This window comes from Rhododendron vialii, chromosome 4a (genome assembly GCF_030253575.1).
Source record: "Rhododendron vialii isolate Sample 1 chromosome 4a, ASM3025357v1".
NCBI classification, from domain to species: domain Eukaryota; kingdom Viridiplantae; phylum Streptophyta; class Magnoliopsida; order Ericales; family Ericaceae; genus Rhododendron; species Rhododendron vialii.
This window is the reverse complement of record NC_080560.1, coordinates 37832951-37977129: the sequence shown is the minus strand read 5'-3', so window position 1 is coordinate 37977129 and position 144179 is coordinate 37832951. Positions and strand designations below refer to the sequence as shown.

The following is a 144179-nucleotide window of genomic DNA, read 5'->3' as shown; positions in this document are numbered from 1 at the left end:
ATCGAAAATTTCTAAGAAAGTAATTTAATTTTTGCAATATTATGCATTGGGAGAAAAACAAAAGATAGATCAAAAGTGGAGGGAAAATAAAAACAAAGAAGGGGCACGGAGGGGATAGTTTCTGGCACAAAAATTATTCATACGATTTGAAGATTACTATCAATGTTCGATCAACCTAATTTTTTGTATGAGTATTTTTCAAGCCAAAAACAATAAAATGAACAATTTCGATTGTCAAAATATGCAGTGAAACTCACCCTATTTGGTGGGTGTGTTTGAGAGGTGTGTAAATAGAATTACCCAACTCTTATTTGCCTATATATATGTTCACCGAGAAAATCTTTTATATGGATATTTCATTGAAAAAAAGTTTTGCAAAGAACCATCGCGAGTGTCCAAAGTGTATTGGAAAGTATATTGGATGGTCCGGATTTAAATGAAATTTTTTCGGAGAATAGTTAAACTCTTCTAACTCTTCCCCGGAAAAATTTAATTTAAATCCGGACCGTCCAAAACCGAAACGAACGGCCGCGATCGCTCACCTCCGTGATTGCCACAATCTCATCTTCTCCTATTTTTCTCTCCACAACTCGCAAACCCCACGTAGTAATTAATAGGGGTATGTGCTCATTAATTACAACTCTCTGTTCAAGATTCTCATCAATCCTATGATTGGCTATGATTTATCAAATTAATACACCTCGTTCCTAAAATTTCTCCCATCTTATCTCTACAAGTAGCAAATTTGCTAAATTTGCATCAAACTCTCCTGCCGCCCTGTTTAATTTCCTAAACCAAATTAAGATTGGAGCTAACCTTGGGCGCAAAGCAATTAATACAACTCCGCATTATATACATCGCTAAGTTACACCCTAGTGCCGCCCTCCTATTGTGTATATATAGTACGTGAGAGTATAGCAGTGACTCAGTAGCGTGAGAGATCATAGACAGAGAGAGAGACACTATTTTTAAGATAAGTGTTTTTTTTTTTTGTTTCGGAAAATATGGACACGGATATAAGACACTATTTTTTTTTTGTTTCGGAAAATATATAAGATAAGTGTTTTTTCCATTATTCGCGCAGAGTTCAATTATATAATGTGAAGGAGATTAGAAATAGAATTGTACAAGTTAAAAATAAAATTAGTACATAATGAAAATAAATTATCCCTAAAAGAAAGGAATTAACCCTACACATGCAATAAAGGCTGAGGATTATGATGGAATTTGCTAACATTGGTTGGCGTCTTCGTCTTTTCATGTCTAGTGAGAAGTGCTACAATACCCTTATTTGGGTGTGTATCATATGCACCCTTTTTAATTACCATTAAATGCTTGAAAATTTATATGGACCCTTTAAAATGTTACGATAAGTTACTAACAAAAAACCTATTACCAGTGTAACAGGTAAACCCTGTGAATTAATAGTTGGGCTATAAGTTTGGGCTGAAAGAAAAATTAGGCCCAATTTTATTTTTGATAATTAATTTATGGTAAAAATAATAATTTTATTTTTTAAAAACTTTGAAGCTAAAATTATTTCAAGTGAAAATAATTCACTTCTTTAAAATAGGTTCTCAATAATTACGATTACTAAAGGAAAAAGATACTATCATTATCATAATGTAATAAAAAGTCAAGTTAAGGCATTTTTTATAGGATTTTTAAAGTGTTTCATATTTGTAGCCAATTTTTTTGAAATATTATGATGTTTAATATTTTTCACAATATCTTTAATTGCATAGTGAACTTTCACATAAATGGTCCAACTAAAAGGAATAGCGAAGTCAATCTTCTGTATTAATAAGTAGGAAACACTAACAAAAAAGTTAATGGGTGATCAAGAGAGTGATGGTGACGAGATAAATTTACCAATACATTTTAGGTTATGTGTAAAAGATAACAATATTTAGGACGCGCTATTTATTTTTTGGTCAATAGATGTACTATTAGTGTTTTGTGAATTAGTGTAAGCATCCGAATTACAAATAACTAATACTCGTATTTGATAATGTAATCGATTACAAGTGTTATCAATACCAATCAATTACGTAATTGAAACCGCAAAAAAATATAATCCAACATGTAATCAATTATTTGTGTTATTCAGAACAATTGATTTTTAAATCTATTGCAATGTTTTTTTTAACTTATTTCACAATTGATTAGAGGACTTACTGAGGCCCATCAATTAGCAAATCGATTGAGTAATCGACTTCACATTGTTACCCAATCATACTCAATTCAATTACAAAATCGATTATATTGTCTAATCGATTACATAATAGAATTGATTACATATTCGATTATGATGTCTATCGAATATGTAATCAATTGCAAAATCAATTACTATATATTTGATTATAGTGTCTAATCAATTGAAAAATCAATTATAAAATCTAATCGATTATGGAATTGAACATTTACATAATAGATTACATATTTGATTAACTACATTGAAAAATCAATTATAAAGTCTAATCGATTATGGAATTGAACATTTACATAATAGATTACATATTTGATTAACTACTGTTCAAAAAAAAAAAAATTGATTAAGTAATCGATTGCACAATTGATTATAGAAAAGTTATGAAATGGACTAAAATGTTACGATTCCGTAGTGAAAATGTTACGAACTGAAAATGTTACGATTTTTTTATAAAGTTATGAAATACACCAAAATGTTATGATTCTAAAAATGTTATGAATCTATTGCTAAAAAGTTACAATTCATTTGTAAAAGTTACGATATGCATTAAAAGGTTATGATTTGTAAGAAAATGTTATGAATCAAAAGTTACGTATTTTTTGTATAAAAGTTACGATAGACCCAAAATGTTATGAATGACCGGTTCAGCAGATAATTTTTTATGAGGTGACACAATATGAACCACATAATAGGTGCATATGATATGCACTTTAAAGGGGTGTGTATTGAAGATTTCTCCCTAGTTAAAAATAAAATGCTAAATCAAAATCCAAAAGATCAGAAAATGATGACTTTCAGATTGTGACGCTATTTTGTGATTTGAAGAATGCGTTATGACAGAATGCATTTTCAAATTCCAGATGCCAAATAGGTAGAATGTAAATATACATATAATTCAAGATGCAAAATGAGACTCGCAAATACCCCATTAACGTAAAGGAGAGGGTAAAGTAAAGATTAAGTCCGACTATGGATACATCACATGCACAATGTGGTATTCACCTTGAGCTCCCACACAATTTATTTGAGCCGTTCAATTGGATTAAAATATTTTATAATGTTGTAAAAAATTAATTCACTTGAACAATCAAGTGTTTGGCTCATTTGTTCGTTTATCAGCCCTAATCATAGTTACCATGCATCCTAGATGCACTGATAGTAAAGACTGCTACGTACACACCACCCAATAATTTGGGGTCCAACAATATATTTTGACAATTAGTTCAACCGTTCATTTTATAGCTTAAGACGTTTAAATGATTCACGCAAAAAATTAGATTAATTGCATATCGATTAGTGTTTGATTCAAATCAATTATAAATAACAAGAAGAATTTTAACGGCCGGTTCATCTCAAGTAAAAATGTACAAATTTAAGATTGATCAAAATCGTTCATTTTATAGTTTCTGGCACAAAAATTATTCATACGATTTTAAGATTACTATCAATGTTCGATCAACCTAATTTTTTGTATGAGTGTTTTTCAAGCCAAAAACAATAAAATGAACGATTTCGATTGTCAAAATGTGCAGTGAAACTCACCCTATTTGGTGGGTGTGTTTGAGAGGTGTGTAAATAGAATTATCCAACTCTTATTTGCCTATATATATCTTCACCAAGAAAATCTTTTATATGGATATTTCTGTGAAAAAAATGTTTTGCAAAGAACCATCACGAGCGTCCAAAGTGTATTGGAAAGTATATTGGATGGACCGGATTTAAATAAAATTTTTACGGAGAATAGTTAAACTCTTCTAACTCTTCCTTGGAAAAAATTTATTTAAATCCGGACCGTCCAAAACCGAAACGGACGGCCGCGATCGCTCACCTCCGTAATTGCCACAATCTCATCTTCTCCTATTTTTCTCTCCACAACTCGCAAACCCCACGTAGTAATTAATAGGGGTATGTGCTCATTAATTATAACTCTCTGTTCAAGATTCTCATCAATCCTATGATTGGCTATGATTTATCAAATTAATACATCTCTTTCCTAAAATTTCTCCCATCTTATCTCTACAAGTAGCAAATTTGCTAAATTTGCATAAAACTCTCCTGCCGCCCTGTTTAATTTCCTAAACCACATTAAGATTGGAGCTAACCTTGGGCGCAAAGCAATTAATACAACTCTACATTATATACATCGCTAAGTTGCACCCTAGTGCCGCCCTCCTATTGTGTATATATAGTACGTGAGAGTATAGCAGTGACTCAGTAGCGTGAGAGATCATAGACACAGAAAGAGAGAGAGAGAGAGAGAGAGAGAGAGAGAGAGAGAGAGAGAGAGAAAACCGCAGCAACATGGCGACTGTTCCAAGTGGCTATTTCTTCAGGCCTACAGATAAACAACTTCTCGAAGACTATCTCCGGAGGAAGTCTGCGGCCAACTCCCTGCCCTGTGACGTCGTTATCGAGCGTGAGATGTATGGGGCCGGCAACAAAGCCCCGTGGCAGATTTTTACCGACGAAGATCCGTGGGAGATATGCGAAACCATGGACAAGAAGACAGATAAGTTGAAGACAGAAGGTACCATTTATGTCTTCACGACCTTGATCAAGGCCAGTGAGAATAGCGACAGGATTGCTAGAACAGCCGGTTGTGGCTCATGGCACGGAGAGACCGCTCTTGAACCAGTATTGGACAAGAAAGGTTGTGTGATGGGCAACAAGAGGATGCTCTGCTTTCAGATTACAGACGAGAGCCTGAAGGAATGCCACTGGATCATGCATGAGTACTCTCTACCCGTTGGTAATGCTACAAATGGGAAAGGCGAATACGTTCTTTGTAGGATAAAAAGAGACGACTCGAAGGACACCAAGATATCTTCGAGAAAACGAAAGAATGTAGAGGGTGCTACGACTGATGATGACCTGCCAATTCCGAAACCGTCAAAGCGTGTTAGAACAAAGTTTGTGCAAGAACAGAAGATGGAATGTGATACTGCTGCAGCACCGAAACCAAAAATTGTTCCTTTCTCAGAAGAACCAGTTGTGCAAGAATGTGATAGTGCTGCGGCATCGGAACCAGAAGTTGTTCCTTTCTCTGATGTTCCTTTCTCAGAAGAACCAATCGTGCAAGATCAGAGTTTCATAAGGATTGGCGATCCGCATGAGTTCACACTTGAAGACATGGATGAAATACTAGGGTATCTTGATGAACAAGTTTCTGTAGAGAAGCAGCAAGAAAGCAGTTTCGGGTTGGACAATGATTATAATAATTTTGGCAATATCGGGTTGGATTATGATTATGATGGCAATATCGGGTTGGATTATGATTATGAATATGATTATGATGATTTAGGCGGGTTGGATTATGATTATGATGATTTTGGCAATATCTTGCTGATGACCGAAGTTGATCCCTCGGGCCTTGTTTTAGCCTCTTCAGAACCACTGCCGATAGAGAAGGGCTGAAGTACTTCAGGGCTATTAAGATGGGCTATAGTCTAGCTTACTTTGAGAAAAACAAAAGAAAAAGAAAAATTATATGTGCATGTTGGCATCTTTGTTCGGTTTCCGAATATTCTCCGTTCCTGCTTATAATAAAATCGGTTGATTCACTAAGTTGTCGAATGTCGATCGAGTGCAAGACCCGTGTAATCGGTATGTGAATTGATAAGTCAATTTGCATGCACGTGGCTAGTGTTGCATTTATAATGATTTGTTGCCCGAGAAGGTTTCTTTCATACATGCATGAATTAATGGCATGTGTTTATTTAGCGAGAAAATAGAGACCTGTTTTATAATTAATACCAGGGAAAAACCAACATTCTTTTCAATTATGGAAGGTTTCTGTGGTAAGTTGTGACATTAATTAATTTGTCCTTACATTATGTGATTGCGCGCAGCATTATTCCTCACACTATAGATTTCAATCATTATTCTTTTCACAAGTGATCGAGATGTGTGAGTTTGGTTCTTGTAATTTGTGCACAAGTGCTTGTTACCCTTAGTCATGCACCGTTTCCCTCAACAGAGGTAGAGTTGGTAACCAGGGAACTTTTGAACCTTTAAAGAACATGACCCTATTGGTTTCAACTCTTCTTTGAGACCGTTGAACACTTGCGTAAGAGGAGTGCTAGGTACCCTGAAAGAGTATCCAGAAATGATCCCGAATTTTAATTTTAAGTATGGAATGTTTTATATCCCAATTATATTCTATGATTCGGAATATAGTGTGCTTCTTCTGTTTGCCTATTGGTTTGCTTCTTTCACTACATACCAAAGAAATACGATGCGAGGGAACCAAGGGAGTATATCCTTGAACCAAGGGAGAATCCTTGAAATCCCTAAGCGACAGGGGAAGGCACCTTTTGCATACGCTGTAGGAGAAGGGAAAAGAAAAATTTTTCTGAATTAATAATTGATCATCGTAAATATTTTCCTCTCGATAAGTCTAAGAGTTAAATACGGAATTTAACGGGGCACCACACTCTCCATCAGATTAATGGGAGGCCAATTGACTTGATCAACACTGAAAAATGAAAGCCCTGTTTTTGAACCAAATTGCACGAACTTTTATGTAATCATTCATTCACTAGGAAGAAAACGAAAAATCCACTGTGAAAACTTCTACAACTGTGCAACACATCATGCATGGAAAGATTCAAGACCTTACTGTGTCTGTGCTTCTCATATTCCCCCGGCCAATTTGTACAAGGGAAAGAAAGAAAGCACGGGTTCGAGTCTTACCACAATAAGTTGTAGCTTCCTAATCCCCTGCTCACAACTGATGGTTCAAAGAAACGAGTTCTAAAATAAAATAAACTCGTCCGATCGAGTGCTTTCCAGAGGAAGCTCACATGCCTTTTGGCAATGTTAGTATCAAGAATGGAATACCAAATACACATTCAAATCCAAGTGGGACAGTAGTTCTTTGAGCTAAATCAATTGACAAACTCTATCCCTGACCTGTCAACAGAGCCCCTGCATGAATTAAGCTGAAGGGCTACATCACCAACAACAATGTCGATTGAAGCAATTCATCACGGTGAAGCCCTGATCTCCAGCATCGATTAATAGGAATATCAGCAAACAAGTCTTGCATAATATGTTGAGTTATTGTTATGCCACCTCGAAGGTGGAGGCGAGCATTTTAGCATCAATCGCCTCTAGGGCCGTAACTTTTAGACAATAGAAGGTTGATGAATTATGGGTCTTTGATGCATGTATACTAGCGATTGAATAGGGAAGGATCATCGGCCGACAGAATGACTGGTTTTACTTGGTACTTCAATGGACCACAGTTCAATAGATCATAGAAGAATGGCAGGAGGAACAATGTGGGGTAAGCAGATGCATGTAGAATCTCGGGTGGGAAGAAGTTTGAAAATTGCCATTCAATCTTTGGATCAAACTGATCTTTTTTCAACCCGTTCAAAAAACTGATCTTTTTCAAGAATGATCTAAATGGAGGACCTATAAAATGAACAAATAAAATCAACAAAATGAGATCATCCTATAAAACCTATAGGCAGGAGTGGCGGCACCACTGTTCGAGGGGTTCAAGCGAACCCCCTACACTCTAAAAATGCACTGAAATTTTATAATTTTAAATATATTTTTAATTTTTCTTTCATACTTTTTCATATTCATTTTCAATCATATAATAAAAATGTCATTTTATATAGAGCTTTGTATACAAAAAATTTCTTTATGTTTTTGTCACCGACTCACCGCTGAATTAAAATCCTAGAGCCGCCGCTGCCCACAGGGCTCAGTATAGCACCGTCCAGTCATTCAGTTTGAGCACTAAAAATAGAGTATTTTTTCTACCCGGAAAAAAAAATATTTTCGGAGAAACTATCTCCTTAGCAAAAAACGATTTAAAAGAATAGTGATTTATACACTCCCATTTTTACTATGCTCACTCTTTTCTTTTTTTTTAATTCATGTTAATTTACCATATTGACCTTCCATAACTTACTTTTCATATATTAAAAAGTAATGTGGTAAATTTACATGAATAAGAACAAAAAAGGAGGGCAAATAGTACAAGGGGAGAGAAAATCAATTCCAAAAAAAATCTCTTCATGAAAACAGCTCCATTGGAGATTGGCTATTCGGTCTTACTCTCACCGCTCCTAAATGAGAGTCCACTTTCACTATTACGGAACTCTAAAAAAAATGTCTATATTTTTCAATTTACAATAATTTATATATGCAATATGGATCTTGTTTTTTTTTTTTTTTGAATTACAATATGAATCTTGTTTGATAAATTCCAATTAGTTTTATAAGATAAAATTTTAAAATTATTTATAACATCATAAATTGTGAAATATAGGCGATTTTGTAAGCGGTACGTATTTGGAAAAATAAATATCATTTAGAAACGGATAGAGTATCAAGAGTAATAAAATGCGGGCCTGAGTATGGTCTATTCAACGAGGCCTAGGCCTCAACCTTAATACGGGTTAGCCCATTATAGAAAGCCCAAAATTGAATTCAATTTACATACAAAATGACCCAAATCGAAAAAAAAGCCACACATTTTTCAAAAGGAAGTTAAACCATCACATCCCCTCCTTTTCTCTTTTGGCGCCATGAAATGAAATGAATCTCTCTCTCTCTCTCTCTCTCTCTCTCTCTCTCTCTCTCTCTCTCTCCTTAAAACCCAGTCATTCCTGTCTTCTGATTGCCCGGTCAATGCCTTCGTCGAACTAATCCTCAACAAATTCTTCAACCTCTATGGCCGTTTTAATCCCACTGACCTGGCCCACAAGCTGTTCGATGGAATCTCCCAACCAATTTCTTTTGTTTTGCCATCAGTGACTCATGGGTGGGATTTGTTGTTGCAAAATGCGACTCTTGATTTGTCTATGAGGTGTGGTAAAGCTGATTTAGACGTGTTTTTGATGGGATGCATTAAAAAGATGTAATTTGTTGGAATTTTATGATACTGCCCGCAGGAATAGTGCTAGGCTGGATGCTGGTCATGATTTTTTTAAGGCTACGTTTGTAGTCGAGGAATTAATGCAGAAAAATTCTTCCAGAGAAAATTATAAGGAGGTGAAGTAAAGGAAAATGAAACGTATTTTCCTTTATGTGTTTACTTGATATCATAAATGCAAGAGAAAGTTAAAAAGTAATAGTTTAATTAATAGAAACTAGCGTAGAAACAAGATTCCTGCAAAATCTTGTGTTTTTTGCTGGGCAAATTTGGAGGGAAAACTAATCTTAGCGAGAAAGTTAGAGAGTGGGTTTCCCAACTTTTCTATTAACTGAACACATGAAAAATGCTAGATAGTTAAACATTCCCTTTCTTTCTTCTCTTTTGCTTGCAACTAAAAGAAAAGCAGAGAGGAATGTGATTTTCTAGACGAGCATGATTGGTGGATATGTTAAGGCCAGTGACATAGTGGAAACTGGAAACAAAAGCTCTTTTTGAGGAATGCCTGTCAAAACTTGGCCTCTTGGAATTTGATGATTTCTGGATACATGGAGAATGGTGATATCAATGTTGCTATATTTTCTTTTGAAGCGATGCAAATCCATGTGGGTGGGAGTTGGAATGTGGTGATATCGGGTTTCTACGAAGCTTAGAATCTACAAAAGAATGCTTTATCAGAATGCCGACTAGAAGTGCTAAATCTTGGGCTATAAATGATGGTTGTTAGATCAAAGCAAGTGAAGTTGATAAGGCTAGGCTATGTAGCAAGGATACATAAATGGACACAATGGGTGACATAGACATGGATATAAGACACGACAATTCTTAAAAAATAGGGACACGGACAAGCATGGGACATGGTTGAATCTTTTAAATGTGAAACCTACATTGTGACCACTAAGTACTTGGTTATGATGCCGATCGAATGCATTATCAACCGATTGTGTCAGCCTATAGTATGCACGCACGCGCGCACACACGCGCGCACACACACATATATAGTGTCCAAAAATTTTAAAAATATAATGGACACGCCACATGTGTCCCTAGAGTGTCTGACACATATATGGCGTTCTGTGTTGGTGTTTCATAGATGCCAGGTGTTTCTTTGGTCTGAGTTTGGTTGGTTGATCTACAATGGTTATGCTAAAAAGGGACAGGCTTGTTGTGGATTGTAATTGCTGAAGGTTTTATCAGAAATTATGCACTTTTTTCTAACTTAACTTCCGGTGCTCACTAGTCACTAGTTTAATAGATATGACCTTAATGTAGAAGCATTAACAAAGTCCTTTCAATTGTTTGAAATGGCTTATCACTAGATTAGATTTGCTAACAGAAGATGTGATGGTTTCAGGATGTGTAATTGATTCCAAGCCGAAAGATTTCGTACCACTTCTACTTCATGATGTTCTTTCTCATCCTCATGCAATGGCATGAAAGACTCAAGTTATCGGCATAGGAAACTAAAATTTATTGCACAAGATAATCCAGATGCCTAGAAAACATGCGCGGACAGTAGGCATAGGCTCATTCATTTACGGTTGATGACGGCCTTATGCTGGAAAAAGATTTTCTCCGAAGATCAAGGTGGTCGGTCACCTGATCTGAACATGACATTTTGAAGGTCTGATTCTCTAGCAGGTTTGCAAACATATCAGTAGGTGTTCATGGGCAGTCTTGAAGTTTCAAGCAGTTGAGCAAGAGCACTCCAAAGAATCAAAAGTAAGGTCTATATTCTATTTATCGAGATTTAATACTTTGTCTGGCAAAGTAGTTAATTTACTAATCGTTTTTATTTGGTCTTTGTCTGTTGATGCTTTGACTCTGGTGAAAACATCGATGTTTAGCGTATTATGTAAGGCCTTGTATGAGTCTTCTCATTGTAGTACTCCTGCCTTAGCCATCAATTGGGGAAACGAAATATAAAAAGTTACCTTTTCCCAAATTTTTTGGTATATATGTGGGTGTGGCATTGACTAAGTTGAGCTCTCATAAATCATATGTTGCAATTAGAAGAATGTTCCTCTGACTCCCTTTAGTGGACATTTCTGGGGTTGTTAAAATCCTATAGACCCGAATATTGTACTCCCCGCACTCTCCGACTTCCTACCCGATCAAAATTTTATCGCCCTTCTATATCTTGCTATTATCCCACGTATCTCCCTTCTCATATCTCCCTTCCTAGAACCATGCATAACTAATTGCGTATCTCTACAATTATCTCTCGCCTTACTTTATCGCACATATCCCCTCCAAAATTTTGACCGCTAACAAATGAGTCGTTTCCTCTTTTGAGTTCTTTCGGTTCCCTCCATAAATTACTCCACCCAAACACATCCTTAAACAAGAAAGATACGACATGAACATTAGAAGTCAAACACTATATAATGAGTCTATAATAAAACACGAACCCTATGAAGTCTAATCTATAGTAATCACATTTAAAAACAACTTTTTACATTTGTTCAAGATTCTTCGAAATGTATTGGAATTGACCCTAGACAAGGTTTGAGAATGGGGCCTCTCAAAATCTTGTGTATATATATATATATATATATATATATATATATATATATATATATTTATTAGTATTTGGAGTAGTGGAGGATAAAAGGTTTGTAGTGCAATGGCAATTCGCTTGACCATTTCATTGGAGCTGTTGGTCGCGTGGTCGAAAAAAAGTTGGATTGGGTGGGATTCGAGCTCAGGTTACGCGTGCAACACAAGTGCTCTTTACCATTGAACTACACAAACTAACTTAAAAAATATTGACATATATAATATTTATTAGGTTTTTTCTATTTGGGGGCTCTATAATTGGGCCCAAAAGTGGTTGCCCAAGGCGGTCGCTTGGTGGGCCTATGCTCAAGGACGGCCCTGGAATTGATGGATTATGGGAGGAAAACTCAGAAGTCAGAACACATGATTAAAAGTTAAGGTGTGACAATTATATATAGCTGATTGTTCAGACGTTTAGTGGAAATTCTGAAAACAATTTAAATATTGAGAGAGAGAGAGAGAGAGAGAGAGAGAGAGAGAGAGAGAGAGAGTAGCAAATACCCCTTACTAGTTTGTATTTGCATCAAATTCTCCTGCCGCCTTGTTTTCCCTAACCAAATTAAGATTGGAGCCTTGAACATAAAGCAATTAATACAACTCGTAAATATTTTCCTCTCGATAAGTCTAAGAGCTAAATACGAAATTTAACGGGGCACCACACTCTCCATCAGATTAATGGGAGGCCCATTAACTTGATCAACACTGAAAAATGAAAGCCTGTTTTTCAACCAAATTGCACAAACTTTTATGTAATCATTCACTCATTAGTAAGAAAACTGAAAATTGCATTTCGTACGGTTCTTCGAAAATTTCGAAAGAGAAATCCAATGTGAAAACTTTTACAACTGTGCAACACATGATGCATGGAAACATTCAAGACAAATAAAGTCCGACTATGGGTACACATGTACACTTGGTTGTGTGGACCATGTGGTATCCACCTCGAGCTCCCACACAATTTATTTGAGCAGTTCAATTGGATTGAAATATTTTATAATGTTGTTGTAAAAAGTTAGTTCAATTGAACAATCAAGTGTTTGGCTCATTTGTTCGTTTATCAGCCCTAATCATAGCTACAATCCTATATGCATTGATAGTAAAGACACACATAAATCTTACTCCCTCCGTCCCTTTTTTTGTGTCCAGTATTTCATTTTGGGCTGTCCCTTAATAAGTGTCCATTTTGTAAAGTTAAGGGGGTAAAAGTTGGTGTATTGTCCATTTTGTCCCTAAAAGTAAATTTTATTTTGAAAAGTTAGTGGGTAAAAGTGTAATGATGATGGGTAAGTAGGGAAAGTGGAGGAAAAAGTTGATGTGAAAAATGTAATGATGATGTCTTTTTAATAAGTTGGAGTTACGAAGTAGGACACTTAAAAAGGGACGGAGGGAGTACAAGCTTTGCTACGTACACACCATCCAATAATGTAAGGTCCCACAACATATTTTGACAATCAGAGGCGTTCATTGTATGACGTTTACATGATTCACACACAAAAAATAGATTAATTGCATATCGTTTAGTGTTTGGTTCAAATCATTTAAATAACAAGAAGAATTTTAATGATCGGGCCATCTCAAGTAAAATGTACAATTTTAAGATTACTATATCAATGTTCGCTCAACCTGATTTTGCATGAATAATTTTTGTGCCAAAAACAATAAAATGAACGATTTCGATTGTCAAAATGTGCATTGAAACTCACGCCATTTGGTGGTGTACATGTTTGAGAGGTATGTAAGTAGAATTGCCCAATTCTTACTTATTTGCCTATATTTTCCCATATTTTCTCTCCACAACTCGCAAACCCCACATAGTAAGTAATACTAGTAGAGAAATACTTATTTATTGAGGTGTTGTAAACAAGTGTACTTGTTTACGGCACTCAATCATGACTGTTCAAAAGTATTTTGGACGATCAGAATGTTAATTGAACTTTTCCAGAAAAGAGTTAAATTTTTTTCCGAAAAAGTTTCTTTAAATTTGGACCGTCTAGAACACTTTTAAAATGGTTGTAATTGGTTGGTGTTGCAAACAATGCCAGTCCCGACATTTGGATTGCCCTAGCCCAACCTTACGCTTTGTTGCCCATTTACAATTAAGTCATACAAAATATATATACAAGTACAAAAAAAAATCAAAATTACATTGTTATTTTAGCTTGAATAACATCAAAATGTAAACTCTGGTTATAATGTTTTATTATTAGCACGATCCGATTCAAAGAAAATAAATTCTCCTTACATTTTTTGAAGCAAAATTTTCAATTGTGTTATTGTACTTTATTTATTCAAGAACTCGGGAACCGTTCCACTAACTTTTGATTTTTAGTTTCTTAGTGGAACGACGCCTTATTTTCAATTGAGATCATAGTCAATTTATTTAATCTCTCTTGCAAAATGGTAGTTTGAAGGTAAAAATAAAAACTGTGTTAGCTCGCTCTATTTGTTTTAGTATGATTTTTTTCAATCAAATGTAAGAACATACTATATCACTTATACAATACTGTTGCATTTGTCAAATCGAAAATTTCCAACAAGTAATTTAATTTTCACAATATTATGCATTGGGAGAAAAACAAAAGAGAGATCAAAAGTGGAGGGAAAATAAAAACAAAGAAGGGGCACGGAGGAGGTAGGAATCAAACTTGGTCCACCTGAAACATTAGCAACTTGCAATGACCAAAGCAGCAAGGCAATCCTCTGCTACAAAGGAAATCTTTTTTGTTTATATATGTTAAATTTTTTTTTGGTTGTCCTAGTCGGGGGTTGCCCAAGCCCGAGCGCTTGCAAGGCTTATCCTGAGGCCGGTCTTGACCGCAAACAAGCTGTTTACAGCACCTTCGTAAATAAGTATTTCTCATTTGTATTCATTTAGAACTCTCTGTTCAAGGAGAAATTATTGGATGCAAATAGGGTATTGTACAGGTGGTATCCGACAGATGGCAATGCATCTCAGCTCTCCAAACGTATTTTAGATGGCCCAAAGCAATGTAGATGGCGGTGCATCCGAGCCGTTAGCGAATACCCCTTACTAGTTACTATGCGTTTGTATTTGAATCAAACTCTCCTGCCGCCCTCCAGGAAGTTAAGTTTTCCCTAACCGAATTAAGCTTGGACACAAAGCAAAGCAATGCAACTCCACATAAATATCTAATCTACGTTTATCTACTTAATGTATACACCCTGCCGCCGCCTATTGTGTATATATATACATACATCGCTATAGGGATCAAGAGGATAGCAGCAGTCAGCGTAGTGTGAGAGATCATAGAGAGAGAGAGAGAGTTGAGAGAGAAAACAACATGAGAGTTGAGAGAGAAAACAACAACATGACAGAGAGAGTTGAGAGAGAAAACAGCGACGTGACTATTCCAATTGGTTACGTCTTCAGGCCTACTGAAGAAGAACTTCTCGTGGACTATCTCGAGAAGAAGGCTACGGGCCAACCCTTGCCCTGCGACGTCGTTATCGAGCGTGAGATGTACGGGGCCGGCGACAAAGCCCCGTGGCAGATTTTCACCGACAAAGACCCGTGGGAGATATGCAAAACAGAGGACAACAAGGGAAAGGTGAAGACAGAAGGTACCATTTATGTTTTCACGACCTTGATCCAGGCTAGAAAAAATAGCGATAGGATTGCTGGTAAAAGCAGGATTGCAAGAACAGCCGGTTGTGGCACATGGCACGGAGAGACCGCTCTTGAACAAGTACTGGACGATGAAGGTTGTGTAATAGGCAACAAGAGGACGCTGTGCTTTGAGATTACAGAAGAATCGGGAGCGATGGACAAGAGCGTGAACAGAGGCCACTGGATCATGCATGAGTACTCTCTACCCGACGGTAATTCTATGGCTGGGAAAGACAAATATGTTCTTTGTAGGATAAAATTTAACGACTCAAGGGACACCAAGATATCTCCGAGAAAAAGAAAGAATGTAGAGGCTGCTACAACTGATGATGATGACCTTGTAGTTCTGAAACCCGCAAAGCGTGTAAGAACAGAGTGTGTGCAAATGGAATGTGAGAATAATGTGGCACAGAGTTTCGTAATGAGTGGCAATTCGAATGAGTTCAACTTCACACTTGAAACCTTTGACGAAGAATTAGCGTATCTTGGTGAACAAGTTTCTGTAGAGGAGCAACAAGAAAGTTTAGGGTTTGATTATAATTATGATGATTTTGGCAATATCTTGTTGACTACCGAAGTTGATTCCTCGGACCTTGCTTTAGCCCCTTCAGTTCCAGTGCCGATAGAAACTTCTGAAGACTATGGACAACAGTGCTTGAATCCCTCTCACATATCGGCGCAAAATCTGCAAAATGCAGAAAACCTAACCTATGTAGAGAGTGATTTTTTCTTGACACCAATCACCAAATTTCATGCCACAACGGAACCATCGCCAATATATTCTGTTTCTAGTAATATGAACGTTCAGCAGGACCCTGAAACCATATGGCTGCTTAAGAACATGCCATGGCCAGAGAACAGTGTCCCTCAACATAATGCAGAAAACCTATGTAGTGGAGATCAAGAGAGTGATTTGTTCTTGACACCGTTATGGGACTAGCGACATCAAGAGCAAGAGAGTATGCATTGATGTCAGACGGTATTGTGTGTCGTGTGTGTGTTGTGGAAGGGGGATGAGAAACAAAATAAATTGGATCCGTAGATGTTCATTTATTCGTAGTTTATTGAGTCCATTCATAGCTCATTTAAGGAATCAAAATTTCAACAAAGTAACAAAGTGCAGATATTATAGTTTTAAGTATGGAATATTTTATCAGTTATGCTTTTTTTCTATGCCTTGGAATATAGAGAGCTTCTTCTATTTGCCTCTTGGTTTGCTAGCTTCTTTCACTACATACTAAAGGAATACAATGAGAGGGAACCTAGGGAATATCCTTGAAATCCAAAAGCAACAGGGGAAAGGAGAAATCTATAGGCACTTTTTACCTACGCTGTAGCAGAAGGAAAAAGAAAAGATTCTGAAATAATGATCCATGCGGTGCTCATGCTATATTTTTTCGATTGGGGTGTGAATCGTGATCACAGATTCTAAATTGATAGTATGATAGAAAGACATTCTTTTGTTACAAATCAATAAAATCAGTATAGTTGAAAAGTTCGAACACTCCTATCAAACTCATGTCTTATTTGAGAGGGTTAAAACAGTTCTCAGAAAACTTTAATTGATGGGGATTTGAAACTTGTTTTCTAAATTTCGTGACAAAGGAAACATCATAGAAGAAAAACCATATTCGTTATCAAACTTCTTTTTCAAAATCATTTTTCTGAAAATAGCAACAAGAACATGGTTGAATGGACTTATCCCAGATTGAGGAGCTTTGACAAAGTTGATTTGGTTATTAGTTGTAATAACAGGACACTATTTTTGGTGCCCGGTGTGAGTAAGCTGGCTAGGACACCCTCTTTTTTTTTTTAAACAACGATGGGTTCACAATGGTTGGAACTTGGTAATGTAAGGTTAGAATTCTTTTACAAGAACCACAGTTTTGATGCCATATTGCTTTCACCTAATGAGCTATGTTTGGATACACTTTGGATTTTTGATAGGGCCAGTAAATGAGTCGAACGAGCTGAGCAATGAATTGATCATCGTAAATATTTTCCTCTCGATATGTCTAAGAGCTAAACACGGAATTTAACAGGGCTCCACACTCTCCATCAGATTAATGGGAGGCCCATTGACTTGTATCAACACTGAAAAACGAAAGCCTCTTTTTCAATCAAATTGCACAAACTTTATGTGATCATTCATTCACTAGGAAGAAAACTGAAAATTGCATGTCCTACTGTTCTTCGAAAATTTCGAAAGAGAAATCCACTGTGAAAACTTCAACTTCTACAACTGTGCAACACATGATGCATGGAAAGATTCAAAACCTTGCCAAAACTAATTGTCCATGCCACAAAAGGCAGATTAATTTGGAGTGACCCACAAATGGCTATGCTGGCTTTAAGATAGCTGCTTATGCTTTACTTGGTTTTCTATTCTTAACTTGCGAGGCATGCGCCGTTCTGCAGTTGATTCTTGGACCTTTTCTGCTGGTTTAGTAACCTTCTCTGAGCTTCTTTGGTCCGTAGTATGCTATGCCGGAAGTAGATTCCACTATTGAAGCAGAATAACCATTTGAAGACACAAAGAAAGAACGAATAGCCACCATGGAATTGTGCTTCTTTATGGATGATGGAAGGAGAATAACGTGATATGATGAAATAGGAGAGATTGAGGGAATGCAAGAATATTCTATTTTGAAACATATCAAATGGTAACCAAGAGGATTCGGTTTAGATCCCCTTGACATGATTTAGTGAACTGACCTGAGTTTGTCGATGAGTGAAGGGGTTTTATAAGCTTGCAATGACGGAAAAGAAGAAAATATTTTGATCTCATTGCTACTCGTACATGCAGCAAGCAATGTCCCATCCTTGTTGAAACGGATGAGCGGAATTGCCTTAAGATTCGAGAAATTAAAAATCAACCATTGCAGCTTCTTACATTTGCAGAACAGATGCCCATTTGTGGAGATCAAACTTTAACAAAATTATGAAGTGACTTACGGGTAAATCTTCCCCCTGCATGAGAAACCGCCAGGAGATTATCACTATCCATTTCATAGAATTTGATAACATGGTTATCACTAGCAGCCAAGAAACGGTTTTTTGTTGCATCAAACTCCACTATATCATTGGAAGGTGTCTGCAATCCATCGTAGCTTCTCACCAAATCGCCTCTTCTACGAGTCCATTCAAAAAGTTGGCGCTTCCCATTTTTGGAGTGTACCGCATGCAAAAAACCTGCAATATGTTGAAGGACGACATTGGTGTTTCTGTTTGTCCTCTATATTTATGAGACGTTCGAAAACTATGTTCGGTAAACTAGTTTTATAGGACCTACCTTCTTCCATCCGTGCTATAACCAAGTCTTGCGCACCCTCCACCCGTTCTCTAACCTATAAGCTCGGCTCTGGATGTATGATATTTCCATGATTTTATCTTTCCATCAGTAGAGCTTGAATAAAGAAACTTAAAATTGGGATGCAAAAGCCTAAAAACATTAGGAATGAAAAAACATATAGAGGCAATAAGACGAAAATAGAGAGTTAATTTTGATCCTTACAAGAATATTCTTTGTGACGTAAGAGCAAAGAGAAACAACAGGAGAGTCATGCCCTTCAATATTTAACAAATTCGCGCCCGTAACCACATCCGACACCTACAGTTATGCATACCTGCATACCGTTGTGTATGCTTGATTGGGAAAAAAGTAATCCACAGGTAAGAACCAAAAGATTTAGAACTGGGAATTGCAAAGGCCACAGATCATTTACCCTGCCAATGTGAGACTCGATCGGAAGGTTAAGAATCTACCATTAAGAACCAAAATGACATAGCTATGCATCAATGCCTATTAATCGAAACGTATATGAAAGCCAATGCCTGAATGTGCCTCTAAATGATACTGAATGCTTTGCCATGATAAGAATACAAGTGCAAGTATTTTGCATATGCAACGCCTGCTTCTTGACTAAGAAAAGAACATTCTACTGATCAAAAAAAGAACATTCTATCTTAATCAACTGCGTGTCAATTCAGATCATATTTCAAGTTTTCAGATGCTTCAGTAGTTAATGCGTAATCAAAAGATTATCTGCATAAGCAGCAATTGAACTCACCGAAGGAATGACCAGGAGGACTCCATTTTTATGCAGTTCAAAGTAGCACATGGATCATTGACTGATGTAACAATTTATTAGGGAACTTGACTAGGGTACATCAAGATCAGGGGAAAGGGGAGGAGAATCCAACTAAAGTTGGATTAAAGGGAAAGCACTATGGCCGGAGGGCATGATGCCTAAACACCTAAAGGCCTCAAAGCACAAATACAACAATACAATTCAAACAAATACAAAGGCCTACAAATGCCCAAATTGAAAGCCCAAAACCTCTTGAAAACCTAACCCACCAAACTGAGTTAGACCCAGCCCAAGAATACCCAAAAACTTCTGTGACTCTTCATTCTTCAACGCAACGCCGCCCCACCACTAGCACCCAAAACAACAGACAGAATCACCAACCAACCCGAAACAGTGCTTCTCCAGAAAAATCACCACGCCACCGTTGGCCATCACCGGAGAAGACACCAAACACGCTCCACTAGTCTGCCGCAGAAGCTCACCGAGCCATTAGGCGATGACCGACGCATCCAACATTGCAACCGGCGGGAGACCGACATGGACGATGCCCAGAACTACCAAATCCACCTAGCCGTAAGGCCGAGAATGGGTAAGATTCATTTAAATTTCACGTCAGTTGGAAGGTATAGCTAAAACCCACAGGGCGCAACAGCACCATCCAATCACATGGTCTGAGCTCTAAAAAAAGAGTATTTTTTCTACCAAAAAAAGAGAGAGTATTTTTGGAGAAACAATCTCCTTAGCAAAACGAGTTAAAAAATACTTACTCCGTCCCTAAATAAGTGTTCGGCGCGCAAAACTAGGCATTAAAAATAAAGCATTTGTTTCGTTAAAAAAATCAATTTTTTTTCACAAATCAGTAGATGGCAATGACTTCTATTATATTGTGAAAAAAAATTAAAATTTTTAATAAAAAATATGCATGTTTTGTAAAGCCTAGTTTTGCGCGCCAGACACTTATTTAGGGACGGAGGGAGTAGTGATTTTTGCATTCTCATATTTTTACTATGCGAACTCTCTTTGATTCATGTTAATTTCCATAACTTACTTTTCACTCATCAAAAAGTAATGTAGTAAATTCACATGAATAAGAACAAAAAAAGGAGTCTGCATAGTACAACGATAAAATGCCGGCTGAGCATGGTATATTCAGGGTGTGTTTCGCTTTACCCCCTTAAAAATAAATACTCATTTACAATTTTCAAGCTTAAAAGGCTTACTAAAATTAAAAAACATGCAATATAGATTTTATTTGATCTATCAAACCCTACAAAAAAAAATTAAAAAATTATTTTTGTAAGCCTATTATTTTTAAACTTGAAAAGCAGATTCTTATTTTTTAAGTACTTATTTGAGAATCTGGAACGGGCTCTCAACTTTTTGAATAATTTCCTCAACCTTTTGAATAATAGTACAATAACATGGAGCTCTAAAAAAATGTCTATATTTTTCAATTTTCAATAATTTATATATGTAATATGGATTTTGTTTGATAGGATCTCAAATACTTTTGTAAAAAAAGTTTAAAATTATTTAAAATATCATAAATTGTGAGATATAAGCGATTTTGTAAGCGAGACGTATTTCGAAAAATAACTCTCATATAGGAATAAAATGCCGGCCTGAGTATGGTCTATTCAACCAGGCCTAAGCCTCAACCTTGATACGGGTTAGCCCATTATAGAAAGCCCAAAGTTGAGCAATGGCCCAAATCGAAAAAAAATAATAATCATTTTTCGAAAGGAAGTTAAACCGTCTCATTGCCTCCTTTTCTCTTTTGGCGCCATGAAATGAATATCTCTCTCTCTCTCTCTCTCTCTCTCTCTCTCTCTCTCTCTCACTCACTCACACACACACACACATTTTTCATCATAAAAGCCTTTCTAACCCAGTCATTCCCGTCTTCTGATCGCCCGGTCAATCTCCTTGTCTGACTAATCCTCAACAAAATCTTCGACCTCTATTGGCCTTTTTAATGCCACTGACCCTGCCCACAAGCTGTTTGACGGAATCTCCCAACCAAATTCTTTTGTTTTGCCATTAGTGATTCATGGGTGCTTTGGAAACTTTGAATACAAAAAAGATGTGGGTATGTTCTCTTGTATGCAGAGTGAATATTTTGAACCTTTCAATTTTGCTACTCCCTCCGTCCCTTTTTTTGTGTCCAGTATTTCATTTTGGGCTGTCCCTTAATAAGTGTCCATTTTGTAAAGTTAGGAGGGTAAAAGTTGGTGTATTGTCTATTTTGTCCCTAAAAGTAGATTTTATTTTGAAAAGTTAGTGAGTAAAAGTGTAATGATGATGGGTAAGTAGGGAAAGTGGAGGAAAAAATTGATGTGAAAGGTGTAATGATGATGTCTTTTTAATAAGTTGGAGTTACGAAGCAGGACACTTAAAAAGGGACGGAGGGAGTATTTGTTTAGGGCTAAAAACTTTAGCTCGACAAACAAAGTTGAAAAGATGGACAGGTGGTATATGGGGTTTTCTTGAAACATGGACATGGGTATGATTTGTCGTTGCAGAATGCAAATCTTGATCTAACTATGAGGTGTGGTAAAGTTGATTTAGACCGGTTTTTGATGAAATGCATGAAAAAGATGCAATTTGTTGGAATTCGATGATTTTGCCTGCAGAAATAGTGCTAGGCTGGATGCTGGTCATGATTTGTTTAAGGCTCCGTTTCTGGTCGAGAAATTAGTGCAGAAAAATTATTCCTGAGAATTCTATAATGAGATGAAGTAAAGGAAAATGAAACGTATTTTTCTTTATGCGTTTACTTGATATCATAAATCTAAGAGAAAGTTAAAAAGTAATAGTTTAATAAATAGAAACTAGCGTAGAAACAAGATTTCTGCAAAATCTTGTATTTTTTGCTGAACAAATTTGGAGGGAAACCTAATCGTAGCAGGAAAGTTATAGAGTAGATTCCACAACTTTTTTACTAATTGAACACATTAAAAATGCTAGAAAGTTAAACATTCCCATTCTTTCTTCTCTTTTCCTTTCAACTAAAAGAAAAGCAGAGAGGAATGTGGTTTTCTAGACGACCATGATTTGTGGATATATGTCAAGGCCGATGACAGAGTGGAAACTGGAAACAAAAGCTCTTTTTGAGGAATGCCTGTCAAAACTTAGCCTCTTGGAATTTGATGATTTTTGGGTACATGGAGAATGGTGATATCAATGTTGGTACATTTTCTTCTGAAGCGATGCAAATCCATGTAGGTGGGAGTTGGAATGTGGTGATATTGGGTTTCTGCGAAGCTTAGTAGTTAGAATCTACAAAAGAATACTTTATCAGAATGTCGACTAGAAATGCTAAATCTTAGTCTATAAATGATGTTTGTTAGATCAAAGTGAGTGAAGTTGATAAGGCTAGGCTATGTAGTAAGGACGCAGATACAAGACACGACAATTCTTAAAAAATAGGGAGACGGACAAGCATTGGACATGGTTGAATCTGTTAAATGTGAAACCTACATGGTAACCACTTAGTACTTGGTTATGACACCAATCGAGTGCATTATCGACCCATGGTGTCTGCCTATAGTATGTACATACATATATATTTTATATTACACTTTTGGCCTAATGCTTTTAAAGTTTTAAAGATATTACCCCAGAAAAGTTAATAGAAGTTGTAAAAACCACCTTATCGTGTCTCTATGGGTGTCCAAAAATTTTAAAAATATAATGGACACGCCACGTGTGTCCCCAGAGTGTCTAACACATATATGGCATTCTGTGTCAGTGTTTCATAGATGCTAGGTGTTTCTTTGGTCAAATGCATGAGAAGAGTTCGGTCGCTTGATCGACAATGGTTGGAAGTTATGCTAAAAAGTGACAGACTCATTGTGGATTGTAATTGCTGAAGGTTTGATCGGAAGATATGCACTTTTTCTCGTACTTAATTACCGGTGCTCACTAGTCACTAGTTTAATAGATATGACCTTAATGTAGAAGCATTAACAAAGGCCTTTCAATTGTTTGAAATGGCTTATCACTATATTAGATTTGCTAACAGAAGATATGATGGTTTCAGGATGTGTAATTGATGCCAAGCAGTACCACTTCTACTTCATGATGTTCTTTCTCATCCTCATGCAATGGCATGGAAGACTCAAGATTTCGGCATAGGAAACTGAAATTTATTGCACAAGATAATCCAGATGCCTAGAAAACAAGCGCGGGCAGTAAGCATAGGCTCATTCATTTACGGTTGATGACGGCCTAATGGCGTAAAAAGATTTTCTCCGAAGATCAAGGTGGTCGGTCACCTGATCTGAACATGACATTTTTAAGGTTTGATTTGGGATTCTCAAGCAGGTTCGCAAACATATCAGTAGGTGTTCATGGGCATTCTTGAAGTTTCAAACAGTTGAGTAAGAGCACTCCAAAGAATCAAAAGTAAGGTCTATATTCTACTTTTCGAGATTTAATACTTGTCTGGCAAAGTAGTTAATTTACTAAGCATTTTTACTTGGTCTTTGTCTGTTGATGCTTTGACTCTGGTGAAAACATCGATGTTTAGCGTATTATGTAAGGCACCTTAAGAGTCTTATCATTGTAGTCCTACCTTAGCCATCAATTAAGGAAATGAAATATAGAAAGTTACCTTGTTGATGTCAACGTTTTTGCATTGGTATATGTGTAGCATTGAGTTAGTTGAGCCCTCATAAATCACATGTTGCAATTAGAAGAATGTTCCTGTTACTCCCGTGAAAATGGATCCCTTAAAAAGACTATTTTTTTCTCATTATATGGCATCATAGTTAAACTGTCATTGTCACAAAAATCAAAGAGGAAAGGAAAATATTTGTCTAACTACAGATCACCTTTGGTTACAAAATAGATGGGAAAACATTGAAAAAGCAAGAATCCTAGAAAGTAGAAACCACTGTCAAACATCATTATTTTGTATGAGCTGTTATCAATTTTGGCTATTGAAAGGTTATGTTACTGGGCATCCTACCATGGAAAGCTGAGGCCTAATAGATGATAAAATGCACAAATATTTGATACATTTCAAACGAAACTGGGAAGTACATAGAATTATTTGTCGTTAATGGCACTTCAATAATGTTTTTCATCTCAAGCATTGTATGCCTTGCACCATCAGCATTGGCAGGATTCTTTGGTCATCTGATTAGGTTGTTCATTTTGCTTGAATTAGCACCATGTTGTTGTCTCTTCTTTTTTTTTTTAAAAACCCAATATCAAATGTCATTCATCACGTTGAAATCCACGATTACATCAAAGCACCATGTTGTTGTTTACTTTGGTGATTAACGAAGCTTTAATCATGTGGTTACCTTATTCATTCTGTTTCAAACTTCCAATCAGCACCCTGTTGTGGGTTCCGTAATATAAACGTACATTTGTCTGGGGTTGGATACACCATCCTTCTTAAGGGAACAATCAGATGATTCCCTTTGTTTTTAGTGCAGGAGACACAACTATTCGATCTATAACATGAACAATAAGGATGAATGAAAGCTAGGCAAGCAAGAAACAATCACAGAAGAACACAAGATTATGTGCTTTGATGCACAGGCTGTGTATCTACTCCACGGGAGGAACGGACGGATCAATCCACTATAGACAATAATGATAACAAGCACTCCGATCTCCTCTTAAGTGTCTCTCTCTGTTTTTCTAGGTTTCTCCTGCGACCTTCTGTTTTCCAAGTCTCTTGAGCCTGTCCAAATGACCCTCAGCTCCATCTGGACAGTCGATCCTGGTTGTCCCCAAATTGAAGCCACACACAACACACTCCATGCTTCTCACTTGGATGGTTCAAAATTTTCTAAGCATCCTTGTTTTGCCTACTCTCATTCCTTTTTACAAATTTCTCCGCTGCCAAAATGTATATGCGATCAATTGTTGCTTGCCATCCAGTCATTTCATGAATCATTCCATGCAAATGACCATCTTTAGTGTTAGGAGTCGGATCAACAACAGATGAGATTCTCCTTATGTGCACTTAGGCCCAATACGTTGGGGAGCACTCACAGAGTCCTCACCATGTCGCTTGATCCCAATAAATTTCGAATGACCCAAATCCTCAAAAGCAAGTGGTGAGGTACTCAATTGTATAGATCAATGCAAATTAACTTGATTATGATATGCATAATTATTTGAGATTTTTACCTCTAAGTACAGAAAAGTGAAGCTTAATTCCCATTAAGAAGAGATAGAATACTTAATTACAACTGGGTCCACTTTTACAAAAATATATTTACCATTAATAGAAGTGATCACCCTAGGGTTTTAGGGCATCCTAGGGTACCCTAGTATGCCTGGGTACCCTAAAATCTTAGGGTATATACCTTAGGGTTTTAGGGTTTAGGATACCCTAGGATGTAGGGTATCCTTGGGTTTAGGTTTAGGCGCTTTCATAGAGCCCTAGGGTTTAGGTTTAAGCACTTTTATAGGGGTTTTAGGATGCACTTTCCTATTATATGGTTTCAGTGGTTTAGGCATTTTCATAGGGTACCTAAGGGTTTAGGCATTTTTATAGGGTACGCTAGGGTTTATGCACTTTCATAAGGTACCCTAAGGGTTAGGCATTTTCAGGGTTTAGGGTTTCAGACACTTTCATAGGGTTCATGTATTTCATTAATTAGAGGAGACCTGATGGAAACTACTTTCTATTTTCTGGACCTCGAGGTAAAATGGTAATGATAGATAGCTTCTTGATAATTTTCTGGGGCTTTTATCCACAAATAAAACTACAAGTATTTATCTGGGTGCCATTTGATTCAGACATTGCCAGTAAAGGCAGTGTTTGGTTCCTTCATTTTTACATTTTCAGTTTCTCATTATACACTTTTAGGTGTTTGGCAAGGAGACAACAAAATACATTCTTAAACATTTAACATGAAGATTATAAAATGTATTACGCACATATCTCCCATACGCTACTCTTATTACAAAATGCATTAATTCTACACATATTTCTCAAACATTTTACGAATTCAATAATACATTTTGACCATAATATTTTCAAAAAGTTAAAAATACATGAAGCAAAATACCAAAAGTTAAAAAATGTGGCTCCCTAACACCCCCATAGCGTAGTAAACCTATCATAAACTTGTGAATTATGTCGATGATCCTTAGAACAACTATGGTATAGCGACTCCGTTTTTATACTGCCCTAATAACTGCTCTAGTTTAAATTAGAACCCCCCGCTAATGGGCGTTAGGATTGGTCCTCCAGAATTAGTTGAGGTGCGTATAAGTTGTCTGGACACTTCAATTTTTTTTTTTTTGAAGAATAGAAACACTGCCGAACAAACTGTCCCAATAACGTTGTACCTGTAACTGCAGATCAAACTGTTTAGCATGAGGAACCCATCTATCAAAAGAAAAGGGAGTGGAGGCTAAAGGCATATTTGGACTTGCAATTGCAACATGTACTAGGAAAGCAGGCTCCCCGTTCCGCTAAGGTTTTTATTTTTTGAGCACTTATTTTTCACTTTATGAGACAGATCATTCTCTCATAATACATTATCTTTAATTCAAAAAATAAGTACTTGTTTCACCTAGCAGAACGGGCGTATTTCATAAGTTTATCAAATATTTTGATTCAATTGGCTTGGCCTTAGGTTATATGTTGATTTTGGAATCGTTAAAAGTTTTCCATCATTAAAATTAATGATACAAAAAGAAACCATGCAGTAATACACCAGGGAGTGTCGAGGAATTGTTAAAGTTAAGTCCACGGAATCCAGTCTCGCATTAGTTTTTCAATAGCTTTATGCGTCATTTTGTTGCTCATAGGACAGACAAAACTAAAACAAAAGTTGTGTGATTAGAGTTGAAGCAAAGAAATTTCGTGGCTTTATTTTTCAGCAATTCAAGGAGTCTCTTTGCCTCGTTAACCTCACATCCTTAGTTAAAAAATCAAAGTTCAATGAACCTTTAGCTCTTTTTTCTATCTGAACTTAACGTTCATATCAAGATTTTGCTGGAAAAGGGGAAGTTGGAAATACATGGATATGGTCACAATTCACATCAATTCCAATGACAGATCCTATCTTTTGAGTGAAAAGTAAATCAGGTAGATTTGCTTTATAGCCCAGGGCCCCCAGCTGAGGAACCTTTGAGAATTTGGTCTGGTATTTCTTTGCTGAGAAGCACCGACATGTCCACCGGCTTCACACATCCACGTTTGATATGGATATGACACAATAATTTCCGGACGCGTGTTGGACAAGCCGAAATACGTGTTCGCTTTTCTTATCATACATTTTTGAATGGACATTTTTAAGACACGTGATGGACACATTAGGAGGTTAAAATGCAATTTTTAAGGCTAGGTCCAGAGTCAAAATTTCCATGGATGTTTCATTCATGATACTCATCATATCGTGGCCGTTGATTTGTATCTTCATAATAGTAATGGTAGAACTCTTTGTGGTTTATAAATTTTTAAATTTTTACAAAAGTAATGTTTTCATGAATTTAATATGAATTCATAAGGTAGATAGGTAATATAATTGTACTTTGTGTTAGATGTGTCTCCAACGTATCTGTGTTCTAATTTTATAAGAAATTGTATGTCTGTGTCATGTCTTGACCATGATCGTGCCGGTGCCGGTGTCGTGTCGTGACTGTGACTGTGTCCGTATCCGTATCCGTTGTTGTGCTTCATAGCAGGATAGAATAAATATGCGCACAAAGCACAAAAAATTAATTACATTGCTCGAAACGATTTTCCTTAATATAAAGTCCCTTGACAATGACACATGCATGCCCACTAACTAGCTGACATGATCCTTGTTAAGATTGTGTGTAGCCCAATCGTGATACTTTGTCAGGTAAACGGACAGGGAAATTAATAATATTCTGTTGCGAAAGATTGTTTTCTTAAACAAATTGGGCAACGCAATTGGAGTCTCTCTCTCTCTCTCTCTCTCTCTCTCTCTCTCTCTCTGTGCAACGCAATTGGAGTCTCTCTCTCTCTCTCTCTCTCAAATAGGAAGGGGAAGGACTATGCTACCTAATCAAAATGTCCACTTGAATTAAAAATCGGTTTACTATTATAGCTATATGGTTCTGTGCAACAGCTTAATACAGTATCTTACTATGATTACTCAGTCTGACTGTTGACAATGCTCTCTCTCTCTCTCTCTCTCTCTCTCTCTCTAAGACGAGGCATCATGTGTTACGTCATGTTTGGGTTTCATATGAAATTCTAAATTTTTAGAGAAGATGACTGTTGGTATTAAAAAAAACCCTTAGGATCATTAGGCAAACCTTGTCGTAGTCGACGTAAATCAATGATACATGTGGAACAAATATTGAGTGCAAATTTGATGCCGTCATGGATAGTTTTACCGGCCTATAAAAGGCCGCATAAGGAACCTCACGATACCGTTTTGTCTTTCACTATCTATCTCAACCATGTAGTACAATAGTAGCGTGTACCGTAACGGGAAATTTCCTATTAGCTTGTGGCACCGCCGCATAGTATCACCGCCATATTTCACAATATTTACTGCCCGATCGGGTGACAAGAACATTGCCTAATTACCTACTGCCATAGGAACCAGAAGTGCATAGTACAAAGAATCTAAAGGCTCCTCCTGTACTTAGATTATTAATTTGTTCTGTTCTTTAGAAGCCGGCTCTTGATTAGACAAAACGATTTTTCAGTTCTGAGGCTCAAAAGTCAAATGTTTTTGGCCAGGATACATGAGAACATGCCTAGCTTTCCGGAGTTGTGTATTGGAAGCAAGAAGGTTAGCAGCATCTTCTGCAGTTACAATTACAATACCGACGTATTTTTTAACAATATGATTTTGAATAATCTGGTTTCTGATCCGTGGATCCGGTGCTTTGATCTGAAACATAATTTCTAGACCATAGCAAGTGTCTGTTTCATATTTTAAACGGAGGCCGTTACGTACCGTATCATCCGTAACGTAACGGGATTTTGGATCTCCGATTCTGTTATTTACTTGCGTATCGTCCAACACGATCCGATATCGGCCGATATATGACTATATCACTGATACCGTTACGTTTCCTATTGCACAATTTTTAAAACCCTGGTCTGAGCTTGTCCCAACAATAGAAACAGATCTGAACAATCTGAATTTGTTTATTCCCAGGTTTAGACAAAGGGGAGTTTATCGAATTGTTACATGATGGGCCATTAAACTTCATGAGGCTTCTTAGAATTATTTTGAGACCCCCCTTTTAATCTGGGAGAAAAATCCTGTAAAGATTCGGATGATGTTGCACAAGTGCAAAGGATGATTAGATTTGTGTGAAGATAAATGTCAAATCCAAAGGGTATTTTTCTTTGAGAGAATGCAGAGGTTGTTTCAGGATGATGTTTTTTAGGTTTGTTCTTTGGCTTAGATTAGAACAGATAATAACGTCATAGCGTAGTTGTCAAACTGTGAATCAAATCGAATCGAGAATCGAAATACTCCTTTTTTCCAAATTGTGAACTAATAATCGCTTCAATTCGGTCATGCTCTCTACAATACTGTATGTTGAAATATATGTCTTTGTCTTTCAATTAAAAAGATATATCCTAAAATCCATCATTCGAGGCCTAAATCAATAAGAAGTCTGTCTTAAGTGATGAATCGAGCCTCACAAATAGCAAAAATCCTTGGATTGTATTGCAAGAGATGTAGGTTCGACGCAATCGAATTTCGCAGTTCATGTGATCCCAAATTCCCAATACTCACCTTGAAAGGCTTTCAACGCTCAAATTTGAACACTTTTTCAAACATCTCATTTGACGACTTCAAATTATCCCTTTCACAAGCAAAACATGTCGAAAAAGTGAATTGATTTGTAAATGTTCCGATTCATATGATATGTGTCACAAATCGTGTCATTTCCGTGTTCCAACTGTACGGATGGATACATTGGTGTATCGAATCATGCGATACAGATCGTTAATCGTACGATTCTAACAACAGAGCTTGAAAGACAAACAAGCACAACAGAACACAAATGAAATAAACGCAGAACTCTTGGCACAAAACTAGAACCAAAGATGTGTTTGATATACATACAACATATATAACCAAAACTTCTGAGCATTGTTCGGCATCGAGTTTCGATTCGATCTAACTAATACAAATAAAACAATACAACATAACAGGTCTCAAACCACCATGGAACTGCCTCTGCAACTTACTACTACTACTACACAGAACTCTTCAATTCTCTTGTTCTTTCTCTGTTTTCTGCTTGCTCGTCTCAGTCGAAATCCGGAGCAAAGAGGGTATCGTGCGTTCAAAATAAAAAGTCTTGAACAACCCAAGCTCGATCAAAGATTTGTATGTTCATAAAGAGGAAAATCTTCACTTCCCAAATTTGCCGTATGGGTTTCTGCGGTGTCTTTTTGTCATACCCCACAAGTTAAGCCTTTTGCTTCTGATCCTCTCATGATTCTCAGTCTCTTGCATGATGTGATGAACATACTGCAACAAGGATCCCATAGCTAATATTAGTAACTGGAGAGAGAGAGAGAGAGAGAGAGAGAGAGAGAGAGAGAGAGAGAGTGCTTACTCCCATGGAACATCCCCAACTAGCATCCAGTCACCATCTTTATCTTCATAAGTTGGTGCATATTCTGATCCTTTGTAGCCTTCCCTCTCTGAGTACTCACCTGAATAAGAAAACAAAGGTTCCACATTTAGAACTTAGAACAAAAAACGATTCCCGACACAGTTATCAGATCTCTGTGCACTTTCGTCTCAGTCCATATGATCAAATGTTCTTACCTATGGTGAGTTTGAACATGTTCTCCAGAGCCTTCAGGAGCTCTGAATAGCCCTTATAAACCTTCATGTCAATCTTTCTAAGATAAGGGGCTCCATCCATGCTTACTTTCACAAACATTCCGATCTCGGCCTCGGCCTTCTTTGGCAAGAAGCTGTTCTTCCGGTTGGATCGGACCGGTGGCCAACCCACTACTTGTGCCCTGCGATTACACATAAAACCATCAAATTAGTTGCTCATTCTTTAGACTATGTATATACCAAATACAAAAACATTTTACGTTGTCAAGTCATGGTCAAATAACTTACTTGGCCGCGGGAGCGCTCCCACGGTTGCCGTCTTCAGCCTCGGTGTTTCCCTTCGAGCCTCCGTCAGCCGATTCGGGCGATGACCGCTTGTTGTTTCTTCCATTAGCCGCGTTCTGTTGCTCGGGCTGATCATCCGTCCCTGGCAAACCTAATCGGAGCTCGGTTGCCTTTAGATTAAGGTCACCCTCATACAACAAAGAGCTTTCCATCTCTGAATTACACACAAAATGGTTCAATAACTCCTCTTCAAAACTTGTATGGAGATATGAGTATCACAAGAGAAAGTTGGGTTAGTTTTCACAAAGCTTTGCAAGGAAGTTGTGAGAGAGAGAGAGAGAGAGAATGGGGAGGCTATGAGACAAAGAAAGGTATTTTATAGAGAGGTGAATGAATGAATATCTCAATATAGGATTATATTATTAACTACAGAGTTGAATTATTAAGGGCCCCTTTTTTATTTGGTATAAACAATTATTAAGGCCCTTGTGCAATGGTATCAATCGCATGAATATATAGGACAAAGAAAAGCTAGGCTGTCGGTTGTATCAGCAGCATACGTGAGGCAAATCGCCTTCATTTAGGGAACAAGGGTTGGACAAACTCAGCCGCCCATATGGCATACTTTTTGGGACTCAAGAGGAAATGGTCAACTTTGGTTTTGGGAAAGTGAAACCAGGACACTTGGTTTGAGAGAGGGGGGGAGAAATTTTTGGGTGCAAACGAAACTGGGAAGTGGGAACCTTTTGGGTGCAAGGTACCCGGTGCTCATTCGAGCTTCAAACGTATTTTGAACGACTAAGATCTGAACACCTTCTCTCCTACTCAGCTAACCATTCTCTCTTCTCTTTTTCTTTTTGTGATTTGGGTCATCTAAAACAAGTGTGGACAATTCTCTTTGTGAGTGCTAGATCTAACTATGGGCGGTTTTCAGATGCGTGCCGGATACACATGTACAGTATCCTATTTGCATTCAAAAATTTCTATAGAGAGTGTGTTTGGGTCTCCATGGGGTTCATCCCATGTGCTTGAAAGGGGTCCACATGGGTGTTGGGTATGGGGAAATAGTAGGGCCATGTGGGGTCTAGGGTTTGGCAGGGTTTGATGAGTCATGGTTAATGGATGGTAGGGTGCAATGTACATGTGGTGTGTCATGTGGTACATGGTCATGATAGGCCCCTTGACCCATCTCCATTCATTATTTTCAATTTCGAGATATAGATACTAGATACTTATATATAAATATGAACATTTACATATAATTAAGCATATTTATATGTAAATATGATTAGTATTGGAATTGATTCCCACAAATAATTAAGTGGGAGTTGTAGAGATGACTTTCCAGGGTTATTAATTTCTTAACTGTACCAAAACTTGAACCTGTCCTTGACTTAATTAATTGGTCCCACTTTGTCCATTGGTCTGAAATCTAAACTAGGAACACCCTTAAGGTGATCATTAATCACATGCTGCAAAAGCTACTACAAATATTATCAACATCAGGGTCCATAAACTTCGTGCATGCGGACAATTGTTTCTGAGAAATTTGGGCTAATGATTAATCTCCTTTTTTTTTTGTGTGTGTGTTTCTATCCGAAACTTATCCCACCAACCGCAACCTTAGATAGAATGGTCACAGGAACTCCCTTAATTTACACAACTATTTTACATACATTGTCGCTTGCTTGGAGGGTGACACAAGCAATATTGCTCTTTAATGGAAACAGTAGTATCCCGAACTGAAACAAGTCCGCAACCTTAGATAGAATGGCCACAGAAACTTCCTTAATTTACAAACCTATTTTACATATGTTGTTGCTTGCTTGGAGGGTGGCACAAGCAATAGTGCTCTATTATGGAAATGGCTTAATTGCAAGAACATCCCATAAATTATCACTTTTTGGCAACTTCACCCCCTTAAGTTTAAAACTCCCCAACTACACCCCCTTAACTACCAAATTCGAGCAATTTCACATCCTCCCCCATTTTCCATCCATTTTTGTTAGGAATTTGGATGGAAAATTGAAAATTTTGATGGAAAAGTAAATCAATATATGAAAATGCCTTTTATACACCCCCTTTATAAACCCCCCCCTACATCAAATCTTTTTCCTCCCTCTCTCTCCACTATTGATCTCTCTCCTCCCTCTTTACACCTCTGCACCTCTACACCACTAGAAAACCCTAAACCCATTTATCCTCCTCCTCCTACCCCTACCCCGGAATTACCCCCTCTCACCCTCCACTCACCACCTCCACGAGTTCTCCACCACCACCTCCTTATCCTCCCCTCACAGGAGAAGTAGGTAGAACTACGTACGGAATCGAACGAAGTAGTATGGTTTCGAACCAGGTACAATAAACTCGATTGGATATGCTTCTATTGTCGATTGGAGATGGAGTTGGGCGGGATGGGTGGAGATTCGGTGGATACGGGGTGGTCACTGGTGTGGGCGGAGATGGTAATGGTCATCCATCTAGATCGACAAATAGAGAGATAGAGAGAAATGTTGTTCTGTTCTATGTTTTTTTTTGTCGTGTTTTTTAAAGCCAGGGGTACCTTGGTCTTTTTCTTTGACTCTGTCCAATATTTTAACAGAAATGAGGGGAGGGAGGTGAAGTTGCTCGAATTTGGTAGTTAAGAGGGTGTAGTTGGGGAGTTTTAAACTTAAAGGGGTAAAGTTGCCAAAAAGTGATAGTTTAGAGGGTGTTTTTGCAATTAAGCCAATGAAAATTGTAGTATGCCAAATTGGAACAGGTCCGCAATCTTAGATAGGATGGCCACAGGAACTCCCTTAATTTACACAACTATATATTTTACATACGTTGTCGCTTGCTTGGAGGGTGGCACAAGCAATATTGCTCTTTAATGGAAATAGTAGTATGCCGAACTAGAACAGGTTGGGCATTAAATGAGCAGCCCAAAGAAGAGGGCACATGGACTGATACGCCGGGATGGCGTGAGCCCAAAATTGTGGTACGGCAGAGGAAAGTCCTAGGGGCCAGACCGGGTTGGTTAGGTCTAACCCGGATGATAATGGAGTGGATCTGCGTGGAAACTTGAAGGCAGCTCAGTCACTTAGAGTCCGGGCCATGTGGTGCTCGGTGCGTCATGCATAACATTGATCTTAAAAGAGGTTAGGACATGATGTCACAAGGAACATGTCTATCATACGATTACTTGGAGCATAAGTCTAGTCTCTCTACAAGTACAACCCTAGAAAGGTATGTTGTTACTATTCACCACAGAACAAACTTACTAAGACATCGGAGTGCCTTCTGACTGCGTACAACCCGTTAGCCACCAACTAGTAGCTGATCTTGGAAGCTTAGGAAGGTCTGGAAAAGGAAGGACCCATTGCAATCGATCCGTACAAGTGATTCAAGATCAGATCCAGATCGCTCCTCCCCAGGAATTGAACCAAAGACTTGTGTTTGTAATGCACCAGCACCAGCACCAAGTAGTGTTACCAAAAACCATCTCTAGCTCATTATCCCATTGTTTGGCTGCATCTTCTAAATTTCATATCTCCTTTGAAAACCTCGATAAGAAAAGTACTTGAAGGTTTGGTTTGACAGAACCAATGCTTAAGCGATGCTAATAAAATGCAATTTCGAATCGGATTAAGAGTGGTCGGATTAATAATACCGCACATCACAAGATATTGAAAATCCCACACTTTGTGAATTTATGTCGGCTGGTTGTTTAATTCGGGTCAAAAAAATTATTCAGACATCGGATGCGTGATTATCTCGAACATATTGTCCAACCAGATGTTAATATCCGATCAAATAAACAGGCCCAAAATGTAATAGCAAAAATATTTATATCAGGATATTACCTTTTATTGTCTGGTCAGAGTAAAGCTTGGATATATATTATAGCCCGTCTCATCTTTCTGAAATTAGATTAGATTTAAATGATTGTGACTGATTTTGAATATTCATTTTCTTTAAATATTAGTTCGTTGACAATTTAGTGTATATTCTGCTTTTAAATATTATGCTTAAAAAGAATATGCTTTCCCAATGCTAATTGATCTACTTCATTCCATTTGTTTTTTATTAACTCATGGTGTCAAAACTAACTTACTTTTACTTTGACTACTTTTTGAATGACTAATCGCCACATTCGCTAGCGGAGACCAAGTTAAAGCCAAAGCTTTGCCTCTTACAGACTGGTTTAACAAAAAATGGTAACATCTAAGACATTTAGGACTTGAAATCTTAAAAGAGAGTAAACCCAGCCCTATGTTCCGGAGTTTAGTAAGTCAGGTTTACTTCATTCCATGTCGTTGCCAAGTGTGTGTCGTTGCCAAGTGTGTGTGTGTCTATATATATATATATATATATATATATATATATATATATATATATATATATATATATATATATATATGTATATATGTATGCTAAAAATCAGTTTTGGTTGGATCTTGTTTCATCCATCGTATACCATAAGTGTCTGATTATAGTTAAATTAAATGGGTTTCGATTCTACTATTCTTGTCTGAATCATCTTATCATTCAACATTTCCTCCATTGGTTCAATACTTTTTTATTTACAAGGAGTTGCCTAAGTTATGAGAAAATCTAAATTTGATGAGGGTACTAATTAATAATTTGAGTAAAGTTCTCTTACTATAGATAGTATATTCAATCCAAATGGGATGCCCTGCTCTCCGGATTGGTCTGAATTTGGACAAGATACAATATTTTCATTCAGTATAGCTTTTTTTGGAATACTCATAGCGCTATATGATCATATGCATTTGATCCAACCAAACACTATTCGAGAGTATATGGATCAAAACTTAATGTTTTTTTTTTCTTTTTTGCTTAACTCAATCTAATAACGTGGTTATGAATGTTCCAGTCGTTTGTGCTATATATAACAGTTTATGACTCGTCACTTTTTCCTGTCAATTGTCATCTCAATTGTTCAAGCTAACGCCTCGCGATTGCAACAGTAATGAAATCTGCAAGCATTGGCCGGTGGATGCCCAATGGCCATGGCAGCAAATGGCGCAAGGGCAGTGTTTGGTTACTGGAATGATCATTCCTACAGGACTCTTACGTTTGGTTCGCAAAAAACTTTCATAAGAGCTAATGCATGTGGTGGTGCTCGAGCCAAGAGAATGGTTACTTGCTTCACTCAAAACAGGGTCCGATGGAGAGTGATGTGCAACGAATGATCAGATTAAGGTCCTATTCTTGGCTCCCCTGTCTACCTTAATTTCAGGTAATTGGATGTGATTTGACCCATCAAATACTCAAGGAGTTAGGATTTGAATTTGGGATGACAAAATTAGAAGGAATCAATCGCTAAAATCTTATATTTCATACTTAAAGTACACATATTTTAATAATAACTATTCATATTACCGAAAGAATAAAAATAATTTAACGATCTACTAAAACGAAACTTGACTTTTTTTCTAATCCTAAAAAGAAGGTGAATTTTGTTAGTTTTAGTCTTTTAGAGAGAGAGAGAGAGAGAGAGAGAGAGAGCACGTAGGAAAATAAGAAAGAAAGAATTGTGTCGACTCTTTTTTTAGGCAACATAAAAATTACACAAGACCTGCTTAACTAGTAATTACTATGATTCGGAATAGGGTTTAAAGTTAAAAAATCACGCTACACAATTAGACTCCTTTAGAAAAAAAGTAAGGTTTCAAGTTACTATCATTTTTAAATTATATTTTTTAATTGGGGTGGCATGCGTCATCCCGTGCCCTTGGTGGCTCCGCCACATACGAGACTCGACTGTTTGGTCAATCAATCAATTGTCCAAGTCCCATAAAAAAGCCTCCATGTCTAAGGTCCCAATCAACCAAGTCCCGTGAAAAAATCCTAGGCTTTTAGTCAGTCCCAATAAAAACATTTGTTCTTTGGCACAACTGTCACATGAGATTTGAATTTGCGTTTTCTATTATGATATTGAAAGAAAGCGTAAACGTAATATGTGGAACATATTTACGGAGAGTTACTTTTTGTGTATTCATATTGGAGGTGATAAACGAGATAAAAAAATAGGGACAAAATTAGGAAAATTACTTGCAAATTTGTTTCCATTTGTTTAATGTTAATAAAACAAATATTAAAACAAGCATTGAATATTAAAACTCTATAACCTGAATATTAATTAATTAAGTTGATTCACGAAATGCAAATACAAATTTAAATCAACATTAAGGTCAAATGACCCCACTCGAACCTCTCCAACCTAATGAGAAACAAGGGGCATTAATTAGAATGATATTCTTATTGTCTGCCACTAAACCACCCTTTGGAATAGTAGACTTCAAAATTCAAATACTACCAACGATTAAATATTTACACAGGTACATATGCATCTCTCTCTCTCTCTCTCTCTCTCTCTCTCTCTCTCTCTCTCTCTCTCTCTCTCATATATATATATATATATATATATATATATATATATATATATATATATATATATATATATATATATAATACACAAGCATGTATTTAAAGTGATCATCATGGTGCTTAAAGTTCCCTTCGATTATACTAGGAGTATTTTAGCAAGTCGGTCCTCCTAGCCTTTGGTGTAGTATTGAGAATAATGAGTACCAAATTACCAATTAATCTTAGGATTAAAGTTGTTCATTTTGATGATGAGGAATACTCGGGGCGGGGGGGGGGGGGGGGGGGTGGGGGCGGTTTGGGGTGTGTGGTTGTCGGCAAATCCTACCACACAAATAGATCACAAGACTCGTGAGAACAATGGTAATTTGTGCACCTTACTTCCTTTTACATTTTTTTTTGATAACTCAGGGTGTAGACCCAATTTCAATGTCTACTAATGGAAAGTCCGCTTTATTAAAGCGCGGTAAAGTCCCATATAGATCAGGGGGTGTTTTCGGTAGTGAAAAATTTGTTGATTTTTATTGTGATTGAGAAATTATTAGGTGTTGCGATAATGAATAATAAGTTATTGAAAAATGTCAAGTTGTTACTGTAATAAAAAGAGTAGAGTTACTATAGTAAAAGGAGTTTTTGTTGATAACTTTTTTGTGAGTAAAAACGTGGTGGTAAAATGCTGAAACTTTTTTGTTAATAGAAACGAGATGGTAAAATGCGTTAAGCTTTTAGTGTTTTTTGTTAGCAGAAACAGAGCCTGATTTGAACTTGAGAAGTTTATTACACTTCCACTTTTTTTTTTTTGATCCGCTATTACACTTCCACTTTCCGCAGTACTTTGATCTCTTACCACAGATTCACTAAGATTTAGGTTAACCACACCAACGAATAAGACTCCTACGGCTCGTTTGGTAGAGTAATGAGAAATGCTAGAGGCATATGAAAGGCTACGGAATGTTTTTACATCTCCCTCACAACTACAAGTGATGGTAAAATCAACAACACTACTAGTTGCTCCTACAATCACTCGAGAGATAAACTTGGATGTGTTCCTAGCATCTTTTTATTGGAAGAATGCATCCTTGTAGGGTTGCTGATAGACCTGTAGATGAAACAGAGTAGCTGGGCATGTGTGCAACGTGGTCCCCCCTACACTACCATCAATACAGAAAGGAGACAAAGTAATGAAGCTCCCCTGACCAAAAAATTTAAGGGCAGTGGACCTATAACTGTGGGGAGGTGTCAGAATTGGGCGTCACCTTTTTATTGTATTTAATCCGTGGGTGAATCTTGTAAAGTCCTTGCGTGACTGTATTCTTCTGAATCTGTATCAGTAGTATTCATTGGGACTAGAATTACTATTTCTGTCTAGGTACCCAGAACCACAGAATGCCATGCCAAGGGAGTAAGGGTCCCCCCTGCACCATTTTTGCTGCACGGTTGGGAATTGGATGGAAAATGTTTTACTACTCCACATAACTCGTGTGTGCGAATAGAAGCACGAGCATGAAAGCGTTTTTAAAAAACATTCTAGACTATTGAAATTTGCAAGAGCAAAAATTAAGAGCGCTAGCACATAACGGGGATTGGAAGCGGAAACGAATTAGAGCTAGCACCGAGAAAAATTATGTGACTAAGCTACAAACTACTACTTCCTCCATCTCCTCTTTGAGAACTCGTACCAACAAAGTACTGTTCCATTCCTACTCAACAAAATGTTGGATGGTGCTCTTTCTTTTTTGCTTTTTTCAGTTGCTCTCTCGTGTCTGATGGTTTCAATTGTTGGGATCCATTACTTAGCTCTGTTGCAACTGTTTTCCTTTCCATACTATACCCTCATGATAATGATCACAATTCAATCGACGTGCCGACATTGTAGACAAGTTTTAAAAGATGAACGACCCAGTATCAAGAAGGGCCGCGCATAGTTCAACAGGATGATGGTCTAGTTTTTTAGATGACTGAGGATCATCTTCCAATGAAATTAATAATGTCGAGACTAATCAACTAAAACATGTGTTATTAGGAGGGGAAGATTGTTAGCCTAATAACATTGTTCTCTTTGGATGTAAATTACTACACGAATTCATGTGTTGTCAAACCAAACGCACCCTACCCATTCTACCACCACAGCAAGAATTTTCATCTTTAGGAGCAATTATTTCTTTTGATAACTCATGATGTGAGAATTAACTTACACACGTGTCAATTAATTCTTGGGAACAGCTCAAGCAATGGAAGGTACATATAACGAGGTTATATTAGCGTTTGGAGAACGCTACCAGTGTTTTCCTGTAGTCAAAGCAATACAAATAAAAAAAGAAAATCTTAGAATAATTTTGTTGATGTACCTACTATCAGAAATTCTATACACGACACCGTGTAGGGACGGTTTTGGGTCGCGATTTTTGTGCATTGCGCTATCACCCGCAGCACAACGTCATTGAACAGATACTATGACTTTCATAGTTGACAATAATTTTAGACATTAGTTAGACAGGAAGATCAGCAATTTTGTTTAGTGTGGCGAGAATCCGTAAAAACTAGTCTACTTTTTGAATAAGTCCGTATGAACAAATGTTTGTGTATAGATCCGTTCGTCTCACGATATTGCACGCGGTCTTTATACGAACGATTCCGAGCATAGATGTATCTAGGCACATGCATGTGTTCTACTACTATATCCCTAGAACGATTCCTAGTATAGCCGTGTGATTTTGATTGGGTCATGATCATTTACACAAATACCAGATAGGAACGAGTTGTGGGTCAAACTATATAGAGAATCAAAGGGGAACATGTGATGACTGTCATTATCTTTACGTTTTCTTTTTTCGAAAAAAAAATCTCTTAATGTATTAGCTATTACTTTTTTCGATAACAATAAACAAAAATTATACAAGTCCGAAAACATCATCATTGCTTCTTTCACATCAATTTTTACCTCAATTTTTCCTACTTACCCTCTACGGAGACATCATCACTACACTTTTACTCACTAACTTTTAAAAATAGAATATATTTTTAGGGGTAAAATGAAAAATGTACCAATTTTTACCTACTAACTTTACAAAATGGACATTTTTTAAGGAACAATCTAAAATGAAATACTGGACTTTAAAAAGAGAACGGAAAAAGTAGATATTTGAGTGGATTTCCTTTCCAAAGCAAGCTAGGTTACTAAATAGAAGTAACAGCTTGAAAGTGTTAGACAAGCTAGGTTACTTAAATAGATATATTTTGATTGAGTTCCCATATATGATATGATGAGGGAGAGTGCCCCGGGCTCCTCTATCACGCATTGGTGTGACTTTAGACACATAGTTTTTCAAAATGCTCGGCGTTCGCAGTATCCAATCTTTTACCACGTTCTTAATCCTTGCTCTCACAAATTTTGGTAATGTGATAGATGTGATTTAAAGACGCTTTTACGTTCGCACTCGTGCTCCCACTCATTCATGCGCATGTGAATATATATGACTTAGAGCACAGAGATATGCGGTGGCAACGGGTGGGGGCGGGCACCGGATTTTTTATTATTTGTTTTGAGAAGAGGGCACAAGATGATCACTACTGGATGTGAGGTGTTTCTAGTTCATCATCCTGCTAAACTTGCAGTGGGTCCTTCGCACGAGTGGTGAGAATGGTTGGGTGTGAGTGCGACACGACTTAAGGATATACTCGTGCATGTGGACATGATCAGATGGAGAAAGAATTGTTGCATAGCTAGCTCTGGCTGTCAATTCTAAATACTGGACACCAGTAATTTTTTGTACCTGTGCATATAACACATAAAAAATAATCAAACAAAATTAAAAAAAAAAATGTTATTCGCTCATACATCTTATTTCAAGATCGACATATGTATTTAAAACCATTGTCTCGATCTCTACAACTTAAAAGTCTATCTGCATAAGTCTAAACAAATACTGAATATGAACGAGTCGGGTCAAACAAAGTGTGTAATAAAATGGACAAGTGATGAGAGTCGCTACATGCACTTAACGTTTTTTTAAAAACGTGCTGAATATACTATTGTTTTTTTTTTTTTTTGTTAATTTATCTTCAAACTATACAACTCAGTCGAATTTTTTATAAAAGAAAAATTAAGTATTTTGCCCTTCAATATTGATGCTTCCATAAGTTTGGTCCTCTAAAAAATGGACGCTTGGGTGGGCATAGATCCGTTAGCAAATAACAACATGAGACATCATCATAAATTAAAAGAGTCAATAATATAGTAAACCGTAGACGCTATATTATAGGGCTCGAATAAGAGATCAAATTACAGCAGCATACATCCACCGCACGTCGCGTTTGATGAGTTTTATTGAGTTCAACTTGTTCCGACATCATATATGGATACTGAAAGCATGTCTGGTGGAGATATATTTTGTTTAGGATTCCATAGCCACATTCTATGATCCACATATATCTTTGTTTGAAATTTTTATTAGTATGTTCCTCGATCATATGTAGTTAAAATTATAATCCGTTTGTAGAAGTTATGTGGATAAAAAAAAAAATGAGTTATGATTGTAATCCAGGTTGAATTCTGGAAATTCCCAGGTCACAAATCCGAATAACGTAGGAGTATATGTTTTTTTAAGATTGTCTATACTGCGTATTTTCCTGTGTGTATTTTGTTGTAGAGGCGGCTATTGTCCCATACGGGCAGAAACAACCTAAGTATAATTTGAAAGATTCATTTTGATAATTTCGACATGTACAAAATAGAATAGAGATTAAATTATACATATACCGATGGTGTAAACATTTTTTTCCTCCAAATCAATTTGATTACGCCACATGTCAAAACAATGGTCTTAATTCGTAGGACATGACCACGTGGTGCAATCTAATTGATTTGGAGGAAAAGAATATTTACACCGCTGGTGTATATAATTTAATTTCAAAAGCATGTCATTTTGTACTCCAGTATTTAAGTTGTACCGGCAAATACCCTAGTTAGGTTCCGTTCTGCTAAGGTTCTTATTTTTTAAATACTTATTTTCTGTTTTACGAGACAAGTCATTCTCTTATAATACATCACTTTTTAATTCAGAAATATGTACTTATATTCTTGTTTTTCTTGACGGAACGGGTTTATAGAATTACCCAAGAATAACTGACAGAAGGAAGAAAATTGCGGTTAAAGAATAACTAATCGAAAATCAAAGTTATCAAATATATGAGCTTGTTCGTTTTGGTTTTGAATTTTGGATTTTAGGTAATGAGTGGAAAAAAATAGAGAGAAATGAGAATAATGATTGATAGAAAATTTATTGGAGACTGTCCACTGAGAGAGAATTTAAAATCCTAAATACCAAAAACGAACAAGATAGAGAACTAAGAGAAGTATAGTCGGTACTAGGACAGGAAACAAGATAACCAGGGTAGACGCGGCTTTGTTTGGTTTAGAGTTTTGAAAATTATTTTTGATGTAACGAGTGGAAATGAATGAAGAAAGATAGATAAAGAAATTATTGAGAACCGTACAGGATTCAAAATATTTTTCTCAAAGATGGAAAAAAAACAAAGGCGTAATGTTTCTGATTGGTTACTAGCCATATCACATAATTGATGAGCTAGAGCTAGAGCACAAGTGTGAAAGCATCGACTAAAGTCCATGAAAGCGAGAATTGAAAATGTAATGCAATGCGAGGATTGAGAGTGGCGAAACATTTTAAAGGATTAATAATAGTATGTGACTAAGATAGTGGGTCCCGAATTCACACGAGTGGTTAGAATGGTTGGGGAGGTGAGGTATGGCCCCACTTAGGATGTACTCTATCTGGGAAAAGATAGAGAAAGGAAAGCTAGCTTGTCGCATGGGCGGGTAGATCTGGCTGTCAATGTTATTGGAGGTGGCCCCACTTATGAGGCCAACTGTTATTGGAGATGGCCTTATTAATGTTGTGTCACGGACTCACGATCGGCAGTACCTAAATCCTTTCCCTACTGAATTTGGTTTTTCTGCCGTCAAAGAGGTGCAGCACAAGTGATCGCAATCGTCGGATAAAATTTTTAACGATCCAGATTTGTTTTTAATTTATGACCGATGATTAATGATTATGACCAGTAAATAAATTTAACAAATTTAAACCATTGATTTTCAAAATAAACGGTTAATTCAGATAGAACTGCACACCTTTCTCTACAGTTTAGAGAAACCGGGTTCTTCCCTACTAGTATCAAAAAGGAAAAAAATGCAACGGATTTTGGGAAGGAAACTTCAGTCTGTTTTGGAAGGAAACAATAAAAAAATTGCGTTCTTGTAAACTCATAAGTCTGAAATTTTGATTTTTATGAAACGGAAATTTAATATTACCTTACAATATTGATCTTTTAAAAACCGGCCCTCTAATATTGATCTTAATCAGTAGATCTTAATCAGGATAAATACTGATTAAGAACGAATCAGATCAAACTACACAATTGATGGGAGACAAGGAATGACCGATTGATCGGGAGACAAGGAATTTTGACGGTAGGTGCATCAAACTACACAATTGATGGGAGACAAGGAATGACCGATTGATCGGGAGACAAGGAATATTGACGGTCATTGCACCTACGTGTTTTAAAAAGTTCTTGAGTATATGGTGACCATGTCACGTTCGTATGAATTTATTAAGTTCCTATCTTCATAAATCATGTATAGCCAAGGAAAGTTTATGATTCCATTGTCTGTTTGAATTTCTGTTCACTGCATATCTTTTGAGAAAAAAATCAGGGATCGGAGATCGCTGACGACGATCGTTGTCATATTTAATTACTGCAGTTTTTGTTTTTAATTTTTTTGATAACGTAGTACTACATATGTTCATCATCTTCAAATAAAAATTCTACTAATTCCATTCGGTGGAGACCCAATAAAAATTTCTGTATCTACATAAGTATACTTGTGTGTATGCGGAAAACAGGACAATCATACAAAAACACAAATATAATTATCAAAAACCTTTCGTCAGGATCGGCACTATCTAAAACCATCATTCCTATAAAAAAAAAAAGAAATCTATTTAACTACTCAGGACAAATGCCAAAGAAAATTGAGTTAGAATCCTCTGCGCGTCTAAGTTCATCACTCTTTTTTGTGGTTGGTCGTGTCTCTGTCAGATGGTGTGATATCATGTCATGTCGTGTCGTGTACATTGTCGGGATTTGCTTCCTATTTTGTGTGATGTGTTGCCATGCATGAAGTGTTGATCAATTCTTGTATGCAACAAATTGACCGTCTACTTACTCGGCAGTGGAATGTGGTAAACCAACTAAACTAGCCCAACTGCTTATCGATTGCTTATCCTTCCAATGAGAGCGAAACATATTATTTGGGCTGGTCGGGCAGACACTCCCGAGAGCAAAGATGGTAAAATCTAGTCAAATGCAAGAATCGATTAACTCTATCGATTTACAAGGATTCTTATTTGCTGCTTGAAATCTTCTCTCTTAAAAAAAAATTCAAAATTTTCACTCTCAGCGAAGAATAACCAGTTGGAATGCCCCTAGTTGGCTAACCATATATTATACTCCCAAGTCAAAGACGAGATTGTAAAATCTTGCAAAATGAAAGGACTATACTATTAATTTCGTTCATTGGCTTGTAAGGATTCTCATATGTTGGTTTAATTGGATCTCTACTATGGGATTATCTCGACATAGTTTGATCGTTAAACTTGATTTACATGTAGCGGACACACTCCGTTCTTTAATGATCTCATACTGGATAAATTATTGAATATTCAATAAGAAAGGCCAAAGCAAAATTGTTTCGCTTACGTTCTTCATTTGAAAAGTGTCATGGCCTTATCTATTTATCAATCAAAAAAGCTAATTAATAAATAAAAAAACATAAAACAACCTTGAGAGAATAACTACCAAGGCACAACATTTTCAACTTAAATTAAGAAATACATTGAGACAAAGCGTTACAATTTTCTGCAACCATTGTGTTAGAGATATCTCAAATGGGCTTCCAAATAGGCCTAAGAGAACGAACCTGGCCCTGTAGCCCAAGTGGCTGTAAGGAGTAATTCAACCCATGGAAAAGAATATAGCAATGTTTATCATTTTTCTCTTCCAAAGACAGCATCAATCGTTGGGATGGCCTTGACAAAATTGTCAAGGACGCACATATGGGCAGTTCGGAGAGAAAATACCAGTTACAGTCCCCTACTTTGCGGACTTGCCTCGCTTTCTTCGGACCTTGGAATGATCCGATTCCTAAATTATTGAGAAGAATGACCTTTTTACCTTCAGCATATTAGATTCGTGCACCATCGGTAAAATGCTTATAACTTATTTATTATGAGATTCAGATCAAGGCCCATTTTATATCATTGCAAAGGTATTGCAAGGTTTGTAGAAGTTGATGGAAACTAAAATTGTGAATCATTAGTCTTTTATGTTAGATCATGATTGTAAGTTGGTCCTCCATTCAAAATAGTTCGCTATTGTGCCAATCTTTTTATCTCGTCACATAGTTTATTGTAATTGTCCTTACTCGAAACACTTTCGGATCAAATTCCAATGGCCCAATGCATCTACATGGCGACTCTCTAAAAGCTTGTCGGCTGTCGTAAATCTCATTTCATTTTCACATCTAGTGGTGAGTTCACGGTGCCTGAAAACACAAGAAGGGGAATAAAAACTCATCTAGTAACAATATGACTAAACAAGCATGACTTTATTACATTTACGTACCCATGAATGGTTGCCAACATATTATAGGTACCTAGAGTTTCACATACAAGGAAATAATCACAATCGCAAGAACCTTCATACTCTTACAAAATTTTCAGTTGGAGCAAAATCTCCCTACAACCCCTAGCTCGCTAGCACCAATGTGGTCATTGGGACCCACTAATGACCAGTAGTATTAATCAAGATTCAAAAACTAAAAGAAACTGGAATTCATTGTCTTCGGTCTCCTTTAGCAAAAGTGAGTTTAACTCTCTGTTTTTTTTTATTCACTGACACTTTTTTTTTGACTTTATTCACGTGAAAGTATTAGATTGTCCTACATATGGTAAAAATGACTCAAAGAGGTAAAGATGATCTCATAATTTCACATGAACAAAAAGACAAAAAAAATGAAGTGCCAATGGATGAAAAGGAGAGTATGAAAATAAACAAAATAGGGCAACAAAATTTAGCCACAGAAAATAAACAAATGAAAATGTTTTTTGTGGAAGTGTTGAGCCCAAGAATAAATCTCGTGTTATGTAGCTATGTGTGTTTTTTTGGGCAACTTCGGTCCTGTCTGGGTGAAGAATAGCCCACTAGGTCCTGCCCAAAGAGTTCATAGCCCAGTAGGTAAAAAAAGGATGATTTGAGAGAGACGATTGAGACGATCCAACCACCACCACCGCCACAATGCCGTCGCCATCACCACCACGTCGCCACCACCACCTCCACAACGCCGCCGCCGCCGCCACCACCACCACTACAACCACCATCACCACGACATCGCCACCAGTACCACCACCGCCACCACAATGATCACCACCACCACCACCACCACCACGCCGCCGCCGTCACCACCACCACAATTAACAGTGTTAATTTCAATATAAATTCACAACATAATTAACAGTGTTAATTGCGGAGGGACGGGCGGCGGCGGCACCGATGGCGGTGGTGGTGGCGTTGGAGGATAGGTGGCAGAAGAGAGATATGGGAGGGTGTGGTGACTGCGACCGGAGAGAGAGATGAGAGATTTCATATTTGAAACCCTAAAAATGACGACATGGGGCATTCATTTGTTTTTAAATGGGGTAAAAATAAAAATACACTCCACAAGACCTATAAAGAATTGCACTCTATAGGAAAATGATCTAATGGGCCATGGAATTGAAAAATAGGACCGGCCTAGAATTATCTCTATTTTTTTTTTTTTCAAATCGGTTTTGTGATGGGTTCCTGTATCTCTAGACTTGTGTCATTTTTAGGCAGATTTTATCCAAAAAGTTGATTCACTAGCACCAAAAAGTTGATTCACTAGCACCATATCTCTTTAAAAGGTTCCTTTCCTATCATAAGATTGCCACCACTATCCATTCTTTTAGTTATGTTAACTAATCATGAGGATAAGATAAGGTAATACCAATGTGAGATTTTTAGCTCATTATTTAATCTTAAAATATAAACCTCAAATCAAGAACAAGCTTACGAATTTCGTCATGCATGACATAGTACTCATCCTAGAGGGATGAGTTCTTCTCCATACTTTTACTTTCCTCAATATTCCTCCAAACTAGATCTCATTTTTCTGGTGACACCGCAAGTTCACAACCATGATCTGAAATGTTCATCTCGTAGAACTAAAAATGAAGAACATGTGGAAAAAAAAAAAAACAGTTTGATGGGATGTCACTAGGTACGTGAGTAATATGCATTTTGTCATGCAAATTAATATCAATTTGTTCACTTACCTAACAATATTTGATCAGTTTAATTTTTTTTGCATAAATGTTCTTTTCTGGTTCTACGAGATGAATAGTTTAAATTATTATGGTCATAGGTCTGGAATGGAATGGATCTCAAAAATAGGAGTTCAGTGGGGCTAAAGAGGAAACTTCAAACCAATAGCCTAACATAAAGCAAAACCAAAAAAAAAGCACGACAGAAAAAAAAATACAAAAAACGAACAAATACAAAAACACGAAAGTTTGACTTTAATACCGTGTTTGAATTTTTTAAATTAATTAGTAACTACAGATTGATACAAATACGGGTAGATTAGATTTAGGGACGGATCCACATGGGAGCACGCGGGGCACGTGACCCACTCGAATGCTTGCCCCAATTGAAATTAAAATATTTAAAATATATATTTTTGTCTAAATTAGCTTAATTATGAAAGTGTATTAATATATAAACATACACACTTGTATATATCCCGAAAATACAAATATAGAATTAGTTTTATGCCTGAATTTCATCATATGGTGCATTTATATTTGTTACTTTACAAGTTGTTTGTCTATTTAAAACTATTCTTTTTTAATTTTCTTTATTTTTAAACGTTTGGAGAAATATTTTAAAATGAAGACATTAACAAAACTAGCTCGATCATTTTAAAATTTGTTGGTGTTCATTTAAAACATACTTAAAAAATTTTGTCTTAGATTTTGTGCTTATTTTTATCTAATTTAACTTAAAATACGTGTTACAAACTTTTGTAATTAGTAATGCATGCTTTAATTTTGTACGATCTCAATGTGGTTGATTCAAAAAGTGAACTTTCGCAATTATGATTAACAGGTGTCCCACTAGAGTATATTCCTGGATCCGTCATTAAAGGGAAGATAATAAATGACCATTATTTTCACGGTAGACATCCAAAGCAATGAGCGATGAATGATCTTGGCCTGAAATTTTTAGGGGTTTGCTCTCACACGTAAGATCTTAGTTTCAATTCTTCTTGCCAGCAAGTTGGGACCTGCGTGTAAGTGTGCGCAAGCTGAATTAGTCTGAGGTGTGTATAAGCTGACCCGGAGACACTCTGAATTACCAAAAAAAAATGAAAAAAAAAAAAATGAACCAATGAGTTGTCTTTACCCCCTACAAATGGGGATCCATTGTCCCACATTCAACCAACATCTAATATTTTTGCGGTAAATATTCTCAGATACTGCGGTTGTGGGTCTTATATTAATTAAAGTAGACAAACTTGTACAGTAATTAATTGTGGATTAGGAAAAACTAATCCACTAAGTGTCTAGTAATTTGAAGGGAGCAAACCCGTCTCCAATTTTGGTTACGTTTCATACTGATTAGTGGAAGGTGGAATTGGTCCCCCAAGATTAGTTGAGGTGCGTGTAAATTAGTCTGGGTACCTGATTATCATTAAAAAAAAAAAAACTCGTGACATATGTAAATGTAATTTTTCTACTGCTTGGTATCAGAGAGGGCCACCAAAAATTTTCTTCTCATTAACATGATCTATTTCTAATCATGAAAATCATGACATTAGTAATTTTTTCTGATTTTTGTTACTTCTTTTTAGCTTCAAAATTTTGAAGACTCCATGAAAATTAGATCCGGGCTCACCTGGATGATCTAGATTCTAAACTGTGAGAGCCCATAAAGGGCTACAGTCCCACGTCGGAAAAATTGTAAAGGATTTAAATGGAATATAAAGGAATTTGAACTCCTATTGTATAACTTGAAATTAATCTTTTAAGTCACGTGGTTAGACGAATAGTTAGTAGGTCGGGTTGTTACAGTTGGTATGAGAGCACAACCATGGTCTACATGGTGAGGGTCACCTCTAGAATCTGATATGAGCACACTGATTATGCTATACAGACTGAAGTGCCACACTATGGCCACCAGGAGAAAGGTTGCTGGGCCAATGCAATAGGGGTGTAACGAGGACGTTGCAACCAAGATGGGGAGATTGTGAGAGCCCATAAAAGGGTGCAACGAGGACGTTGCAGCCAAGGTGGGGAGATTGAAAGAGCCTATAAAAGGCTACAGTCCCACATCGGAAAAATTGTAAAGGATTAAATGGAATATAAAGGAATTTTACCTACTACTGTATAATTTAAGATTAACATATTGAGCTACGTGGTTAGGCGAATGGTTAGTAGGTCAGCTGGGTGGGTTGTTACATAAACCTTTTATCATGTCGGGCTCGGAGAGATAAGTAATTTGTGTTAAGAGTTGCATTGTTCCGCCAAAAATAAATATATGACCAAATCAGTCTTTCTCGTAATAATAGACGATTATCTTACTTGATTACCTGCATTGATAACCATCTCTGATTAGAATAATATTTTGGTAGATTACTAAACTGTCCCCTACAAAAAGGCATGTAATTTTCAAACAAAAAAATGAAGTACTTTCATGCATAATATTTTTAATTTTTCCGCACCTAATTAAAGATCGAACTCAATTAGATCTTTAATTCAGTGCAAAGAAATTGAAAAAAAGAGGCACGGAAGTACTTTATTTTTGTTAAAAAATTGCACGTCTTTTCGTATGTGATACTTATTTAGGGACGGAAGGAGTACAATGAATGGTTGCTGAGCTATATTTTCTTTCATATGTACAGCGGGAAAAGAGTTCATTAATTTCATTATGGAAATTTTATCCTTTATTCTTTTCTTTTTATCTATTTGTTTTGTACAACACGATACATTTGGCTAGTGGACAACTATTGGTTATGTGTCAACAACACTTCTTTAATTTATATCAATATCCCATTAATTCTGGATGATATGGACCAATTCAAGATGCTTTCACAGTAAGATCTCATATGGATCCTCCAAAAGTAATCTGAGTGGGAGCTACTGAGCTAGTCATTTTCTCTTTTTCTAGATAAGAAGAAGATGGTGTTTGGACATCTGAAACCAAAAATGGATTCTTGTTTTCTTGTTTGATCACGACTCCACCGAGTCTAAAAAGATAGAACAGCTAGTGTTTAGTATATGGACAAGCCTATTCAGAAAATGTGGCCTGCTATGTTTCAGATAAGGAACCGAGACCCTGTAGTCCGGGTGCATGCACTTTAGGGCATGCCCAGTTCAAACCATCCAAAAGCATTTTTAAGGATTCGGTGTTTTCTAAAACTGTCCTAAATGTAGGATTAAGTATTCTATAAACAGCCTTGCTATGAGCAGGGACAATCTGCAGGGACAAACGCGTTTGGCCCCATTTGGATTCCGAAAAAATTTAGAAAAATATCCATAAATTTTTGAATATTATTTTATAAAGCCCTGTAAAAAATCAGCTCCAGTGGATATTGGTAAGTATTACTTTTGGATAAGTAGGGGCGAAACTGCTCAGTTCGCCCATACGAATTCAAAAGTAATACTTACCGATATCCGTTGGAACTGATTTTTTACAGGGCCCCATAAAATAATATTCAAAAATTTATGGATATTTTTCTAGATTTTTTCGGGATCCAAATGGGGCCAAACGTGTTTATCTCTGCGGATTGTCCCTGCTCATAGCAGGGGCTTTTTTGATAAAAGATACTTTTTGGCCGATCAAAAAGTAAGGATATTTTTTGAAACCTGAATCACTAATTGTGGAGATGAACGGTTACGGGATCCCATCTATAATTGCAGGAAGGTTAGAAAGAAACAAGCCAGAGAATCAGAGAATGCATGGGTGGGGGCGATGTCGACTGGGCAAGGGCGCACAGTTAGTTTTAGAGATGTTTCTTTCTCTTTGGGATGCGACTTGTCTCTAAACCACCACCATGCCCTTCAGAGTTCTCAACAATTTTATGTTATTTTGATAAACACAATAATTAATTCATGTTCTTAACTTGAATTACTATTAGTAATTTTTAATGTCCTTAAACTCCAATTGTACTAGTCACTTCAAATCAAGAGATAGGGAAAGTCTACAATACACACCCCTTAAAAGAGTGTACCATATGCACTTATTTTATGGTTCGTTCATAACATTTTAGTGTGTTTCGTAATTTTTGTTTTAGAATTCAGAACCTTTCAACATACGATTCGTAACATTTTCATTATGATTCGTAACATTTTGGTGTATCTCGTAACCTTTATACGATTCATAACTTTTTAGTAATACGATTTGTAACATTTTCTTTACAATTCATAAAATTTTGAGGGGTGCATAGATACACATTCAAATAAGAGGTATGTATTGTAGTCTTTCCCAGATAGATAAGCGGAAAAGCATATTTCAATAGAATTTTAATATTGGATTTTTCCAACTGATCAGATAATTTGAGACACTGAAAAGTCAAAAGGTGGACAAATGGTACGAAGCGAGTAACACAAAAATAACATGAATCTAATAATACGTATGCCCGAGGCAGAGAGAGAGAGGGGTTTTTTTTTTGTTTTTTTTCAAGTCATCATCTATAACGTGCAATGCATAAATGATTGGTTCATGTGCACACAAAGCATAATTGGCAACTTCGTAGAAGCATCTTAAATTATAGACTATATATACATATATACATTCAATTTCGTAAAGTAGAAATGGTCATAACAAAGAGAATGATATGTTCCCTCCAACATCAAACCGACCCCGGCCCCATTCATGCATCAATTTGGGGTAATATGGAGAAAAGGGAGATCACTGAGGTGCATGGTCATGAAGAAATTAATATATGCTTACACACCATCTTGTTATATTCATTTTGATAAGCTAATTTGGCCCTTCTGTGCATGATACACGTAGCGATCGATGGTAAATAGATAGCGCCGTGTCATGTCGTGCGGGCTTAGTCTGTCATTTTTGTGCCTAGAGCTTACAATGCCATGTCTATTTCAGCCTATTAATTGTATGTCTTGCCATGTCCGTGCCCAGCATGCCTATTCTTGTGAAAATGCCATGCATGCCCCTTTTTTTTTTGTGATTATGTCGTATCATGTGTGTGCTTTTGTAATTTCTCATGATGCCGTGCTCCTACTTCATCATATCGTGCCGTACCATGTCCTGTCTGGCTCACTTAAAAATTTGTGATCTTACCATACTGTGTTGTGCCGAGTACTTTTAAACCTCACTCGTATTTGCCAATCCAATCCCCAGTTTAAACTCTGGATAGGGAGTATATATAACGGTGTTAATAACTTAATACATTGGTCCAAATAAAGTAAATCTTGCTTAATAATTAGTACAAAAGTGGTCTTTATGTTGAGAAACAGCAATGCTAATTTGGAATAAAATAAAGCTCTTTATTCGTTCCAACGATAAAAACTAATTACTACTCCTAACTGATTTTGCATATCAAAAAGGCCGAAAAATAACTTGTACACAGAGTTTCCAAATTAATGTGTAAACTAATACTGGCATTACAACTTGCAATCCAGCTCGCATACTGCAAAATGGTTGTGCCGTTCTTTGAAGCAAATACAGGTTCGGACACTTAGACCACCTCGATTCACGTGGGGGCGTTGTGCAGGACTATTACGGGACGGATGCTAACCTTGACCAAGTCACAACAGATAACTCGGTCGATAAAGAAGACATGTGTCCAACTACCGCACTATTTGTGATCGGTTTGCCAAAAATAAACCATATATGACCGAGAAATGGAAGATATTAATGATATGGTGGTCCAATTCATTTGCCAGCGTTCAATAGAGTAATCAAAAGGAACCTTCATCAACAAGGCCCGCAGATTTTAATTTTTTGCTGATAAGGTCTGCAGAAATTGATTGTTGTTCACTTGGCCCACAAGGGGCCATTTAGTCCCTTTGATCATTTCATTTCCCATTTTCCCTCTTAATTATTGCTGTCTCTCTCTCTGTCTCTATCCCTCTCTCTTTGCAATATAAATATGGAGTAGGATATATTTCTGCCCTCTTAATATTTTTTGAAAAGTTTCTAGTAGCTAAAGTCTTGAGAAATTGCTCTAGCACTATTCACAATATGGTACGTGTTACAATATGGTACGTAGGTCTTGAGAAAAGTCATTAGGCCTGCAGTATTAATCCATCACTTATTTTGTGGGATCGATGTCCGGGCACCTCGACTAACTCCATGGTTCTGAAATTAACGTCCGATCAAATCCTCTTATAGCCCCCAAGGTATGAAATATTTAGTCTCTATGGAATTCGAACATACAACTTTACATAGGACAAGGACTTATTTACTTTTTCATGACGTACTATTTGGCCAAACCCCTTTTCCATCACTTCATTTTGGCATGACACTTGTACCAAAAAGTATTTTCATCTCCATATAAAGGATTTTTTCGTATAGAATATTTGACCTCACATCACAGATTCACAATGCCTCGAAGGAGTAGTTATTCAATGCCTCTGGGCATTGTCACATGATGCTACATGCCCCTTCTCAATCACATTGTAGTGGGATCCACACACTTTGTCTTGAGTCACCATACGATGGAGAAAAGACATGGAGCACCATTTATGGCGGCACCCCAAAGCCATTGAATAATTTTTCACTTTTAACCCCTATTATATTAAAACATGGAAGTTTGGTTAAAATCGATACCATTATACTATTATCCGATCACACCAAGAGTATTTCGGAGGTTTGGCCTTACCATTCTATGTAGTCAGTCTTCCAATCTATGAAGTACAACTGTATAAGTATATGGACACAAAATGGCACAATTAATTTACCATCAAAGTGATGGCCGGTAGCATGTAAATTAAACCCGAGTGTTTTCTCGTTTTATGATTTATTCGTCCTTGGTGATTTTTTAGTAGTTTTTTTTTCATTATATGTTTTGCATTTAGTCTCGTCTTGATAACAAAAATACAAACAGATAAAAAAAAATTTACTGAAGACATTTACTACTAAATTTTTGTAAAGAATTTTGATTTGTTTGTTACTTTCTTTATATATTCTTCTAGATCGAAAAATAAAATAAATTGACAAAATTCTACAAAGAAAAACAAACAATAAAATACAAAATACTCTAGAATAATTTTTTTTCGAAAATAGAAACTAACATGATAATTACTCACAAATCCTTATCCAAGTACACCGGGCTTTGCTCTGGCTGTATTGAGCCCCTCCTGATAAACGGTGGGATTAGTCCACTAAAATTAATTGAGATTTGCGTGAACTTGCCACACGTCCCACCTTGGAATAGAAACCAAAAAACCTTGATCCAAGAAATTAAATCGACATTGTCAACTTGCCTATCATTAAAACCTGTATAGGGGACAGAAATATGCAGCCACCGGTATATATCCACATCTAACCATACACCACTGTTACATTATTATTATTTTTGCCCCTCTCTCTCTCTCTCTCTCTCTCTGAATTTACAACAAGCAGAAGAAAGAAGAATCAAGAAAATCTAAGAGCCATTCAGCGGCCGGAGTTTTCAATGGAAGTTGGCCGGAAAATGTCGAACTTTGTCGGCAGCGAGGAGAGAGTAGGACTGAATTTCAAAGAGACTGAGCTGTGCCTTGGTCTGCCAGGAGGTGGCGTGGGAGGATCAGGTGAAGGCGAGACTACAATGAAGGTCACTGGAAAGAGAGGGTTTTCTGAGACTCTGGTTGATCTCAAACTCAATTACCTTCAGCAAGTTAATGAATCCGTTGCGGATTCGGAGGAGATGATGAAGAATAGCAGCATTTCGTCCATAGAGAAAAATGTCCTTCCGTCCGACAAGGATCCCGCGAAGCCACCGGCCAAGTAAGTGTATACATGCTGTCTTTAGAAGTTCCGGTCCAGGCCTCTAAATTTCACTACACTACTAAGTCAAGCGTTTAAATATCGGCCGCTATGTATCATATCAATCATAAGATTATGTAATTTAGGACATTTAATACCGTTATTTACCTAAGTACAGGCATATGGTGACATCGTTGATACACAAGGTTGACTCAACCTGCTATAAATTTTGTCCATTGTAATTCTTATTTTTGGTGTTTATAAATGTTGTAATATCACCAACACATATAGTATATCGAGTTATTATAATTAATTGAAGGTCTTTAATTTGTCCAAGTATTGATATGGAAATCCTTTCTTTGCTAAGAAAAAAAAAAAATTTGTCCCATGTATTCTATAAAAGTTTCGAGAACACAAGTTATACGGGAAAAAATTCTTCCATAATTGGGACCTTCAACTTATAATAAATTCTGGCTCTGCCCTGCAAGAGAGTATAAATGCTATTTATGTTTGTGCGTTCGAATTTTGTGTTCCTAGACTTTTTGGTAAAATTTTGTTCCAACGCTCAGGGCACAGGTGGTGGGTTGGCCGCCAGTGAGGTCATTCAGAAAGAACATTGTGTCTCAGAAGAGCGCAGCCCCTGAGGCGGCAGAGAAAGCTAGCGGCGGTGCCGGGGCATTGGTGAAAGTTTGCATGGATGGAGCACCGTACCTTAGAAAGGTGGACCTGAAGATGTACAAGAGCTACCAAGAGCTCTCTGATGGCTTGGCCAAAATGTTCAGTTCCTTTACTATGGGTACGTAAACTCTGTGTAATTTTAATTTCAAGGAATTAACAGAAGGAATTTGATTTACTCATTTCCCTTTTAATGCACACACTCCTGTTTTCGTCCTTTATCATTTGAATTTACCAAACAGTCCCTACAATTTCTAAAAAGTGTAGTGTTTCAGGAACTGTTTGGTAAATTCATGTGCTAATGGTAAAAAAATATTAATAATAATGTTTGCATCAGAAAATTATGATATGAGTCACAATAATGTTATTTTTGAAGAATATTTATGAAGAATATTTTCACATAAATAGAGTTTTGGATCATGTGGCACGATAACGGTGCTATTTTTGAAAATTATGATATGAATCACAATAGTGTTTTCTTTTTTTATTTCAAACGCAAGATTTCCCAAAAGCACATAATCGATTTAGTATAAAAAATTTCTTTGCTCAGATCTGAAGCGGTTTCTATAAAACACCATTGTTGTCCGGTTAGCGAGGAAACAATAATTTCCTCGCAAATTTTCTGCCTCTAGCGAGGAAATTGGTTTCCCTATTAAAAATTAATTTGCTCCCTAAATGTGAAATTTCTTGTAGGGTCTCGTTCCGTTAAGATTCTTATTTTTTAAGTACTTAATTTTTGTTTTACGAGATAGGTCATTTTCTCATAATACATCAGATTTAATTCAAAAAAATAAATTTATTTCTCTTAACAGAACGAGACCTAAATTTAATGATAACCCATGATTTTCTTTGCTTATTAATTAGTATTTTTGGGGCAATATTAATGTAGGTAATTATGGGGCCCAAGGAATGATAGATTTCATGAGTGACAGCAAGTTGATGGATCTCTTGAACAGCTCGGAGTATGTGCCAAGCTATGAAGATAAAGATGGAGACTGGATGCTCGTGGGGGATGTCCCTTGGGAGTAAGTTTTTTTTTTCTCATTTCCTTAATTTTAAGCCATAATTATTGTATTATTGGCGAAGATTTTACATTTTACTTTTTTGAACATATTCTTTTGTTGGATCTAGTGAGAAAATTAACTACAAAAATACTACTATTATGGTCATGTTTCTTGAATTAAGTTTGAATAATATCTGGATAAGTGAAAATGTATTTAGTAACTTTACCTAGTAAAACAAGACAAGGATGTACGATCCTGTTTAGGCCATTTTATAGGCTCTCTTCACAGCACCGCTTAATTTGATGATCTGGATGGCTCATCTTCATCCTTTAGAGCCAAGGATGGAATTAGGGGTGTCTAGAAGCGGCGATCGCCACGACAAGAATTTTAGAAATTGCAATTATTATATGTATAAAAAAATATTCCCCGCTTATATATATAGTCTCCCTACCGCTAAATTTTTTTTCTTATTTTTTGTTATATACTGGTCCTATTTTTATTTTCAAGAAAGGAGATCCAAAAAAGTATTCCAAAACTATATTTAATGGGCCGAAGTGAAATAATATAATGGATGAGGGGAAATTAAGGGGGGCAAAAACTCCACGCTTTAACCCTAAAACAACTTAACCTACAAAATTAAAGTTAGTCTTTTTTCGTACTCCTTGTGCAAGTGACAAATATCATTTACTATAGTCTTTGTTATGTTATTTTAATTTTTTTGTAAAATCGATGACTATTAATATTGTAATGCATCTTTTTATTTTTTTAGTATACGTCAAAAATACATACCCAAAAACCAAACACGAGAAAAGGAACTTATTAACCACTGTTTATTTACTTTCATACATGCAGGATGTTTGTTGATTCATGCAAGCGGCTTCGCATAATGAAAGGATCCGAAGCAATTGGACTTGGTAAGAACCTTCATAATAAAATGATCATATTTCCTACTTCAACCGTATTAATATTCGATTCTCTGTTTGCAATCTTTATTATTCTAGCTACAAAGGTGTATCTGAGTTTGGACTAACTCTTTTAGTTTATGAAAAAAAAAAAAAAAAGTCTCGCAAATAAATTCATCTCATCGAAATAAATTAATCAAAAGAACCAATTTTTTGCTTAGTTTAAATTCCTTTTTTTTAAAAAAAAAGGTTTTTAATCAAAGTTTTTTGCTTTTCGGGTTCCGATCGTGGTCTCAATCTTGTTATATATTAACCATGCATTGTCTAATAATTCAACTTAAATTTTATTACATGTAACACAATTTCTCTAACCTTTCAGCACCAAGAGCCATGGAAAAATGCAAGAGCAGGTCCTGATCAATGAGATCGATCATTTACACAAGATCGATGGGTTTAATTGTTTGGATTTGGCTGTCACTTCTATTTGATATGTCGGAGTAGTAGTAAATATAGATTATTAAAGATCTGGACATTTGTAATGGACAAGGGGCAATAAACATAACTACTGTCTTGCTTGTTTATTGCTAATCTTGTTTTTACTTTTTTTTAATCTTGTTTGTTGTTGTCTTTGCTGTCACGGTTGGTGTGTGTGTGTGCGTGTTTTTTTTAATTCCTTCAGATTTAATGCAATTTTTTTTCCCTTCACCAGATTCTCCATATCTTGTAATCTTTAGTTTATTCTTTAATTCATTGTATATTATCATTGTTTTTGGATGAGAAAAGCTAATAAAATCATGAACCCCCAAGGGAGGGAACAAGGCCATGTGCCTTGTTGATGGTCATTGACATTCAGGCCATTATTTTATAGTACTTCTACGCTTATATAATACTATACTCCTATATATACATACATACAAAACTTCAGGTTAGGGCACCTTTAACTTAAGTTAAGGACGTCTCCTTTCCCGATCAATTTGCGATGATCCGAGCCACTCAATATATTTAGAACATGATTTTAAGAGTATTTGTGAGAAATCAACGGAAAAAAAAAGACCGGGAAGGGCTTGATCCAAGCAGTTTTTGTTTGTTTTTTATCGAACGATTCAAATAAAAACTGTTCAAATCAAACCCTTCCCAGTCTTTTCTTTTTTTGCTGATTTCTCGCGAGTACTCTTAAAATCACGTTCTAAATATATTGAGTGGCTCGGATCATTGAAATTTGATCGGGAAGGATAGAAAATGGAACATCCGTATTTTATTTAAAATGAAGACGTCATTACCTGAAGGGGACTCTATACATACATATTTATTTATTTGTCTTTGCCATCTATATTATAAAACAGAGCGGTTTTTTGTTTACCCATACAAACATGAGCATCATTCCAACCATTGGATCGCAATTTCAATAGGTTACGGCCGTTGAATTGAATCATTGATTCCAACCTATTTCCCACGCCTATCTACCCAGCAGTTTTCCTCTTTTCCATCGTGTCTCCTTCTATTTTCCACCGTGTTTCCTTTCGTCTCTCCTCTCTTCCTCCATAGTTACTCTCTCTGTCTCCCCGCATAATCCACTCCTCGGCACTCCGGAAAAAAAAAACAACGCCCACAAAGCTCCTCCACCAATCAGCCGTCTTGCACAACCACCAATCAACCGTCCACGAAATTGATCTGGTGGCCTAAATTGCTGTTTAGGATGAGAATTTTTTTGATGGGAGTCTTACGGGGAAATAATTGTTGTTTAGGATAAAAAAAAATTTGCTGTTTAGAAAAAGAAAATCGATTTTGTTGTTTAGGATAGGAATTTTTTTGATCTATATCTTTTGTTATTTGTCTTTCAAAGATGCTCACTTTGTGTTTGTTAAAATGCATGTTTGACAGAGTGAAAATAGTGGGAAGTGAATTAATTCTTTATGCCCACTTTTGTGTAGCTCTCTTAATTTTTTGATAGATTTTGTGGTCCGATACTACGAGGGCAGGCAACATGACGGTAACAACATGTGGAGAAATGTTTGGGGAAATGATGGGGACACGGCAAAGTGAATTCAATACTTTTTAAAAAGAATTCCAATTGAGAGTTTATTTGTTGTGGACTTTGTTCCTCTTTCGTTTGAATGGATTTTTTTTTTTGTGGATCCGCTTGAATGGTATTATTTGATCAAATCAAATCATGTTAGGACGAGCACATCTCTTTCCCTAGGTAACAATGTGATCAAATCACTACAGGATTAGCACATTCCTTTCCCTCGCTCTCTCCCCTATCGCCAAATGTATGACCGAAACGTGTTGCATGCACTAGTAATTTTATATATATATATATATATATATATATATATATATATATATAGAGAGAGAGAGAGAGAGAGAGAGAGAGAGAGAGAGAGTTAGGTTCCGGTGAGAGATCCCTTATTTTATTAAAATGCGGGACTCCCCTTCCCGATTGAATTTTGATGATCCGAGCCGCTCAAAGTGATCAGAACGTGATTTTAAGAGTCCTAGTGAGAAATCAGCAAAAAAAATGACCGGGAAGGGCTTCATCCGAGCAGTTTTCATAGAACAGTTCAAAAAAAACTACTCGGATGACGTCCTTCCCAATTACGTTCTGCACACATTGAACGGTTCGGATTTTTAAAATTTGATCGGAAAATGAAAGTTCTTCATTTTAACAAAATAAGGGATCCCTCACTTGAAAATTCCTCTATATGTATGTATATATATATATATATATATATATATATACACACACACATACATACATACCTACATCCAATTATACATACCAAATCACTACTCAATGTAAGCTTTTAAGTTAGGAATCAATCATCCCTGGTCCCCCACGTCCTGTTCAGCCCTTTGTGGGTCCTTTTCTTAACTATTTTAATGATAACAAACTACACTTCAATGTTTGTCGAGATTATTGGCCATATTAAAAATCTTGTGATCATACTGGATGATATGATTTTGGTACAAAATACTCCATGCCAGAAAAAAGGAAAATGATTGCAACACTAGACAGGAAATTATTTTTCTCAACATATAAATGTCCCGAATAAATATTGAACAATATTTGGTCTTTATGATTTTTGACATGACTTGATGCTCGATCTCAACGATGATTTTTGATTACCGAAGTACACCAGGAAAGAACCCACGAAGGGCTGAACAGGACCATTTGAAGGATTGGGGCCGGAGAGGTCCTATTCCTTCAATTTATATTGTATAGCAATAAATAAAAAGGGTTGGACCGTTGGAGTTGTATAATGTGGAATATATGATGGTTAGGAGCACATGCATATGTTTCCTTTTGGGTTTATTTTCTATTTCTAAAACATATTTGAGGGATCTCTATGTTACATTTTGATTTAGGTCAATCGTACTCGAACTTACCATTTCAAGAATGACAAATCACTTCCATTGACATTTTAATTGTACCCAAGCATTTGGTTTAGGTCAATGTACACGTACCGCCCATGTTCAAGTATTCTGCAATCGGACATCGGGTGAAAGGGTCACCAGTTATGTTATTTGTATGGTGGAAATATTTATTCTCTAAGTCCTATTCTTACCGCACATTTATAACGCACGTGTGTGGGGCCAACTCTGGGTCCCACAATAATATAGAAAAATATTTTTAAATTTTACAATAATTTTTTATGAGACCCTGTAAAAAATCAGCTCCAACGGATATCGATAAATATTTTTTTCTAAATTCGTAGGGGTTACGAATCTTGAAAAAATATTTACCGATATTCGTTGGAGCTTATTATTTACAGGGCCCATAAAACTTTATTTTAAATCTATGGATATTTTTCTGTATTTTTGTAGGACTCGGAGTTGGCCCCACACACATGCAATATAAATGTGTGTTAAAAGTGTGCGGTAAGAGTAGACTTTCTAACAATGAATTGATCTCCCCAACGGAGTTCATATCACTTGAGAGACTTCGAACCTGAAATCTTAAAGTCGCAGGTCTTGACTACTAGTACTAGGCCAACGGGGTTAAGATTTCAGGTTCGAAGCCGGCAACCCAAGAAGCCACCAGCGATCACGCGGCTGCAAACCCAGAAGCGGTGTGGCGGCGAGCGGAGCAGCGACGAACGACAAACGATTTTGGTGGAGAATGGGAAAGGGAAACTAGATCTGAAGGCAAGGATTGATCCCTCCCCTCCCGCCGTCCACATTAGGGTATAAGTCCAAGGGGGAAGGAGGGGAAGGAGAAGAGGAAATATAACGGCTGTTTTAGGGTTAGAAGAGGAAGTTGTTTGATAAGCATATATACAGAGGGAGAGAGATTGAGAGGATCTCTAGTTAATTGACACAAACTTTTTTACTCAAAGTTGAGTAACCCAAACAATTTGTTGAGTGGAAAATAAATTACAACACCTACATTTTGAGAATGGTTCATTACTTAATGACATTATTACCACTTTGGAGGAACACATTCATAAGTTTAATATTTTAAAAAGACTTGCATAAAACTTTTAAATCTCCCTCAATTTAATTCACCCATGCAACCCTTCCTTACATTTCCCATTGCTTTGATTAAGCATGACCACCCAGAAGAAATCAAAACAAAAGAAGATAAGGTAGCTGGAAGATGATTTTATTTTTTTATCATTGAAAAGGGTGGAAGGGGGCAACCAGCGTAGCAACCCCCTTGGGTGTGACCATAGGGGCTCCCTACCCGCTGTGGAATGTCCGGTTCGAGCCATATGATGGAACCAACAAAATGAAGCAAATACAGAGAAACTAGTCAATGAAAACTAAATCTTAAATTGATTAGTTCATCTTTCTTTCTTTTTTGTCAATCGGTAGGATTAGTTCATCTTAGTTGAGCCAATTTATGGTCTTCAAATTTGAAAGGAAATCCAATAACCGTTAGATGATTCACTCCTTAAACAGTCTGCTATCCTTTTAACTGACAAATTCATAGACGAAATAATCTGAGATCTTGTCTTGGATTAAAAACTTGTTAAATTCTTAATCTTTAATGAAGATAGCCCATTATCGGCACGTAACATAGATTCGATTGAGATTATCTAATCTGTTTTGTGTGTTTGTGTGCATGAATGAATGATAGATGAAGCAACTCAAAAGAAGATAGCCCATTATCTGCCCCTATACATAGCTTCGATTAGCGGGGATTGGGATAAGGCCAGTGGATTCATAGAAAACAAACCGGAATGTGTGAGGACTCACATCACGTTGTCCTTGAAAACAATGCTCAACATCGCGATCAGATCATCGCGGAGAAACGGTTTCGAGAGGAAGCTTCTGGAGAAGATGTCGCCGAAGGAGGTTATAGACCTAGTTGACTGTTCTGGCTTGACAGCCCTTCACGTGGCCGCAGACCATGGCAACATTGATGGAGCCAAAATGTTAGTCAGAAAAAACTCGGATACCTAATGTTAAGGATAACAAAGGATTTATACCTCTCAATCTTGCTGCTGCCCGCGGGAGTAAGGAGATGGTTCTGTTCTTGATGGAGAAAGCCAAACAAGACGTTATACTGATGGATGACGTAGAGGAAGAACTTCTGCGTGACCTTATAATAAGTGAACTTTATGGTACGCACTACTTATATACTCATTTTGTACTTTTTTTGAAACCCACAACATAACTTATATTAAGTCAAGTCATTTTGTACTTATGGCGTGCGTAAGTGGTTTTACAGTTCCACAGGGACACCGCAAAATACGTATTAATTGATTTTAGGGGACACGCGATGGACACGGATGGGGACACGGCAATGATTAAAAATGCATATTTTTGAAATTTCGCCTATAATGTTTAGTGTTTTAAGGTTTTGTGTCACAGTACAATTAGTTAGAATTCGAGGTTTTCTTCAGTACTACATATAATTTCCGTGAATGCTCTTCTACAATTCTTGGCATGAAACAATTCTGTGAGACTGCGAGACGTTAACAATATTTGTCTATGAGACTATGACAGTGATTCTAGCATTATTTTCATGATCCTAATTGTTATCTTCGGTCGGTCAATTCTACAGACATGGCTTTAACTCTGTTTCAGCACAAACCTGAGCTGGGATGCTCGAAATCGGCTCCTCTTGATATACTTGTGGGAAAATATTCTTCATTCCCAAGTGGAACTCCCTTAAACTTCTGGCAGAAGTTAATATATGAGGGTTAGTCTTCTCTTTCATCTCTCCTCTTGATCTGGGTTAATTTCTCAACGAACAAAAAAGACCATAGAGGCAGTACCAATTTTCACAAGGCATATATGACACCAAACCAGGGATGGCAACGGGGCGGATCGAAGGCGGATATTGACATATCCGAATCTGAACCCTCCTATTAACTTTAAACTCAACGAAACACCTTATCTTTTACTCATCTCTCCCTAGTAAGCACAATATCTTTAGGTTTTTTTTTCTACACTTTGATAAGTAAGTAAAGTTAGGGAATTTAATTTTTGGAATATCATCGTTGTTGATTAAAAAAAACATTTTCGAAAAACATGAGTCATAAGTACCCCGTCAAAGTTTAATTTTCCTAAATCCTCCGCTGTTGCCAGCCCACTAGGTTAAAGGATTCGGCGATTTATGCAATTGATGCAACGCATCCTGAATAGCTACACTTTTTCATGGCGCATAAAGTAAGAAAGAGATGAAGATATGGATTTTTTTGCTTCCCAACCGGTCTTTAAGAAAAAGTAGTCCGTACTTTGTCAACCATGGGAGATGAAAAGATAAGTCCGAAGTGAAAACTAAGTCACGGAAGAGTTCTTATCTCATGACACTTTTCCCCAACATCATCTGCAAATACACACATACTGTTAAACCATGGACTATTAAGATATTTGAGGATTTCCTTGAAGGTTGTATCTTCTTTAAGGGTTTCCTCACCTTCTCAGACTGCTACCTAACACCTTCTCTGACGGTTTCCGTCTCCTTTTCAAGCGTGTTCCTCCATCGTCTTCCGCATCAGAATTATACATCCCTGCATAAGGGTCTAAGCAGGTTAAACATGAAAACTGACAGGAAAAATCTATGCAATCGTTTATCACAAGCCTAGTGGATCAAAACAGTGAAGGGAACATTTGGATGTCCACTCAGAGTAGACTTATAGCTCCAGTCTATGATTTCACAAGCATATTAGATGTGTCTTTGTGAAGGGGACATATGGATGCCCACTTAGAGAAGAGTCGGAACCCCACCATGACGTTCTAAGCGCATTCCACGATGCTGGATGCAACTTTCATTATTAGGATTTGCTGATCGTACAACAACCAACATAAGGACGAAAATTCTACATTTTGCACGTGGATTACTTGTCCAAAAAACAATGCCATACTTCTCTCATAGCATTTCGATTTATCAAAAAGCCCACAAAAAGACTCCACTGGCTAATACAAGGACAAAACATCTAGTAAACCTCTTGGCAAAAAAAAAAATATCACCTAAGAATCAGGAAAGGAACACCACCTAATAGGTACCAGACAACCATCTCCTAAGTTCCAATCACTTATCACAAGAATCAAGTTGTAGTATGCGTTATCCGTCCTACGTACTCAATTGCTTTACACAAAAATGGCGCCCCATTCCCGGGTTTCTTCTCCTCAGGGGTGCAGGAAACCCAATCCTAGTTCTAGTGTTAAGTTTCCTGAATGTTCTGGGATCAGTTTCTGAATGAGTTTAAAATTTAGTAGATGCATATATCAGAAAACTAGAGAGATGATCAGTATATAGTGCTACCACTTTTGAGGACTAGGCAAAAATTAAATTTCAGTCGCGCAGAATCAATTCAGTACAGAAGTAGAGTCTGGGTCTTAAAACGCACTCACAAACATGACCACTGATGTACTACTCCACAAAAATAGCCTCTAGCACAGCATATTAGGATCTACAAGACAAAAAGCATAATAATTAGCATTTAAAAATAAGAAAATCACCGTCAATTGGACTTGCTGCATGCTCCATTGCTTGCCCATTTTGTCCTGCCTCATCTGAAAGAGGGGATCCAGAGTGGTGGCCATTCACCAGCTTCGAAGAGCTTTCTACACACTTGTCTTGCTGTTCAGGAACTTCAGGACAAGGAATAGCAGGCAAAAAGCATATTTCTTCCTGGGACATATCTGAATCACTGAAAGCCGAGTCCACATCCAATGTCACAATATCAACTTCATCATCTTCATCAACCTCTGATTCTTTCACCTGCAAGAATGAAGACATTACAGACACAAATGCCCAAGCAAGGCAAATGCTAGCCAAATAGGCCCTCCACTCTAACCTTTTCCGTTTCCGGCATCAAATCAAATTCATCTTCTCGTTCTACATACTCCTCATTCTCCTCAAGTTCCTTGAAATCCGGAGCAAACGCACTCCAGTTCTCAGTATAGTCTTTGGCCCAAATATAAACCAAGCCGGTGTGGGAAACAGATACAACAATCGGGTGGACTGGATGCCATGCTAAATCAACCAACGCTTCCCTTGGACCTTCAAGGATTTTTACAAGATGCCCAGCCCTATCCCAGATGTAGATCTTGTGTTCCCCTTTGCTAGCAGAACCACCAACAACCCACTCACCATCACCACTAAAACATGGAGCTTTCCAATGTATCTTGGTAATGGCATCTTGAAACTCCCTGAATAATGCTAAGCACTTGCCTCCAACAGCTTTCAACCTCTCAACCCCCTCCACATCATATGGAATATTGCTTGATTCAACAAGGGCTTTAAGTCCATCTTTCAAGGGCAGAAGGTTCTCATAGATCCTGATTGTCCGGTCATTTGAATTTGTTAGAAGATACTGTCCATTCCTGCTAAATACAATATTCTTTATCACAGCACCCCCAGTAATGGGAACAACACCATGCACTTTAACGTTCTTGTGATCGATTATAAGTATTTCACCTTTAGAGTTTCCTACATAGATCAGATCACCATGCTTGTTAAAGCATGCAGCAACTGGAGTATAAGGGGCAGAGCCATCTGAAAATTTGTTTCGTGATGGAGGGGCAGATCCATTGCCCATATCAGGAGATGATGACACAGGGACAAGAATCGTGCTTCCAGTATTCAAGTCAACAATCATGGGAGCAGATGAGAGTGGGCATGCCAGGCAAATAGATGGAGTGGAGGAACCAGGATGTAGACGAGCTTGTAAGGGAGTTTTCTGGAGACTTGTGCGTGTTATTTTCTCTCCTTTGACAACATCCCAAAGGGTTAACGACTTGTCAGCAGCAGACACAAGTATGCGATGGCCGTACTTTGACCAACTGACACTGGTTATCCCAGAAACACAATCCTTATCCCGGAGTTCCTGAGCAATGCCTCTGGTTTCAAAATCCCATATTATGCAGCTTCCATCAGAGCACCCAGCTGTCAGAGAACAACAGAAAATTTTTAAGCAGTAGGCAACCAAGTATAGAATACAAAGACACCTTGCTTTGAACAACACAGATATTCCCTGAAATTACTGGACAAGAATCAACCATTGAAAATAAGGATTACAAGGTGAGGCAATACACTTGAATAAAACCCTTCAAAGTAAAAGGGCTCAAACCATGAGCCCGAGCTGAACTAAACGAAATCCTATGGTTGTGCCACAAACATCTTGAGACAAGGCCCAATTATGGATGTCAGAAAGCAAAGGCAGATCATGTTTTTTTAGCACACAGATGGTTCATGATCAAGCATTGAAGAGTACAGTAGAAGATAGTAGGGTGCTGTGGACCATCTGATTTCTAGCCTCTACGTCAGTTTACAGTTCATGATTTATCGAGATCAAACTGAAGAGAGACATAACATTTTGTGGTATCAATAACTCTTTGGAATTCGCTCCAGTAGAAACCACCAAAAATATACTATTTTGCTATCATAATTGTAATAAGGACTTTATCAAGTAAAAAACTTTACTTTGCAATCTTTGCCATTATTGTTCAAGATTACAAATTAACCCACAAAATAGGGCACACGCCTCCCCAGGTGTGTGTGTGTGTCTATATATATATATATATATATATATATATATATATATATATATATATATATAGGCCCCTGCTGTGTCACCACCCCTGTCAAACTTAACACACGCCTCCCCAGTGTGTCCCTAATGTGTTATGCCCTGATTGAAAAACTAAAGAACTTAACTGGACATGCCACTGGCTTGTCCTCTATGGGTCTCGTGGCCTCCCAAATGTGGCGCGTGTCCTATGCGTACACAATGCAAATATGCTGAGTAGTTAGGCTTGTCGGTTCTCCTAAATATGCAGATAGTTGTGACACAAGTATCAGAATATGTGGATAATTGGTATGCTAGGGTTCAACAAGTTAGGGGAAAAGCATCAATAGATACCCAAGGTCTCCAAAGGACCTAACTCACAGCACACTATTACCTACATTCTCGCTTTGTGGGGTTTTCTACCAATCCATGATCTCCATTCATCGTTCTGGTTTTTTTTTTTTTTTTAAACTTAGTGTGTGGGCACATATATGGTATCATTTACACAATTATATACCGAATTTCGTTAAAATCTGAAGTTGTTTAGATCCAAAAATTAAAAATTAACAAACTATACCACAGTGCCATGTGGCGCCCATGTTAAACTAAAACAAGGGTGTCACCTGCACAGTTGATACGTGATACATGGTTGGTCGATAAGGTAGGACATCATTGGCACCTGAAATCTACGAGGTGGTTAGCCCCACAGCCCACTCTATGACGTTCATGTTTCTCTCCACTTGATTGAAGCCCAAATTCCTATTTGACTAGTTCAGCTACGACATGGGATAGGCCTTGCTCTAATTAGTAGTCAAATTGCATCAGAGTTAATTGGGGTTATGTAGCAAGCTCAGGGAAAAGAAGTTTATTTGTCAATTTGTGCATTTACGTGACACGTAGCAGTAAGTTAGTAACCTGCAAAATATGGGTTGGTGCATGGTGGAGCACCCAAAGGCCAAGGCAATAGCTTTTGATGATGGACGTGCTGGCTGAGATTATCCATGGACGACCCTATGAATACTAGAAACAAAAACTTCGCGAAGGTTCCACACCTCCCAACCCAAATTTACAAACAGATGTTATGTGTTGTAAATTAGTGTTTCAAACTCATTATCCTCTTAGACCAGTACTTGTTTCAATTTTCAGTTGACTTTAATTCAATTCCAATACAATTTTAAGTTCTTTTAGGTCGCATCTTGTTCTAGTGTAATGGTAGTACAAGCTCATTAAATTTTTGCAATACTTTAACTCCAAAACCCTGCGCTTTTGATCCTCCTAGTAAAGGTAAATAAAGGAGCAGTAGGCTTGCCCTTATGGTCATGGTTGCTTGTTAGAAATTAGATTTGTTAGCGGCACCCACCTGCTAACACATTGGACTAGGCAAGTCTTAGCAATGCCCGCTCACACCACAATGCCTAGGTTTTTCCTCCTAAAGAGAAACAGGAGTACAAATAGGTAAACCAAGTTGATCGCTTGAAACTAGAATAGAAGTATTATACACTGTTACCAAGCTACATTGCCATAACATCATGTTTAAACCCAGAACAGCAAAGGGAAAGTGACAAAAAAAACCCAAAAGGGGCATAAGGGGGTGTTAGCAAATACCAGCAAGAAGGGTTCCGCGGCGATTGAAGGCAATGCATTTCATGATCCCATGTTCCAAATACTCCTCTATCACCTCTGGAAAATCGCCCTGCAACGGATCTTCACAAACAGGAAACTAAAAAAGTTAAAGAAACAACAACAATCGTTATAAAATAAAATGTAGCGGCAGACAGGTGGTAGACGCGCTACACCCCTTGCACCAGCTGAGGGTTTCAAACCCCCACCAGACCACTTACCCAACTAACAGCAGACTTTGACAAAGTCCAAGGGGTTAGCCTAGTGGTCAAGGCCCGAGACTTGGGGGTTTGCTCCCTCCTAAAGTCTCGGGTTCAAAACCTTGCTATCAATTCCTTTAGGGCCAGTCCATATAGAGCGTTGCTCTGGTTGTAATTGGACTCTCCGCAAGTGGGCGGTGGGATTGGACCCCAAGATTAGTCGAGATGCGCATAACATGGCCAGACACCTAGTTATTAAAAAAAATATTCCTTGACACACTAACGTACTGAATATAGATCCGTTTTGACAACAAGAATCAAAATAACATATAGGGAAAACATATATATTAGCAGTACCGATGATTGGAGCGTTCATGATGTCCGGCTGAAAGCAAGTCAAAGTTTACAGTCTTTGAACCGCATTCACAGCGCTATGATGTCTGTCGATCCTCAAGCAGCATCGGGGGGGGGGGGGGGTGTGGGTGTTCGGGTTTGCAAAACCCTAATCGCTTCGTGGCAGAGCTTCCCGGCAGTTGAGACAGTCAGCGACGCAAAAGAATCAACACTTACGAGAAGTGAAGGAGCGACGGGTCTGATATGAAATAAAGTTTGGAATCAAGTTATGTACTAGAGCCCGATCAAAAAAAAGTTATGTACTAGAGCTGATCACTAGGCAGTGAGGAAATAGGGTTAATTTTGTTTTTCAATTATTATCTTATATTTTTTTTAATAATTATTTTATTTTTTTAATTATTAATTTCATTTATTTCTCTATCTCTTTTCAATCATTACTCATCTTTTCAATTATTATCTTTTTTCTATCTCCACCCACTATCAAAACTAAAATACCCAAAGTTACTAAACGAACAAGTCCAATAAATCTTTTTTCTTATTAAGGTAAGTCCTTCTCAAAGATCAAACTAAGAATCCATATAAAACCAAGATAGTAACCTTTCAAAAAATTCTAAAGATTAAGAGAAAATGTCTATGCTCTATTATTCTATTAAAGATGGAAGAAAAGATGACACTATAACTGACTATTCATCTGAATTCAAGTTTGAAACTCACAGAATTAACCTAATTTGGATAGATCTAGAGAGAATCTCATTTGGTTATATATGGTAGACCCAACTAAGATACCAACAAAATTGATGGCTACTTTGAACTTGTCCAACAATCAACCACACATCTATGACGAAAAAGTTTAAAAAAAAAAAAAGAAGTTGCGTGAATAAAGTAAAGTTAAGTTAAGCTTAAGGATAGAAAATAAGTTAAGTTAGAAGAATGGATTGAATTAAAAAAAGAAGAAGTTAAGTTTAAATTAAGTGTAAAATAATACAACCTCAGAGAAATTGTCGTCTTGGCTTGAAACGACTTCATCCTTGTTGTGCGATGGAATTGCAGTAGACATCAGTTGAGGCTGTATCATAAAATGAATCAAATATGATAATATACGAAAGATATATGTGGCCCTCAATATGAGATTTGAAAAAAAAGTTAGACTAGTTGTTCTCCCGTTTGATAACAGTAATAGATAAGTGGAATTTATAAGGAGATAAGATTAGAATTGAAATTGGTAATAAGAATGGATTAGTAATGAGTTTATTTGTTTGAGATGGAATTAGATGATGAGATTATTAATATCATGTTTGTTTAAAATGAGATTAAATGATGACATTGGATTGATAGAAAAAATTGGTAATGAGAAGAGATTGGGACTGAAATATCAACACCATCTCCCCCAGGGTATTCCTAATACCCCTATTTTAGGAATTCGTAATCCCACCGTCTTAGTAATCCACCCCAATTTTGTAAAACCAAACAAAGTATTAAAAAATCCATCACCTTCATAATCCAATTCCATCCCCCAAAACTTTTATCAAACGGGCCCCAAGAGTAGAAAACATGAATTATATATGCATTTACGTGGATTATGCAAGTGGCTTTATGTGGAAAAGCTCACTCTAGCAAATAGATGGATTTGTACTCCATTTGTCATTTTGTCTCAGTTTCATGATTACTCCTTGTTTACTATCGCAGTTTAAGCTAAACTCTTTCAAAAATGCTAGAGGCACATTGGATGTGGTTGAGGTGTGCCACACCTAATGTGTCCCTAGCACCTCTCTTGTGTTAAATTGTTGTGGACGTGTTTCTCCATATAGTAGAATGCCTGGCTGAAGCCTGCAAACCGTTATATACTTCAGACAAAATCCAGTAACAGACCAAATTATACTTTCAACCATTTTTTGCAAACCCTAATCTAATGCAATAGAAGCTCCACAAAATCCAGTGATATAGTACCAATTTCTAACAGAAAACAGATTTGTAACAGAAAACAGATTTATAACATAGGAAATAACGAGAGAACAGATTCAGAACATATTTGGTAAATTTGAATTCGATAGAGGAAATTGACAAATGGAGACAATATGATCTATAGATCGCCAACACTTCTTGTTTTTTTCCTGCAAAAGTATTAGATCAGGGACACTCGATCCATGAAAGTGTCCGGAAAAGAAAATGGATGGTCCAAATTGACGGTACCATGGACCATCCATTTTCTATCCCGGACATTTTCATGAACCGAGTGTCCTGAACCGTACTAGGAAAAAAGTTTAATTCTTTTTTCTTTCTTTCTTTCTTTTGGTCGACACAGGCTCCACCACTTGAAGTCAAGACAAATGATTCTTTATCTGGTTACATTTAACAAAAACCTCGGGGAAATAAGAACCTGATTAAAAAAAAAATTACTTTCTGCTTCTTTCCCTTATTTTGATTCCATAAGTCTCCTCTACGCTACAAGATACAAAAGCATAAATACACGTATAACCTCCAGCTCCCTTTCGCTTGCCTAATCCGCCATTATCTCCAAATCCATGCAACTACATGTGAAGGACAACACCACCAACACTTTGAATGGCAAACTTCTTCTCAAATCCTTCGCGACTGCCAAGTTCTCGGTTTCAAGGCCGAGACCTCAAGCGCTTCATTGACGTTAAACTAAAATATGCGGGTGAAAAGTAAGTAGATGAAAAAAGAAATAGAAATAGAAAGCAAAGATAGTTGCGCTATCTAGTGCGCTACTTTCCAATGAACGCAGATGAAGTAGACTTTCCACGAAAGCAACAATTTTCAATACAAAAGAAGGGTTTGAATGCAGATGCATAAGGGCATAACAATGAGAGGGATTTGATGAATAGAACATCTAACCTAGAAGCACACAGTACTGACCCATGATCCGTAAGCACTGTGATCGTTGACTCTGCCACAATAAAAACTTTATGACAACCACAATTTCCCATGTAGCTATACAAAGTACAAAACAAAATACAAGCAGGTTCAGGTAGCCAAAATCGAAATTCATTTAACTGAGGGAAAATAAACCATTAGCACACAATGGTGGAGAGCCTCTGGGGTGACACTTCAGTTGGTCATCATGCATCATCTTCACACTTTCCTTGTTAAATTTCAAAACAGAAGTGATTTCTGCACTCTTCTTTTTTGTCATTATTCATGCGAATCTACAACATTGTCACTACTTGATTAAATCTAATTCACTTTTCAACGCAAGGGTGGTACATTCATACGAGTACTGACCAAAAAAGGGAACACAAATAGTTAAACAAGGAGTGAGAATTATTCCCCTTCAAACATCAAATTGACGCGGAAAACACAGATCACTTTACGATTCCAAAAAGGGTACTGTACCACTCTTTCCTTGGCACTTCCAATGTTTAAATTTTGAGTGTTAGAAAAATCATCAAAGGAGCCATAACCCGCGCTGTGTGGGTATCCCAGTGTCCTCCCCCAAAGATAAGATGCTTTACCACTTGGAGAACCAGAACTCCAGCACCTTTTTTTAATTATATCTTCAATACCAATCTCTCGACCAGCAATCAAGCCCAAAACACTCTATCAAGCATCAGAATAACCCCCAGTTTTCTGGGTGAGCATCTGCACCAGGAGAGTTTTGTTCTACATCTATTGAGAAAATGGGCAGAACAAACCTAGTAAAATTGTTAAACCGGACCTTAACTCTTGTTGAACCCATTAATATGTTAAAATGAACTGCACAATGCTAACGTTCAGTTTTTACAAACAGCTATGTTTGTTGGAGGTCAGGTTCTACCAAATGAATCTAGCTATCCTTGAGAAACTACTACTTCTGATCCACAACTAATAATTCAAGAATGCTTCACATTGTTTCTCAGTGATCTAAACATGATGGAACAAGCTACCAAGAACTCCAAGAATCATTCAGTATGTAATCTGTGATATTGAGCAGGTCTGGATTGATGACCTGATTTCAAAAATAAAAACCTGCAGAAGTCGTCTCCTGCAGTGGTAGGAGACTACCTAAACAGGAAAGTGATGAGAGATGAAGTCAAAACGGGTGGGCAGACCAGAAGAACGAATCTCTGCACACTTAAGTGTCCAGCCAATTCTGAAATGTATCAATGGTAATCAATGAAGGCACTTTCGGATTTATACAATCAATACCTCCTCCGAGAGACTTTGTGAGATTCGTGATACCAACCAAGTGAAAGGTATTAACAACATTATTCTTAAAAACATCACAGGAAACAACTTGTCAAAACACCTAAACATCTAATCTACAGCATCTACTTAAACGAATCTAACAAACATCTTCAATATTTTTCCCTATGGAAATAACGAGTTTCTGCAACATTAGCTTTATGAACTTATCATTAAGAGTATGGCTATACAAATTACAAACTAACAAAGGTCAAATAAATTTCCTTCTGACAAATGTGGCCATGTAGTGGTTCTTATCGTAATATTAGTGGGGCCCCTGCAAGTACCAGAGTATCGTCATGGGAGTTCACAACTGCAAGTGAGAAAAGTTTGTTTATTTTTGAAGTTCCGATACCATTTTCTATTCACAGCGCAATTTAGTGGGACTTAAGGCTCGCTTGGCTCTGTTTGGTTTGGTTTGGTAACATCGTAGGATCATCTCAACTGAAGATCAGGGAAACCCAGAGAAGACCCAACACACCTCCAGATATGCAGTTATCCATGTTATGCTACCGGGGGCGGTTGCAAGATTTTAGTACAGCGGTGACAAAAATGTTTTAAGAGGATTTTGTATACAAAACACTACATAAAATAATACATATTTATTATGGTTGAAAATTTATGGGGCCTTATTTATTTTGTTTTCTGAGCTATATGATCTACTTACTCACAAACTTAAGTGAATTTTCATTCTCCGACTTTCTGAATCCAGGGGGTTGAACCCCCTGAAACCTTGCTGCTACTGCCCCTGTGACTGTTACTCACTATACAAGGTGATACACGGATGTTGATAAGCAGCACCAACAATCTGCTGCTAGTCAAGCGATGCAGCTGCACAGGTATTTCGCTGTAACAAAAGAAACCTTTTAAGGCAGCAAAAAAATACAAACTTGCTCACCCCCAAATCCCCGACAACAAAGAAGAAATAGAGAAGAACGAGATAAAACAAACCACCACTCAATCCACACATAAGAGTAGGGGTGCTGAAAACCACAAAATACTAATTGAATCATGTGCGTTTACAATATATTTCACGCGTGGATCCTCATTGAGCAACACAGGTATGTTCCAAAATCTATAGTGGAAGACTATCTAGGGCTGTGGTGTAGTGATAAGTTGCTTGGTGTCTTGGTGACTAGGACATGAGTTTGAATCAATTAGGTAACATTTAGGGACACTCATGTCAATTGATCGTTGGTCAACATGCCCTAGGTAGGATTAAGGTTTAGCCGTGGCTCAAGCTAGTCTTAAGCATCGCTATAGTGCTTGCAAACTGCCTGTGCTCCCAGGCCAATGTAGGCTCCTCTAGTCCGACCCCCCAACAACTAGGCTACTTTGGTCGGATTTCCAAGCGCTATCCCCCATCCCACCATATTTTGGTCAGCCGAAATAGTAGGTAGAGAAACCTCAACATTCACATTACGATGCAGGTGCTCTGCTACAATTGAACTGGGTATGCCTTGAAAGAAGTGCCAGTTTTGGTGGAGTATAGGCCAGCAGGCCCAGCACATAACCTGAAGTGGGAAGAAACAATGTACTATTGCTTCGGTCAATAAGAGAACAGAGGAGCAGTTTCATGTGCCAGCAGGGGAAAGTTCCAGATTATAAGCCTACCCAGCCAAAAAATTATGCAAGGATAAAACACGGGGTAAGAATTCATCACAATGGATTTCCACTTACAGGTATACGTCATCTAGATCGATGTCTTGAAACAGATTGACATAAAACCGAAAGCCATCAGGCTTACATCTCTGCACAGGAGACCTGCAATAATATTATCATGGTAAAATTGTCAATATGTTCAGCATATTACCAACATTCTCCACAAATAAAAGGACTCAAAAGAAAACATCACAAAAACATACTCTTGCTCTCAGCAGTTAGCAGATGCTCCTTAGCCATAGCTGGAGCAATCCCCAGCATAATAGCAGCATCACTAGCACTGATCCCGGTTTGGAGGGCTTCAGGCTTCAATGCAAGGACTTGATTCCCGACAAAACGTATAATTATCAGAGCAACTTGGTTATTGTGGAGTAATCTGCAACAGCTCTTGAATACAAACTTTAACCTTGGGGACATGAGTGAGTGCAAGGCCCAGAAAGGGACGCATATGGCACCGATCAGAAGATCAAAGAGAACTCACCCCCAGAAGGCGAAGTCGCAGGTTCATAAATTGCAGATAGTAAAAAGACACAGCACATACAAACATAATATTTGCCGCCACCAATAAATTTTCCCATCCTCCCAGTCGATATCAAAGCGAAGGTTGCCAGACTAATTCATGGGCGGTAAGGATTGCCATGATGCTGACCACAAGGACAGGTGCAAAATGCCAATTTTAAGACTTTCACGTTAAACAAAATTGGTTACTTTTGTGAAGATATTTTAATTATCAATGTTTAGTAGTTATTGTCAAACTTCAATGGTTATGCATCACACTACAGATTATTACTATCATAATTCATAATCTATTTTAAGCATTATCCTCCCAAACACACTATTTTCTTTCAAAATCTATTCTGCACATATTTTCAAACACTCTTGTAATGTATCTTGACGATAGTATAGAATTTATAACTTACAATTTATAATGCAAAGGGCCGGGCAATGATTTTGACACTATTTTTTTTTTTTAGTAACCACACTCCAATATTTTTCTTTTAATAATCTTACTGTATCATGTATATTTTGAACACTAAAAATAATAAAAATATTAGAGAGTAGTTATCATAAAATTAAGTATCAAAATCAATTACTACAAAATGCAAAAAGAGTATTAATAGGAAAAATGAAAGTTTTCAAACCTGAAACTGAAATGAATGATTGAGTCAATAGCTGAGACTCAACCGCTCAATTTAGTTTCGAGTTCACTTTCATGTTTTCTAACATTTTCGAATGAAAAAAATAGAAATAATTAGGCTCCCAAACCGAGCAGTAGCCATAGCCAGCTGCTGCTGCTTCTTATTATTTGGTTAATTTCGACTGTGAGAAAAAAGAGAGATTGTTTCTGTTTTTGTCTGCTGCCATAATCACATGTTTATTCCTTGCCGATCATCGCCGCCTTCCTCTCTCCCTCCCTCACTCACTTCCCCCGTCATCACTCCCAACAAAAATTCCAATCCAAATCAAGCATTTCCTCAAACCCTTAAACCCCTTCGGATCCTCCCCAATCCCCCTTCTCTACCCACACAAGTTTATGCTCAGTCTTTCGCTTCACAAACCAGTGAAATGATGTCAACCCAATTTCCCCATCGATTCCAGTCCTGAAAGAAAAAATGGATTTCGTCGAACTAGAAGCGATCGAGGGCCTCCGGTGGACGTGGAACGCATGGCCGGTGACCAAACCCGGGGCCGCAGCCCTGGTGATCCCTCTCTCGATCATGTGCACGCCGCTGATGCAGCTCACCGACCTCCCCCTCCTCCCTTACGACCCTCTCGTCTGCGCCGGCCCCCAGTGCGGCGCCGTTTTGAACCCCTACGCCCGCGTCGACTACCAGTCCCGGACCTGGGTCTGCCCCTTCTGCTACCGCAAGAACGCCTTCCCCCGATCCTACACCGGCATCGGCGAGCACAACCTCCCCGCCGAGCTTTTCCCGACGTACAGCACGGTTGAGTACCAGTTGGTGAACCCTAACCCTAGCTTGAATTTGAGTTTGAGTGGAAATTGGAGTAAAAACGCTAACCCTAGTTCGAGTTTGGATTTGAGTGGAAATTGGAGTAAAAACCCTAACCCTAGTTCGAATACGAATTTGAGTGGAAATTGGGGTAAAACCCCTAACCCTAGTTCGAATGCGGATTTGAGTGGAAATTGGTGCAAAAACCCTAACCCTAGTTCGAATGCGGATATGAATGGAAATTGGGGTAGAAACCCTAACCCTGGTGCGAATTTGAATTTGAGTGGAAATTGGAGTAAGAACCCTAACCCTGGTTCGGATTCGAGTTTGAGTGGAAATTCGGGTAAAAACCCTAACCCTAGTTCGAATTTGTGTTTGAGTAGGAAATGGGGTAATAATGGGTTGACATCGTTGGATTCGTCGTTTTCGAGGTCTTCTAGTGCTTCTTTGGCGGGGTTGGATGCGAGGAAGGTGGGGGTGGGGCCGGCGTTTGTGTTTGTGGTGGATGTGTGCACGTCGGAAGAGGAGATCCGGGCACTTAAGAATGAATTGTTGCTAGTTGTTTCGCGGTTGCCGGAGAATGCTTTGGTAGGGTTGGTGACTTTTGATGGGATGGTTAGGGTTTATGATTTGGGGTTTTCAGAGTGTTTGCGGGTTCTGGTGCTCCATGGCGAACGAGAGCTCTCATCTGATCAGGTAATTGATGAAAAACCTTCGTGAAGTTCATCACTTTACTTTGCAGCATAAGTGGTATTTTAACCAAGACTGATAGTACTTTATGTTATCCAATGGTTCAATGTTGCTAATATTAGTAGGGTTTCAGTTGGAGAAGTTGTGAGTGATGCCAAATTTGCTACTCAAACATACTGATTGGTTAGTTGCTGGACTCACTATTTTAGGATCAGTTATACAGATTCATTTCTGCTCGTTAGGTCAGTGCGAAGGCATAATAGTGTTCTCAGTAGTATTCCTCGATTGGTTAGCTCCTCAATGTAGATGAAGTTCCCCCTTCTCTATTCGAAAACTCCCAGGTGCTATCAACTCCCTTGGGGCCAGTCTATACAGGGCTTTTCCCCGGCTTTAATTGGCCCTTTTGACGGCGAAATTGGTCCCCTCGGGTTAGTCTAGGTGTGTGTAAGCTGGCCGGACTAAGTTTTATTTTTTTGTAAAAAAAAAACTATTGCCCCTACTTTCAGGTGTGCCAAGTAATCATGTTGTGCATGATAATACCATCTCAAAAAACTTCTCTTCGTTTTGTCTGAATAAGACACAAGGCTCGGTTTGGTAAGAAAGGCTTTGGTTTATAATTCTCTGTTGTGAAATGATGCTGTTTATGGACTCAGGTTAACATGTGAATTTTCCCCCGCCTGTTGAATACCACATCTGGTTAGCAAATAAGTGTGCCCGTTGTTTATCGACTTGGGTTTGAACATGCTAATTTTTCCCTGCCCGACATAATTACTCTGAAACTTCTGTGATTGAATTCCAAGTTTGCATACAATATTACTTCTAATATTGCGATATCTAGGGAAAAGCTTTCATTTCCGTTTGAGCTTCCCTACCTTTATTTGCATACTCTGTCAGATCATTTGCTTGCCTGTTTCTTATTCATCTTGTGTGCTCAATTTCACAATTTGTAAAGGCTGCTATGGCTGGTTTTGTGCATCAGATTCTAGTACCATGTTGGTACTCAGAAACATTCTAGTGTGAGCTAGCAAATTCTTCAGATTCATGTTTTCATAGGTTTTGTATTGTGAGAATAAACGTTTTTTAAAGAGTTGTGGTTCGAGATATATAGTTTCCGTGCAGTTGGCTTACATAGTTCATTGCCAATTCTTCTGTTTGGTATCCCTATTGTACGACGTAGTTGACTTTTGTTTAAGTTTTATTGAGTCGTTCTTTATTGTCAGACCCAAAAATTAATGGGGATTCATCATATAAAGCATCTACAACTTGGAAAGGCACCGGCTAATCAAAAGCAACGCTTTCTGTTACCAGTATCTGAGTGTGAGTTCAATCTCACCACTGTAATTGACGATCTCCATTCTTCACCACCAGTCACGCCTGGCCATCGTCCTCACCGGTCCACAGGAGCTGCAATTTCAGCTGCTGTTGGACTTCTAGAAGGATGCTCAATTAACACAGGGTCCCGGATCTTGGTCTTCACATCTGGGCCCGCAACTGTGGGCCCTGGGATGATAGTTGAGTCGGATATGGGTAATGCCATTAGAACTCACAGAGATCTGAATAGTGGTCATGCGGCTAACCACAGAAAGTCTAGCGAGTTCTATAAGCGATTATCAGGGCGGTTAATGGATGCATCTATCGTTCTTGATTTGTTTGCTTGTTCTTTGGATCAAGTTGGAGCAGCTGAGCTAAGGGCTTCTGTTGAGAACTCTGGTGGATTCATGATGTTAGGGGACTCATTTGAGTCGGACCAATTTAAGAAATGCTTGCGTCACTTATTTAATTGTGACAAAGATGGGAATTTGAAGATGTGTTTTGATGCAACTATTGAGATAGTGACCACAAAAGATGTGAAGATTTCTGGAGCCCTTGGTCCCTGTGTTTCCCTTAGGCAAAAGAACAGTTCAGTCAGCAATAAGGAAATTGGTGAGGGCGGCACCAATATGTGGAAGTTGGGTACACTCACTAATAAAACATGCATTGTTTTCTTCTTCCAAGTAGGCGATGAACAGAAAGCACAGCCCAATTCTGCATTCTTGATACAGTTTATAACACGTTACCGAAGTGGAAACATGGGAATCCGGAAAAGGGTGACAACAGCTGCTAGAAGATGGATGGGGACTCACTCACCAGAAATTGCACCTGGGTTTGATCAAGAAGTTGCGGCTGCGGTCATGGCTAGACTTGCCATCCGTAAAGCAGAGAAGGATTTTGCAGAAGATGTTATTAGATGGCTGGATAATACGCTTGTACGATTTGCTTCTAAGTTTGGAGATTATATGCCGGAAGATCCATCTTCATTCCGCCTATCATCAAATTTCTCCATGTTCCCACAATTTATGTACCATTTGAGGAGGTCCCAGTTTATTGACGTTTTCAACAGCAGTCCTGATGAAACTGCCTTTTTCCGGTTGATGTTGAACAGAGAAGGGGTGGTGGGTTCTCTTATTATGATTCAACCCACTCTTTTCCAATACTCTTTTGATGGGCCCCCTGTTCCTGTCCTCTTAGATGTTTGTTCAATCTCCTCTGATGTAATTCTGCTGTTTGATTCATACTTCCATGTGGTTATTCACTATGGTTCTAAGATTGCTCAGTGGAGAAAACTTGGCTATGACAAGGATCCAAACCATGAGAGTTTCAGAAAGCTGTTGGAAGCCCCAGAGGTTGATGCAGAGCTACTGGTGGCTGAACGGGTCCCGGTGCCCAAGCTTGTAAAATGCGACCAGCACAGTAGCCAGGCTAGGATTCTTTTAGCGAAATTGAATCCATCTGTTACACAGAATTCTACATACAAGGATGGTTCGGAAATTATATTCACTGATGATGTAAGCTTGCAAGTATTTATTGAACACTTGATGGATCTGGCGGTTCGGGGGTGATTGTTTGGTGTACAGAATTCCCTATTTCCCATAGTCAGAACGAAAGAATCGCTTTATCCTGATTTCACTGTACAAGTATCAAATTGTCCTCCGGAAGATGTCCTCTAAAATGTGAGGTATGGCTGCTTCTTTATTACTCCAATTTAGTTAGTTTCATTATTGCTCCCCGTTGCACTTTTGGTTCAATGAGTTCCCACCATTTATATTTTTTGTAATCTAGCTCTTGTGGTTAATTAAATAAATGTGCTCCTCTTTTTAACTGCTTTTGATCTTGAATTTTTCAAAAGTATATTGGAGATGCTCTATTGGAGGAATAAATTTTGTTGATTTGGACTTCATATTTAATATTTCTGTTGCTGTGGACAAAGAAAAAGGGCTAATCGGAAGATTGGTAAATTATGATTATGAGTCCCTATGTTGCATGGACTCAGGTACCCCAGATGTTTGAGTGTTAATGATAGGCGCCATCTACCTACTTGCTTATTTAGTAGACCAGAGGAGCTAAAACTCATCAAACTTCTTATATAGTCTAGGAAATTACATCGATGAGATCAACTGCATTTTATGGGCATAGAAAGCTTATTAGAGTGTTTTAATGGACCAACTAAATTTCATCAGGTAAAGTTATATTTTGATGGCTCCATGTGTCTCATGGTTTCTAGTAACTCATCGGCCCAATTCTTGGTGTTCGCTCGAACACATTCCAACTAATTCCCAGAAAATGGAATTTTCTATTAAATTAGAGCTTGTAACTAATCCCAACATGGAAGTATTTTGAGCATTTCAAAATTTACAATTCTTAAATTACCAAAAAAAAAAAAAAAGGGAGTTACAATTCTTTATATGTTATCCTCCCACTGTTTCGCGTTTTCCTTAGTTTATTTGATGATCGTGATGTTCCAGTTCCGTTCTTGTTGTGTCCAGGATTGCATATGCATTTGTCAACAGCTTCAAGTGATTCAGCTAGAATTTTCAGCCTGAGTTCGGTGCTAAAGCCAATGTGGATCAGATTCGGGATTCTAAAGCTCGATTCACCCTCGATGAGGAGTATGATCAGAATTTCTCACCGCAATTGATTCAGAACCATTGTTGTGCCACCTATTTTGGGGATGCTCACCTGTTGTTTGAAATTGGAAACATTCTGCTTCATGATCAGAACCAGGTAATTTGGGTGTCCCCATGAGAAAATTGATGTTGTGATATAGTGTGTTTCTTTCTTTTCAAAAAAAAAAGTGTGTTTCTTTACCTGTCAAGGGCAGTGTTGATTTTGTATACAAAGTATGTTCATTAGTCATGTGAACATCGATTTGAAAGGAAAGTGCAGATATACAAATGGAAGTGTAGAATCACTTCTCTTACAAATTGAATGGGGATAATAGTTTGCATTTCTTTCTTGGTCTTTTCTTCCCTTGACATCTACTAGGCAAAACACAACATTAACCTCATGTGTAGGCCTATCATGCACATCTCAATAATGTGGATTTTACGAATGAGAGGTTGGTTCAGTGGTGGAAATTTCGAACATGGATGGATGAGGCCCAAGTTTGAGTTCCCATAGTCTTTTATCGAGGTTAAACATATTCCTAACACCACTTACACGTGATGGGACCTTAGCTTCGGTTTCGATGTAGGTGAGGTGGGATCTCTTGCATATTGTGGTATGGTGTGACGGGGCAATACTCTCCAGCGGAGGTGAAAATATCATACTTGCACTTCCAATTGTTCAAAAAAAAAATACCGGATGTAGATACTTTGCATTTATAAGAACCATAACCAATTCATCAAATAATATGCATATTCATGCACAATCAAATAGATGGGTTCACAAGAAACCTCATGCAATTTCCATATCTGCGAATATGCGGAAGGTTGGTAATTAACACTATTAAAATTCATAAAAACACCAACACAAAGTGATGCCAGAAATCAAAACAATTCATGAAAGTTTGGAGTGCAATACTGCAATTTAGGTGAATTTTTTTTTTTCCCTCCCAACGGTGGGAGAAGACAAGTATAAGAATTACGAGTATAATAACTCCATAATCATTATAAGCCCAACCCAACTACTCGTCCCATTAAGAGAAAAACAATTCCGAACAATTTCACAATTACTATAAACTCAACCCAATTAGAAGCCCGATTAGGGAAAGAAATAAAAAGAACACCGATACACAAGTGGAAAAGTTGAAAATTTTGACCTCCTAGTGAATTGTAAAAGTTCTAGCCAACTGAGCTAATGTAGTTGATTCATGTGCTTCTCTTCCAATATAATAATCTTCTTACCTCTCATCCATTAGGCTACCACATGCCCTTGCTTTTTTAATTATTCCATGCTTTTGTGTCCATAACTACTGTTCTTGTAACTAGCCGAATTGGTGGGCCCTGAAGAAGTCACTAGTGGTGAGTTTTTTTTTATCATGCCAATGAAGTGAACAAATTTCCTTCCTTGGAATGCGGCATATAGATAACATTTTCCTTCTAATATGTCAGCATCCATCTTAGCATCGGAAACATACACTGGTCACTTCCTTGAGAGAGAGAGAGAGAGAGTGGTGCCATGGGAACCACTTCTTATCTTCATCTCTCTTTCATTTTCTTTATAGCCCTTTTCATCTTTCCTCATTCATGGAACCCTGTGACCAAAAAGGGATTAAGTGTCCATGCCAAGTTTGGATCAGTCTTGGAGACCAAAGCTTCCAAGCCCAATAACCTCCTAGCAGAAGCCCCAGTACACCCACTAGACCCACTCACCGTAACCGAAATCAACACAGTTCGAGCCATCCTCTCATCTTATGTACCCTTTTCGTGGGCCTTCCCCGCGATTCACTCTCTTTCCCTAGATGAACCCGAAAAATCTCAGGTCTTGGAGTGGAAAAATGGTGACCCACTTCCACCTAGAAAAGCCCATGTGATTGCCCTATCGAGTGGCCAAACCCATGTCCTGACCGTGGACTTGGACTTGGGCCTGGTCACCGGGCATGTCACCAATCCGGGATCTGGCTATCCGCCACTAACGGCCGAGGACATCTCGGTCGCACTACAAGTGGTCCAGTCCAATAAAGAGTTCAACAAATCAATCATGGCCCGAGGCATTCAGTTTTCGGATTTGTCTTGTGGCACGCCTTCTGCGGGCTGGTTTGGGCCGGATGAAGAAGGGAGGAGGGTGGTGAAGGTCCAGTGTTTCTCAACCCAAGACACGCCCAATTTCTACATGAGGCCCATCGAGGGCCTCACTCTGATAGTTGACATCGACAGGCAAGAGGTGGTCAAAATTTCAAACACAGGCCGGGGCATACCGGTTCCAAAGAGTGCCAACACAGATTACCGGTACGTTGCACAGGCCAAGGGACCAGAGATGGAACCCATCAACCCAATCTCCATAGAGCAACCCAACGGCCCAAGCTATAGAGTCGAAGACGGGCATACCGTGAGATGGGCCAACTGGGTGTTCCACCTGAAGCCCGACCAACGAGCCGGGATGATAATCTCCCGGGCCACGGTTCGCGACTCCGAGACCGGCGAGCCGAGGAGTGTCATGTACAAGGGGTTTGCTTCGGAGTTGTTCGTGCCGTATATGGACCCAGATGAAGGATGGTATTTCAAGTCGTATATGGATGAAGGTGAGTTTGGGCTTGGGGTGACAGCAATGCCACTTGTGCCTCTCAATGACTGTCCTGGCTACTCTTACTATATGGATGGGCTTTTTGTATCGGCCGACGGAAGCCCATATGTTCAACCCAATATGATCTGCTTGTTTGAACGGTATGCTGGGGATATTGGCTGGCGACACTCAGAGCTCAATAATTTTCAGGTACACTAAAGGGCTTTTTTTAACTAAATAAATTAGCCGGTTAGTTTTTTTTTCTTATTCAAATTTTTTTTTTTTTGCATTTTATAGTTTTTCGTCATTTTTTTTTGAATTATTGGTACGACTCAACGAGAGGAATTAGAAAAGTAAAAAACTATGGTCTAAACCTTTTTTTTTTTTTATAAATAAAAACGAAAAAAATTAACTTATTGGCTTATTTTTGTCTTTATTAAAAAAAAATTGAGTTTCAATCATAATTTTTTAGTTTTTAGATTCCACTCAACATGACGGCACAATAATCCACAAAAAATAGCAAATGCGAAAAAAATTTGAATAAGGGCAAAAAAATTAGTCACTTGACTTTATTTATCCAAAAGCCCCTAAATTCCTAATTAAAAACAATCTTGTTTCTTTTTTTTTTTCAACTCAGGTGTCTAGGTCAGTTTATGCGTAGCTTGACTAAACTTAGAGACTAATCTCGCATCCCACTTGCAGGGGATTCTAATTAAAGCCAAAACAAAGTTCTGTATGACTGAAGGTTAAGAACTTAAATTTTTTCGGCCTTAAAATTAATTTATTGCAGATCCGGGAATCAAGGCCCAAGGTGACGCTTGTTGCAAGAATGGCAGCGACAGTAGGGAATTATGATTATATTTTTGATTGGGAATTCCAAACAGATGGTTTAATACGCGTTAAGGTAATTTGTTAGTTCTTCTCATGAAAAACATAGTTTATTTCACTCATATATGCCTTTTTCTATTGATGAATGAAATTCCGTCCCTTATTTTAGGAGCATTTACAAATTCTTCTGTTTATTTAACATTAAATTAAATAATATATAACATATAATATAGGTGACCGATTATGTTACTTCTCTGTGATAAAACCGAAACGAGCGTTTTTAGAGTTAGTATGGTGTTTATCACTATAGGGGAAAAAAATCTAGTTAATATGCACATATAACAAATTCAACATTTTATGGGTACTATCATAATTTTACAGCGTTAACTATAAACATGTATTTGTAGCAAATGTAATTTTAAAAATGTGAGTGGGGTACAGTGGGTCATTGACCCAATAGACCCCTCATTAAATCCTCCTCTTAAGTGTCGTAGATCTTTTCACTAGTAGACCTGTCAAACAAACTGGTCAGGCATAATTCTGAAAGCATAGCCTAGGCTTTCGAGTTTCAACCATCAAATTTCTTTTTTAGCGTATGCAAGATATTTTGGGTATAAGTTGCACATGGCAAACTGCACCTAAGTACTGGCCCGAATTATTGCGGAAAAGTTACACCAAATAGGAAAATACTTAGACCCCGTTTCGCTAAGGCTCTTATTTTTTAAGTACTTATTTTTGTTTTACGAGACATATTATTCTCTTACAATACATCACATTTAATTCAAAAAATAATTACTTATTTGAAATTTTTCTTAACAGAAACGGAAACTTAAAAGTGTTAAACATCTAAATCACATAAATCATGCCAGGTAGGGCTATCCGGGATGCTTATGGTGAAAGGGTCTCCACATGAAAATATGTACCAAGTTCCTTACAAAAACGACATGTCTGGTCCATTGGTGTCCGAAAATCTGATCGGTGTGGTTCACGATCACTTCGTTACCTTTCACCTCGACATGGATATCGACGGGACCGACAATTCGTTCGTCAAGGTCAATCTTGTGAAGGAGGAGACGTATCCAGGCCAGTCGCCGAGGAAAAGCTACTTGAAAGCTGAGAGACGCGTGGCTAAGAGGGAGGAGGATGCCCGCGTTAAGCTTAATATTTATGATCCGTCGGAATTTCATGTGGTTAATCCGTCGAAGATGTCTAGGCTGGGAAACCCAAGTGGTTACAAGGTTGTCCCTGGAGCAAATGCAGCCAGCTTGCTTGATCTCGATGATCCCCCACAAATTAGAGGTGCTTTCACCAACAATCAGGTATCGTTTGCAAAATCTTTTTGATTTCTCTAAAACTTGGCTTTGACTTTTAGTTTATTTTTCATACTTTTTAGGGCCCGATTGGATGCAACATTGGGTGGGTGTATTGTGGAATACACCCGGTTTAGAAGTGATGGGACAGTTTTAGTTGGGTTTGGCAAGCTTATTTTCACCTGTATTCAACACTCCCCCGTCTACGCGAATACACCCTAATCCAGTGGAAGGGGTACTAAATTATTGCTACCCCTGAGCCCTGCAATAGCTTCTCCGGCCTAATACACCCGAATTTGGACTGTTTTACCCCTCATTATCCCCCTCCACTAACGGCTCTCTCTCTCCCAGCTACAGCGAATCGAGAAGAAGAAGAACAACAACAAACAGCGAATCAAGAAGAACAACAACAGATCACCACCACTACCACCACAAAACACACGAAATATGTATGTATATGTAGAAAGAAAGAGAGAGATGTACCTGTTTTTCTTGTGGGACGAACGGATTTTTTGACTGTTTGTGGGAGAGAGGGAGGCACGATCGGATTTGTGGGAGAGAGGGAGGGACGATCGCCGTCTTCTGGTCTTCGTGCGAAAAAATTGAAAGTCGCCACTGTCGTCCATGGGAGAAGGCGAGAAAGTGGGGGGGTCGGTGGGGTATAAAGAAAGTGAGAGTGATGAGGTGCAAAATGTCTAACGTTTTCTAATATTTAATAATTAATTATTATATTAGTTAACTAATTTACTTTTGCTTTTTTACTAATTTACTTTTGCTTTTTTGTGAAAAAAATTAATAAAAGTTCAATTTCGGAATTAAATATTTAATCTAATCAATAATTTAATTTAATACTGCACAAGGACAAAAGAGTCAATTGACAACTTTTTACATCATACACCCTTCTTATACCTCTAATTTATCCTTCATCCAAACCAAGTATTATTTTATCCCCATTCTCTAATACATCATCCAAACCATCTACTTTTTAATACACCTTCTATAAATGTCACATCAATGTGGGCCCTCCCTTCTTAACTAATACCCCTTATTATCTTATCACCCCTTCATAAATAATACACCCAAAATTCATACGGCATCCAATCGGGCCCTTAATGTATTGTTTCGTTTTTTAGTTTATTTTCTAACCATACTGTCTTTGTGTGGCTGATGAATGGTGATGTAGATATGGGTCACTCAGTATAACCGAACCGAGCAATGGGCTGGTGGGCTTTTGGTGTATCAGAGCAAGGGAGAAGACACACTAGATGTGTGGTCCAAAAGGTACATTACTCGTTAGAAACCCTTTGTTTTGTGTGTTGTCAATTGCTTTAGCTTTAGTTTTATTCTTGTGATGAATGAACTCTTTCTTTGTCGTTTAAGTACGCGTGCATAAAAGAAATCCTCAATTTTTGGGTACTAATTTTATGTTTTTGGGTGATGAAAACAGGAACCGCGGTATCGAAGACAAGGACATTGTGTTATGGTACACTTTGGGATTCCATCACATACCTAGTCAAGAGGATTTCCCAGTGATGCCAACAGTAACCTCCAGCTTTGAACTGAAGCCTGTTAATTTCTTCGAACGCAACCCAATACTTCGGGCCAAGCCCAACTTTGAGACTGACCTACCTGTTTGCCGGCCTCAGGGCCGGTCCTGACTTTTTCAGACATTTAAGCAAAAATTAAATATGAGACCCTTTTTATAAGTGGACTATCATAATGGATATCAAAGTGGGAGGAACATAGAGATGTACTTTCTTCAATTTAGCTTTTAATTATATATTCCCGTTTAACCAAAAAAATAAAAATAGAGTAGGAGGAACTCTTAAGATTTGTAAATTTTTGGAAGACTTAAAACGGTCGCATCTCAAGTTTCAGCTTAGAGATATCTCTGGTTAGCCTGCTAATTTAAATCCTATTGAACTGCTTCTACTGAGCCTAAAGCCAAATTGGAATTTTCTGTCATGAATTTTGGTTCCACTCATGAATGCACACAATCAACAGGATGAAAAGAATTTGCATTGAGAAATTGGTCAATAGTTGAATTTACATATGGCAAGTTCCTAGGAATCAATTAGAAATTGTTTTTTTTTTTTTTTTCACGCACGCCAACTAATTCCTAAGAATCAAAGCTAAATAAAATATTTCACCCGTGCTATGCACAAACTGAATTAGTAGTCATGGTCGTAAGGTTTTTTTATTATTGAATTATTTTTTATAAAGAAAGTTTAATTGCCTAAATCACCCATGGCGGTCGAGTACGACACGTACGACTTTGAACAAAAGACTGAGACGTAATACGATGGAACAATTACTCTCCTTTCAAGAGGTTTTGGAGCACCACAACAAAATGGAATAATCACTCTCCTTTCTGCTATCTTATTCTATAAACATATTTTTCTTTAATATAAAGTCCTAATCGCTCTCACATCAAATAATGCCACGATCAAACTGATAACTAGACTAACCTTACAAGTTGATTAAAAAAAAGTATATAATTAACAGAATCATTGGATTAATAATTTAATTTCCACCTTCTTGTTGTGCCATGATTATCAAAATCGAGTTGACTCAAATAATTCAGCATAAATTACATCTTCCATCCGTAAAGTAAAACTTGGACTCTAAATTAAACGTGTGCTACAAATAGGATGGCGACAAGAAAGCAAGTTGACTCCAAATAATTTAGCATAAACTACATCTTGCATTCTTAAAGAATGTACTTTTGACTCTTAAATCGTTAATATATGTTTAAGGAAAAAATTACATAATAAGCCCCAAAGTTTCACCGGTTTTCCAAATCCAACCTAAATGTTTATTTGAACAACTAAAGGAAGGGTGTTCCAATTGGTACTCTTCGTCGAACTCCATTACACAACTTAACAAAACTCTCTTGGAGGAAGTGATGAGCCAAGAAGAACAGTTTATCGGGACCCTAAGCGCCTTTGGCTTGTGAAAAATTCTCGAAAACTGTTTGGCTAACGAGGCCAAATTTAACACAAAGAATGTCCAAACTGTTAAACCCCCTTCTCGATCCCCTAAATGGCCCTTTGAATTCTACAACATTTTTTCCATGTATAGGTACCGATAAACCATTCGTGGTTATACATGTCAACCAAAACCCTAAACTCTGGAAATTTTGGCTTACCATCACTTCCTCGTTAGCGTTTTTAGTGGGGTTTAATTAGTTCCTCAACAGAACAGCCATGATTTACTTCTAATTCTATGAGAAATTCTGCTTTTGGTTAACCTATCCACATTACCCTTTCCAATCACAACCCCCACACCCCCCCCCCCCCCCCCCCCCCCCCCGAAAAAAAAAAAAAAGATTTTATTAATCCTTACAAATGATTATAAAGATTAAATGGAACAAGGGTCCCCCAGCAAAAAGATTTTATTAATCCTTACAAACGATTATAAAGATTAAACGGAGTAAGGGTACACCGGCATAAGCCACCCAAGACCACCGAAAAAGGACGGTAAGACGCCAACCAAAACAGCAAAAGCCTGAAGAAGACCTAACTAAAAACACACAAAAACTTAACGGAAAACTTCAAGACGGTACACCTCAAAACCCAAAGCTCCACAAACAACCAAACAAACCGAAGTGAGAATCGGAAGCAAAACCTAACAAAAAAAAAAAAGAAAAAAGAAAAAAAAAGCTCCAAACAAACAGAACAACATAAGACCACAAAAAACAATCAAAGCTCAAGAGAGCAAAGCCAAAATTAAGACCACATGCCAAAAATCTCGATATATTAAATTTGTCTCATGGAAATCACGTCACATCTACTTTGCTCCCTACATGGCTTAAATTTAGTGTCATTGAAATAACTATAGTGATGGATATATGACTAGTCCCAAAGAAAAATATCCTGCATCACATGGGTTGAGCAAACAGGAAAATGGAAAAGATCCATTCCATGTAGAAAAAGATCTCATGGGACCACATAAAACCTCAAACTGCAGACAATATGTTCGGAATTTGCTACTAGCTAGAGTTTTAGTAGTACTATTTAAAATGCAGAAAATGACAAGTGGGAGCAGATTGGCATAAATTCTTCAAATATAAATATTCTACTAGTAGTATTAAGTAGTACAAATTAAGGAGAGAAACACCCTCGGAAGTTTCGCACAAAAAAGTGTCTGAATTATTCATTCTTGCAGGTTCTTGAACTCCAACCATCCTTTTTACATAAGAAAGAGAAGCGAGAAATACTAGCTAGCCCCTTTTCCAATTAAAAAAGGCTCTAAGCAAACCTTCAATTAATCTCCTGAAGTCATTCCTTAGCAGGGAACTCCCAATTATTTGTTATCTGTACAATTACAAATGGTAACTCCTAACCAAATCGAAAACAAAGAAGTCATTGATCGATCGATAACCTAGCTATATTGTCGAAAAGTAGCAATTAATGCAACGTGATATCTTCTGTTGTATGACTACCAATTGTACTACTACCTATCACATAAGTAGAAATTCATTTAATTAATACTCCTACACAAGAGTGAAAATTTTAATAATTAGAAAGGGCCGAAGTCATGATTAGAATTGAGATGTATAGTACTTTGGGGGTGCAAAGTATATATAGTTTAGTTCCTAGCTAGCTAGCCCAGTTGCGGTTTACCTGAGAAGAGAATGATTTATTGGTAGTTGACATTTTATACATGGCTAGCTAGTTGCAACCGTGAAGTCCGATGCAATGCTTATGCTAATGGTCAAAATACTTTATTAATTATATTATTCCCCATTTTCTCCACAAGGAATGAATACTTTAGGATTAATTAATGCTCGTGAATACTGTCGGCTCGGGTAGTGTACCTAAATACATACCATAATTACATTACACATGCCATGATTCGTGAATATGAATATTTATTATTACATGAATATCTACCTAATAATACACAAAGGCGTGAGGACTACACAAATACATTAAAAGGAGGGTTAAGATTCATTTGATTTAAAGACTAATGTGAGCTCTCCAGCTCTCTTAAGAAAACACACACACTCTTACAAATATATTACAAAAATGCCATCGATTCTGTTTACCAAAGTCAAATTTTGTCAGAAGCATATAAAAAAAAACCCCTACTTCTATTGGTGTTTGGCTCTCTCTCTCTCTCTCTCTCTCTCTCTCTCTCTCTCTCTCTCGATCGATCGATCGATTGATCGACACCGCTCTTTCGAATCTCAAGCGAAATCTTTCAAATCTGGGCCAACACTCTCTCTCTCTCTCTCTCTCAATCGACACCGCTCTTTCGAACCTCTGGCGAAATCTTTCAAATCTGGGCCAACAAAGTTGCGTGGAATGTTCCTTACCCGACAAAATCTTTCAAATTTGTCAAGTATCATGGACGGTGGGAGCTGGGCCAAGAAAACTTTGTGAAAGCAAATGTATTTGGAATTTTTTGGAGTTTATTGGGATTTTTTTTGGATTTTTGGTCTTTTTTTTTTTTAAGTTTTGGTGTCAACAAAAGGGGTCTAACAAAGAAATCATATCCATTTGGAAGAAAGCCTATGAGCTGCGTGGATGGTGGGTAAAGAAAGAACCCTAAAAGCAAAGGTATTTGAAAATTTTTGGAGTTTAGTGGGATTGGGATTGGGATGTTTTTTGGATTTTTTGTCTCTGTTTTTTTTTTTTTTTTGTGGAGTTTTGGTGTCTAAAAGCAAAAACAATGCTCTATTGGGATCATCGTTGGCAGTTTTTGGTGTTAGAAATGTTCTTTATAGCTAGCTTAAAATTTTAGTTTGAAGAGTGCCGTAAGCATGGATAATTATCTTTCGTGCCACTAAGAAGAGGATCATATACTACACACTAATGAATTGATTTAGTGTTTGAGCCACTAGCTGGCAAGTGCTGTAGGCACGGACAATTCCAACCGAGATGCGTAGTGCCATAGGCACGGGTAAGCACTAGTATATATGTGTGTAGTAAGAGTTATCTTCCATCGACAAAACAAAAAAAAGAAGTCATCTTTTAATGACAACGGCTTGATCTCTAATTTGGAAGATCTTATACATAGAATCTCGAGATATATACTGTGTTTTTGGGAATTCATGTGTACATATATTTATGTAATGCATTGTTTTCTATTCTTGTTTTCATTGGTAATACAGCCTGTTCCGGGTCAGCTTGCGCGCATCTCAGATTAATCCCTATAACATCTGTCACAATTGTTTTACACGTTTACGCGTGTTGGGGTGAGATGGTCTTAGCCCCCTAGAGTTGTTGGTAAAAAAAATCGAATTGCATGATTTTCATACTAGTACTTATTTATTGCCGATGTTTGGGTCTTTAGCGACTTGGGCTCGTTTGGATGAGGTATTAGGTTTAGAGGTATTATGTATGAAGGGGGGATTGGATAGTAAGGGGTATTATGTAAAAAGGGTGGGTCCACATTGATGTGACGGGGGGATTAAATAATACTTGGTTTGGATGAGGTATAAATGGAGGGATAATGTTGTTTTGTAATTGCATGGAAGAAAGAGGGGGTATTACAAGGGGGGATTCCACATAGCCGGCTCTCACCCTAGCCATGTGTAAGCCCCCCTTAGGGCGTATTAGGGGGGATTATGGAGGGGGGGGGGGGGTATTAAGATATCCCTCTATTTTTGGCTTGCCAAAACACGCTATAGAAGAGGGCCCACGTATTAGAAGGGTGTATATTACAATACACCCTTCTATCGTGGCATCCAAACAGGCCCTTATATTAGTACTTGGCTTTTTGCAAGATAACCAATGTTGACCGCAAAGACGTATGTCACGTCCATTGCCTTGGCAAACGGGCGACGATGACATCTACCACTTGCGCAGTTGCAAGGGGAATGCCGTTTTTGATCGGAGCTTCTGAGGACTTTCATGTTTTGTTTTTATTATAGCTTATTTTATTATCTGTGGTTGTGTTGTATTCCGCTACTATTTGCTGATATCTCGTATATACGAATTTATATATTGTTGTTCCCCTATAAAAAAATAAAATTAAATCCAAACCTAATCCGAATTAGAGAGGTATAGTCTTGAAGATAAGAATCTACAGGATTAGGGCTACAAATGAATCGAATTGAGCCGAGCTTTAAAATGTTCAGGATTGTTCGTTAGGTTTTTAATTTTAACACATGATTTCATAGTGCATGGGGCCTGACCTAATTAAGTTGTCATGATTTTAAATAAAATTAAATGACCTATATTTTTTAGCCGTGAGGCTGAATTTTCAACCCTTACCCGATGTACCTATTGTCAAGTTATCAATAAACCACAAAAAAAAAAAAAAAAAACAAAGTTTGACTCAAAAGTAGAATAGAAAAAATGGCACAAATAATTCTGATGCCCTATAACATGAACTATTATGCTGATACTCAGTCAACTTTTTGGATTATACGCACTAATATTTTGCGTGAATTACTTGTTACTGTTAAAACTTGTCCCACATTGATCATTTAAGCCACCCAAGCTTGGTTAATAAAATCTAGAGGCTACTCCACCTATTGCCAATTGGTTTTAGGTTGGAACCCTCCAAGAAATCTAACATGGTATCAGAGCTAAGTCTTGGGTGGTCTTACATCGTGTGGTCGAGTCTCAATCGCTCGAGTCAATCATCTCACCTTATCAATTAATACCCCCACGTGCATCCGGGCTGCATGTGTGGGGTCGTCCGAGTAAAAATCTCCTAGTTTCCTCAATTCGTACCTCCACGTGCATCTGGGCTGCACGTGAGGGGGAGTGCTAAAACTTGTCCCACATTTTGCTCATTTAAGCCACCCAAGCTTGGTTAATAAAATCTAGAGGCTACTCCACCTATTGCCAATTAGTTTTAGGTTGAAACCCTCCAAGAAATCAAACAGTTACGAAGTCTCAAATACATTTGCCAAGAGAAAAAATTAAATAAAAATTAAAGCTACAGCCTATGATGAGCTGTGAGCATATATGCTCCCATTATTTTTGGTTCTGGGCGCATCTGTAAAGAGTGGTTCGTAGCTCTTGGAAAAGAGTGGACTCCTAACACTTTCTTTTCGTAACCATATGTCTGGGTTACCTTGCGCTCGTCTTTTGACCCTTGAAATTAACGATCGGTCAAATCTCACATTTGACCTTCGTGCTCAAATCTGCGACTTCTTAAGAACAAACATTTTAGTTGCTTTTTTCTATATAGTCAACTAGCTAGCCAATCAAACCACATGGTGTTGGACTCCTATATACTAGTAACACTTTACCCACCTCGGAAAATGAATAACCCACTTAGAGCCTGGTTAAGTCACAAACAAGCTCTGCAATACAACTTGTACATGGGAAAAAAGAAAGAAGGATGGGACCAATTCCACAAAAAAAACCTTGTACATGGGTAATATAGTAATATCTTGTTTAGGTACATCTAGGTCTTTGTTTTTCCAGAGACAGAGTGTGTTGTAGCTGGGGGCGACCGGCAATAAGAACCTCCCCTATTTCTTAGGGTGTTTTAAAGAGCATGACTCTCCACACTCCACAGATGCATTAACCAATCAGATCACCAGTATCGGAAAACTATATACATCTTCCTGTGCAAGATAATTTTGTTCAATCTTGTGGCTGAAAAAGCACGATAACATGGGTACAAAGAATTTTTGGTACAGAGGATTTGGGTTCCTATTAATCCCATGGTAAGAGGAATGGTTTTGTCCCACATATTCATCATGATTAGTCAATCTCATGTTTGTCGTGTAGGACTAAAGATGAGACTCGCAATATTGACCATATTTGAGGACTACATTTTCATACCACTTGAGAAAACGTATACAGACCAAATTTTTTTTTGAATATGTATACAGACCAATTACTAATAACAACGTGGCATATTAAATTAAGTTATGGCGACATATATTGAGCATCACATTAAATGATATCTAAATGTGATACTGGAACGAAAACATAAAAAAAAGTTACTCAAATGTTCACTTCATTAGTAGTATAAATCAGTCTAATGAATGAAGTTGCACACAACTTAAAAGTAAAATTTGATCACCATATTCTAGTGTACTTTACGTTCATAATGAAATTAACATCAATCAAATAAATCATCTTTGCGAAAAATTAAAACGATAGGATAACTACAGTCACATGAACAGAGCACATTATGTCTTAAAAAATGGACTTACGGTATTTTTTTTAGAAACCACATACAAGTCTTCTCTTTTTATCTAGAACTTATGTGATTGGATCGCATTATCAAAATTAACAATCACCTTATTTTTTGCAAAGATGATCTGCTTATCAAGAATTGAGATCCTCTCTTATGATGATCTTTAATGTGAGGTTTGGTACTTATCACAGTTTTTCTCAATTATGAGATCACCACGGATCCAATGTTTATGTCACTACAGACCATGTAATATTTCTCATTTGGGAGGATCTTTATTCACTTATAAGACCTGACAAAATTTAGAATCATTGATAATAAACTCAGCCAATTCGAATTAAACAGCAGGGCACGCAGCCAAATTCTATACAAAACACTTTTGTTTTGGTTAGACGGTTAGGGGCGTCCGGGCTATTTTATGCACACATGGACTATTAATTCGTCTCTCCGATCTGGTTAAAAATAGGCATTCACGCGGGACTAGAAAATTCACAAGAAATTTTTCTGTTGCGGTCTGACCTCAAGAGATTGCCGAGTTTCGAACTCAACAAATGATTGCTTGGCATGGTCTCCAATCCTTCTGCAGGGACTAAATCGTCAAGTTCAGGTCTTGTCCACGTCATTTTTGAGTTTATTGTGAGGATCAAAATCGCTCATCTTTTAAAACTCATCTACAAGTTAGTCGTAAGAAAGATTACATCAATCACAATAGTGACAACATTCAATTCTACAATTGTATCTCAACACAAAATAAGTTGACCCATTAATTAGAACTTATTTAAATGAAGACATATGTGTTATAAAAGCATATGCTAAAAAGTGGCGGATCTAAAAATATGGTACACACATGAGGCACTTATTCGTTGTGCTCTCGATTTTTATAATGATTTTTTTTGTCTATTCCAAAAAAAGAACAATTTGGATCATCAAAATTATTTAGAATGACTCGCTAAAAGATCAAACTAAATGGTTCAGTCCCAACTTAGGTCACATAATCCTTCAGCCTTGACCCTTCATTTCCTCTCTCAATTTTCACTTTAGGTTTCCTCTTTTACTTCTCCTTCCCATGAATTTTAATAATTTTGGATATTTTTAAACATTGCATTTACGCTTGCGTGCATGTATATTATGAGACTAAAGGTCTCAACGCTAAAGATAATTTCTGTGCCTGCAACATATGATGAGACCTTAGCGTCCAATCCAACACAAATGCAGTGAAGACCTAAGCATATTACTGTGCAATTGAGACAAAAAAAAAGAATATTTTTAAAATAACTCATCAATTTCACAGAGACGCATGGCCCCTGTGCGGTGATGAGATCTTTCACGTACCAAAATTACACAGAGGCACATGGCCTTTACGAAATGTCACATAAATACATGTATTATTTAATAACTCATCAATTTCTCCTATGCCGTCACACTCCGTTTAAAAACTAACAAAATGAGTGACATGGACTACGAGTGGCTGTTTGTTCTTGTGAGAAAATTTTAAAATAACATGTAACCTTTCACCAAATCATACAGACACACTTGACTTGTACTATTTAATAGTTCATCAATTTTCCCCTGCTATCACTCTTTGTCTAAAAGCTAACGGAATGGGTGACATGACTGGACTACACACCACTCTTTTACTTTGCGGTGTTTGGATGAGTTTTTGAGAAATTTTGTAGGGTTATGAATGAAGAGAGAAATGAGAGTAATGGTTAGAAGTAGTGATAATGAGTGGAGAGAGAAATGAGAATAATGATTGAAGATATGAGTGAGTAATGATTGAAAGTATGAGTAATGAGTGTTTTTTGAGTTGAGAATTTTTTTTTCAAAATGTGAACCAAGCAAAGCATTAAACACTCATCACACAACTACTTCTCCTCCACTGCCTCTGTCGCCTCCCGCCCTCACATTCCAAAGTAGCCGAGGTGGAACCCTCGCTCACACCCGTTGCACACTACCAACATGTGCACCCCACCCTCCTCCCTCTCACCATAATTAGCGCATGGCGAGGAGTGTGAATATATATCCTCTAGGGATGCTCGCCAGAGATCTTGATGACGGTGTTACATGGTGTGGAAGGTACGTGCAACAACAAATGCGGTTGGAGATAGGGTTTGGGATGGAGGAGGAGAAGAAGAAGAAGGGGTTGGGTTGAGGTTGATGATGATGGATGAATGAGTTTTTTTTGGTAGTTTTTGTTTGATGAGTTGAGTCTATGAGTTGTCCACCGGTGAATCGGGTTGAAAGTGAAAGTCACCAAAAATTGGCGAAATGCTCTCAAAACCAATTCACTCGAGTGAGACAGAGGAGAGTGGAATTTTGTGTGCAGGGGATGGGTAGCGATAGTGAATTTATGGGACTTTGTGGGAAATAGAATGGAGAGAGAGAGAGTGTCCCCCTACATGCCAAGAATGCATCCGTGTTGGATCCAGCTAACCTGAAAAAGGCCATGTGTGGTCTACATCACCCATTTTGTTTAGTTTTACGATAAAGGGTGCGGTAGGAGAAAAATTGATGAGTTATTAAATATAACAAGTGTTTATGTGATATTACGTAAAGGCTAAATGTCTCTATGTAATTATAGTGAAAGGTCAGACGTTATTTTATAGGCGCCGCTATTCGCAGCTTTCTATTTTCTCCTATAACCCGTTAAATTTTTTTAATTATATTCGATAGTTAGTTACCGAAATTGAGATATATTTTCAGCATCCAATTACCGAAATATAATATTTTTTTCAATAACTATTTACCGAAAATGTATGTTCGGCAGTTGTTTACCGAAAGTTGAACATATTTTCGACATGTAGTTACTGAAATATAATCTTGTTTTCAACAGCAATTTACCGAAATGTTATTTATGATTTTCAATAATTATTTACCGAAATGTAGTGAGTTATGGAAAAAAATAAAAAGTTGCGAATAGTGGCGCTTTATTTTATTTCCCAACAATAACGATTGTATGAGGTGGCCTGTAATTTTTAAGGAGAAAAAACATGCTGTAAAAGCAATCACACAGATCCCGTTTTCACAAAATCCAACATGCGTACTTCCCCGATAGTTCGTGAGGAAAAAGGAAAGAAAAAAGAAGAGAAACATCAGACTCCATTCGGACCATCTCCTTCTCCCTCTCTCTCTCTCTCTCTCTCCAATTCCCCTTCTCTCTCCGTTAACAATGTAATCTCCACGCGATTATTCTCCGCATCAATAAAAGCCCTAATTTCGCACTAGGGTTTCTCTCTCTCTACACATACAACACGTACACACAACACAAAGGCGAATATATAGATACATACATACGGATACAGACAGATAGATACGGGTACAGAGATTGGGGGGAATGGTTAGAGATGGGACGGGAGGGGTACATCGTCCCGGCAGAGCTGCCGCAGCCTGCGGCCAAGAAGAAGATAGGAGCGGTGGGGGGTTCGAGGAGCTGGATTCTGATGGACGCCGCGGGGGAAGACACTGTTCTCGACGTGGACAAGTACGCCATCATGCACCGCGTCCAGATCCACGCTCGCGACCTCCGCATCCTCGACCCCCTCCTGTCTTACCCTTCCACCATCCTCGGACGTGAGAAGGCCATCGTCCTCAATCTGGAGGTCACCTTTTTTACCATTTATACCCTTTCTCTGTATATGTCCGGGCACACGCGATTAGGGATGGTGAACGAACCAAATGGCTCGTGTTGGCTTGTTAAAAAGTTCGTTTGAGACCGATTTGTTATGTTGACGAGCTGAGTTTTGAATATAGTATTTTTTAAACTCGTTAAGCTTTCAAATCAAGGTTGGACATGCTGCTGCTGCCCGGTTGGTTTGACTTGCGATGTTTAAAATTTTCAAGCTACCTGATTGGCTCGTCTCCTGAACAAGCGAAGCTTGAATTTCAAGCCAAACTTCAACAATTAACTGTTGGGCTCGTTGAGTTCATTTATCACCCTTGCTGCCCTGTGCGCGATTTGTGTCATGCTGTGCAAAATTTTGAGTTGAGGTTATTCTTTGAGGAAATCTGGGCTGTGAACGTAGAAAAGAGGAGAGAAGAAATTTCGGGTGCCAATTTTTGTTGTACTCGGTAGTTCCTTTAGGTAGTTGAAGGGATTTTTTGGGAAAAGAAAAAAAAAAAGTGTGAGCCAGCCTCAAAACTGACTTTCAAAACAAAGAGTGTTCCCTTTTATTAGTAAGATAAGAGATAGATGTGTTTATGTATATGTCTTAATGAATTTTTGTAGAGTACGGAATCCTGTTTGATGGGTTTTGTTTGGCTGAATTTTTTTTATTTTTGTGTTTCTGCAGCACATCAAGGCGATTATTACTGCTGAAGAGGTATTGGGTTTTTTGTTTTGTAATTGGTATTGGGTTTTTGTGTTTTGTTTGCTCTTATGTTTTCTATTTGCAGTTAGTGTTTTCTGGTCTTTGCTTAGGTGTTTTTTTGTGCTATCTTTAGTGGTTTTTTCGCTAAAGTTCGAAAGACAGACAAGTTAGACTTTGTGGAGTTGAAAGTCTAATAAACAATCCTGGCATTTTTAAGAGATTGAAGGAAGCTTTTGTTAAGAACCTTTTCATATGATGATCTTTTAGAAAGTTAGTTGAAAAGGACTTAAGCTAAAGCCAAGGAAAGGTCGTTTAGTTGTGCAGCATAAAACAAATGAACTAGAGGGTGGGGCTTGGCACCATAGTGTGGTTTCTCCACGACTATGCGGTCAAAATAGGGTATACCGTAAAAGACCACCTATCGAAAGAAAAATAGTACAGTGATCTAGGACTAATGGTCTCCGAGGCTTGATAGCGGGGCGAATTGCTTCTTTGTATTTTTTTGGAAGGATAAATTTGTGGGGGGTTTTGGTGTCTAGGGTCCATGGGAATAAATAATAACCCGGTTTCTCCTGCATATGATCCTTCCAAGACCCCATGATGCCAAGTGGCCGTTCACCGATGAAGTTATTTGCAAATTTTACCGAAAGGGAGATGATTTTAGAAAGAGCCGTGTCTATTGGATGGTAGGTATTAATTGAAAGAAGTGTTCAATTCTGGTTGTAATTCAAGATTATGCGTATGGGTGTCTATGGCTTGACTTTAGGCTGGTGGTCCAGAACTAAAGCTTTGACTTGGATGCTAATTGCTAGGAGAGCCCTTTACTCATCGACAGTTTTTCTGCTGCTTTGATTTTTTAATTTCCGCTTGTTTTAAGTTCTATACATCAACTGTATATTGTGCGTGATAGTCTCGTAATGAAGTCAATATCTATTATTGTTTGCACTGGGTTCTTTTGATGTACTTTTGTGGCAGTGGTCAGGACATTGATACAAACCTCAAAGCTGAAAGACGGCCTTAATTTATTAGTTAAACAGTGTTTGTTGTGCATGAATGGAGTTCCTGTTAATTAGACCTTTGCAAGTTAAAATGAACACTTTATTTGGTTTTGTTCTAGTGAAGAATAATTTTCAGTTAACTTGGGGCTCAATGAGAAAATTGTCATCCTAATTTATGTTTGGAATAGGTGTTGCTTCGAGATCCTTTGGATGATAATGTTATCCCTGTGGTTGAGGAACTAAGAAGGCGATTGCCCCTGTCAAATGCCATTCGCGAGGGTCAAGCAGACGGAAAGGAAATGGGTGGGCAGCATGACATTGATGCTGGTGAAGAAGATGGTATGACTTATTGACTTGGTGGTCTATGTTGAAAGACAAGGCAATTATAACAGCATAAAGAAGTCTCTGTTTTGGTATTTTAAAGATGTATATCTTGCAATACGATGCTTGATTTCCTTTTGTTGTTATATCTTGGCTTATCGGTTTGTCTAGTTATATCTAATATCATATTGTTCGCTATTCTGTTTCATAGAGTCTCCATTTGAATTCCGGGCCTTGGAGGTGGCTTTGGAAGCCATTTGTAGTTTTCTTGCTGCTCGTACAACAGAACTGGAGACTGCTGCTTATCCAGCTTTAGATGAACTCACTTCTAAGGTATGCATTTTTGGTATCTTTCAGAAGTCTGCCTAACTTTTGAGGGTTTATAATTCCACTCTTGTCTAGGACTGCTGAAAATGCAATTGGTTTAGTTAATGCTCAAATATTGGTTCGAAATCGATGAATTGCTCGATTAGTTTATTTTTCTCCAGATATATTTGTTGCTATTTCTGCACTCCTTATAAACCAGACCAAACCAAAGCAAACCGAGCATTACGTCCCAATCACTTGGGGTCGGCTACATGAATTCATTTCCTCCATTGAGCTCTGTTAAGGGCCACTTGTTCACACAAACTCATTATACTCATATCTTTGCGCACTACAACATCTAATGTCAATTTACGTCTACCCCTCCCCGTAACATTGCTACCTAGAGCTATCCTATCCGCTCTCTTAACTACTGTATCTTCCGGTCTACGGTAGACATGCCCAAACTACCTTAGCCTATTTTTCCTCAACTTCTCCTCTATAGGTGCTACACCTACCATCTCACGAACTGTTTCATTTCTAATCTTGTCTCGTCTAGTCTTATATGGAATGAATTTGCACATTTAGGCCTTTGGCCCCAAAGCTGTAGTTGATGGTCTGTTAATGTTAATATAGCTATATGTATACATCTGTTGAGCCTTTAAATAAATTAGTTTGTAACAATAAAACATGGCATACATATGCTTCCAGCTTGTCCTTGGTTCAAATCTTATAAGTTGTGTTTTGCATGAGTCGGTGGTCCTTGTTTTGTTCTCTCTCTTGACAAATGAAGCAGGGTTGTATGTAAGGAAAAGTGTTAGATATCTTGTTGTACATCATTGGGCTTATTTCATGAGGGGTGAAACTTTTATATGAGTTGTTAGTTGATAAACTGGAATTACGTATCAGGAAATCTCATTGGGTTGTGGTTAGTATTTTTATTAATGATTTGTACCTTTCATGCAACTAGATTTGTTTTAGGGGTCATTGGTTCCGACTTCGGGTCTCTTGATTTTTTCTTCTTGTTTCTCCCTTACTGGTAGTCAGTGTCTTGGTATCGAATCCTCAATACGATGATGCTACACTGGAAAATCCTTTTACAATGCCTCTGAAGTACTCAACATTATTTTTTTGTGTTGAATGCCCTAGGGGGGAATAACATAAGAGTTCCAACGAGGCTTGTAGTTTCCTAATGTGGGTGGTTATCTCGAAGGTGGGGCCTGACTGTGGTCCTTTGGGAAGATTGTCAGCACATGAACAATGTAGGTGAGTGCCGAGTCAACCTAGCTAGAGAAAGAAAGGGAGTGGCAGTCGAGAACGCAGGGCTATGCCAGAGGTGGGTAATATCTACGTGCATTGTTTGAAGAGCCCCATTTATAGGACAGTTAAACAATGGATAACAACTCGTCCTTGGACAGGTGGCTTAAGCCTCTTGGTTAGAGACGGTAGACAATCCAAAAGTTTTTCGTGTACCCATCGCACCATGATCATACCTTTGGGTTCGTATCATGAGATGTTGAGGGTATGCAGTTTAGCCTCAAGGGTTGCATCGGAGAGGCTTCAGAGGAGTTGCAATGCTGCAGATTATACACCTTCAGAAGTATGGTCCACGTCTTCTTGTGTATGTCCCCTCTCCTCTAAGATTGGTCACGGCGCAGTACTGTACCAAGGGAGGGGTGGCGGATGCAACTTGGCGAATCCCATCGTCCATTATAATTTATGTCATGTTGAAATCTCCTAGAACCAGCCTTGGAGCATTGTTTTGATCATAGCTGCACATGATCGTAATTCCCTCCAGACAATTTGCCTCAATGAAGGATCATTGTCCCCTTAAACAAAGGTAGCATTAGTATAAACTTCATTATTAACAGTCCAAACAAAATAAGAGATAACTGATCAGACTTGGACCGAACGTTTACCTTTTGTTTATCCTTTTAATTTACAGGTTCTTTTCGCATGAATCCCATGCCCCACTTTCCCAACCCCCACTTAAAACGAATGAAATAGGACCAGGTTTTAGATTAGTTCTCTCCAGAATAGTTGCTCGATGGTGATATTATCTGTATATGCCTTTTTTTTGTTAGTATTAAATACTAACATTCCATCAAGTATTGTTAAGTAGAATGCTTTATTCTTCTCTTTGCATACTCTTGGTGATTGGTTCTCTGTTTTTATGTTGGCAAATGACTATTCAAATTACAGATCAGTAGCCGTAACTTGGATCGGGTCCGTAAATTGAAGAGTGCTATGACTCGGTTAACTGCTCGAGTTCAAAAGGTACAGCTATATGGGTACTCCGTGACATAGCGTTGCAAGTTTTTGCATCATGGGCTTTTTGTTTTGGTAATCATGCGTCTTTGCCTTATGCTTTATGAGTAGGAAAATGGGACTTTTTCTCGCATTGCTGAATGTGCGTGCTGATATGGTCCTCATTACAATCCAGTCAATTTCTCCATCTCCAGGAGAAATGGTTAACGTGGTAGAGTGCTCTATGGTCAAGTAATGACTTATCTTGGGCATTAACTACTTGAGCAGAAACAATACATAGCAGTGTAATTATGAAAGATCTCTTACTGACTTAAATTTAGTTTGTGCTCTTCTTGTAACTCCTCTGTATTGACTCAAAAAAAAAAAAAAGGGACTGGTGACTTGGTTTTCGATAGTAAAATGCCGAATGACTTGTGGAGGAGATATTGGCACTAGTTTTCCATACAGTTGTAGTTAAAAATGATTTTTTACCAGGACGCTGTTTTTTATTGTCCACAGAGGATTCTCCATCAGTAGAGAATATCATGCCTGGTTGAAAAACTTGAAAATAGATGTGTATTATCCCAAATTGATTGACTATCTTGAATGAACTGCCCATCTTTTTGTCTCTCCAATAGTGCACCCGCAGCACTCCCAATGAGATTTTGCTTGGCATGAGTTGGATTGACCACCAACCTAGCTTGTGAACTTTTTTGTACCATTAGAGCTTTATTTGATGGATTTCATGACCTTAAAAAATAATAAATCACAAAATTTCTGTTACTTGTTTTCTCTTCAACCAAGACAGTCGATCATACAAAGGGTTACTAGTAGCTAAGTCAGTCCAGATATTTCATTTTGTTTTTGTAAGTAGGAAGCATAAGCCACATAATATTGGACTGTGTGCATTTAATAGTTTGAAAGGAAGGAGACTATTTTGTTAACAAGGATTGGCGATTATAGGTGAGAGATGAGCTTGAACAATTGCTGGATGACGACGACGACATGGCTGATCTCTACTTGTCTAGAAAATTGGCTGGTGCATCTTCACCTGTAAGTGGCTCAGGTGCTTCCAATTGGTTTCCTGCATCTCCTACCATAGGCTCAAAGATATCTAGAGCAAGTAGGGCAAGCATGGCAACAGTTCGGGGAGATGAGAATGATGTTGAGGAGCTTGAAATGCTACTTGAGGTAACAATGTTCACTCTGCACCTGCTTCTTTGTTTGTTATTCCTCTCAAAGTTGGTCTCAAGGAAGTGGTGGTATATTTGCAGGCTTACTTTATGCAAATTGATGGAACGTTGAACAAATTAACTACGGTATGTTGTGTTGAATGCTTTTGATCCTACCCTATCGCTTTGGGGGATAAATAGTTGTGTAGGCTGTAGTTTTTCCTGGTAAAATAGTGCAACTGCACAAAATGACCATGGCATCTTACGGAATTCCATGTATTTAACCTACTGTTCCAACGTGATCATTCTTGATAATTGTTGTGGTAGTATGGTTCGGTAAAATGGTGTGGCTCCTAGTAAGTCGGCTATTTGGTTTTATCACGAGCAAAATTGGCACCATTACGTTGAAGTTGGAATCTTACCTGCAATAATTGATCTTCATTATACATGATGAAGCTGTATTTCTGATGATTTATCTTGTTTAATTAATGTTACTTCCCCAACTATTGTTGGCTCTATTTGCCAAAAAAAATAACTTTTGTTGGCTCCAAGTTCTAATAAATGGGTTTGTTTTTATGTGATATTTTCATGGACCAAAGGCAAATCTCTCTCTCTCTCTCTCTCTCTCTGGATAACTCATCTAGAATGTGTTCTCTTTTTTGTTTTTGTCTTCTTTATGGTGGTTGCTGTCTCTATTTTGAAGAAGCGAAGAAAGAAGTAATTTTTTTTTTGTTGGATGCTTGGCTGATAAAAGCACTTATTTCCTGATGATTTTGCTGATCAACCAAGGTTTTGTTTTGCTATGGTAAAGCAAATAAGACATCGATGGCCTAGTAGAGCCAATTAAAAGTACATGTACATAAGACATGCATAGGTACTGCCTCTCCACTTAATCCAGTCATTGTAATGCCAGGTCTCTGATTTCCTCTCTTCTTTCATTAGGTTTTGTTCTGCTTATGGATTCTTTGTGTAACTCCTCTTAATCACCATAAATTCCAGAGCATCTCCCTCTCGCTATAATGTCATGTGAAGAAACAAATCTAGTTTTTATATGGGCATACATCTTTATGTATGCATGTGTATCCCCTTCTATCCAATGTGATCTTTACAATGGAAGCTCCTGTGTCAAGCCTGCAAGATGTGGCCTTCATGGGGTGGGTATGACTCAAGTTTTTTTGGTGGATATATGGTTCATGCCCAGTGTATCTTTCCCTCGTGAAACCTTTCATGATTTCTTTCAGCCTTCTCCTTTCCCAAAACCTTTCTGATATCCTTTTGCTTTGGTTTCTTGGGAAGACTTCATGAATATTTGTGAATGAGTATTCTCACCTTGAACCGTTCTTTGATTGTCAACCTTTCTCATATCTTTCCCTAGTTATAACCTTGATGTTTCATTCTGAGTATGGTGGTTATGTATGGTCTCCTTAATTCCAATTAGAGATCTTTATTCCCTGCACCTAAACTATCAGATATTTTGTGTATTGAATTAGGCAACCTGCCTATTTGTTGTTTACTTTTCCATGTGCTGAAAACCCGTTCTTGCCGCAATAGAAATTGATCCATGTGTATGTTGCAGCTGCGTGAATATATCGATGATACAGAGGACTACATTAATATTCAGGTAAGCAATTATAATTGATCAAGTTAAACGGATTGTGATTTATGTGTGGTGGTCTAAATACACGTCATGAACCTTTTTGCAGCTTGACAATCATCGAAATCAGCTGATTCAGGTAGGGTGTTATACGTACTTTGCATGATGTTTGACAATCTTGCGTTTACAATGTCAGAGAAAAGAATTCTATTGACTACCTTGCATCTTTTTTCCGGCTCTTTTTGATGAGATGAATTCGTAGGGTATTTCTGACGAGATGAATTTGTCTTGTTTTCTCTATGGCTGCAGCTGGAGCTTTTTCTAAGCTCCGCAACTGTTTGTTTATCCATTTATTCTTTGGTGGCTGGAATATTTGGCATGAATATCCCGTATACATGGAATACAGGCCATGGGTACATGTTTAAATGGGTATGGTACTATGGTTTTAAAATTTCTTTACATAATTGCAACTTCTTTTTTTAGTACACTTGAGTTTAGTACTCATCTGCTTAATGTCACAGGTGGTCGGGTTTTCAGGATTATTTTGTGCCATCCTTTTTATTCTTATCATTGCGTATGCGCGCTACAAGGGTCTAATTGGATCTTGAAATTTATAAATGAGGAAGGCCCACCGGAGCGGATGAATTATCACTGGAGTTAATTGCCAAATTTGCAATTCCGTGAGCTCACCAGTTCCTTTCACCTGTTAAATTTTGCCCTAAAGTCACGTCTACCTAATTCTCTCGTCCGAAGAAGCTTCAGCAATCACTGTCACCGTCGTCAATATTGGGAAGGCTTCACAAATCACTGGCGACTGGATTAACTCTCTCCGGTACCAACACAGATAATTGTAAACGATTTACAGTGTCTCATTTTGTTCTAATGTAGTTGATTTGAGATACTACTTTTTTACAGTTACGTAAATCTGGGTCAATTTCCCGTGTTTGTTTACGTTGTCTTTGTAATTAGGAATAAATAATTTTGTTCTCTTTATTTTAGTATAAACGAAATAAATGCATTGTCGTGGCCTTATTTGTTTTGCTTCTGTATTTGATTCGACTAATTCAATTTTTGTTGGTATACCATGCATCCATTTAAATTCTCTCTGCTTGAGATTTCCCTGTATACAGGACTTTGTTCCCTCATCTACTTTCTTTCAGATTTACACTAAGGCTCCGTTCAATTGCCAGGAAAGTACAGGAAAGGATGGGAAAATCAACTTTCTCATGATTTTTGTAGTGTTCAGTTGGCAGGAAAGTAGTAGGAAACATATTTTTAAGTTTTCCTGTAGGAATTACTTTCCTGCAAAAGTGATCCTGCAAAAAACACAGGATTTTGCGTCGCGGGAAAAGGAAAATGAGTGAACATTCACAAAATTTTTCCGAAAGTTTCTTTTTCCTGACAAATGAACAACTAAACTTTAATTATTCTTGCAAAATTCTTTTGTCAAATGAACATTCACAGGAAAATAATTTTCTTTTTCTTTTACTTCACTTTACTTGACTTTTCCTAAGAATAACTTTCCTGTACAACATTCCTGGCAACTGAACGGAGCCTAAGGTTTCGTTCAGTTGCTAGGAAAGTATAAGAAGGATGGGAAAATCAATTTTTCCATAACTTTTATAGTATTCAGTTGGCAGGAAAGTAGGGGAAAACTTGTTTAAATTTTCCTGCAAGATTTACTTTCCTGTGAAAGTGATTTGGTCAAAAGTATAGGATTTTGCGTCATGAGAAAAACTTTTTCCATTGTGGGGCCAAAATAATTGGCGGGTAAGAATAAACTGAATGACGCCTATACCAAAAAATACGAATTAGGTTCTTAGAAAGACACTTTGAGATTTACGTGAGCAATAACAATTTTGATTACTATGATGCTTTCTGAAATAATTGTTTTAAAAAAAAATTGGAAGTTTATTTTTTTTTAAAGTATTTATTTATCTTGTCATTGGTCTTCAATTTTGTTTTGAACTAATTTTCAGTAAGTTTTTGCATCGACAACTAATCAAGCACGGTTGTTTAATATTTATTTATTTAGTTATCATTTGCTTCTTTTTTAAACTTTATTTGTATGGTTGATTATCAAAGAATGTCAATTTAAATGAGGGATTTGTATGACCATTCAAAATATAGCAAATTGAATATGGAATTGCAAGTCAATTTTTTTATTTCATGTTAAGACTTTGCATTAGATAAAATACATTTTCTGTATGTGTTAATTTTTGAAATATGCTAGCCTATTATTTAGCTCTCAAAGTTATTTTAATTTAAAATTAGTCATGAGAATAAAAATAAAAAAGTTTTCCATAAGCGTCTTTTCCCGGCAAATGACTGCAAAAAAAAATTATCAAATGAACACTCACAGGAAAATAGATTCGTTTTTTCTTTATTTCACTTTACTTAACTTTTCATGAGAATAACTTTCTGATACAACATTCCTGGCAACTGAATGGAGCCTAAGAGGGGAGATAGCCTAGTTTCAGGTGAAATTGGACTTCAAGTTTCTCCTAAAAAGTTTGTCTATCTCTTTGAGGCTTTAGACAAGTTATTTCTGCTGAATGAATTTTTAATTGGTGTATCTGAGGAGAATGATCTATCTTAAAATTTGTGTTTTTTTTGGCTTTAGCCTGTTTAGACAATAGGAGTGTATCAGCTAGAAGGAGTTTGATTTTTCATGTTAATGGGTCGGGACAAGATTGAACTCATTCTGATATTTGGGAGCTAAAAGGAAAATTTTGAAGTCGGAGGTTGATATTGAAAGGAAAGTGTTTGTAACAACACAACACATTCTTGTTGATAGACCCACACAAGTTTAATTTATTAAACTTTTTTTTTTTTTGGAACAAATTAGGTTCTAGTTGATAGGGGTGTATACGGTCCGGATTGGTCCGGTTCTCTAGAAAACCAATAACCGGACCATTTCCAACGGTTCTAGGAAATTGGGAACCAGAACCTAACCAATAAATGCGTGGAATTTAACCAGAACCAAACCATAAAATCGGTCAGGTTTTGGTTCAGTTTCGATTCTATCCAATTAGCATCTAAACACTTATTCACTAAATATAAACTCATACAATTAAAAATTTAAAGCATCAAATAACTCATAAAATAATAGACATTTTATTAAGAATCAAAACCCAATATGGTTCACAAAATACTTAACACTTGACCAAAAAACATTGACGAAAACCACCAATAAAGTAGCCAAAACCACTTATGGAATAATTAAATTCAGCGATAGAAAAACATTAATGACCCATTATATTTATGACTAGAATTAAACCTATATCATAAACTATAAAAAGGACTAAAATTAAACCTATATCATAAACTATAAAATATTGTAGCACGTCTTTAAGTAAAGAACAACAGCTCCAATCCCCAAACATCACTTAAATCAGCAGCACTAACTTTTTCCATGTTCAAAAAGTAGACCAATCTCTACACATATATTTATTTTTATATAATTATATGTATGTATATATATATATATATATATATATATATATATATATATATATATATATATTAGTACTAAACGGTGCAATCCGGTTCTAACCACGGTTTTTTAATTGAGAACTAGTAACCGAACCAAAATTAACGGTTCTTATTTTTTTGGAATCATAACCTGACCGCAAAACTGCGGAATCGGACCAAATAGAATTGTTCGGTCCGAATCGGATCTGTTTTACGGTTCGGGTGGTTGTCTTGAATACCTCTACTAGTTGACCATGCACCTTAAAAACCCCCGTGTTCTTTAAAATGACAAAAGGCAAGGATTGGTGTTTTTATTCTTATAGGTAGATTTTATATTAAATTATTTTATAGCCACAAACAAACACTCAAATGAAACACTTGAGACATGTGAGCCCCACACACGCTAGAGGTGCATTGTGTGTGGATCCCACTTATATTGTGAATGAGTGTGTGTATTTGTTTGTGTTTCTTGTGGCTTCAGCAATAATTGTTTTAGTATATTTTTGTTTAGGTGCACTTAAAGTTGAGGTATGTACGAGGCAAATAATTATTAGGAATAATTTTGGAAAGTCACAAAAATATTGTGTCAGTTACAAATTATTTTGATTAGTTGCGAAAATGTTGGTATTTAAGTTAAGACGGGGTTGCGGTAGCTTCCTCCACCCTGCTTGACTTATTTGGTTTGACTTAAAAACATTTTGCCCGTATTTATATATATATTTATTGTCTTATTAAATGCTCGGGGCAGATCCTCATAATAAAAATAGAAGCCAACAACATCAAAAATAAATCAAAAGCAATATTCATTTTTTTCTATCGGAAAAGCAATTAATTCGATAAATACAGAATCAACCACGACCCAGAAAACTGGAGATATATACTGAAATGATTTGTGATCTTTTCCTCCATCAACATGTATGCTTGCTTGCTTGCAAGCATTTCTTACATCACGCAATAGATATTGCTAAATAAAAGAAGCGAATTTCCATTTTGTATACTCTTTTTCCTTGGAGGGAAAAGTTGAAAAAGAATTCTCCATTTCGCGGCATTCATATATTACCATTTAATTTGATGCTTGTGATTGACTTCGTCGATCAAAAAACTTCTCCAAATGCAATAGATATTAGATCTTACGCTGCTCATGGGAAGTAAAACGATGATGAAAAAATGGATCTTTCGTACGTTTTTTTTTTTCCGTTTCATGTCCATTACTGAATCTTGTGCATTTGATAATTATCTTTTTTATTACACAATTGTTTCACCATATTCTCTCCCTTTGTTCCCTCTCTTATGCAACTTTTTTGTTTAATTATTTTGTTATCATGGTGCTTACAAAACTACTAAGAAGGCAAAAATAGGGCCTTAGACATTATAGAAAATACTAGATAGTCGATTTTTGGCAAGAAAATGAATTTTTTTCCCTTGCACGCATATCGAATCTTTTGCAAATTTATTTTCAATATATGATTCACACCAAATTTATTCTCCCTAGAAGGACATGAAGGTACGGAGATAAGCGCATGCTATTGTGTATTCCAAATCTTGCTGCAATTGGGAGCTCTGTGCATTGGATACAATCTTGCTGTTGTTTCACACAACTTTTCAAGTTCTTATGAGACTGGCAAGTGGAAGAAAAACCAAAGAGAGAGAGAGAGAGAGAGAGAGAGAGAGAGAGAGAGAGAGAGAGAATGTGAAGGAATCATTTGAAGCAGCATGGCACAAAGGTAATCTTGTCACTCTTTCTATGTAAAAATAAGAAATGAAACAGAGTTATCTGTGTCTTATCTAGAGCATTTCCAACCCATCTTCCCACTTGTTTGTTACTGTACTTTAGAAAATCATAAATACAATAATTTATTCAAAAATTAAAGGTAGAACAATATTCAACTATTTACAGCTCCAATCCCAATTCTCCATGTTTGTCTTCAAAGGGTTGAAAAGAATTTGGATTTTCCTTTTAATTTAAACGTTAATTATGTAATACAGTCTCATGTTAAAGGACCCACGATATTGTTGATTAGAATTGATATACCTTGTCGGCCTATTTTATAACAGTTTAAGCTTTTGGGACAATTGATCGATAACTTAACATGATATTAGAGCTCATGTTGCAAGCGGCCCAAGCTTGAATTCAAGTTTTTGTGTTTGCATTTGTTTTCTGTATGCATTTTGCTTGTCCCCTTAGTATTTTATCTCGCTCTTGCTGTAGATATTAGCATCTCCGTCTACAAGATATGGTTGCATGTAGGGAACGGTATTGAATAGCTTGATGTACATCGTTGGGTCCAGCCATTTCTTAGCATTTCAAATTATTGGGAAATCTTCAATGGTGCCAAGTTAATAAAGAAGGTATACCCGGAAATTACCCAAAATACACTTGCAGATGTTTTTTTATCACCGGTCATAAATACCTCTACAAGTGTATTCTGGATAATTTCCGAGTACACTTTCTTTGTACCTAGCACTTTTGTAACATAAATTAGATCTATGATATTAGTGTTTGTTTGTGAAAAATTCTGAAAGTAGATTATGAGATTCTGCTTCTAAAAAATTGTAGTGGAGCGACTGTTGCATATTCTAGAAGTAGCTTCAACAAATCACCAACTTTTTTTTGGAAGTTTTTTTAAGGCTCAAAAGCTTATTTTTTTTAGAAGCTATAATCTTGATGCTTTTGCAAATTTTGAGAAGTTGTGATTAGAGCAAAGACAAAAATATTCATTTCCATGCTAATATATATATATTTTCATTTCCATGCTAATAATTACTCATTGGTCAAAGACAAAATAGACTAATTTACAGCAAAGAGTTTATTTTGTATATTTTACAACACTCATATTCAACTTCTATAGCATTAATTTTAGAGTTAATTCTGGGCCGGTCCTAATATTGTATTCCATAACCTACCAAGTCCTATGGGATAAAAGTGTAATGTTCACTAAGTCCTGTATGTGTGATTTTACTTCTTTATCCCACTTTAAATAACAATAAATGAACACAGCCCATCATTTAAGGTTTCAAATGAATGCAGCCTACTCCTCTCTCTCTCTCTCTCTCTCTCTCTCTCTCTCTCTCTCTCCTCCAGCCAGCCCCGCCACCACCAGCTACTCCTCCGTCGGTCTCAACGAAGCCATTGGCCACTCCCTCGCCGGTCTTAGCTCCACCGCTAGTTACTCCTCCTCCGGTCATTCCACCCTCGCCGCCTCTATGGATGTCGATGCCTCCACCGCCACCTCCGTCCACTGCCTCCATGGACGTTGATGCCTCCGCCGCCTCCGTCTGGAACTGCAATTGCCGTTCTTGCAGCGGTTCACAAATGAATGCCCCATCTCATCATTTTAGGGTTTCAAATCTCCCAGCCCATCCCTCCACTGCTGCCCTCTCTTCGACCAGGATCACTACGCCCGGAGGCGACGCGACGTAGTCCTTCCACCTGCGCGTGACCGCCGGCCACTCGACGGCGACCGCCTTCTCCGTCTCCACCTTTTAAGCTAACAGTGTTAAAGCTTTTCTAAAATCTAAAAATATAGAATATAAATCATATATAATCAACAATCTAAAATTCAAGAGAAAGTTATCTGAACAATTATAGGTGTGTTTTATGAAAGTATTACTAAAAGTATAACCAAAATCCAGATTAATATTGTATTGATTCTGCAAAATGGAGTCATATAGGTAGGAAAAAAAGCAATGTAGCGGGTTTGAGACGGGTTTTACTCATTTAATTTCTTCTCCGTTCTTGATTTTGTCACTTCCTTTTTTACCAATGAGACTCTTCTTTTGTCTTCTAGTTGGGTGAATCTACTAAATTACCCCTCAATGCAATAAATTTTCACAAAATGCATGAACTATTTTGTAAATTCACACAATACAAGATAAAAGGGGGAGTACCGTTGGTAAAAAATGGACGTACAGCATGCTTGTCAGGTTAACATAATCTAACCTAAGATTACGCTAATTTTCTTTCAGGCAAATTCAATATGAAACCACATCTTCTATATATACCGGCTCTTTCAGGCAAATTTTTTATATTTTTTTTATCAGCAAATCTTTTTTAGTATAAATCTATGTAAAAGATTACAAAGGTTTAACGGATCACGGGCACACCGGCGAAACGCCACCCGAGAACCAGATCCAAAGGAAGGCAATGAGTCAATCAAAACACCACAGAGAAAAACAAAACCGAAACATCCGTTGGAACAACCCAAACAACAAAGAAAAACATTTACATTATGAAAATTGACAGATTGGTGGTGTGATAGCAAACCCTTGGCTCTCAGTGTGTTCCTGGAAACAATGTGAATTCTAACCGAAGAATTTCTGAAAATTTTGAGTAATGTGTCATTTCGTCTCTTATTAATCACCCAAAAAAAGGGGCATGGGCGGCCCTACTAGGGAGCACCCCATGTGAATGTTCTTGCGCTAATCACAGCTCAATGTGGGCGTAGATCAAAGACAGAAAAAATAAAATTAAGTACCAATTTTTATAAACGTTTTACATATTTTGATAACCATTCATAACCAGTGGCGTAGCCAGAAAATCGCACCAATGGGGGCACAATTCATACACGCGACTTTATTGTGAAAAACAGAAAATTATCTATCTCCTTTTTACGACTTAACATGCCTTGATTTTTCTTTTGCACTATTTATTCAAGACTTATTTCTATTTAAAAAGTGTTTAGCTATTAGATAATATTAAAATAAAAAGGAAAAATAAATAAAAATATCATATCTTGCAGATAAATTTATAAAAGAGAGAGGTCTTATTAAAAGATTTAAGAAGAAAAATAAAGAAATAAGAGAAAGGGCGAAAAGGAGCGTCGCTTGATTTGCATTTTCTGATAAGACAATAATCCATACTTATAATTCCTTGAACACGTGGTGGTTTGGAGGCGAATGTTCAGTGAATGGAGGCTTCCTTATGAGTAATTTAGTAATTTAGTTATTTAGTACTTTTAAAATTTAGCAAAATGATTTGGGCAAACTAGAGTTTAATAATTACACTAAAAAATTTGTCTTTATCAGCAAAGATGGGACAACTGGTGTCCTTAAGGAGGCCAGAGCCTCCCAGTGGTAGTTTCGTTATTATGTAAGTACATATATTTTTTAAATATCAAGCATACATGGTGAGCCCCCACCAATTAAAGAGTGGCGGTCAGAAATGACATTTACAACTATGAATAATAATGTCAAAATAAAATGGAGGATGAGTTTCTCACAAATGTCAATTATAGATGACTTTCGAAATTTAAGTGAGCATCACATTCTATTTTGATACATGCTTGATGTAACACATTGACAAACTATATTTTTTCGCGCATTTTATTTGTTTTTACTTTTTTAAGAGTACCTAAATATTGTGTTTTGTACTGGATATATATTATTTAGACATTTAAATGGTTTATATTTTTGAAGCTTGAAATTATGGAAACTCTCTTTTTATGTCATGCGTCCCTCTTATATAAAACCTTGGTTCCATCTCCGACCATAAAAAAATGAAGTGCGAAAATAATTGCCCAAATTTACTAGAGGCGCCACCACTGATTTTGAGCCTGTGTGCGGTAAACCCTCAATAAATCCCACTCGTTAAGCACTCGTGTCAATACGTGCGCAGGTTAAGACACTGAATACAGCTTTGGCTCTCTTTTTCCCAAACGTGTGTGTATATACATTCACTCCATTTCGGCCTCTGTCGCAAAATACTTCATAGGAGAGAGAGAGAGAGAGAGAGAGAGAGAGAGAGAGCGCCTCGAACATATCATCATCACTGGAATCGTTATTCCAGACGCCTCCATTGTCCAAATCCTAAAAGAATTAAACCCACTTGGGTTCTCTTCGAGTGATCCTACCCATTTCTCTCTCTATAGCTAGATCTATGCACATGTATATAGAGAGTGAGAGAGGAAGAAAGCTGTATCTATAGGAGAGAGAGAGAGAGAGAGAGAGAGAGAGAGAGAGAGAGAGAGAGAGAGAGAGAGAGAGAGAGAGAGATAAGGGGATTGTAGGTTTTTTTCTTTTCTTTTCTCTTTTCACTTTTTTGTTGTTGTGTGTGACTGAGCGTTCTCGCGAGGAATGAGGCAAAAATCTCATGATTTTTATTTCATATCTAATCGGGTAGCATGCAATCTCTTGTGGGTACGTCCGTAAAAAGCTGTCACTGTCAGGCTTTGTGACCAATCTATACACATATATATATATATATATATATACAGAGAGAGAGAGAGAGAGAGAGAGAGAGAGAGAGAGAGAGAGAGAGAGAGAGAGAGAGAGAGAGAGAGAGATATTTGGGATTATGACGAGTGATAGACAGTTTGTTGCAATTCAGACCGAAACGATACTACCATGCATGACATGCCCAATCTGCCATAAGCTCTTCAGAAATGCTACCACCATCTCTGAATGTCTTCACTCATGTGATTGAACCCCTCTCTCTCTCTCTCAAAATCTGTTTTTTTATCCTCGAATTTTCATCTAAAGATTTGTAGCTTTTCTAGGATATGGGTGTTGATTAATTCGCGGTTTTGCGACATGGGTCTCCCTCGCTCTTCATTTTTGCGCTGTATTCTGATTGAAATTGTGATCTGTATGTTTATATATCTTCTGATATGTGTTTACAGGACTGATCGATGATACTTACCTAGCTAGGTCGAGGAGTAGAGTAATGCCAGATTGCTGTTTTTTTGTGTTATTTTTAATTTTCTCATTTCGATTTGCAAGATAGTAGCTATATATATATATACCGGATTTTTGATAAACAAGATGAAGATTTTGATTCTATTTGATCTGTGCTCTATTAATAAATCTATACACGTGAAAGCCTATGATGTATAATAGCCTTGCATGTTCATGTTATACGTTTGAGTTGGTTTTAGGGGCTGCATGTATATATTCGTTATGTTCGAGTTGAACTACTTTGAGCTCACTTCTTCAAAAGAACTACTTTTAGCTCGCCTTACTATGCAAATCGAATATCGCCCAAAAATCATAGAGATCAAACATTGTTACTGTAACCACATTTGAGTATCATCTGATGTCCACTCTAAGATTAATTAGCTAGAGATTTTGTGCATTGAGGTTAGGAGACATGATGAGTTAGTGGGGAAAAAAAATAGATGAAGATCGATTGGTTGGGGAACCCAAAGAGGGGATGTAGAGTAACACAATAACTAGGTTTGTGAAATGAGAATAGTGAATTCTTGATTTGCAGTTTATTAATTGTCTGTGAAATTAGTGAATTGTGCTTTTTATTTTATTTTTACCCTTAGTGAAGTGCGCTTGATTTTGTGGGAAAATCTCTTCCTCCAACATCATCTACATAACAAAATCATATATTCAAGCTAGTGAGACCCATTGGATAGTGTGGTTAATGTGAACTATAAGCACCACATTAGACCCAAAAGTAATGTTGTGAAAACTTAATTTGGATCAACACTTTTTATTTTGTTAAGAAGGCTGCATAAATATTTTTTTTTTTGAGCTGCGTTCTTTTTTTTCTCAAGAATTTCGTGGGTCAAGTCAGTTTTGACTTTTGCACAAAGGAAAGATGTCACAAGTATTTGTTTATAAAAAAAATCCCAAAATGAAAAACATGGTGGGTATGTGCCTCACACTAGATCAAAGTTTGTATTTATAAAGACTTTATTAAGTTTAAATGTTTGATATGCATCCTATTTTTCCTGGCATGGACAACGAAATTTGAGTAACATGTGAAACTTTACTCCTACTTCAAATATTCTATGCATCACATTTGAGTATCATCTGTTGTGCCACTAACTCCATTGAATGTGTTATGTAAGGTAACATCAACTGCTGTAGTTGGTGCCATGAATGAAGCCACGCTAACTATAATTAACAAGCTAAGTGTGATTCTATATTGATACTTGTTTATTTGTTAATTTGGAAACAGTTTGCAAGAAGTGCATATATAATAAGATAACGAGAGAAGAGTTGGATTGCTGTCCAGTATGCAACGTTTATCTTGGTTGTGCTCCATTGGAAAGACTCAGGTACTTTCTTTGAACTTTTTCCTCTTTTTGTGAACAACCACGGAGGTAGGCAAGGCATCTCAACATATACCTTCACCAAGGAACATTGTCCCGTCACATTACACCGGGAGTCCACTAGCTCTGGCTCAAGTGTTTTGGATATGACTGGTCTTTATGAACCCTAGCATTTTGGATATAATTGTGTTCTTGTTGCATATACTTCACGACAATTACTATGGAACTCAGGAACTGCATGTCAAGAGAAATGTCATAGAACATGGATTTAAGAAGTATGTATGCCATATAAATGATATGAATTGATATTCTAGTAGGCTTTCCTTTGGTGCTTTGTGCAGCGGTCGGCTCCTTTCGAGCTTTGAGGCCTAGTAATCGACAATCGACGTATAACAATTAATTCCAATTTTTTGAACACTGTGTGCGAGTGCTGATATGACATCATTACATGCACCAAGATCCATTCATAGTGTCATAGTCTAACAATAACGTGGGCATGGTAGTTAAAACAGTTTTCTTGCTTAAAGTGTATGCAAATAATATGCTTACGTGAAAACATAGTTGGCTTCCAAGGTGCTAATGTTAGCAACCCGCTCCCACGTTGTATAATATGGTTTGCTTCGGCCGCTAAAACTCCATGGACTTCTTAGCAAGTCCTCCATTCTTACATTGTTGTTGCAAGACAAGCATGTTTAATTGTAAAATTCTGAAGGGCTCTAGCACCTTCACGCCTTTTAAAGGACTTGTACGATGTGGAGTCATGATCTAGTATGTAGAGCACTAAACTTTTGCATTCACCAAGAGATATGGACTTGTAACCCCCATCCAGACGTTTAGCGAGACTCTCTACCGGAGCCCTGCCTTAGCCTGAGTGTGGGGCACCATAGTTAGTTTGCTCCACATGGTTATGATTAGAGGCCTGGTACTGTCCAGGAAACTTGGTCCAAGAAAGTATCTGGACAAGTAAATGGATGGACCCTTTCATGGACTGAGGATCCTATCACTTTTGTTATGATTAATTATGTAAATCGATTACGGAACATCAGAGGGTATATAGTTAAGTACTGCTTCTTGAATTAATATTCTTTATCACTAGACTAGAAATTGCAAATGAATTAAGATGGTTTTTCTTTTTTTTGGGAATTTTTTTTGGCTCTACTCATGTGATTTTTACTTATTGTAATTGATTTGGTAAATAAAGTTAAATTACTTAAAAAATATAGTTCGTGCCTTATGAGTCTTGGTTAGGAAGGCTAATTAGAAGGCTCAGAGCATCTCCAACCCGCTAAGCAAATGAGCCATGTTAGCCAAAATGATTAGCCCAACACTTTTTTTTTTGTCACTCCAATATTGGGCTCACTCATGACTTGGCATTTTGTTTTAGACTAATTTTCACAAGCAATATTTGCCTAGCCTGGGTCCAAATTACTCCATAGTAGTGCACAAATTAAGTACAAACCCAGTCTTGATGTATGGATTGATTTTCATCAGTTCCTCCAAGTTAGCTTCGCCAAATATCAAAGAATCATCAGCAAGTTGTAGGTTGTAAGTACTGGACCGTGGGATCCCACATAAATCTCTTTAATGGTACCCAAGCCCTTTGTTCTCTTGAATAACATATTTACGCCTTCAATAGCCACTGCGAACAAACAGGAGATAGAGGGTCTCCTTGTCTTAGCCCGTTTTGTATATTGAACTCAAGAGTTTGTGATCCATTGACTCGAACATATATAAACTCCAGCTGTGCGCACACTCTTTGATCCACATGATCCATTTTGGAAGAAATAATTTTTTTTCTCGCATTGAAAACAGATACTTCCAACGTATATTAGGCCTTTTCAAAATCTAGCTTAAGAAGTAGCCCTTTTAATTTGTTTCTTCTTTCTCCAGCAATCCACCACCTCATTAGCAATAAGAATCCCATATATTTCTTCCTCCAACAAAAGCAGACTGTTCCTCACTAGACATGGAGGCACCAACCACACACGGTGGCGGATTGGTCCCCTAGATTAATTGAGGTGCGCGTAAGTTGACCCAGACACCTGAGTTATCAAAATCGGACGTGTGCATGGTAGCACCAGTTTTAATTTAGTCTTGCAGCCAACACTCTGGCCAGTGGCCAAGACTTTACACATGCTTCCTATAAGGCTAAAAGGCCTGTAGTCTGCCAAGCTAGCTAACAGGGTTGTCCTCCTTAGGAATTTGACTTACAGAGTTGAGACCTTTTGCAAGTTTGGCACTAGCATGACATTCATTGAAGAATTGTAATCATCGTTTGTCTGCGAACAAAGATGGCATAAGATTTTTTTTTCTTCGGACTATGGACCTTTCTTGTGTCATCTTTCTACCTAAAGGTTACTAGCCTGCTGCTCCTCTAGTTAATTTTGAGATTCTACTTTCACCAATACGTAACACGATTTTCCTTTGCATAAGCGAAAGAAAAGAGTGGCCGTAGAAATTTCGGACAGAACACGGATTTGATTGGGATTGGTTCTACATCAGATTTTGTGCACGAGACTGGATAATACTACTACTGGCCTGGGCCACTTTCTTAGGTTAAAGAAGATTCTGTAAAATACAAATGGGCGAAATCCAATTTACGCCCTTGAGGTTTGCCTGACGTGCTTCATTAGAAAATATGCAAATGCCCATCTGTGATGGTAAAATGGAATGTTTGCGTAAGATTGGAACAAATTTAATGCTGTTCTAATCGAAATTTCCTCTGTTTTTTTCCTGATGAACTGCAGGCCTGACCACTATTTGCAAGATATTCGGGCGATACTCTTCAATCCCTCAACTAGAAAAGAGTCCAAGGAACCGAAATCCGGGCCCTCTATCCCACTGCCTGCTGCTACTAAAGAGCCAGAGGAAACTGACGATGTTCATTCTGTTCCATTGCCTGGAAGAAGAAAGAAGAGGTCTATGTCTATCTCTTCCTTGGTTAGACAACCTAAGGCATCAAGTGAGACTGGTATGATTGGAAGAAAGAAACCCGGGCCGAAAAAGGCCTATGCTCCTAGAGGATCCACACTATCGATTAACGAGCCTACTGGAAAAGAGGAGGAAAGTCGTAAAAGCTCAAGCCCTCATTTAACTCTAAGCAAGATTACTCGATACAAAGAGCAGGTAAGATCTCTATGGATTGCTTGTTCGGAATTACTCTAGAGTTGTTAGGTAATCTGTATAAATGTGGTCTTGATTTTGAAAATCCCCGGCCTTTACTGCATGTTGCGAAGGATTTTGGCATGAAAATTATGTGTGTGGACATCATAGGTAAAGTAGAACCTGCTCTATTTTCAATCTGGAAGCTATAATTTGCACATATTTATGATTTCACACCAGTAAACATTTTGTGCCAACTGTTATAATGCTGCAGAATTTACATGATGGTGAGTCCTCTAAGCAGAAAATGCCTAAAAAAGGTGCAGTGGATCCTGTGGTTACGCCATTGGATGGAATGGCTGATATCTGGAAACCCTTGAATTGCCTTGTAGAAGCTGCAGATGCGACAAGACTTGGAAATCCTCCCATGCCATTGTCTGTGACCAAATCAGTACCACCGAGCATCCGTTCGGATGAAGCACCGGTGAACAAAACAAAATCCAAGGAGCGATCGGTTCGGTTCAATGTCGTTGAGGAGGGTGGATCACATCTTGTGCCATCCGGTTCAGGCAAATCAGTACCAACAAGCATCCGTTCAGATGAAGCACTGACGAACAAAACCAAATCCAAGGAGCGATCGGTTCAGTTCAATGATGTTGAGGAGGGGGGATCACATCTTGTGCCATCCAGTCCATCGAAACCTAGAAAGTATTTCGGGGTTCACTGGAAAAGAGATGGATCCTGTGAAGGGGGAAATATTGCACCACAAGCTTTGGTTAATGCTGCCAGCACTGTGTCCAATGAAGGAGCTCATCCAATTTGGTTCTCCTTAGTTGCTTCTGATTCCCAGTTAGGTTCTTCTATTTTATCTGCACTTACATTCATAAGCATAAAAATAATCGTCTAGAAACCCTTTCGACAGAGAGAAGTTTCACAAAAAAGTGTCAGGATTTTGCTTCATCAGGATGAAGTGTTGGCCATATGAAAAATGAAATGCAGTGTCGCAATCCGTAATCATGGATGACTATTCCTCAAATTTTTCTCTCTTTATGCAACGGGGTAACCAGGGGACAAGTGGCAGCGGTTGCCACCGCAATGATTTTGGAAAACTCCCTTACTCTTCTATAATTTTTCTACTGACTGTTAACTAGGTCTTGTCATTCTCTTATTTGGGTTAACTGTGTGTTCCATGACTAATATCTGATTTCAGGGAAGGAGATGCACCCCTGCCACAGATACCTTCTTGCTACTTGAGGATAAAGTAAGTCCCTTAACCACACTAGAGTTACCAGTTCTAATCTTTGCACGATATTTTTATACCGCATTTTCCGTTGTGTTTGATAACCGGGTGCTCTGACAAGCTTGTGCACCTCGACACCACGTATCCAGTTTGAATAAGACATTCATTTTCTAGGATATTGTGCTTGAAACATCACTAGAGTTTCCCCTGGCCCTGTGGAAAGGAAAGTTACCCTAATAAAGTTCCATTTTTCAAACTGGGATTGGATTTGCTTTAAACTCTCTGTGATTTGGCTTAGATAGTGTCTTTGTAACGTTTTTTGCTGGAGAAGTTTTTGTGTGCAAATTGGGTACCACATGGCGGCTCGGATGCGTGTTCGGGTACCACATGAATTATACCCTATTTTGCACCCATAAACTTCTCTTTTTGCTGGGCTTTTTAATGATATATATGGTTTGATTTTTTTTTCCCCCCTTCCCCTGCCACAGGAATGCAAATTTACCAGTTTCCTTCATCCAAAAGTATATTGTGAAAAAGCTGAATCTTTACAGTGAAGCTGAGGTACGCTGCCCTTTTCATTCATCGCTTCCTAAATAATTTTTGGTTATCCATTTTCTATTGTTGATTCCTTAGTTCCTGCTATTTCTCATAGCAAGGAAATTTAGGGTTCGGATTCTCTCCCGTCCAAAACTTAGACTGGACGAGACAATTCAAATCTGAACCATACATGTTGCTATAATCACCGGTTCAGATTTGCTCTGAGATTTTTGCCGGTAGGAATTCAAATTTGGATCATACGTACTGCTATAATCACCGAGTCGGATTTGCTTAGAGACTTTGCCGGTAAGAATCAACTCACCGGCAACTCGGCAAGAGTCTTTGAGCAAATCAAAACCATTAATTACAGCAATGGAAGATTCAGATTTGAACTGTCCTGTCCTGTTCAAATCAACGACTTGAGAAAATCCAAATCCAATTCCTATTTCTAACGCCAAAGTGAAGTGCACTTTGGTTTGTCATTAGTTAGTTCACTCCAGCAAACAGGGCTACAAAATGTTTTGCTCATTAATACATTTTCTCTGAGATGTCTCAGGTGGAGATCACAATGCAGGGCCACCTAGTGCCTCCCGACTTGCAACTCCGTAACTTGATCGACTTGTGGTCGCGAAGAGCACCGAAATCGGAGACATTAAAGACAGCGGTGGGACGCTCAGCTGAGGACTTTGTCATGGTTCTCTGTTATGGTCGAAAAACATAGCTCTTTTCAAATATCTTCGAACAACAATACTCAGACTCAAGTCCCCCTGGTCCAAAACTTCCTGTTTTTTAGATTAATAATAAATTTGTTGTAGAGAAAGTTTAGTGTAAAATCTTTAATCGTATTACCCGTATGCATACAGAATCAGCGATGATGGTTGGGGTTGCGTGCATGTAGAAAATAATGTAGGGTGGCTTGAGATACTGGTTTTACAACAAAAGAAAAACAATATTGGAACTACACAACATTCTAGCTAGCCTGTTTGTTTGTTGTATTTTTGAGGGAGTTTGGTCTTATTTTCGCATTTCTATTTCGGTTAATATTTAACGAGATTAATTTGCTTAGTCGTAAAGTTTATACCGAAGAAAAAAGTAGATGAAATTCCTTTATTGGTCACGGGATTGTGCCCAAATGTTTGATAAAAGGGGGGAAAAAAATGAGTTGCTCCCAAACAGAATTCAAAGTTGCGAAGAGTAAAATTAGTATTTGTCCATTCTTCGCCTAGGTACTTCATTACTTGAATGGGAACCAGGGATCCTATAAGGCGGGCTGCCGTATAGGGCTTTAGAGCGGCCAATCCCCCGTCTATTTTGGCAATGGACAGCTCAAATTTTAATCCAAACAATGGACGGTTCTGATCAATAGGAGCTTGGATTAAATCTGAGCTGTCGACGTCAAAATAAACGGCCAGGTCAGCCACTCTACAGCCCCTATAGTGTGGGTTAGAGTGCTTAGTGGTTTGCTGCATTGTCTCCTTGGATTTCAAAATTTGGGAAAAAAAAAAAAACTTTCTAGTCAAATATTAGACTGAACCCAATCAAACGGAAAAGATTGTGGACTGAAAAAGTCTATGGTTTCATTTACACACGGAGTGGAGGGCCGAATAGCGGGCATGCTGATAGACCGAACCATGTGGGTTAGGCCCACGGTCTCTGTCAACGGGTGTTCACACACGTCTATCCATATCCATTTGTGAACATATTGTTTACGCATTCTATGAGATGAACGGTTCGGATCATAATTTTGGACTTGAGATGTGGACGAAAATTGAGAGTGTGGTTGGGTATGGGAAGTGGTATGGAGAGGAGCTCATCCTTGATCATGTGGCGTGAAATACTTCATAGGCCAGAGTTTCACCCCCAAAACGTTTAGCCGTCTTGACCCTGATCGGCGATCGCAGAATGGCAGTGGCGGGCCATTTCGATAAAAAAAGGTTACATGTTCTTATTTAAAGAGACTGCAACTCGTTCTTGGCTTCAAGGATAATGTAAGGCATCGAAAGCAAAAGAAATGCACCAAAAATGCATGAAAAGAAAGGGGTTCTGTGTTTGACCACTAGATTGTTCAGCTAACAAGATCCATCTGATGTTAAAGTTTAGACAAAAAAAAAAAAAGAAGAGAAAAAGAGAAAAATTGCTCCAAAAGAAAAACCAATTCCCAGCAGAGAGCCAGCTCACTTAGGAGAAGTAGACAAAATTTTCGAGGGAAACCAACAAATAGATCTCAAAACGCAATCGGTTAGTGCGTGTTTTCTCAGCTTGATATAGACCATCTTCAACGGTCAACCCTGATTAGTTCACTTGGAGACACGGCTACCCGCCTAAACTCGAATCAGCATAGATACTATATCGAATAGTTGTGAGTAACTATTTTGAAAAATCTATTAAGATAGCATTAGTTCGTTACAGGAGAACTTAAACAGCCAATACAGGGAAATTACTCTACCGATCATCACAGGGGTACATACTTTTTTTTAAAAAGAAAGTAAACTCGATTTATATATAAGCAAAACACAGTACAATAAGAGGGGTACATACTTAAAGTGAAAGGATAGTAGAAGAAAATTCAAAAGAGTCATCACTGATACATTCTTTATATAGTAGCTAAACATGAAACGGAGTTCCAAGCTTATGGACTTTTAGGAAAATATAGCAGCAAAAAAAAAAAAAAAGATCGCAAAAGGGAAGCCACAGTTCATGGCTTCATGCTAAATATGCTTTTTTTACAAGGCCAAAAGGCAAGAATACAAGCAATCCAGCAGTAATCGCAAAAGAAACAGAGCAGTAATCACATATGACAAGGAAGACATAGCTTGAAGACCTCAAACTCCTGTGACAAGGGATTGTAATTTGTGAAGGAAAACATGGAAACTGATTTAAAGGATACGACAAAACAATTCAACCTAGCACAAGTGAATTCACAATAGGAAATGGAAATAAAAAAAATTGCATATAACAGACTTTGTGATCGAACACCTCCCGTCGACAGACGAGAAAAACAAATGGAATGACGATGGAAAAAGGTATCCATTCGTGTAGCTAAAACATCGATCACAGATCCATCATTCAGTTGAGAACACGTTTATAGTTTACAGTTTACACTTTCTACTATTCTCTCCACCCACAGGTAAACTTTTTTAAGGAGTTTATTGAACAACATTTTCCCCATTTTCAAGCCTTGAAATGTTGCCTGATGTATTACCCACACAAGATTGTTGCAGTCACAATTCTATGAACTATAAACCAAGGCTTTATCCAACCTAAAGGCCAAAAGGAAGACCATTCACCAAAATCTAGAATAAAACTACAAGAATTCCCATTACTTTCAAGGAAATACTCTGAGAGACTATGCAAGTTTGCAAATACAGATCTCAGCGAAGGAAGACGACGAAAAATTCTCAAAGAAGCATCTTTCAGATGCAAGCTTGTCCCCCATCCTGAAGCTTGTTATTGGTTAATTTGTAAACTATGAATCAGCTTTTGCTTGTATAAACACATATATGCATGTGTGCCATGATATGCATAAGTCAAGTTTAAACTGCAATTGAAGTCCCAGCTTCTCTAAGGTGCTTTAAAGGTCTAACAGCATATACATAACCGTCATTCCCGCAGCCATCAGCTTTTCACACAGAGGCAAATACCGCCAAAGGGGGAAAAAAAACACAAAAGCACTCAAGGCTCCCATAAAAGGAACCGAAGACAAATTTCAAGCCTTGAGTAGAAATGTAAAAGTAGAACACATTCACCGACTTAATCTCCTGGACGCGTCCAAAGGCTAATCCTTTCTCTTATTCTCTAATCGAATAGCTCAATCCAAAGGGGATGTAACTAATTAGCTGATTGATATCTAACAAGACAAGAATTAATCAATTGCAGTAAAGGAAATGGAAAACTAAATGATATTCAATCCATATAATCAACAACTAGAAGAATGTGCCACCACGTGCCACCCCAATTCCATTATGAGTAATGCTACAGACACAAACAAAAGTGCATAGTCCAGACAAAGATGTGTCCGAAACTGTGCACCTTGGTCCCACATGGGAAATGTGGTTTCACACACGTCAAACAGTTCCAGACACATTTGTGTCCGGATCTGTGCACTTTCATTATCTATTGTTTTTGTCACCATTTTCCCCCAATTCTAGCCAATTGAACCCACCGAAACAATCCGGAAAATCAAAATTCAGATACGAGAATAAGCTCTGCTGGGACTATACACAACCTGCCACTGAAAGAGATGCCCTATAAGGCGATTCCTTAGTTTGTAGATTCTACATTCTCCATCTCATTTCTGATTTCTCAGAATCCATAATCTGTGGGTAAACACCTTCAATCCGAAAATGCATAATTTAAAGTCCAAAACGGAAGCGGCCAAACAGGACCTAAGTCTTTTGCTATTTGCAAATCAAAATCAGATCCATGTGATGTATATGAAAGATAAAACTATAACTTTAATCAGCTGATTAATATCCAACAAGAACAAGAACTAATCAACTGCAGAAGACAAAATCAACAATCCGTATAATTAACTACTACAAGAATGTAACAATTACCCTATCGCCACAACCACGTTCCGCCCCAATTCCATTTTTTCCCCAATTTCAGCCAATCGGATCACACCGAAACAATCCAGAAGTCGAATTCTTCAGACATGAGAATAAGCCCCTCTGGGGCTATCACCCGCGCCCGAAGAAAGCAAAGCGCCGTACGGCGACTCCCCGTAATCCGGATCCGCCGGAAACCTAATCGCCGCATGCAAGCAGACCAAACCGGCTGAGACCAGCGCCGCGATGACGACGTTCGCCCACACGTGGGTCAAGGTCACGGCCAGAGCGGTGGCGAAGGCGAGCACGACGAGCACGGCCCGGTCGTCGATCTGGAAGTCGAGGACGGCGAGGGGCTCCTCGCGGGAGAGGTAGAGTAAGAACCAGGCGGCGAGGGCGAGGAGGGCGAGGATGAGGGCGAGGGGGCGGGAGAGGAGGGAGAGGAGGAGGACGAGGAGGAAGAGGAGGGCGTAGTTGAGGCGGAAGTGGCGGAGGTTGGAGGGGAGGCGGGAGTTGAGCTCGGAGAAGGAGATGGGGAGGGAGAGGGAGGAGAGGGAGAGGAAGTCGCGCCAGGGGCGGATGGTGGCGGCGGTGTCGGCGTAGAGGTTTTGGGCTGGCGGGGTGTTGTAGGTTGATGCCATTGTTGGTACGGAGAGGGAGTCAACTGCGTAGGAATGATCGAAAGGGGAGGCAAGTGAAGTTTATGCAGTCAAAGCTGGGTTTCTATGCCGAGAGATTTCGGATGAGTTTCGCCGAAAAAGTGTAGCTTAGGCTCTGTTTGGAATCTATGAAAAATGAAAGAAAATAAAATAAAAATTCATTTCCTTTCCATTTTTCTCTTGAAACCAATCAAGAGAAATTTATTTTCCTCATAATTTATTTTCATTTTCTTTCTACAACCAAACAAAAGAAAAGAATCTATTTTCTTCATCTTTTTTCTCTTTTTTGTTTTCATTTCCTTTCCACAAGTTCCAAACAGAGCCTAAGGTAAGTTCCAATATATGAATATTTAGGTTGCTATTCCATTCGTTTCATAATTTTGATTCCCTAAAAAGTTACGTGTAACTTTTAAACTTAACAATGATATACTTTTACTAGAATAATTTCTCATGCATTTGACGCCCTTCAAAAAGATCTACCTTTTTTTATTCCAGACCAAAGATTTATATTATTAATTTATATAAATTAATTCAATTAAATAATTGAATGAATTGAAAATTTAATTCATTTTAATTTTTATCTCTATGAGATTTGCCTATTTCAATGTATATCTATCAGATTGTGGTTTCATGTATCAAACATTTCCACATCAATCAATCCGATATCTTTGTTCTAACAATGGGATGGAGATTGCATCGTCGATATCTATTAAAGTAAGATCTATATTGCACAAAAAATTAATTTTGGTAAGTACATTAATTTTAAACTTAAAAATTGAATGTAATTTTGTAATGGACAAAATTTATGGGACAAAGAGAATATATGTGAGAAGAATAATGTTTCTAGAAATTTGTGTTTATGTGAGCTTTTAGCCCATTTAGCCCGTTTATAAAAAGGGAAAAATCTAGCCTTATTTCATGTGGGCACCCTTGGAAATTTGTCCTATGGGAAAAAAAATACTCACTCCGTCCCTAAATAAGTGTCCGGTGCACAAAATTAGGCCTTCAAAAAGATGCATCTATTTCGTTAAAAAAATTAATTTTTTTCACAAATCAATAGATAGCAAAGAGTTCTATTAGATTGTGAAAAAAAATTAAAATTTTTAATAAAAAATATGCATGTTTTGTAAAACCTAATTTTGCGCGCCGGACACTTATTTAGGGACGGAGGGAGTAATTGAGTGCTACTAGGTCACAATACAATACGTTGGGCTTCGAGCTCGACTCAAAAAGGTTGTTCGAGTTTGATGCGTCCATTGAACGAACCGAGCTGCGTCTCAATTTGAGGCCGGTTTATTATCCATGAGTCGAGCTCAAACCAAACATAATTGGGACTCGCAAACTTAAAATATATGTACTATATTTTTAGAGAATTGGATGGGGAGGCTGAGGGATGAGAGAGAGAGAGAGAGAGAGAGAAAGAAAAGAAGTTCCGCCAATCGTTAGAGATGGAGGGTGGCGGCGGCGGTGGTGAGGGAGTGGTGGGTTTGGGCTGGGGAATAGTGTAGCTTGTTGCTGCCATTGTTGTTGTACTGACTACTGAGTCAACTGCTTGGAATGATCGATGCGCGCAAAGAAAGTTCTTAGCGTACGATGATTAATTAGTAGGCTTGGTTATTACTACGTCTTATACTCCTAACCTATCACATTGTTTCACATTACTCTCTAGACTACAGGATTTGACACTTTACCACCTTAAAAAGTTATCTAACTCTGCAAAACTGGAACTTTATTAATCTTTAATTGGATAATTGCCGTCAAAGAGTCCACAATAGTGCTAAAATGTTTCTTGTTTGTTTTTTTTTCCTCAAAACAAAATACAAAAAACCACTCTTGGACATTGACCTAACGGAACAAGTAGGAAGTAAGCCATCTTGCTCGTCGCCAAGAATGGAATAGGTGCAAAAACAAATGTTCTCGCAATTCAGGGATTAAGTTTGGGAAAGATTTGGATGTTTCAATTCCCGACTTGAACTCGTGATTACCGGATCACATCGGGACAATTTTACAGTTGCACCCGAGCAGCCCTTCTAAGTACGATTTTTGCAAATAAATCAATTACCCCATTGCGAAAAGAACTCTGCTACACACACAACACACAGACAATCTGATTTCGTTGAGGGCCCACCAAGGGTTCCACACAAATAATTTAAGCTGTTTATTAAATGTAAAACATTTTTTCGAGGGTTTTTGCGAAAAATCAGCTCAATCCGATATCTATAGATGCTCGATCCAATCATTTAACTTTTCATTATCCAAAAATCTGAATGAAAAAGTTTGACGATTGGATCAAGTTTCTATATATATATTGGATTGAGTTGATTTTTCGCGAGAATCCTTGAAAAACTATTTTACATTTAATGAACTGCTCGGATCATTTGTGTCGGATCCCGGGTGGGCTCCACAATTGTGCACGATTGTTTGTGTGGACAGACTTTCTGCTGCAAAAGAGATATGAAGAACTCCTCCAGATGAAGGGGACGTACACGAACGAAAACAAAAATACAAAATAGTTGATGATTTGCATTAATTTGTATAAGTAGTTTCTGATTTGCATACTCATGTCCTTCTTGATTCGCTTTATTTATTTACTACTATTATTTTAAATAAATCATAGTAGTAAAGTCAAGAATAAATAAATTCGTTTATTTGATATTGGCTTGGGGTACAATAGGCTCTACTGTGATGAGCATATAGGCCCAATCCGAGGCTCAGAAAAATGATCAAAACTGTTCATTTGTTAAGCTAGTTAAACTTGTTGTGTTTGTAGATAATAGCGCTCATATGACATAAGGAAAGACATGAATAGAACAAATTTGTGTTACAAAATCCAACAACTATTATGAATTCAGCCAAAACTTCAGGACAAACGTTTGTCATTTACGTATGTGTTTATTGATGTTCAATCAATGTGGACTTTTTGATCAGCGTGCACTTGACGAGTTAAACAAGCCGAACAATTTGAATGATTTTTTAAGATCAGGATAGGGCCCGTATGTGGGTCCTTGTTTCGCCCCAATCATAATAGGCCACACAGTCATACGTACTTGAAAGAGAGAATGTTAGGTTATTATAAATATGCAAATGTAGGTATCAAGCTCCCCTAAACAATCTTGTTTTCTTATTTCAAGTAAATAAACAAGTGAACCAAACGGACCCTCAACCAAGTAATACCTGAACAGCAGCAATCAGTACTTCTTACACGTTTGGAAGAAATTGACATGTGAATGTGACAATTTGTTTTCGTTAATTGGAACTATAATCACCACCCTGCCGGCCTCGGCCTGTGAGCATTTTGTTAATATTCAGACATCAATCACAAACAAACACAAAAAAGAAAAGAAAAGAAAAGAAAGTTAGCTTTGGGAAGAAAGACAAAGGATCCATGGAGGGACACCATGCTATGGACAGTAGCTTGTACAGAGCTGCCATGAATGGAGACATTGATGTTCTCATAAACAACAAGGACAACCTCGAAAACAAGTTCACTCCGAACAACAACACCGTCCTCCATGTCGCGACACAATTCGGGCACATCCAGTGTGCGATGGAGATCCTAAACATGTGCCCCTCGATGTACCGGAAAGTGAACTCGAGGGGGGACACTGCCCTCCACGTAGCGGCCAGGGAAGGGCACTCGACCTTGGTGCTGGCCCTGATTGAGTACGCGAAGGCGCTCAACGAGGAGATGGAAAACGGGGCTGGGACCGCGAAGGACATGATGAGGGTGGCAAACGAGGAGGGGGACACGGCCTTGCACGAGGCCGTGAGGAATCACCACCCGGTCGCTGTCCAGTTGTTGACGGGGGAAGATCCAGAGTTTTGTCATCCGGCTAATAAGGCGGAGGAGACTCCGCTTTACTTGGCCGCGGAGAGAGGTTATGTTGGTTTGCTGTGTGTGATATTGGAGAATTGCGACGCTCTGGTGCACGGTGGCCCTGGTGGCAGGACGGCTTTACATGCGGCTGTAGTTCACAACTTTGAAGGTACGCCTTATTTCGAGTTTTTTTGGTTTACTTTTTCTTGTCTTTTTTTTCTCCACAACGCATACAAGGGCAAACTGTGTCTGAGCACTGTTTTGAGAAAGATTTAGGAAAATAACCCAAGTATCAGGAATGACAGAAAGCTGTCTTCACACATACAAAATTATGTCATTTTCGCAAAATTATATGGCAGACTACAAAGCTTGATCTTTTCGACGGAAAGAGGTCAAGCTGATAGGACCGCCATACTTGATCAAGCTGATTGGCAAGTTCGTTCACGTTCGATCTACTCTCAACCTAAGACTGTTCCCTCTAGCTTCTATCCTAAGTGTTCGGTCTTAATTGACCGTTCCGCTTAGGCTTCGTCTTTCAACTGTAAGCCCTCTGTTTCCACATGAAAGTGACAACCTTGACAGAGTTCTCAGCAGTAGGAAGACGATCGACCATAGAGCATTTTCCATGTTTCCCTTGTTTTTTATTCTCAAAAACATGCAAAAAGAAACAGATTTGAAGAGATTCACTTATTTGAAGTGAATTTTGGCATTGGATTGTACACAGTAACTATTTGCTAGTTTACAATTTGATTTTCTTTCACTAGGATGTACCAAGAAATTAATTGACTGGAAGCCAACTCTCTGCAAACAAGCCGATGCCTGTGGGTGGACACCCCTCCACTATGCTGCGCTCTTTGGTCATGTGACAAGGGCAAAAGAGCTACTAAACACAGACAAGTCGGTTGCATACATAGCAGAAAAAGACAACAAGAAGATTGCTCTACATTTAGCAGCTAGCCAAGGCCATGTCCGCGTAATGGAAGAGCTTATATCACGATGTCCGGATTGCTGGGAGATGGTTGATGGCAGGGGCCAAAATATCCTTCACATTGCAGCAAAATACAAGAAAAAGAGGGCAATCAAATTTATCTTGGAAAAATTCTCCTTCAGCGGCCTTATAAATCAAAAAGACCGTGATGGAAACACCCCTCTACATTTACTTGCTGCTTCTGGTTGCTGTCAAGCTTCTCTCATAAAGCACCCTAAATCGGACAGGATGGCCTTCAACAAGGAAAATTTGACTCCTGTGGACGTAATCTGCAAAAACAAAAATGTTGGAGCAGTGGTAAGGATACTGTCGTACATGCCAAAATACGTAGGGCACAGGCCACGTGATGCCTAGCACCATAAATTTTTAACATTTCTGACAAACCCGGCGAGGACACACATGGGTACACGGCATTGTGACTTTTGTAAATTTTACACGCTTTTCGGAGTAAATTTTTGTAACTTCAATAGATTAGGTAAAAAACGGATATGAAATACGTAAATAGGCATACTCATAATGCATTCATTGGAGTCCAAAGTCAAACCTTTAAGTGGTTACAACACTAAAAAAATTCATCTTAAAAAAATTCCATTGCCCCTCTCCTTGTCCTTAGTTGTTGAGACTTGCTGTGTCCTGTATCTAGTGTCCCTCACCGTGTCCGTCTCCATGTCCGTATCCATGTTACATATCACATAGAGAACTACATAGTTTATATGTGGTCTCTTGGCCTAATTTTTCTGGACTCTAGCTCACAATTTCTTATGATGGCAATTTGGGGGTTTCAAGAACTGAGCAATCATAAAGGGAACATGTCTTTTTCCCAAGTTGACTAAAAAATTTGTACATGCAGGTTTTCACTAAATGTATATTTAGATGTGCCGGCGGTAAGCTGGGTCAGCGAGATGTATTAAGCAGAGACAAGGGTGAAATGAAAGCTAGAGAGAAATATAATGCAGAGGAAAAACAATCAACATCGTACGTCAAACGAGTAATTGAAGCCATTTGTTGTTTGTGAGGATGAAATGAAAGCCAGAGAGAAATACAATGCAGAGGAAAAACAATCAACATCGCAAGTCAAACGAGTAATTGAAGCCATTTGTTGTTTGAGGAATCTCCACCATCTGTTAGGCATTTTGTGTTCACGGACGCCATGGGCGCTGGTTTCTTTGTTAGTGGCTGCGCTCACGGCAACAGTATCCTTCGTTGTTGGTTTCACTAGCGAGGGCGACAACAATGGCAACGAAACAAGTCAACATCTAAAGCATTTGTCATAAAGATGGTATGGCGATGATTTTCTCCACCATAGCTCTGTTTAATTATTACCCTCTATGTGGGAGAAATTTCCGACAGCAATAACCTTATGAAACACCATGCCTCAGCTAGATTTCTCACCATCAATGCCATGGAAGCAATGGCTCTTGTGTTCATTAAAAGCATGTATTCTGTGTTCGCATGTTCATTAGGGGCCGTGATGATTACCTTGTGTTTTGGGGGCTGCTTCTCTTTTCCTGTTTATTACTGCTTGTTTAGGAAGGTATATCGTAAGTCGCACAACACACGAAATGAATTTTCATATAGGTTTTATGCTTGTTTTTGTAAATATATACTTGGATCTTTAACCTTCAGAGGCAGGAAGAACCTGTTTTTTCGCAGCTTAAGATAAACTTGAAGAATATATTGCATTTGGCATCTGCTCCGGCAGCTCTGTAGCCGATTCTCTTCTGTTGGTTCCAACAGGAATAACCTATTTCATTGTGAAAAGCTAGAAGAATCATAGAAGTGCAATACCTGTTGCAGCAAAACATGGTTCAGATTAGCCTGGAGATGTTTATGTAAACTGGAGTAGTACTAGCGAAAGAATGCACAAAGTTTGTAACTTGTCCCAGGATCTGTGAAAAGCAAATTTGCTTAAATTTATCTGATGAAGGAAAAATGGCCAGCAAATGATATCTCGTCGGAGAACAGATAATAGATAATAGGTACCTTCCAACATCATGTTATGCAAAATCCAGTGGATCAAGATCATACACAAAACCTATCACATTCACCGTGTTTGGGAGATTAACTATATTCTCATGAGTTAAGATTAACATTGCTTCTTCCTACAGCAAAATTCATATCATTGACAAATAATAACATCCCAAATGACACATCAAAAATACTTGGGAATTGGGATTATGCGAGTAAGCTGGCATGCCTGCTTATCAAGAAAAACATGCGAAATGACAAAAACCATAGATATACGTACGGACATATTTCTGACTAATAGTATGTCATAACTAGGAGGACTTTAATATACCATGCGGCTCAACAATGAGATACTCATCATTTCCGACTAGAGGATTTGATTTGTCATCGCTTATCTTTAACAATCACATTTTAGGTTTTGCTTCCAGTGTCGGTGAATATGCATTACTGCTCAGATGTGAATTTAAATGGCTTCGGCTCTTGCTTGCTCCCTGACTTAGTTGCTTCTGAGCCAAAAATAACCTTTTGTCAACCCATAAGAACCAAAAATATAAACTACTATGCGCGAAAATCCCTAGGAAAGTACGCAGAACTCTCTTCTGCTTACTGTTCCTCTCTACTTTTCTGCATAAAGCATGACTTCGCAATTGGAGTGCCTTCGGCCGGTTGGCACTAACGGTTTGCTTGTCTTGTGTTGGAGATAATTTAAAATTACATTTATCTTATCTCAAACCTATTTTGTGACATAGGATGCCCATTTCCTTCTTAAATTTTTGGGCGATGCATAGCCATTACTGCATATTTACTACACCACATGCATGCTCTTCTCTCACTGATCAACATGTATATATGCATAATGCATACTGAGCCAGTAGATGAAAATATATACATCTCAGCATCTTTTCCTCCTAGAAAAGCTAAAAGCCTTTGCTTCTATTTACTCTCTTCCAACGAAAATATCAGAGTGCAATTGGCTCATATTTTCCCTCTTGATCACTTTACTTGTCGAAGAAAACTACCGAGAAAACTTTTGATTTTAAACCTCAGTGTATCCGTTGTACTTTTATACAAGTGATTTTGAGCATACGGGTGGTTCTTGGTTTGAAAAAAGTTTTAGCTGCACACAAACCTTTCAGGGATTGTTTTATCTTGAAAGTGGAACGTCACACAACTTGGTGCAAGCGGGGACGTATCTTCTCTTAGAACAACGCTTTATGCGTGACTCAATCTACGTAAGTTTTCTCTTAATTCCTAATTTGTTGCTTACATAGTTATCTCAATATTTGATTTTTCGTGTTGTCGTCTCTAGTTATTGTAGTTTACAGAAATTCTAACGAATATTTCCAACATCTTGTAGTTAGGTCTAAAGGAGAAGGAAGAGCATTGGAGCATCTTGTAGTTTTATTTGTTGTGTTACCATCACAGGCGAGTCCACTTCTTCTATTTGTTTGTCCTCACGTGTTCATATTCCCTTCCATACCAAAATCAGAAAGTATTGGTACAGATACAATATATGTACCAGTGAATACAAAGTCCTTTTGGGCCCGTTTTGAGTCTCAAAAAAATGATCGGAGCCGTTTATTTTATTAAGAATATTTTACGTATAAGCTCAATCCGGTGTCATTAAAGGCGTTTATCAAACATCCAACTTTACTTTAGAATTTAGGCCTGAATTCTGAGACAAAATTAGACGTTTCGTAAACACCCTTACGATACCAAAGTTTTTATTGAATTTCATTGGAACGGCGTCAAGAAAAGCACCACAATCTTAACTCTCAACCCACTACTTTTGGCTTCTGTTGGGATGTGCGAGCATCTCCAAGCCAACTAGCCACGTGATCCAATTGGCTACTATAGCTAGTCAAACCAAATGATTATCCTAGAACTTCAATTTGGAATCGTTATGGCCATGAGCTTTATGATTTTAACTCAGTTGAGAAGAGCTTTCAATTTCCACGATTTCGAAGTTCTGATTTGCCCTCTTTTCTTTTCCAAAAACGGTGATACAACCGGCTGAGAACTAGCACTGGTGCTTTTTCGGTCCAAACCCATCACCATCGTCGTTAGCACTATTGCTTTTCCGGTCACTCGTCGTCAAACATATTCTCTTCTTCTCCCCTTGGAACACTTCTCTCCCTCTATCATCAAAGACAATTAACACTGTGTTTGGTTGCAGTTTTGAGATAAAAAAGTTTTATAGGTTTGCGTATTTTTTCGTCTTTAGTAATTTTTTTTAATATTTTAACAAATTCTTTTACTTTTTGAATAGATGTACGTTATGTACATACAAAAAGTTAAAAATAAGTAAAAAATTTGATAAAAAATCACTAAAGATGAAAGAACATGGATGACGAAATAGTCAAAAATTCTGGAGAGATTATTTCTGAGAGGAGAACCAAACAAAGTGTAAACTATCCTATCAAATTGACAATCACCAGAAATACAAGATTGTAGTATCAATACGCAATGCTCAGCTAATCGCACAAGCAAACCCGTAACAAACTCGAATACACGCATAGTTTATATTACACAAATTATCAATGTCTCTGGTAATGATGCATTTAGTCTGCTGAGAGAAATATTAAAAGGTCCGGCACAGTTGCACTTAATGTAATGCCCTTCAAATTGTAGCAGACTTCAAGAGAAACTATTGAAAATGATGTTCTCATTAAGGGTCATCATTTAGCTTGAAGGCCCGCGACCCGACCAAAGCCCGCCTGGCCCGCCGGGTTTTTACCCAGCCCGAGCCCGTAAAACGGGCGGGCTAGCCCAACCCGTAGTTTGTAATGGCGGGCTAGGGCCTATGAATTTTTACTCGGCCCGTCTGTAGGCCTGGCCCGTGAGCCCGCCCGTGGTACCCGCCCAAAAGCCCGCCAACGGGTCCGCCTATTAGCCCAAAATCCCACAAAACCCTTTCTTTTTTTCCTTGATTTAGTTTTGCCCAAGGAAATTTAAGCCCGCCCGGCTTTTGGCCCGCCGGCCCGCCAATTGGGCTAGCCCATGGGCCGGGCTTGGGCTTTAATTTATGGTAGGTAGCCCGGCCCGCCAAAAAGAAAAAGCCCGGTCGGCCCGGACCTTGGATGGGCTTGGGCAGCGACTTGGCGGGCTGGGCCGGCCCGGCCCGACGATGACCCTTAGTTCTCATGGTTTGAAAAAATGGTGTCGCTACACAACGGTATCAGTGAGGGATGAGTCTTGTAATGAGCAATATAGTGGTCTGCGAAAATTTGCAAACATAAAGGTCTTACAAACCATAATAGTTGTGCAATAATGGGCCATAACAGCAGTTACTGACAGAAAATGCAAAGAATCAATTATTTCAAAAGAGAATCTAATATAAAAAAGGTAAGAACAATTCTTTTACCTGAGAATAATACATAAATACAAAATATGTTGGACAATGTATAAAAAAGTGTAACTTATGTTCAAATTTTTGAATAGTTTGAAATCCCTAACAACATCTACAATTGTTACACTTATATTGCGCTATCAACACTGCTACCACTGCCCAATGACGGAGCCAAAATATTTATCCAATGGAACAACAATTAAAGATACACTTAGTAATTTTTCCTTCAAAACTTGTTGATCGATTTGTATTTTTGAAATTTTTTACCCCATTGAGCTTAACATGCAGTGCCACTGCCTCCATCGCTATTTTAAACTTTAGTTGTTCCTGTCCTTCCAAACTTTCTTGACCCATTTGCCAGTGATCATGGGACTCCTCCGTCTTACTGGCTACCCAATTCGCATGGCTTTCCAGATGAAAAGCCCACAGCTTTTTCCATGTAGAAGGCTCTGGAAAGTTCAAAGGGCCTGGGCCGCCAGGCCTTACTAGCATTGCCTTGGGATCCCTGACTAAACAATCACCACTGGTCCAAGAAAGAGGGGAAAATGAAACAACTTCCACCTTCTCTTTGGAAACAGCCTCAGTCTTTCCCATATTTTCCTGTTGAGATCAATAAAGTTGTTGACCTCACATAGATTACAAGAGGTTGGACAGTGGGAGGTTAGTTTAAGGGTGTGGAACTTATGGAAATAATGAGAAATGAAAGAAAATTTGATTAAGAAGGAAATATAGAAGAAAGTTTCTCATTTTCCTTTGTTTGGTTTCATAAAAGAATGTGCAAACAAATATCTTCCACTTAGTTTCTCTAGATTTTTCTTTTCTTTTACTCGCGACGTTACAGTCAAGCATGGAAAGAAAAATCATGGGAATCCACTTGTCCTCCCAAGAAGTCAACTTTCTCAGTACTTTTGTATTCCACCTCAGAGCACAGCACAAAATATCACTTCAATCAAACACAACTGAATAGCCTGCCTAAATCATAGTAATTCTGAATATGTACAGTTTAGTCTTCATTTTCCCAAGGCTACCTTGACATATAACACGTTTATACTGTACATCATATGAGAAGATAGATATACAGCAGAGTCCACCTGCTAACAGGGTTTCAAACTCAACAGTCCTATATCTTCCAAATATATTCAAGTTCCTATCTCTTTCCAAATATAGTCAAGTGAATCTGTAAACATTGCGACTTCTAAATATCCCTAGTGTCGTCGTACATGTCACACACCTTCCTCAAAAGTAATGCTTATGATCTTAACCATCAACATTCTATGGTAGCGGGTGATGTTCAACATGCACCACTCACCGCCTCATCTACACATTCAACATTTTCAAAGCAATGCTGCGTCCAAACCATATTCTCCATTACCATACTTCTTGCATTCAAATGCAAATGGTGGATCTCTCATGGTAAGGAACTGTCCTTCGAATGTAGCTCTAGTACTCGATTCACATAATGGCCCTGGCTTTGTAAGATATGGAAATATGCTGCACCAGATTGTGTAACAAAAGGCAATATGCTCATAGTCACATGCTGTCCAAAAAAATGCTACAGAATGAAGTGCATTGGCCACATTGGAACTTCAGCACCTCTTTCCCAACTAAAGCCAAAGTTATAAGTCTCTAAGGTAGCATCGTTTCCGCTAGGAGAAGGGATGGCATTAAAGGACAAAGGCGAAAGGTATGCTCCTATAGTTGTGATACAGAAGATAGTTGCAGGCTGGAATGCAGAAAAGGGAAGATTTTGTAGCAAAAAGTAAAAGGACATGGAAAACTTCCAATAATCCAATTTCATCAGAAATAAGATTCACAATCATCTCGTTTATCGAATGCCATGACAAAAGTCAATTCAGAGTACTGAGTACTCAAGTTTAGTCTGAAGTGGCCAAATATTCAGTACAAAACTCATACATAACTTACCGAATCTAAACAACTTGACAAATTTACACATGCGCACACACACAAACGTACCCCAAATGTAGTTGCTCAAAGAAAAAAATGATGTGAAAGAACCATAAGGAATAAAAAACAAATAAACTCAAATCAGACAAGTTAAACTTCCAGGTGGGAGGGAGAACCACCATTGCTAAATGCAGAGAATTCCTTTGGCATTTGCAAGAAATACCCAAACTCACTGACCTGCTATACCAAAGCTACGCTACTCCGACGTCTGGCGGCTGAGGTCAGACCTTTGTCGCCTTCGCCAATCGACGCCATCACTGACAAAACTGGCTGGAGTCCGGTGACGAGTGTTTGGCATCGGTCATCGTGAAATCTAGATCTGGGGAGTCTAGGGTTTAAGGTTACTTACGTTCTAGGGATCTGCTATCTCTTCGATGTTCACTCCCAAAGTCTGACATCCATCGTCAGATGATTGTTCCCATTACAGGTTTCTATGTTCTTGTAATTACTATACATAATTATATATCCGTCGAGACAAAAGTAACATACTATTACCAAAATCAAGGTCAAGGCGTATAAAAAGTAACAATTCAAATCTTCACTTGATAAAGCCGTTTATATAGAAGTTGTTTACCAATACGAATATTTGACAAGGCATTCAAGGATGATTTTGGTGAACGGGAAAACGCTCAAAAGGAAGAATGATCCATTTGACAAGGCATTCAAGGATGATTTTGGTGAACGGGAAAACGCTCAAAGGAAGAATGATCCATAAACTATCTTTTGTATTGTTTTGTCTTGTATTTTGTGTGCTAAGCCTCAACAAACCATTAGGTCAATTGGAACTGCGTAAATGCGTTCAAGTTGCTGCTGCTTGTATTTTACTTTTCCATGAATCAAACATTGGTTGAATAAAGCTTTGTACAAATTATATGGTACGCTCTAAAGAGCACCATATGCGTTCTGATAACTATGGAAAAGCACCCTGTCCCTTTTTGAATTCACTCTTCTCTTCTCTTTAAAGATCCGTGTCCTATCTTACCATGTATTTTCAACAAATCTTCTATCATAGCATTCTCAAAAGAGAAGTTGGCACGTGCCTGTTTGAGCATTCCTTCTTTTTGATAAGTTAATATTTGTTGAAAATGGATTAAAGGAATCCTATCCATATACAAAGGAAAGCGAAGAAACAAGAAGGCGAGAACCGACTGCACAACCCTTCCACTCTCCTCCACCTCTTCTCTCCCTCCTCTTCTTTTTTCTTCTTCCCCCCTCCCTTTTTTTTTTGCAGGTTTCTCTCTCCGTTGCCTCACCCCTGCCGCTTTCTTCTCCTGCCTTGCCTTCTCTCCCCGAGCACCCGCTGGCTTCGGTGTCGCCAGTTTGGCCTAACATTGAGGTGTGGGCTGGCGGTTGTGGAGGCAAGGTTTGTGATGTTCTCCCACCTGTTTCTGCACTCCGGGGTGTATTTTGGTCGGGCCTAACAGCAAGCGGAGACATTACGGCATACATCTTGGGGCAGCCATGGAACTATGCAGTGATCTGCTCGAGCATTTGTAGGAGACAACGAAGCGGCAGAGTTGCGGGGTTGTCCAATTCTCTGACCGTTTGTGAGGGCTGAATCAGCAGTTGCTCGGCGGTCAATCGGGAGGTCCGGGAATGGGCGAGGATCACGACGTCGTGGCTCTCAGCATCTGGTGGATTGGGTTCAAGGCTATGGGGATTTTTGGTGGTGGTTTGGGCTGCCGGAGAGTTTCTCTGTCTGTTTGGGGCTAGTAGTTTACATGGGGCATTACCGGTGCTATCAGAGCAATCCATGTACACGACCGCGTGGGCTCAGGCCAGCCAGAGAGAAGACCCAAGTAATGCCGTGGTGACTTTGGCTACCAGAGAAAAGACCAGGGTAAAGCTGTGGTGACTCTAGCCACTAGGGAAAAGACCCGGTAAAGCCATGGTGACTCTAATGCTCAACCTCATGAGGACACGAGGAAATAAAGTGGGGAGATTGTAACACCCCGTCCCACCTCGGAAGTCTATATGGATGATCTTGGCATATAGCAAACCTTGTAGGCTACTACTAGTACATTGGGCTTAAGCTTTTGGGCCATGTGAAGTGGCTTGTGGATCAAAATCCACGTACTGGCCTGGGGCATTACAGTTGGATTTTGGCAGTGGCAGATTCATATCTCCTTAGGGATAGGGTGTGGGACTAGGCTTGGCCCGTTTTCGAGCTGCACTTGGCCCATTTTTGAGCTGCTGTTGTAAATCTGGGGTTTCTGAGCTTGGCCCAATGGGTGTTTTGGGGCTTTACCCCAATAGGTGTTTTCTGAGTTGGTTTCTTGCTAACCTAGGATTTAGATCTTGAGTAGGCAGAAGATAGTTCTTAGCTTTGCATTCAAATTATGAAATTTGCATTCATAATTTTAGGATTTGACAAATTTATGACTTATGAGAGATATAGTGTACTCCATACCTTGGCATAAACTAACTACTTAAGTCTTGCAGCTGGCAATTAAAACTACAGGGTACTAGGAGTACGTGCTTTTATACTTGTTATATTCACAATTAATTCCGGTCACTTTCACATCCGCCATCAAAAAGAAAATAATATAGACATTATTTTACTGGTAAGTAGATAGCTAAACATATCACATATTGATATGCATGGTAGAAAATTTGTTGATTTGCTTGACTGGCATCATACACGTGTTTCCTTTCCTTCACCCTTCCTTTTCTTTTCTCCCCTCAATTACATGCGTTAAGTAGAAAACTATTCTTCCTTTCAGCTT

The 144179-nt window shown here is 37.9% G+C and overlaps 9 protein-coding genes, 1 long non-coding RNA gene and 1 pseudogene across 13 annotated transcripts; 7 read left to right on the top strand and 4 right to left on the bottom strand.

Annotated features, from left to right (window-relative positions):
* The first annotated feature begins 4513 nt into the window (after window positions 1-4513).
* On the top strand, window positions 4514-5626 carry LOC131323996 (NAC domain-containing protein 41-like). Its single transcript, XM_058355828.1, has one exon. It carries the CDS (start codon window positions 4514-4516, stop codon window positions 5624-5626), a length of 1113 nt encoding a protein of 370 aa, XP_058211811.1.
* A 24771-nt stretch (window positions 5627-30397) lies between these two features.
* LOC131324206 (auxin-induced protein 22D-like) lies at window positions 30398-31934 on the bottom strand. Its single transcript, XM_058356068.1, has 4 exons — window positions 31448-31934; window positions 31142-31341; window positions 30927-31026; window positions 30398-30838 (listed from the first exon to the last, which is right to left on the bottom strand). The coding sequence occupies exons 1-4, from the start codon at window positions 31654-31656 to the stop codon at window positions 30763-30765; spliced, it is 585 nt and encodes a 194-aa protein (XP_058212051.1). The 5' UTR covers window positions 31657-31934; the 3' UTR covers window positions 30398-30762.
* Window positions 31935-55438: 23504 nt separating this feature from the next.
* LOC131324205 (auxin-responsive protein IAA14-like) lies at window positions 55439-68986 on the top strand. Of its 2 annotated transcripts, XM_058356067.1 has the most exons (6): window positions 55532-55951; window positions 56500-56726; window positions 57495-57630; window positions 58462-58523; window positions 58891-58939; window positions 68976-68986. In XM_058356067.1, exons 1-5 carry the CDS (start codon window positions 55641-55643, stop codon window positions 58926-58928), a joined length of 774 nt encoding a protein of 257 aa, XP_058212050.1. In that variant the 5' UTR covers window positions 55532-55640; the 3' UTR covers window positions 58929-58939; window positions 68976-68986. The 2 variants fall into 2 exon arrangements, with proteins under 2 accessions (XP_058212049.1, XP_058212050.1); XM_058356066.1 differs by lacking the exon at window positions 68976-68986 and having other exon boundaries at window positions 55439-55951; window positions 58891-59216.
* On the bottom strand, window positions 65214-70913 carry LOC131324203 (protein RBL-like; annotated as a pseudogene).
* A 2016-nt stretch (window positions 70914-72929) lies between these two features.
* LOC131324207 (uncharacterized) lies at window positions 72930-76850 on the bottom strand. Its single transcript, XR_009199261.1, has 4 exons — window positions 76698-76850; window positions 76513-76596; window positions 73507-73558; window positions 72930-73296 (listed from the first exon to the last, which is right to left on the bottom strand). It is a non-coding gene; the product is annotated as an uncharacterized LOC131324207 (long non-coding RNA).
* Window positions 76851-77790: 940 nt separating this feature from the next.
* LOC131324201 (protein transport protein SEC23 G) lies at window positions 77791-83404 on the top strand. Of its 2 annotated transcripts, none has more exons than XM_058356060.1 (3): window positions 77791-79142; window positions 80357-82131; window positions 82940-83404. In XM_058356060.1, exons 1-2 carry the CDS (start codon window positions 78108-78110, stop codon window positions 82013-82015), a joined length of 2694 nt encoding a protein of 897 aa, XP_058212043.1. In that variant the 5' UTR covers window positions 77791-78107; the 3' UTR covers window positions 82016-82131; window positions 82940-83404. The 2 variants fall into 2 exon arrangements, with proteins under 2 accessions (XP_058212043.1, XP_058212044.1); XM_058356061.1 differs by having other exon boundaries at window positions 77808-79142; window positions 80357-82126; window positions 82979-83404.
* An 860-nt stretch (window positions 83405-84264) lies between these two features.
* Window positions 84265-89517, top strand: LOC131324202 (amine oxidase [copper-containing] gamma 2-like). Of its 2 annotated transcripts, XM_058356062.1 has the most exons (5): window positions 84267-85826; window positions 86407-86520; window positions 87314-87763; window positions 88938-89035; window positions 89202-89517. In XM_058356062.1, the coding sequence occupies exons 1-5, from the start codon at window positions 84573-84575 to the stop codon at window positions 89410-89412; spliced, it is 2127 nt and encodes a 708-aa protein (XP_058212045.1). In that variant the 5' UTR covers window positions 84267-84572; the 3' UTR covers window positions 89413-89517. The 2 variants fall into 2 exon arrangements, with proteins under 2 accessions (XP_058212046.1, XP_058212045.1); XM_058356063.1 differs by lacking the exon at window positions 86407-86520 and having other exon boundaries at window positions 84265-85826.
* Window positions 89518-99896: 10379 nt separating this feature from the next.
* Window positions 99897-108839, top strand: LOC131324204 (magnesium transporter MRS2-I-like). Its single transcript, XM_058356064.1, has 11 exons — window positions 99897-100464; window positions 101155-101184; window positions 102359-102509; window positions 102703-102824; window positions 104997-105071; window positions 106005-106232; window positions 106316-106360; window positions 107790-107834; window positions 107917-107946; window positions 108117-108236; window positions 108329-108839. Exons 1-11 carry the CDS (start codon window positions 100210-100212, stop codon window positions 108413-108415), a joined length of 1188 nt encoding a protein of 395 aa, XP_058212047.1. The 5' UTR covers window positions 99897-100209; the 3' UTR covers window positions 108416-108839.
* Window positions 108840-117573: 8734 nt separating this feature from the next.
* LOC131323995 (E3 ubiquitin protein ligase DRIP2-like) lies at window positions 117574-125056 on the top strand. Its single transcript, XM_058355827.1, has 7 exons — window positions 117574-117694; window positions 119188-119287; window positions 122029-122407; window positions 122658-123232; window positions 123594-123644; window positions 124112-124184; window positions 124717-125056. Exons 1-7 carry the CDS (start codon window positions 117574-117576, stop codon window positions 124879-124881), a joined length of 1464 nt encoding a protein of 487 aa, XP_058211810.1. The 3' UTR covers window positions 124882-125056.
* Window positions 125057-128808: 3752 nt separating this feature from the next.
* LOC131323994 (PRA1 family protein D-like) lies at window positions 128809-129348 on the bottom strand. Its single transcript, XM_058355826.1, has one exon. It carries the CDS (start codon window positions 129346-129348, stop codon window positions 128809-128811), a length of 540 nt encoding a protein of 179 aa, XP_058211809.1.
* Window positions 129349-132719: 3371 nt separating this feature from the next.
* Window positions 132720-135666, top strand: LOC131323993 (ankyrin repeat-containing protein ITN1-like). The gene is made up of 3 exons (XM_058355825.1): window positions 132720-133352; window positions 133948-134468; window positions 135022-135666. The coding sequence occupies exons 1-3, from the start codon at window positions 132752-132754 to the stop codon at window positions 135184-135186; spliced, it is 1287 nt and encodes a 428-aa protein (XP_058211808.1). The 5' UTR covers window positions 132720-132751; the 3' UTR covers window positions 135187-135666.
* The last annotated feature ends 8513 nt before the right edge of the window (window positions 135667-144179 follow it).

What these genes read in the sequence shown, in the direction of transcription:
- LOC131323996 (XM_058355828.1), top strand. Translation starts at nt 4,514, where the DNA reads ATGGCGACTGTTCCAAGTGGCTATTTCTTCAGGCCTACAGATAAACAA.
- LOC131324206 (XM_058356068.1), bottom strand. Translation starts at nt 31,656, where the DNA reads ATGGAAAGCTCTTTGTTGTATGAGGGTGACCTTAATCTAAAGGCAACC. An exon ending in CATGTTCAAACTCACCATAG is followed by an intron (nt 31,027 to 31,141) that starts GTAAGAACATTT and finishes TTTCTTATTCAG; the next exon opens with GTGAGTACTCAGAGAGGGAA. An exon ending in GTTGGGGATGTTCCATGGGA is followed by an intron (nt 30,839 to 30,926) that starts GTAAGCACTCTC and finishes TCCTTGTTGCAG; the next exon opens with TATGTTCATCACATCATGCA.
- LOC131324205 (XM_058356067.1), top strand. Translation starts at nt 55,641, where the DNA reads ATGGAAGTTGGCCGGAAAATGTCGAACTTTGTCGGCAGCGAGGAGAGA. An exon ending in CCCGCGAAGCCACCGGCCAA is followed by an intron (nt 55,952 to 56,499) that starts GTAAGTGTATAC and finishes TCCAACGCTCAG; the next exon opens with GGCACAGGTGGTGGGTTGGC. An exon ending in GTTCAGTTCCTTTACTATGG is followed by an intron (nt 56,727 to 57,494) that starts GTACGTAAACTC and finishes ATATTAATGTAG; the next exon opens with GTAATTATGGGGCCCAAGGA.
- LOC131324201 (XM_058356060.1), top strand. Translation starts at nt 78,108, where the DNA reads ATGGATTTCGTCGAACTAGAAGCGATCGAGGGCCTCCGGTGGACGTGG. An exon ending in GAGAGCTCTCATCTGATCAG is followed by an intron (nt 79,143 to 80,356) that starts GTAATTGATGAA and finishes CTTTATTGTCAG; the next exon opens with ACCCAAAAATTAATGGGGAT.
- LOC131324202 (XM_058356062.1), top strand. Translation starts at nt 84,573, where the DNA reads ATGGGAACCACTTCTTATCTTCATCTCTCTTTCATTTTCTTTATAGCC. An exon ending in CAGAGCTCAATAATTTTCAG is followed by an intron (nt 85,827 to 86,406) that starts GTACACTAAAGG and finishes AATTTATTGCAG; the next exon opens with ATCCGGGAATCAAGGCCCAA. An exon ending in ATGGTTTAATACGCGTTAAG is followed by an intron (nt 86,521 to 87,313) that starts GTAATTTGTTAG and finishes AAATCATGCCAG; the next exon opens with GTAGGGCTATCCGGGATGCT.
- LOC131324204 (XM_058356064.1), top strand. Translation starts at nt 100,210, where the DNA reads ATGGGACGGGAGGGGTACATCGTCCCGGCAGAGCTGCCGCAGCCTGCG. An exon ending in CCATCGTCCTCAATCTGGAG is followed by an intron (nt 100,465 to 101,154) that starts GTCACCTTTTTT and finishes GTGTTTCTGCAG; the next exon opens with CACATCAAGGCGATTATTAC. An exon ending in AGCTTGAAATGCTACTTGAG is followed by an intron (nt 106,233 to 106,315) that starts GTAACAATGTTC and finishes GTATATTTGCAG; the next exon opens with GCTTACTTTATGCAAATTGA.
- LOC131323995 (XM_058355827.1), top strand. Translation starts at nt 117,574, where the DNA reads ATGACGAGTGATAGACAGTTTGTTGCAATTCAGACCGAAACGATACTA. An exon ending in TTACTCGATACAAAGAGCAG is followed by an intron (nt 122,408 to 122,657) that starts GTAAGATCTCTA and finishes ATAATGCTGCAG; the next exon opens with AATTTACATGATGGTGAGTC. An exon ending in ATCTTTACAGTGAAGCTGAG is followed by an intron (nt 124,185 to 124,716) that starts GTACGCTGCCCT and finishes GAGATGTCTCAG; the next exon opens with GTGGAGATCACAATGCAGGG.
- LOC131323994 (XM_058355826.1), bottom strand. Translation starts at nt 129,348, where the DNA reads ATGGCATCAACCTACAACACCCCGCCAGCCCAAAACCTCTACGCCGAC.
- LOC131323993 (XM_058355825.1), top strand. Translation starts at nt 132,752, where the DNA reads ATGGAGGGACACCATGCTATGGACAGTAGCTTGTACAGAGCTGCCATG. An exon ending in TGTAGTTCACAACTTTGAAG is followed by an intron (nt 133,353 to 133,947) that starts GTACGCCTTATT and finishes TTCTTTCACTAG; the next exon opens with GATGTACCAAGAAATTAATT. An exon ending in ACAAAAATGTTGGAGCAGTG is followed by an intron (nt 134,469 to 135,021) that starts GTAAGGATACTG and finishes TTGTACATGCAG; the next exon opens with GTTTTCACTAAATGTATATT.